Below are 137,698 nucleotides of genomic sequence, written 5' to 3'. Positions count from 1 at the left end.
CCGACACAAATTCCCTCATTAACAAACCCCCCATTAATTAACCCTTTCCCACCGATGAATTAATTCCCAATCCCGGATTTTTTGGGAATTCCCACCTTTTCCAGGAGCTGCCGGAGCTGGAATCCCACCGGGATGTTCACCCCAATCCCAATCCCCATTAACCCTTTCACCACCGACACAAATTCCCTCATTAACAAACCCCCCATCAATTAACCCGTTCCCACCGATGCACCAATTCCCAATCCCGGATTTTTTGGGAATTCCCACCTTTTCCAGGAGCTGCCGGAGCTGCAGGCCGCGCAGGTCCCTGGAGCAGGATCCCCGGGCCGGGATCACGGCCGTGCAGAGACATTTCCCGTCCGGCGCCTGCGCCGAGGTGAAAACCTGCCAGCCCTCCTCGGGGCTCTGGAAAAGGCTCTGGAAAAGAAATCTGGGAGCTCAGAATTCCCAAAAAAACCCGGGATCAGCCGGAAATCCCCCCATCCCGGACAATCCCCCGCCCAAAATTCAATTTATTCCCGTTTTGCTCTCCTTTCCCCTTCTTTCCTTCCGTTTCCCCCAGAATTTTCCTCATTTTCCCACATAATTTTCCCCATTTTCTCCTCTTTTTTTCCCCATTTTTCCCTCTTTTTTACCCATTTTCCCAATTTTCCCTGTTTTTCTCCCATTCCCCCATTTTTCCCTTTTCCCCCCATTTTTTCCTTTTCTCCATTTTCCCCTCTTTTCCCCCATTTTTCTCCCATTTTTCCCTCTTTTCCCTCAATTTTCCACTTTTTTCCCCCATTTTCCCTCTTTTTCTCCCATTTCTTCCTTTTCCCCCATTTTCCCTCTTTTTCTCCCATTCCCCCATTTTTCCTCTTTTTTCCCCATTTTTCTCTTATTTTCTCCCATTTCCTTCCATTTTTCCTATTTTCCCCAATTTTCTTCTCTTTTTTCACACATTTTCCTTCCTTTTCCCCTTTTCCCCCCCATTTTTTCTCTTTTCCCCAATTTTTCTCCCATTTTTTCTCTTTTCCCTCCGTTTTCCCTCTTCTTCACCAGCCCTCCTCCGGGCTCTGGAAAAGGGTCTGGAAAACAAATTTGGGATTTGGGAGCTCAGAATTCCCAAAAAAACCCGGGATCATCCGGAAATCCCCCCATCCCGGACAATCCCCCGCCCAAAATTCAATTTATTCCCGTTTTTCTCTCCTTTCCCCTTTTTTCCTTGTTTATTCCCCTTTTTCCCCACATATTTTCCCCCATTTTCTCCACGTTTTTTCCCCCATTTTCTCCTCTTTTTCTCCCATTTTTTCCAATTTTCCCCATTTTTCCCTCCTTTCCCCCCATTTTCCCTCTTTTTCCCCCATTTTTTCCTTTTCCCCCATTTTCCCTCTTTTTCTCCCATTCCCGCATTTTTCCGCTTTTCTCCCCACTTCTCCCGCTTTTTCTCCCATTTCCCTCCATTTTTCCAATTTCCCCCAAATTTCTCCTCTTTTTTCTCCCATTTTCTCCTTTTTTCCCCATTTTTTCCTTTTTCCCCCCATTTTTTCCTTTTCTCCATTTTCCCCTCTTTTCCCCTCATTTTCCCCCATTTTTCTTTTTCCCCCAATTTTCCCTCTTTTCCTCCCATTTTTCCCTCTTTTTCCCCATTTTTCCCTATTTTCCCTCTTTTCCTCCCATTTTTCCCTCTTTTTTCCCTATTTTTCCCAATTTTTCCCTCTTTTTCCCCAATTTTCCCAATTTTTCCCTCTTTTTCCCCCATTTTCCCTCTTTTCCCCAATTTTCCCTCTTTTTCCCCATTTTCCCCCATTCGCTGGCAGATGACGTCACAACGCGCTGACGTCACAGGAAAAAACAATTAAAAAAATTTCAAATCCCTCCAGGATTCCCCCGGAAATTCGGGATAAACTCCCCAAAAAATTCGGAATAAGCCTCGGGAATTTTCCCGCATCGCCGCAGCCCCAAAATCGCCGATTTTTCACCCAAAAAAAGAAAAAAATCCGAGAATTTTAATTTAAAAAAACCAAAATCCGGGAGCGGCCGCAGCCCCTCCCCCACCCCGCGGCGCCGCGCGAATCCTTAATTAGGGAGCCTAATGAATAATTAATGAGAGCGCTGATGAATAATTAATGAGGAGAGGTGATGAATAATTCATGAGGCGGCCTGGCCGGGGGGGCGCCGGGAGGGGCTTGGGGGGAAAATGGGGAAAAAAAGGGGAAAAATGGGAAAAAGTGGGAAAATAATGGGGGAAAAAAGGGAAAAAATGGGAAAATAATGGGGGAAAAAAGGGAAAAAATGGGAAAAAAAAGTGGGAAAATAATGGGGGGAAAAAGGGAAAAAATGGGAAAAAGTGGGAAAATAATGGGGGGAAAAGGGGAAAAATGGGAAAAAGTGGGAAAATAATGGGGGAAAAAAGGGGAAAAATGGGAAAAAGTGGGAAAATAATGGGGGAAAAAAGGGAAAAAATGGGAAAAAAATGTGGGAAAATAATGGGGAGAAAAAGGGGAAAAATGGGAAAAAGTGGGAAAATAATGGGGAGAAAAAGGGGGAAAATGGGAAAAAGTGGGAAAATAATGGGGAGAAAAAGGGGAAAAATGGGAAAAAAAGTGGGAAAATAATGGGGGAAAAAAGGGGGAAAAAAGTGGGAAAATAATGGGGGAAAAAAGGGAAAAAATGGGAAAAAAATGTGGGAAAATAATGGGGGGAAAAAGGGGAAAACATGGGAAAATAATGGGGGAAAAAAGGGGAAAAAAAGTGGGAAAATAATGGGGGAAAAAAGGTGTAAAAAGTGGGGGAAAAGGGGGAAAATAATGGGGGAAAAGGGGGAAAAGGGGAAAAAGGAAAAAAAGTGGGAAAATAATGGGAAAAAAAAGGGGGGAAATGGGAAAATAATGGGGGAAAAAAGGGGAAAATAATGGGGGAAAAAAGGGGAAAATAATGGGGGAAAAAAGGGGAAAATAATGGGGGAAAAAAGGGGAAAAAATGGGGAAAAAGGGGAAAAAAGGGCGGGAGGAAAGAGGGAAAAAAGGGGGAAAATGTGGAAAAAATGAGGAAAAAATGGGGGAAAAAAGGAGGGGAAAGGAGGAAAAAAGGGGAGGAAAATGGGATTTTTGGGGGAAAAAAGGGAAAAAATGAGAATTTCTCAGGGATGAAGGAGGAATTTGGGAGGAAAAAAAAGGGAATTTTTTTCCTCCCCAAATCCCAATTTTTTTTTTCCCCAAATCCCGATTTCTTCTAATCCCAATTTTTTTCCTCCCCAAATTCCAATTTTTCCTCCCCAAATCCCAAATTTTATCCCCAGATCTCTTTGGGAAAGTCAGGGAAAAAAATCAGGAAAAAAAATTGTTAAAAATCCAATTTTTTTTTGTTTCCTGCCCGTTCCCGATGATTAATGAGGGACAAGGGTGGTTAATGAGGCGCTAATTAACGCTAATTAACGTCCGGCAGGCGCTAATTACCCCGCGGCGTTGATTGACAGGTGGGGAAGTGGGAATATGAGCCCAAAATTCCAAAAAAAATTTTAAAAACCCAAAAAAAACCTCCAAAAAACCCCCCAAAAATCCCCAAAAATTCCAAAAATAATTAAAATAAATTCACAAACCCCCCCAAATTCCAGTCGGGATTTTTGGGGGATTTATCCAAAATTATCCCAAATTTTTCTCCCATTCCCAAAATTCCGGCTCTCAAATTTTTGCCCCACCCACATTAAAAAAAAAAACCCCAAAAAAACCTCTAAAAATCGGAATTTTCACCCCAAAAATCAATTTGGGGAAGGGAAATTTGGGGAATTTTTTCCTCCCCTTCCGGAGCTGCCGCAGCCCCAAAATTCCCAAAATTCCCCCCAAAAATTTGGGGAGCGCCCCCCCAAAAAATGGGGTGGGAGATCCTGGGGGGGGATCCCAGAATTTTTGGGGGGGAATCGCAAAATTCCCGAAATTTTGGGGGGGGGGGGGGGGGGGGAAGAATTGGAGGGAGAATTTGGGGGGAGTTCCTTAAAATTTGGGGGTTCCCGAGAGGAATTTGGGGGGGGTCCCCAAAATTTGGGGGTTCTGGTGGGGTCCCCGGGGTTGGATTTTGGGGGGGTCCCGGGGGTGAATTTTGGGGGGGGTCCCCAAAATTTGGGGATTCTGGTGGGGTCCCTGGGGTTGGATTTTGGGGGGGGTCCCCCAAATTTTGGGGGATTCCCCGGGGCGGGGTGGGGGGGTCCTCAAGACCGGGGGGGGTCAGGGAGGTCCCGGGGGGGATTTTGGGGAGGGGGGTCCCCAAAATTCTGGAGATGCCGGGGGGGGGTTCAGGGAGGATTTTGGGGGGGTCCCGGTGCACCGGGGGAGGCAAATTGGGGGGGGGTGTCCCCAAATTTTGGGGGATGCCCGGGATGATGCCGGGGGGGGGAAGGGCCAAAACCGGGGGGGTCCCGGGGGGATTCAGGGGGGATTTTGGGGGGTCCCGGTGCACCGGGGATGTCCCGGGGGGGGTTCTGGGGGTAAAGGGGGGGTCCCCAAAATTTGGGGGATGCCCGGGACGATGCCGGGGGGGGGAAGGGTCAAAACCGGGGGGGTTCAGGGAGGATTTTGGGGGGTCCCGGTGCACCGGGAACCACCGGAGGGGGGTCCCCAAAATTTGGGAGACGCCCGGGACGATGCCGGGGGGGGGTCCTCAAAACCGGGGGGGGATTTTGGGGGGTCCCGGTGCACCGGGGGGGGGTCTCGGAGGGATTCAAGGGGTGGCAAATTTGGGGGGGGTTCCCCAAAATTTGGGGGACGCCCGGAACGATGCCGGGGGGAACGGGGGGGCCAAAACCGGGGGGATTTTGGGGGGATTTTGGGGGGTCCCGGTGCACCGGGAACCACCGGAGGGGGGGTCCCTAAAATGTGGGGGATGCCCGGGACGATGCTGAGGGGGGGAGGGACAAAACCTGGGGGGATTTTGGGGGGTCTCGGGGGTTTTGGGGGGTCCCCAAAATTTGGGGGGACGCCCGGGACGATGCCGGGGGGGGGGTCCTCAAAACCGGGGGGGGGTTCAGGGAGGATTTTGGGGGGTCCCGGTGCACCGGGGGGGGTCTCGGAGGGATTCAAGGGGCGGCAAAGTGTGTGGGGGGGGTCCCCAAAATTTGGGGCACGCCCGGAACGATGCCGGGGGGAACGGGGGGGCCAAAACCGGGGGGATTTTGGGGGGATTTTGGGGGGTCCCGGTGCACCGGGAACCACCGGAGGGGGGGGGTGTTCCCCCACCCGCCCCTCCCCCACTTCTGCCGCATCTCCCGAGCGCATCCCTAAAATAAAAAACCCCAAAAAATCTCCAAAAAAACCCCCCAAAAAAGCCCCCGGTCGGTTGCCGCCGGTCCGGCCATGGCTGCCGCCGGTGCCGGGGCTGACTCACGATTTTCTCCGCGGTGCCGGCCCGGGACACGGCGGTGCCGTTAAGCCCCACGAGCGACGGGAGCGTCTGGGACATCCAGTTGGTGACCATGGCCATGGTGCTGAGCACGGCCCCGATCTTCAGCAGCGGCACCGGCATCGTCCCCGCCACCGGCACCGGCACCGGCAGCGCCCATCACCCACCGCACCCCCCCGCTGCCACCGGGAACCGGCGGCGGAACCGGCGGAGCCCCCCCCCCCGCCTCCCGGTTCGCTCTTGCTGCCGCCCTTGCCTGGCTTTGCCTGCCCCCTCACCGCGCTGGGAACCGGCACCGGCACCGGGAACCGGAACCGGGAATCGGAACCGGCACCGGGAACCGGCACCGGGAACCGGCACCGGGACCGGGACAGAGAACCGGCACCGGGAATCGGAACCGGGACAGGGAACCGGCACCGGGAACTGGGACCGGGAATCGGAACCGGGACAGAGAACCGGCACCGGGAATCGGAACCGGGACAGGGAACCGGCACCGGGAACTGGGACCGGGAATCGGAACCGGGACAGAGAACCGGCACCGGGAATCGGAACCGGGACCGGGAACCGGCACCGGGAATCGGAACCGGGAACCGGAACCGGGACCGGGACAGAGAACCGGCACCGGGAACCGGCACCGGGACCGGAAACCGGGACCGGGAATCGGAACCGGCACCGGGAACCGGCACCGGGAATCGGAACCGGGACCGGGAATCGGCACCGGGAATCGGCACCGGGAACTGGGACCGGGACCGGAACCGGGACCGGGAATCGGCACCGGGAACCGGGACCGGGAATCGGGACCGGGAATCGGGGATGGCACCGGGAATCGGTACCGGGAGTGGGAGGTGGCACCGGGAATTGGGACCGGGAGTCGCGGGTGGCACCGGGAATCCGTACCGGGAGCGGTTCTGTCAGAGCTCCACACTGTAAACCCGCGGCACCGGGAATCGGGGGCGGCACCGGGAATCGGGACCGGGAGCGGTTCTAATGGAGCTCCACGAAGTAAAACCGCGGCACCGGGACCCGGGAATCGGTACCGGGAGCGGTTCTATCGGCACCGGGAGTCGGGACCGGGAGCGGTTCTGTCAGAGCTCCACGCTGTAAACCCGCGGCACCGGGAGTCGGGACCGGGAACGGCGGGGGTTCCTCACCTCCCCCCGGCCGGGGCTGATCCCGGGAACCGGGACCGGTTCGAGCAGAACCCCACCGGCCCAAACCCGCGGCACCGGGGAACGGGCGGGGGGGGGGAGCACCGGGAGCCGGTACCGACCCGATCGGAGCCGCCCCCGCGGTTCTGAAGCGGCACCGGGAGCCCCAAAACCCCTCCGGGGGTGGCACCGGGGCCGGGGGTGCCGGTGTCGGTCTCGGTGCCGGTACCGGGCTCGTTCCGAGCGGGGCCCGGGGGTGACACCGGGGCCCGGGAGTGTCGGTGTCAGTGTCGGTGTCGGTGCCGGTACCGGGATCGCTCCGAGCCGGACCCGGGGGTGTCGGTACCGGTACCGGGCTCGTTGCGAGCGGGTCCCGGGGGCGGCACCGGGGCACGGGAGTGTCGCTGTCAGTGCCGGTGCCGGTACCGTGCCCGCTCCGGGTGGGTCCCGGGGGTGTCGGTACCGCTCTCGGTGCCGGTGCCGGTGCCGGTACCGGGCCCGCTCCGAGCGGGTCTCGGGGATGTTGGTGCCGGTCTCGGTACCGCTCTCGGTGCCGGTGCCGGTACCGGGCCCGCTCCGGGCGGGTCCCGGGGGTGTCGGTACCGCTCTCGGTGCCGGTGTCGGTACCGGTACCGGGCCCGCTCCGGGCGGGTCCCGGGGGTGTCGGTACCGCTCTCGGTGCCGGTGCCGGTACCGGGCGGGTCCCGGGGATGTCGGTGCCGGTGCCGGTACCGGGATCGCTCCGGGCGGGTCCCGCGGGTGTCGGTACCGGTGTCGGTGTCGGTGCCGGTACCGGGCGGGTCCCGGGGGTGTCGGTGCCGGTGCCGGTGCCGGTACCGGGCCCGCTCCGGGCGGGTCCCGGGGGTGACGTCGCTGCCGCTGGCCCGGGGCCAGCCCCGAACGGCCCCGAAACGGGGCGGGACCGGCACCGGCACCGGGGGCGGCACCGGGGGCGGCACCGGGGGCGGCACCGGGCGGGAACCCCCGAATATCCCAAATTTTAGGGAGCAAATCCCCCGCAGAATCCCAAATTTTGGGGACCGGAACCCCAAAATCCCAAATTTTGGGGATCGGAATTTTGGGGATCGGAATTTGGGAGTTTTTGGGGGGAATTTTGGAGTTTTTGGCCATTTTTGGAGGAAATTCGGGTGGTTTGGGGGGGAATTTGGGAGTTTTTTGGGGGGAATTTTGGGGGTTTGGGAGATTTTTTTGGGGGGGAAATTTGGGGATTTTGGAGGTTTTTTTGGGGGGTAATTTTAGGGGTTTTGGAGGTTTTTTTTGGGGAATTTCGGGGTTTTTTGGAGTTTTTAATGGGAATTTTGGGGTTTCTGGGGGAATTTGGGGGTTTTTGGACATTTTTTTGGGGAAATTTGGGTGGTTTTGGGGGGGAATTTTGGAGTTTTTGGGAGAGCTCCTTTCCCCCTGTGTCCCACTCCCCTCCCCCACGGCCACACCCAGCGCCGCAATTCCCAAAATTCCCAAAATTCCCCTCGCCCCCCTCCCCCTCCCCATCCCAAAAAAAACCACCCAGAAATCCCAAAAAATTCCCCTTAAAAAAAATTCCCAAAATTCCCACCGCTCCCCCTCCCCCCAAAAAAACCCCCCAAAAATTCCCTAAAAAAATCCCCGAAATTCCCAAAATTCCCGCCGCTCCCATTCCCCCAACCCCCCCCAAAAAAACCCCAAAAAATCCCCAAAAATTCCCCCCAAAAATTCCCGAAATTCCCCCCTTACCTGCCTGGCGCGGAGGAGGAAGAGGAGGAAGAGGCTGAGGGGGGGGAAGCTCATCCTGACCGCCCCAAAAACCCCCAAAATCCCCCCAAAAAATCCTCCAGGACCCCCCAAAATTTAAAAAAAATTAAAATTCCCAAATCCCCCCCAAAATCCTCGCCCCCCTCCCCCCCCCCGGAGCTTCCGCGCAGCCGCGGAAACGCCCAAAAATTAAAAAAAAAATTCCTAAAAACCCCCAAATTCCCCCAAAGAATCCTAAAAAAATCCCCAAAAATTCGGGGAGGAGTCGCCGAGGGGAGGTGGGGGGAGGGGCAGAGGATTTTGGGGGGATTTTGGGGTTTTTTGGGGGGATTTTGGGGGTGGGGCGTGGTCTCGTGGTTCCCATCCCCGCCCCGGTTTTCCCGGCTCTCCAAAAACCCCAAATTTCCCCCAAAATCTTCCCAAAACTCCCCCAAATTCTGCCCCACCCCCCTGAAATCCCCTCCCCAAAAAACCCTCATAAAAAAATCTCAATTTCCATAAAAACCCAAATCCCCCCAAATTCTGTCCCCCAAAATCTCAAATCTCCTGCCCCAAAAATCCCAAATTCCCCCAAAATTCCCCCAAAATCTTCCCAAAACTCCCGCAAATTCTGCCCCACCCCCCTGAAATCCCCTCCCCAAAAACCCCCTCACAAAAAAAAAATCTCAATTTCCATAAAAAACCCAAATCCCCCCAAATTCTGTCCCCCCAAAACCCCAAATCTCCTGCCCCAAAAACCCCAAATTCTGCTAAATTGCCCCCAAAACTCCCCCAAATTCTGCCCCACCCCCCTGAAATCCCCTCCCCAAAAACCCCTCACAAAAAAAATCTCAATTTCCATAAAAACCCCAAATCCCCCCAAATTCTGTCCCCCCAAAAATCTCAAATCTCCTGCCCCAAAACCCCAAATTCCCCCAAAATCCCCTCAAAATCCCCCAAATTCTGTCCCCCAAAAACCCCAAAATTCCCCCAAAATCCCTTTGACCTGGAGGATTTTAGGTTTTGGGAGGATTTGGGGGGATTTTGGGGTGGATTTGGGGGATTTTAGGGAATTTTGGGGGGTCCTGTTGTCCCCAGTACCCCCTGGAACTGCCCCCTAAATCCCTCATTAAATTAATTAAATCCCATTAATTAAATTCCATATTTCCCACTTAATTAATATATTCCCTATTAATTAAATCCCAAATTCCCTATTAATAAATCTTGTATTTCCCATTAATTAAATCCCACATCTCCCATTAATTAAATCCCATATTTCCTATTAATTAAATCCCATATTCCCCATTAATTAAACCCATTCCATATTAATTAAATCCAAAATTCCCATTAATTAAATCCCATATTCCCTATTAATAAATCTCATATTTCCTATTAATCCCATATTCCCATTAATTAAATCCCATATTTCCCATTAAATAAATACATTCCCTATTAAATCCCAAATTCCCTATTAATAAATCTCATATTTCCCATTAATCCCATATTTCCTATTAATAAATCCCTTATTTCCTATTAAATAAATCCAATCATTCCCTATTAAATAAATCCAATTATTCCTTATTAAACAAATCCAATTATTCCTTATTAAATTAATCCAATTATTCCTTATTAAATAAATCCAATAATTCCCTATTAAATCAAATTATTCCTTATTATATTAATCCAATTGTTCCTTATTAAATTAATCAAATTATTCCTTATTAAATAAATCAAATCATTCCCTATTAATTCCATTTATTCCTTATTAAATAAATCCAATTATTCCTTATTAAATTAATCCAATTATTCCTTATTAAATAAATCCAATCATTCCCTATTAAATCCAATTATTCCTTATTAAATTAATCCAATTATTCCTTATTAAATAAATCCAATCATTCCCTATTAAATCCAATTATTCCTTATTAAATTAATCCAATGATTCCTTATTAAATTAATCCAGTTATTCCTTATTAAATAAATCCAATCATTCCCTATTAAATCCAATTATTCCTTATTAAATTAATCTAATCATTCCCTATTAAATCCAATTATTCCTTATTAAATAAATCCAATTATTCCCTCCTAATAAATCCCATTTTCCCTTTAAATAAATCCCAAAATTCCCAATTTCAGCCTTTTTTTCCCCTTCATTTTAAGCTCCAAATCCCCTCCCAAAAATAAACCAAATAAAACCTCAAGCTGGAACTTTCCCTTTTTCCAATTTAATTAAAAAAATAAAAAATGAGAGGAATAAAGACGCAGAATTCCCAGAAATTCCACTGGAGGGGGGTTTATTTCTGCAGGAAAAGAGCTTTTTTTGGGAATTTTTGCACGGATCCAAGCTGGGATTTTTGGGATTTTTCCTTTTTTTTCCCACCAAACGGAAGCAAAACCAACAACGGAACCACAAAATCTTGGAAAAAATCCACCCCAAATCCAACTTTTTATCCACCCCAAACTGAAAACCCGGCGAAGAAACGGAATTCCGGCCATTTTCCCCGATTTCCTGTGAATTCACCCCAAAAATCCGGCGGTTTTTTACGGGAAGTCTGAGCGGTGGTGCCGGGGAATTCCCGACGGGTGAAAGGACACCTCGTGTTTGCTATTAATTAATGATTAATTAATTAATTGAGGAATAATTAATTAACCCGTGGATCGAACGAGGCGGAACTTTCCGGTCGGGAGCGGTTTTTGGGGAGAAAAGAGCAGGAAAGAGTTAAATAAACATGCGGGGGGGGAGGGGCTGGGCCAGGCGGGGCCGCGGCGGTGGCGGCGTCATCTTCATCATCGTCATTGGCGTCATCTTCATCGTCATCGGTGTCATCTTCATCATCGTCATCGGTGTCATCTTCATCATCATCGGCGTCATCTTCATCATCGTCATTGGTGTCATCTTCATCATCATCGGCGTCATCTTCATCATCATCGGTGTCATCGTCATCATCGTCATTGGTGTCATCTTCATTGTCATCGTCGTCATCTTCATCGTCATTGGCGTCATCTTCATCGTCATCGGTGTCATCGTCATCATCGTCATTGGTGTCATCTTCATCGTCATTGGTGTCATCGTCATCATCGTCATTGGTGTCATCTTCATCATCGTCATTGGAGTCATCTTCATCGTCATTGGTGTCATCTTCATCATCATCATCGGTGTCATCTTCATCATCGTCATCGGTGTCATCTTCATCATTGTCATCGGTGTCATCTTCATCATCGTCATTGGTGTCATCTTCATCATCGTCATTGGAGTCATCTTCATCGTCATTGGTGTCATCTTCATCATCATCATTGGTGTCATCTTCATCATCGTCATTGGTGTCATCTTCATCGTCATTGGTGTCATCTTCATCATCATCGGCGTCATCTTCATCATCGTCATTGGTGTCATCTTCATCGTCATTGGTGTCATCTTCATCATCATCGGTGTCATCTTCATCATCGTCATTGGTGTCATCTTCATCATCATTGGTGTCATCTTCATCATCATTGGTGTCATCTTCATCATCGTCATTGGTGTCATCTTCATCATCATTGGTGTCATCTTCATCATCGTCATTGGTGTCATCTTCATCATCATTGGTGTCATCTTCATCGTCGTCATCATCATCGTCATTGTCATCATCATTGGTGTCATCTTCATTGTCATCATCATCATCGGTGTCATCGTGTCTTCACCGTCATTGTCATCATCGTCGTCATTGGTGTCAGCATCGTCTTCATCGTCACCATCATTGGTGTCATTTTCATCATCGTCGGTGTCATCTTCATCATCATCGTCATGGTCTTCACTGGTATTGTCATCATCGTCGTCATTGGTGTCATCTTCATCATCATCATCATCATCAGTGTCATTGTTGTCTTCATTGTCATTGTCATCATCACCATCACCATTGGTGTCATCCTGGTCTCCATCGTCATTGTCATCATCATCAGTGTCATTGTCATCATTGTCATCATCGGTGTCATCGTCATCATCATCATCGGTGTCATTGTCTTCATCGTCATTGTCATCATCATCAGTGTCATTGTCATCATTGGTGTCATTGTCAACATCATCGGTGTCATCATCGTCATCGGTGTCATTGTCATCATCAGTGTCATTGTCATCATTGTCGTCATCGGTGTCATCGTCATTGTCATCATCGGTGTCGTCTTCTTCATCGTCATTGTCATCATCATCAGTGTCATTGTCATCATTGGTGTCATTGTCAACATCATTGTCATCATCATCGTCATCGGTGTCATTGTCACCATCATTGGTGTCATCATCGTCATTGGTGTCATTGTCAACGTCATTGGTGTCATCGTCATCAGTGTCATCATCATTGGTATCGTCTTCACCGTCATTGTCATCATCATTGGTGTCATCATCTTCATCATCTGGCACTGTCATCATCATCATCACTGTTGTCATTGTTGGCCGTTGCCACGGCTCATCATCGTCACCGTCGTTGGTCATCGTCATTGTCACCATTGTTGGTCATCGTCACTATTGTTGGCCATGGCCATTGTCACCATAGTTGGTCATTGTCATCGTCACCATCGTTGCCCATGGCCATTGTCACCATAGTTGGCCATTGTCACCACAGTTGGTCATTGTCACCATCATTGGTCATTGTCACCATCATTGGTCATTGTCATCGTCACCATCGTTGCCCATGGCCATTGTCACCATAGTTGGCCATTGTCACCATCATTGGTCATTGTCACCATTGTTGGTCAATGTCAACTTTGTTGGCCACGGTCATTGTCACCATCATTGGCCATGGCCATTGTCACCATCACCACTGTTGGTCATCGTCATCGTCATCGTTGCCACCGTCACCGCTGCGCTCCCGGAGCCGCGACCACCGGGAGCCGCCTCCGGCCGACCCGACGTTCCCAAAAACTGCAGGAATTCCCCGAAAACTGCGGGAATTCCCCGAAAACCGCAGGAATTCCCCGAAAACTGCGGGAATTCCCCGAAAACCGCGGGAATTCCCCCAAAACCGCAGGAATTCCCCCAAAACCACAGGAATTCCCCGAAAACCGCGGGAATTCCCCGAAAACCGCAGGAATTCCCCCAAAACCACAGGAATTCCCCGAAAACCGCGGGAATTCCCCGAAAACCGCAGGAATTCCCCCAAAACCGCAGGAATTCCCCGAAAACCGCGGGAATTCCCCGAAAACCGCAGGAATTCCCCGTTTCCGCTCCCGCCCGGGAGGACGCGGAACGATGGAGGAATTGTGGGATCTGGAGTTTGTGGTGGGCGGGATTCCCGCGGATTCCATGGATTTCCTGCGGATTCCGTGGATTTTCCAGATTCCATGGATTCCTGAGGATTTCCCGTGGATTCCATGGATTTCCTGTGGATTTCCCGTGGATTCCATGGATTTCCCATAGATTCCATGGATTTCCTGTGGATTCCATGGATTCTTGAGGATTTCCTGTGGATTCCATGGATTTCCTGTGGATTCCTGTGGATTCCCAAGGATTTCCATGGATTCCTGTGGATTCCCATGGATTCCCGTGGATTCCTGAGAATTCCCATGGATTTCCTGAGGATTTCCATGGATTCCCGTGGATTCCTGAGAATTCCCATGGATTTCCTGAGGATTTCCATGGATTCCTGTGGATTCCCGTGGATTCCTGAGAATTCCCATGGATTTCCTGAGGATTTCCATGGATTCCTGTGGATTCCTGAGAATTCCCATGGATTTCCTGAGGATTTCCATGGATTCCTGTGGATTCCCATGGTTTTCCTGCGGATTCCTGAGAATTCCCAGAGATCGCCATGGCTTCCCTTGGAGTTAACAGATTCCCATCGATTCCGACGGATTCCCATGAATTCCGTAGATTCCTGGAGATCTCCACAGATGTCCCACGGATTCCCGCGGAATTCCTGAGAATTTCCACGGATTCCCACAGATTCCTATGGACTTCCATGGATTCCTGTGGATCCACATGGATTTCGGTGGATTCCTGAGGATTTCCATGGATTCCCATGGATTTCCTGTGGATTCCCACGGATTCCTGAGAATTCCCATGGATTTCCTGAGGATTTCCACAGATTCCTGTGGATTCCCATGGATTTCTTGAGGATTTCCACGGATTCCTGTGGATTTCCTCAGGATTTCCACGGATTCCCATGGATTTCCTGTGGATTTCCACGGATTTCTGTGGATTTCCTCAGGATTTCCATGGATTCCCATGGATTTCCTGTGGATTCCCATGGATTCCCATAGATTCCTGAGGATTTCCGTGGATTCCCGTGGATTTCCTGAGGATTTCCATGGATTTCTGTGGATTTCCTCAGGATTTCCATGGATTCCCATGGATTTTCTGTGGATTCCCGCGGATTCCTGAGGATTTCCATGGATTCCCGTGGAGTCAACAGATTCCCATCGATTCCGACGGATTCCCGTGAATTCCCGCGGATTCCCGGAGACCTCCGCGGGTTCCCGAGGATTCCCGGGAATTCCGGCCCTGCCAAGGCACTTCACTCCGTGCGGAGGATGATGTGGATCCCGGATTCCGTGAACACGGGGCCGCTCATCTCGCCGGCCCGCAGCGCGAACGAGGCGTCCTCGAACGGCTTCTGCATCTGCCCTGCGACCAAAACCCCCAAAAATCAAAACAAAACCCAAAAAAACGGGATTTGGGGCTCTTCCCGGAGAAAAATCCGGGATTTCAACACCGGGGGAGGCGATTCCGGGAGTTTGGATGGAGCACGGTTGGAATTACGGGGGATTCGGGGTTGATTTGGGGCATAAATCCCTGGGAATTGGAGGATTTGGGGAAACAACCCCTGAAATGGCTGATTTTAGGGATAAATCCCCTGGAATTGGTGGATTTGGGGAAACAACCCCTGAAATGGCTGATTTTAGGGATAAATCCCCTGGAATTGGTGGATTTGGGGAAACAACCCCTGAAATGGCTGATTTTAGGGATAAATCCCCTGGAATTGGATGGATTCTGTGAATTTTTGGGGAAACAACCCCTGAAATGGCTGATTTTAGGGATAAATCCCCTGGAATTGCATGATTTGGAGATTTTTTTGGGGGGGAGAAAAAGTCCTGAAATTGGTGGATTTGGGGTTTTTTGGGGGTGAATTCCCTGGATTTGAGGGTTTTTTTTGAGGGGGGATAAATGTCTTGGAATTCCTTGGATTTGGGTCTTTTTTTGGAGAGTAAATCCTCTGGATTTGGGGGGGTTTGGGGATGATTCCCCTGGAATTGATGGATTTGGGGATTTTTTGGGATGAATCCCTCACCTCTCCCGAACGCTCCCAGGTCTCCTCCAGCCTTGGCCGAGCTGCAGTCGCTGAACTGCGAAGCCAAAGACTCAAAATCCTCCTCTCCCGATTTGATTTTCTGGATGTAACCTGGAAGAAAAACGGGAAAACCCCAAATTTAGGGATCAAAACCACTCCCAAAATTCCCTGGGTGCCGCAGATTCCATGGGAAATGAGACAATCCCAAAATATCCTCAAATCTACCCCAAAACCAACATTCCTGGTTTTTTTTTCCCGAAAAGTCATCACTCACTCCCACTTTTTTTTCCCCCCCAAATTCACTATTCCCAGTTTTTTTTTCCCCAAAAATCGGTCATTTCAGGGAGCTTTTTTTTTCCCCCAAAAAAAAGGGAAAATTGGAGAAAAGAACCATCCAGGGAAGGAATTCTAGGATGAGTTTTGGGAAATGGTGGAATTTTAGGGCTGACTTCTGGGAAAAGGTGGAATTTGGGGTGGAATCCGGGGAGATCCCAAATCCTTTGGAATTCCTGGGATTCATTCCCAGAGTTTCTATTTGCCATTGGCGAGCTTTTATAAAGAATGTCCAGCTCCTGAGCTCATTAATGAAGCCCAGTATCCCCAGTATGCCCAGTATCCCATCACTCCCAGTATTCCCAGTACCCTGAGTATCCCATCATTCCCAGTATCCCCAGTATCCCATCACTCCCAGTATTCCCAGTACCCTGAGTATCCCATCATTCCCAGTATCCCCAGTATCCCATCACTCCCAGTACCCCAAGTATCCCAGTATCACCAGTATCCCATCAGCCCATCACCCCCAGTATCCCCCCAGTATATCCCAGTATCCCCCCAGTATCACTCCCAGTTTATCCCAGTATCACTCCCAGTTTATCCCAGTATCATTCCCAGTTTATCCCAGTACCATTCCCAGTTTATCCCTGACCATTGACGAGCTCCAGCGCCTCCTCCTTGGAGCGGGTGATGCGCTCCTGCCTCCAGCTGAGTCTCCCCAGTAACCCCCCAGTATTACTCCCAGTTTATCCCAGTATCCCCCCAGTATCACTCCCAGTTTATCCCAGTATCACTCCCAGTTTATCCCAGTATCATTCCCAGTTTATCCCAGTATCCCCCCCAGTTTATCCCAGTTTATCCCTGACCATTGACGAGCTCCAGCGCCTCCTCCTTGGAGCGGGTGATGCGCTCCTGCCTCCAGCTGAGTCTCCCCAGTAACCCCCCAGTATCACTCCCAGTTTATCCCAGTATCCCCCCAGTATCACTCCCAGTTTATCCCAGTACCACTCCCAGTTTATCCCAGTTTATCCCTGACCATTGACGAGCTCCAGCGCCTCCTCCTTGGAGCGGGTGATGCGCTCCTGCCTCCAGCTGGACGGGCGCCGGGACTGGTTGTGCTTCACCAGGAGGTGCGAGCAGCGCACCCGGCCCGGCTCCGCCCGGCCCGCGCCGCTCGGCCGCTCCCATTGGCTGGCGTTCGTCAGGTGGTTGAAGTAGTACACCCTGCCTGGGGGGTATTGATCCGCTATTGGTTATTGATTACTGATTGGTTACCGATCGGTATCAAAAAATTGGTTATTGGTACCAAAACCTCCTCACAGGCCCCAGTATTGACCCCACTGGCTGGCGTTCACCAGGTGGTTGAAGTAGTACACGTGTCCTGCAGGGTTACTAATCGGTTATCAATCAATATTGGTCGGCTATTGGTTATTGATCACTGATCATTTATTGATTTGCACTGATAAATCAGCTTATTGACATCAATTCCCACCTCAATGACCCCACTGGCTGATCTTTGCCTGGTGGTTGAAGCAGTACCCCCTCCCTGGGGAGCTATTGATCAAATATCAGTTATTGATTAATTATAGGTTATTGATCAGTGATTGCTTACTGATTGCTGCTGAAAATTGAGGTGATTAAACCCAAAATGCAGGTTAAGGACCCTAAAAATCCATTGAGCCCCCCCAAATTCCCTTCATGAGGGGGATCTCCCTAAAATTCCCCTCACCAGGGGGATCCCACCCAAATTCCCCTCATGAGGGAGATTCCCCCCCAAATTCCCCTCAGGAGGGAGATTCCCCCCCCCAAATTCCCCTCACGAGGGGAATCCTCCCCAAATTCCCCTCAGGAAGAGGATCCCCCCCAAATTCCCCTCAGGAAGGGGAACCCCCCTAATTCCCTTTGACGCCCCCCCAAATTCCCCTCACCAGGGGGATCCCCCCCCAAATTCCCCTCAGGAGGGAGATCCTCCCCCCCAAATTCCCCTCATGAGCGGGACCCCCCAAATTCCCCTCACGGAATTGCCCCCCCTCTTCCCTGAGACGAACCCCCCCCCCTCAGAACCCCCCTAAATTGGCGACCCCCCCAAATTCCCCTCACGACATTGACCCCCCCTCCCTGAAGCGATGCCCCCTCACGACCCTCCCTCAATTCGCCGCCCCCTCCTCAAATCCCCCTCACGCACCCCCCCCACCACGCCCCCTCACCCCCTCCAAAACCCAACCCCGCCGCCCCCACCGCCCTTTCCCACCTCCCCCATGGCCGCAGCTCCTTCCCCGCGCTTCCCCCCAGCCCTCAGGCCCTCACCGGAGCTGCGGCTCATTCGCTTCTCCCACCCCGCGGGCAGCTTCTCCTCCTCCGCCATCTTCCCTTCCCTCTGCCCGCCCTGCGCGGCCCGCCCACACCGCCACGCGGAGGGGCGGGCAAACCAGCGCTTCTCGCGTTCCTATTGGTCGGCAGAGACGATGCGCCCCTCAGGGCATCATCTTATTGGCGGAGCCGCCTGTCAATCAAGCGCGCGGTGAAGCCGAGACGCGCGCGGGAAAGGCGGGATGGTGGCCGTGCGTGGCTAAATTTAACCGGAACGCAAAGACGCAGCGCTGCCTCTACTGTGCCCGGTTAGAGCGTCCCGGTCCCACCGGAGCAAAGAAATCAACCGGAGCCTCCAAAAGCAGCTTTATTATCGACAAACCCAACGCTACAGAACGCGCGCGGCCGGTTTAAAGCCTCTACGTGGCGCCGGTTTGGTCACACGGGGGATGGGAGGGGGAGAACGGAGGATGGCGGAGGAGAACGGGGAACACCGGGAGAACCGGGGGGACACCGAGAGGCAGCCTCTCGTGGTCGTTCATCCCCATCGCGGAGCTCATCCGCAGCGGGGATTAACGGCAACGGGGCCGCCGCTGTGGCGGGCCCGGAAGTGACGTCACGGGCACGCCGGCGCGTTGCCTGGCAACGGCGTTTGTTGTTAGCAACGGCCAAGATGGCGGCAGCGGCCCGGGCCCCCTCGCGGGTGGGTACTGGGGGTTACTGGGAGGGACTGGGGGGGATCTTTGCCTTCCGTGGGGGGGCTCTGAGGGGTGGCTGGGGACAACGAGGATTGGGAGGGGACAAATGGCGCCCGAAGGCGCCGCAGCCTCGCCTCTTTCCCGCTTTTTCCTCGCCTTCCCCCCCCCCCCATTTCTTTCCCTTTCTTCCCCCCTTGCCCTTTTTTCCCGCCTTTTCCACACCTTTCTTTCCCTCATCCCCGCTTGCCCCTTTTTCCGCCCTTTTTTCCCCGCCTTTCTCCCCCTTGCCTTTTTTCCCGCCTTTTTTTTCCCGCCTTTTCTACCCCTTTCTTCCCCTCATCTCCCCCTTGAGCTTTTTTCCCCGCCCTTTTTTTTCCCGCCCTTTAAGTCTCCCCTCAGGGACCCGGCGCCGAGGGAAACTGGGAATGGGTCCACAGCACCGACTACAAATCCTCCTTCACGTGAGCTCCCAAAATCCCCAAATTCCGGCCAAAATCCCGGAATTCCGGCCAAAATCCCCAAATTCCGGCCAAAATCCCGGAATTCCGGCCAAAATCCCAAAACTCCACCCCAAAATCTCCAAATTCCAGCCAAAATCCCAAAAATCCACCCCGAAATCCTGAAATTCCACCCCAAAATCCCAGAATTCCGGCCAAAATCCCGAAAATCCACCCCGAAATCCTGAAATTCCACCCCAAAATCCCCAAATTCCACCCCAAAATCTCCAAATTCCACCCCAAAATCCCAAAATTCCACCCCAAAATCCCGAAAATCCACCCCAAAATCCCAAAATTCCACCCCAAAATCCCCAAATTCCGGCCAAAATCCCAAAATTCCACCCCAAAATCCCTGAATTCCGGCCAAAATCCCAAAATTCCACCCCAAAATCCCCAAATTCCAGCCAAAATCCCGAAAATCCACCTCAAAATCCCGAAAATCCACCCCAAAATTCCACCCCAAAATCCCCAAATTCCACCCCAAAATCCCCGAATTCCGGCCAAAATCCCGAAAATCCACCCCAAAATCCCAAAATTCCACCCCAAAATCCCCAAATTCCGGCCAAAATCCTGAAAATCCACCCCAAAATCCCAAAATTCCGGCCAAAATCCCAAAATTCCACCACAAAATCCCCAAATTCCGGCCAAAATCCTGAAAATCCACCCCAAAACCCCAAAATTCCACCCCAAAATCCCAGAATTCCGGCCAAAATCCCGAAAATCCACCCCAAAATCCTGAAATTCCACCCCAAAATCCCCAAATTCCACCCCAAAATCTCCAAATTCCAGCCAAAATCCCGAAAATCCACCTCAAAATCCCCAAATTCCACCCCAAAATCCCAGAATTCCACTCCAAAATCTGGGATTCCACCCCAAAATCCCAAGATTCTGTCCCAAAATCAGAATTTTGGGAAAAAGAAATTGTAATTTTGGGAAATTTTTGTAACATTCCCCCCTAAAAATCAGAATTTTGGGCGATTTCCCTCCCCAAATCTCGGGATTTTTGCAAAATTCCCCCTAAGAATCGGAATTTTGGGGGAAAAAATCGGAATTTTGGGGGAAAAAATCAGAATTTTGTGGGGAAAAAAATTGGAATTTTAGGGGGAAAAAATCAGAATTTTGTGGGAAAAAGTCGGAATTTTGGGGGGTAAAAGTCGGATTTTTGGGGTAAAAAAAAATCGGAATTTTGGGCAATTTCACCCCCCAAAGCTCGGGGTTTTTCCTGCATCCCTCCCTAAAAGTGTGAATTTTCCGTGGGAGTTTTTTCCCGTCCCGAATGCCAATTTTTTCCCCCCAAAATTCCAATTCCCCGAGCCCACAGAAACACAAATCCCCCCGAAAATCCCCAAAATCCCACATCCCCCACCTCCCTGCGGCCCCGCGCCAAATTCCCAAAAAAACCGGGAATTTCCCAGCGGAATAAACGGAATTTCCTGCTTCGGTTTGGCCAAATTTCAGATTTCTTTTTCTTTTTTTTCCCCAGATTTTTCCCAGGTTTTCAGGTAAAAATTCCCAATTTTTTTCTGGTTCTAAGAGGAAATTGGAGATTAAGAAATTTGGGGATTTTGTGATCCTGTTCCCCAATTTTCCCCCACCCTGCGTGAAATTCCCAAAAAAATGGGAATTTTTTTAGCAGAATAAACGGAATTTCCTGCTTCGGTTTGGCAGAATTTGCATTTTTTTTCCTGGATTTTTCCCAGATTTTCAGATAAAAATTCCCAATTTTCAATTTTTTTAAAAATTAATTTTAATTTTTAAAATTAATTTAAATTTTTTTCCCCCGGATTTTTCCCAGATTTTTGTGTGGTTTTAGGGTAAAAATCCTCAATTTTTTTGTGGTTTTAAGGGAAAATATTCAGAAAGTTGGGAATTTTTTAGCCTCGTTCCCAATTTTCCCCCACCCCACTGTGAAATTCCCAAAAAAACCAGGAATCTTTTAGTGGAATAAACAGAATTTCCTGCTTCAGTTTGGTCAAATTTGGGATTTTCTGCATTTTTTTCCAGGATTTTTCCCAGATTTTCAGGTAAAAATTCCCAATTTCCTGTGCTGATTATTGGGAATTTTTTGGGGAAATATCTCTTTTTCTTGGCTTCTTTTTTTTTAAATAAAATTAGGGAATAAAAAGTGGGGGGGAGGGGGCGAAGAGGAAAAAGTTGGGAATGAAAAGTGGGAAAAAAGGAGGAAAAATGGGAAAGAAAAGAGGAAAAAAAAAGGAAAAATGGGAATGAAAAGAGGAAAAAAATGGGAAAGAAAAGAGGAAAAAAAGGGGAAAAAATGGGAATGAAAAGAAGTAAAATCAGAATTTTTGGTCCCATCCTGAAAATTCCTGGGATTTTTATTTCTTCGATTTTTGGGATAAAAGCTCAGGCATCCGCAGGGAATTGGGGCTCCTTTTCCAGAGGGGAAATTCCCAAAATTTGGGAGGAGATTCCGGAAGCTTCTGAGGCTTTCCCGGCGTTCCCAGAGGGGTTTTCAATTCCTGGGATTTTCTGGGGAGAGAAAAAAAAGGGAAAAAAACCCAAAATTCATATTTTGGTCCCAAAATTCCATCCCAAATTTCCTCTTTTTCACTGAGGGAATAAAAAAAGCGGCACCGGGGGGGATTTGAGGGAATTCAGATAATGAAATCCCAAATTTCCAGCGTTTCCTGAGGGATAAAATCCCATTTTTATCCTAAAATTTTGGCTTCAAATTCCCTTTTTGGGGTTCCATCCTCACCGGTGGCCGTGTCCCTGGCTAAAATCCCGGTTTTTTCCCGGGATTCTCACCGGTGTCCCTGACTAAAATCCCGGTTTTTTCCCGGGATTCTCACCGGTGTCCCCGGCTGATATCCCGGTTTTTCCCGGGATTCTCACCGGTGTCCCCGGCTGAAATCCCGGTTTTATCCCGGGATTCTCACCGGTGTCCCTGGCTGAAATCCCATTTTTATCCCGGAATTCCTCACCGGTGTCCCCGGCTGATATCCCGGTTTTTTCCCGGGATTCTCACCGGTGTCCCCGGCTGATATCCCGGTTTTTTCCCGGGATTCTCACCGGTGTCCCCGGCTAATATCCCGGGATTCTCACCGGTATCCCCGGCTGATATCCCGGTTTTTTCCCGGGATTCTCACCGGTGTCCCCGGCTGATATCCCGGGATTCTCACCGGTGTCCCCGGCTGATATCCCGGTTTTTCCCGGGATTCTCACCGGTGTCCCCGGCTAATATCCCGGGATTCTCACCGGTGTCCCCGGCTGATATCCCGGTTTTTCCCGGGATTCTCACCGGTGTCCCCGGCTGAAATCCCGGTTTTATCCCGGGATTCTCACCGGTGTCCCCGGCTGATATCCCGGTTTTATCCCGGGATTCTCACCGGTGTCCCCGGCTGATATCCCGGTTTTTCCCGGGATTCTCACCGGTGTCCCCGGCTGAAATCCCGGTTTTATCCCGGGATTCTCACCGGTGTCCCCGGCTGATATCCCGGTTTTATCCCGGGATTCTCACCGGTGTCCCCAGCTAATATCCCGGTTTTTTCCCGGGATTCTCACCGGTGTCCCCGGCTAATATCCCGGGATTCTCACCGGTGTCCCCGGCTGATATCCCGGTTTTATCCCGGGATTCCTCACCGGTGTCCCCGGCTAATATCCCGGTTTTATCCCGGGATTCTCACCGGTGTCCCTCACTAATATCCCGGTTTTTTCCCGGGATTCTCACCGGTATCCCCGGCTGATATCCCGGTTTTTCCCGGGATTCTCACCGGTGTCCCCGGCTGATATCCCGTTTTTCCCGGGATTCTCACCGGTGTCCCGGCGACGCTCTGGGCGCAGCGCAGGAATTCCCGGGCCGGCGCTCCGCACTCGGCCGCGCTCCGGGGCCGCTCCCGCAGGCAGCGCTCGAAGGCCCCGAAGGACTCGGAGCAATCCCGGCGGATCCGGCGCACCAGGGGGCTGGGAAACGGGATCGGGAAAACGGGGAAAACAGGAAAAACGGGGGAAAATTTGGGAAAAATGGGGGGAAATGGGGAAAATTTGAGAAAAAACAGGGGGAAACGGGGAAAAACAGGGGGAATGGTGGGGGGAAAAACGGGGGGAAACGGGAAAACGGGGGGAAATGGGGAAAACCGGGGGAAAACGGGGGAAAAACGGGGGGAAATTTGGGAAAAATGGGGGGAAATGGGGAAAATTTGGGAAAAAACGGGGGTAAACAGGGAAAAACAGGGGGAAACGGAGGGAAATGGGGGAAAACGGGGGGAAAACCGGGGGGAAATGGGGAAAACCGGGGAAATTAGGGAAAAATGGGGGGAAATGGGGAAAATTTGGGAAAAAACGGGGGGAAACAGGGAAAAATAGGGGGAATGGTGGGGGGAAATGGGGAAAAACGGGGGGAAACAGGGGAAAACGGGGGGAAATGGGGAAAAACGGGGGAAAAGGCAGGGGGAAATGGGGAAAATTTGGGAAAACCAGGGGGAAAGGCGGGGGAAAATGGGGAAAAACGGGGAAAATTGGGGAAAAATGGGGCAAAATAGGGAAAAACAGGGGAAATGGGGAAAAACGGGGGAAAATGGGGGGAAAGGCAGGGGAAAATGGGGAAAATTTGGGAAAAATGGGGGGAAAGGTGGGGGAAATGGGGAAAATTGGGAAAAACGGGGGGAAAGGTGGGGGAAAATGGGGAAAAATGGGAATGGTGGGGGAAATGGGGAAAATTAGGAAAAACGGGGGGGAAAGGCGGGGGAAAATGGGGTAAAAATCGGGAATGTTGGGGTAAACGACAGGAAAAATTGGGGGAAAACAGGGAAAAAATCAGGAGAAAACAGGGAAAAAGATCAGGAAAACAATGGATCAGCCCCAGGGATCAGGATCAGAGTCCCCAAATGTCCCCCCAGTGTCCCCCCAGTTCCCAGTGTCCCCAAATGTCTGCAAATGTCCCCAATGTCCCCTCAGTGTCCCCAGTGTCTCCCCAGTGTCCCCCCAGTGTCCCCAGGGTGTCACTCACTGGCCGGAGGCGCACTCGGTGACACTCGGGGACAGTTGGTGACAATCCCAGTGTCCCCAGGGTGTCACTCACTGGCCGGAGGCGCACTCGGTGACACTCAGGGACAGTTGGTGACAATCCCAGTGTCCCCCCAGTGTCCCCAGGGTGTCACTCACTGGCCGGAGGCGCACTCGGTGACGCTCAGGGACAGTTGGTGACAATCCCAGTGTCCCCCCAGTGTCCCCAGGGTGTCACTCACTGGCCGGAGGCGCACTCGGTGACATTTGGGGACAGTTGGTGACAATCCCAGTGTCCCCCCAGTGTCCCCAGGGTGTCACTCACTGGCCGGAGGCGCACTCGGTGACATTTGGGGACAGTTGGTGACAATCCCAGTGTCCCCAGGGTGTCACTCACTGGCCGGAGGCGCACTCGGTGACGCTCAGGGACAGTTGGTGACAATCCCAGTGTCCCCCCAGTGTCCCCAGGGTGTCACTCACTGGCCGGAGGCGCACTCGGTGACGCTCAGGGACAGTTGGTGACAATCCCAGTGTCCCCCCAGTGTCCCCAGGGTGTCACTCACTGGCCGGAGGCGCACTCGGTGACATTTGGGGACAGTTGGTGACAATCCCAGTGTCCCCAGGGTGTCACTCACTGGCCGGAGGCGCACTCGGTGACGCTCAGGGACAGTTGGTGACAATCCCAGTGTCCCCCCAGTGTCCCCAGGGTGTCACTCACTGGCCGGAGGCGCACTCGGTGACGCTCAGGGACAGTTGGTGACAATCCTGGTGCCAGCTGCCGGGGCTGGCGGCCACGCAGCGCCCGTAGCGCTCCAGCTGCGGCCCGCAGAGCCGGGCGGTGACGGCCAGCGCCTCCCTGGGACACGGGGACAGGGACGGGGACAGTGTCACCTCCCCGGGGATAGTGTCACCTCCCCGGGATGGGGACAGGGACGGGGACGGTGTCACCTCCCCGGGATGGGGACAGGGACGGGGACAGACACAGACAGGGACAGTGTCTCCTCCCCGGGATGGGGACAGGGACGGGGACAGACACAGACAGGGACAGTGTCACCTCCCCGGGATGGGGACAGGGACAAGGACGGACAGGGACAGGGACAGTGTCACCTCCCCGGGATGGGGACAGGGACAAGGACGGACAGGGACAGGGACAGTGTCTCCTCCCCGGGATGGGGACAGGGACGGGGACGGTGTCACCTCCCTGGGATGGGGACGGGGACAGGGACCGTGTCACCTCCCCGGGACGGGGACAGGGACAGACAGGGACAGGGACAGGGACAGTGTCACCTCCCCGGGATGGGGACAGGGACGGGGACGGTGTCACCTCCCTGGGATGGGGACGGGGACAGGGACCGTGTCACCTCCCCGGGACGGGGACAGGGACAAGGACGGACAGGGACAGGGACAGTGTCACCTCCCCGGGACAAGGACAGGGACAGTGTCACCTCCCCGGGATGGGGACGGGGTGACCTCCCCGGGATGGGCATGGGGACAGGGACAGACTTGGACAGGGACAGGGACGGTGTCACCTCCCCAGGATGGGGACAGTGACAGGGATGGTGCCACCTCCCCGGGATGGGGATGGGGACAGGGACGGTGTCACCTCCCCGGGACAGAGACGGTGCCATCCCCGGCGACACCAGCGGGGACAGCGGGGCTGGAACAGGGGGACGCGGAGGGGAGGGACACAGAGCGGACACAGCGCGACACGAGGGGACACAGAGCGGACACGAGGGGACACGGGGAGAACACAGCGCGGACACGAGGGGACACAGCGCGACACGAGGGGGATACAGAACAGACACGAGGGGACACAGCGCGACACGGGGGGACACAGAGCGGACACGAGGGGACACGGAGCGGACATGAAGGGACATGGAGGGGACACAGCGCGGACACGAGGGAACACGGAGCGGACATGAAGGGACACGGGGGGGGACACAGCGCGGACACGAGGGGACACGGAGCGGACATGAAGGGACACGGGGGGGGACACAGCGCGGGCGCGGCGCGGCCCCGCCGCCCCTCACTCACATGGCGCCTCCTCCTTCACCGCTTCACTTCCGCCACTCCTCCGCTCCGCGCATGCGCCCGGCCCCGGGGCGGGAACCGCGCGCGCGGCGCAGGCGCAGAGCCGGAAGCGGAAGCGGCGCGGCGAGGGCGGAGGGAAAATGGCGGCGGCCGCGGCAGCCCCCGAGGACGAGCTGGTCTCGTCGGTGACGCTTTACCGGCGGCGGCCGCGCCTGCTCCGCGGCACCGTGCTGCCCTTCGCCGCCGGGCTCTACCCGGCGTGGCTGTGGATGTGGGGGCCGCGGCTGTGGGCGGCGGGGGAGGCGGGACCGCCCGAGGCGGCGCTGTTGGCGCTCGGCGCCATCGCGGCGCTGCAGCTGCTGACGGCGCTGGCCGGGCTCTGGTCGGTGCACGCCGAGTGCGCGCTCAGCTGCGTGAGGGTGAGTGCGGGAAAGGGATGGGGCTGGGGCTGAGGGGATTTGGGGTCTGAGGGGATTTGGGGCTGAGGGGATTTGGGGGCTGAGGGGGGATTTGGGGACTGAGGGGATTTGGGGCTGAGGAGATTTGGAGTTGAGGGGGGATTTGGGGGCTGAGGGGATTTGGGGACTGAGGAGACTTTGGGGAGATTTGGGGTCTGAGGGGATTTTGGGGAGATTTGGGGTCTAAAGGGATTTTAGGGAGATTTGGGGCTGAGGGGATTTGGGGGAGATTTGAGGCTCAGGGGAGATTTGGGGCGGATTTGGGGTCTGAGGGAGGATTTGGGGCTGAGGGGGGATTTTGGGAGGATTTAGGGTTTGGGGGAGATTTGGGGTGTGAGGAAGGATTTGGGGTCTGAGGGGATTTGAGGTCTAAGGGGAGATTTGGAGTCTGAGGGGGGATTTTGGGTTTGGGAGGGGATTTAGGGGCTGAGGAGATTTGGGATCTGAGGGAGGATTTGGGGTCTGAGGGGATTTTGGGAGGATTTGGGGGAGATTTGGGGTCTGAGGGGGTTCAGGGTTTAAAGGGAATTTTGGGCATGAATTAAACAGGTTAATGTGGATTATCAAAGGAATAAAATGTAGGATATTCAAAATATAAATAGAAGATTGCGAAGTCTTAAGGAATGGAATTTTAAAAGAATAAAAAACGGGATTTTGACGGGATGAAATATGGAATATATGGGGTTTGAAGTCGGGATTTGAAATGAACAAGATTTTAAAGGAATAAAATATGGAATGTTTGGGGTATAAAGCTAGGATTTTAAAGGGATAAAGCTGGAGTTTTAAAGGGATAAAATTGGGATTTTGAAGGGATAAACATGGGATTTTAAAGGGATAAAAAATGCGATTTTAAAGGGATAAAAAAAGGGATTTTAAGGGATAAAAATGGGATTTTAAAGCGATAAAAAATGGGATTTTAAACAGATAAAACTGGGATTTTGAGGGGTTCTGAAGGGATTTTCCTGCTGTTTTTCCAGGAGCCCTGTCCCCAAAAAGCCACCCTGGCCAAGGTGGTGCCGACCCCCAACAACGGCTCCGTGGAACTGGTGCCAATCCACAGGGAGCAGGTGAGGGAAATTCGGGAATTCCGGGAATTCTGCTGGGATTTATCCTCAAAAATCCAATTTGTGGAGAAAATCTGGGAATTCCAGGCAAAATCCCCCAGGAAAAAATGGGAATTTTGGGATTTTTCCTTTGGAAACCCTTGGAATTCCAGGATTTTTGCCCTGTCCAGGCTGGAATTTTTTCCAGGAATGGCAAATTTGGAATTTTTTTCCCTTTTTTTTTTTTTTTTTATCCCAGGGTGAAGATGGGCTGGAAGCTTTGAGTTTTGAATTCCAAAAAATCAAATATTGCTACGAAATCCATGGAAAAAAACAATTCCTGCCCGTGGCATTCCCTGTGGAGCATCCCATGGGATTTTACCAGAATTCCAGAGGATTCCAGGAGGAGCAGGAAATTCGGGAAGCTGAGAGGAAATATGGGAATAACAAGTGAGTTTTTCCTGGGGGGAAATTTTGGGAAAATATCCCAAAATATTCTGGGAAAAATCTTTAAATAGTCCAGAACAAAAATCCGAAATCTGCTGGAAAATCTCCCAAAAATTTGGGATTTTCCTCCTGGATTTGGGATTGTTTTGAGGCATTTTCTGGGAATGAATCCTGATTTTTTTGGGATATTTTGGGTGGGAAAATTGGGATTTTTTTAAGGATTTTCCTCCTTCCAGGGCGGAAATGGTGGTGCCAGAATTCCTGGAGCTTTTCAAGGAAAGAGCCACGGCTCCGTTCTTCGTTTTCCAGGTAAAAATGGGAATAAAAAACGGGAATTAAAAATTGGGAAAAACCAGGGAAAAACATGGGGAAAATCCCCAAATCTGCTAAAAATGGGAATAATTCCAGGGAAAATTCCCATTCCTGGAAAAACCTGGGGAATTCTGGGATGGGTTGGGTCAATTTTGGTTCTTTTTTCCTGGAATTTCAGGAATTCTGGGCTGGAATCCCAGGAATTCTGGGCTGGAATTTCAGGAATTCTGGGCTGCATTCCCAGGTTTCTGGGAACTTTTCCAGGATACATTCCCAAGTTTCTGGGATGGAATCTGGAGGATCTGGGATGGATTCTGGGTTGGATTCCTGGGTGCATTCCCAAGTTTCTGGGCTCCATTCCCAAATTTCCAGGATCCTTTTCCAGGATACTTTCCCAAATTTCCAGGCCACATTCCCAAATTTCTTAGCTGCATTCCCAAATTTCTGGGATGGAATCTGGAAGATCTGGGATGGATTCTGGGGTGGATTCCCGAGGATCTGGGATGGATTCCAGGACACATTCCCAAGGATTTGGGGTGAATTCCTGGGGATACTTTTCCAAGACGCATTCCCAAATTCCCGGGCTGCATTCCGAAGGATCCGGGGCGGATTTCAGGATGGATTCCCAGATTTCTGGGATGGTTTTCCAGGACTCAGTCCCAAAGATCTGGGCCACTTTTCCAGGACGCATTCCCAAATTCCTCGGCTACTTTTCCAGGATGGATTCCCAACTTCCCAGGATGCATTCCCAAATTTCTGGGATCCTTTTCCAGGACACATTCTCAAATTTCTGGGATCCTTTTCCAGGGTGCATTCCCAAATTTCCAGGCTGCACTCCCGAGTTTCTGGCATGGATTCTGGCACGGAATCTGGGGTGGATTCTAGGGTGAATTCCTGAGCTGCTTTTCCAGGATGCATTCCCAAGTTTCTGGGTGAATTCCCAAGTTTCTGGGATTCTTTTCCAGGGTGCATTCCCAAATTTCCAGGCTGCACTCCCAAGATTCTGGCATGGGATCTGGGATGGATGCTGGGATGAATTCCTGAGCCGCTTTTCCAGGACGCGTTCCCAAGTTTCTGAGCTCCTTTTCCAGGATGGATTCCCAACTTTTCACGATGCATTCCCAAATTTCTGGGATCCTTTTCCAGGACACATTCCCAAATTTCCAGGCTGCACTCCCAAGATTCTGGCATGGATCCTGGCACGGAATCTGGGATGGGTTCTGGGATGAATTCCTGAGCCGCTTTTCCAGGACGCGTTCCCAAGTTTCTGAGCTCCTTTTCCAGGACGCTTTCCCGTATTTCCAGGCCGCTTTTCCAGGCCGGATTCCCAAGTTTCCGGTGTTTTCCCAGGTGCTGTGCGTGGGGCTGTGGTGCCTGGACGAGTTCTGGTACTACAGCCTCTTCACCCTCTCCATGCTCGTGGCCTTCGAGGCCTCCCTGGTGCAGCAGCAGCTCCGGAACCTCTCGGAAATCCGGAAAATGGGCAACAAACCCTTCCCCATCCAGGTAAAAACCCACAATTCCGGGAATTCCGCCCCGCTCCCGCCAAAAATTCCCTGTTTTCCCCCGGCCCGGCCGCTTTTCCCGCTCATTTCCGCCCAAAAATTGGGATTTTTTTTTATTTTTTTGTTGGGAATTCCAGGTCTACAGGAACCGGAAGTGGCGCCCGATTTCCAGCGATGAGATCATCGCCGGGGACATCGTTTCCATCGGTAAAAAATGGGAATTTTCATGGGAAAATGGGAATTTCCATGGAAAACGCATTTAAAATGGGAATTCCCGTAGAAAACCCTCTGGGAAAACGGGATTTTTAGTGGGAAACACCCTTAAAACCCTTAAAATGGGGATTTTCATGGAAAAATCTCCTGAAAATTGCAATTTTTCCCCCTTGGAATGAAGTGGAATTTTGAGGATTTCGATTCCCATTTTCAGGGAAATCCCCTTGGAATTTTCTTGGGATTTTCAGGGGTGGGCTGGGATCACTTTGAGGTTTTATTGCTGGGATTTTCCAATTTTTTTTCCTGGAATTTCCTGCTTTTCCACCGTCCTCCCATCAAATCCTTCAACTCCCTGAATTCCCTAAATTCCAGGGATTCCAGGATTTTGGAGTGGGAGAAATGGGAAAATCGTGGATTTTGGAGTGGGAAAAATGGGAAAATGGTGGATTTTGGAGTGGGGAAATCAGGAAAATGGTGGGGTTTGGAGTGGGAAAAGCGGGACAATGGATGGGTTCGGCTTGGGAATGTTGGGAATTCTGGGAATTTTTGGGAATTTCCGCCCTCAGGCCGCTCCCCCCAGGAGAATTTGGTGCCCTGTGACCTCCTCCTGCTGCGGGGCCGCTGCGTGGTGGACGAGGCCATGCTGACGGGAGAGTCCGTGCCGCAGATGAAGGTGGGAAAACCGGGAAAAACTCGGGAAAAACAGGGGAGAAAAACCGGGAAAAACGTGGGAAGGAAATGGGGAAAGACCGGGGAGCAAATGGGACAAAAACTTGGGAAAAAATCGGATGAAAACGGGAAAAACTTGGGAAAGAAATGGGACAAAAATGGGGAAAACTTGGGAAAGAAATGGGGCAAAAGTTTGGGAAAGAAACGGGACAAAAATGGGGAAATTTGGGAAAGAAATGGGACAAAAATTTGGGAAAGAAACGGGACAAAGATGGGAAAAACTTGTTAAAGAAATGGGACAAAAATTTGGGAAAGAAATGGGACAAAAATGGGGAAACTTGGGAAAGAAATGGGACAAAAATTTGGAAAAGAAACGGAACAAAGATGGGAAAAACTTATTAAAGAAATGGGACAAAAATTTGGGAAAGAAACGGGACAAAAATGGGGAAACTTGGGAAAGACATGGGAAAAATTGTGGGGGGAAAGTGGGAATTGGGGTGTGTTCCTGGCTGGAGTTCCCTGGATCCCTGCCCTGTTCCTGGTGGAATTTCCTGATCCGTGTCCCCGTTCCCAGCAGAATTCCCTGGATCTGTGACCCCGTTCCCATTGGAAATTCCCTGCTCCGTGTCCCTGTTCCCATGGGAATTCCTGGAATCCTGCCCCCATTCCCAGCAGAATTCCCTGCTCTGTGCCCCCATTCCCATGGGAATTCCCTGCCCCATTCCCAGGGAATTCCCATGTTCCTGTGCCCCATTCCCACGTGCCCAGCCCCGTTCCCAGTCCCCATTCCCAGGGAATTCTGTGCCCCCATTCCCACGCCCCCAGCCCCTTTCCCAGGGAATTCCCACGCCCCCAGCCCCGTTCCCAAGGAATTCCCACACCCCCAGCCCCATTCCCAGGGAATTCCCACACCCCCTGCACCATTCCCAGGGAATTCCCACGCCCCCAGCCCCGTTCCCAAGGAATTCCCACACCCCCAGCCCCTTTCCCAGGGAATTCCCACGTGCCCAGCCCTGTTCCCAGGGAATTCCCACGTGCCCAGCCCCATTCCCAGGGAATCGCGTGCCCCGTTCCCAGGGAATCGCGTGCCCCGTTCCCAGGGAATCCCGTGCCCCGTTCCCAGGGAATCGCGTGCCCCGTTCCCAGGGAATCCCGTTCCCAGGGAATCCCGTGCCCCGTTCCCAGGGAATCCCGTGCCCCGTTCCCAGGGAATCCCGTTCCCAGGGAATCCCGTTCCCCGGGAATCCCGTGCCCCGTTCCCAGGGAATCCCGTTCCCAGGGAATCCTGTGCCCCGTTCCCAGGGAATCCCGTTCCCAGGGAATCCCGTTCCCAGGGAATCCCGTTCCCAGGGAATCCCGTGCCCCGTTCCCAGGGAATCCCGTGCCCCGTTCCCAGGGAATCCCGTTCCCAGGGAATCCCGTTCCCAGGGAATCCCGTTCCCAGGGAATCCCGTGCCCCGTTCCCAGGGAATCCCGTTCCCAGGGAATCCCGTTCCCAGGGAATCCCGTGCCCCGTTCCCAGGGAATCCCGTTCCCAGGGAATCCCGTTCCCAGGGAATCCCGTTCCCAGGGAATCCCGCGCCCCGTTCCCAGGGAATCCCGTTCCCAGGGAATCCCGTGCCCCGTTCCCAGGGAATCCCATTCCCAGGGAATCCCGTGCCCCGGGAATCCCGTGCCCCGTTCCCAGGGAATCCCGTGCCCCGGGAATCCCGTGCCCCATTCCCAGGGCATTCCGCGTTTCCGTCCGCAGGAGCCGGTGGAGGGGCTGAGCCCGGAGCGGGAGCTGGAGCTGGGCCGGGACGGGCGGCTGCACGTCCTGTTCGGGGGCACGCGGCTCATCCAGCACCTGCCCCCGCCGCGCGCCGCCGCCGGCCTCCGGCGTGAGCATTCCCGGGAATCGGGGAGTCCTGGGAATCAGGGAGTCCTGGGAATCGGGGAGTCCTGGGAGTCGGGGAGCCCCAGGAATCGGGGGAGTCCCGGGAATCGGGGGAGTCCTGGGAATCGGGGAGTCCTGGGAATCGGGGGAGTCCCGGGAGTCGGGGGCATTCCGGGAAATGGGGAGAATCCTGGGGAACGGGAGAGTCCCGGGAATCGGGGAATCCCGGGAATCGGGGGAGTCCTGGGAATCGGGGAGTCATGGGAATCGGGGGAGTCCTGGGAATTGGGGGAGTCCTGGGAATCAGGGGAGTCCCGGGAGTCGGGGGAGTCCCGGGAATCGGGGGAGTCCTGGGAATTGGGGGAGTCCTGGGGAATGGGGGAGTCCTGGGAATCGGGGGAGTCCCGGGAATCGGGGGAGTCCTGGGAATCGGGGGAGTCCCGGGAATCGGGGGAGTCCTGGGAATCGGGGAGTCCTGGGAAACGGGGGAGTCCCGGGAATCGGGGGAGTCCCGGGAATCGGGGAGTCCTGGGAATCGGGGGAGTCCCGGGAATCAGGGGAGTCCCGGGAATCGGGGAGTCCTGGGAGTCGGGGGAGCCCCGGGGAACGGGGGAGTCCCGGGAATCAGGAGAGTCCCGGGAATCGGGGAGTCCTGGGAAACGGAGAGATTCCTGCTCCCGGTGTTCCTGGGAAACAGGGAGAATCCCGGGATACTGAACCATCCCACCCCGCGTTCCCGGGAAACGGAGAGGTTCCCTGGAAATGGAGAGATTCCTGGGATACTGAGATATTCCCGGGAAATGGAGAGATTCCCAGGAAAGTGACACATTCCTGGGAAACTGAGCCATTCCCACCCCAGCATTCCCGGGAAACTGAGCCATTCCCACCCCAGCATTCCCGGGAAACTGAGCCATTCCCACCCCAGCATTCCCGGGAAACTGAGCCATTCCCACCCCGGCATTCCCGGGAAACTGAGCCATTCCCACCCCGGCATTCCCGGGAAACTGAGCCATTCCCAGCTCCCACATTCCCGGGAAACTGAGCCATTCCCACCCCGGCATTCCCAGGAAACGAATCCTCACTGATCAGTCCCCAGATTCCTGCCCAAAACTCCTTGGGAATTGCCATCCTGAAATTCCCAGGAATTCCCTTGGGGGGAATTTCCTGATTGGACTTCCTGGGGAATTCCTTGGGATTTCCCGGGAATTCCCTGGATTTTTTTCCCTCCGCAGCCGTGGATAACGGGTGCCTGGCCTACGCCCTCCGCACCGGCTTCAACACCGCCCAGGTGAGCCGGGAATTCCAGGAATTCTGGGAATTCCGGGAAATGGGGCTCGGGAACAGGGAGGAATTAAGGAGAAGGTCGGGAATGGGAAGAATTCCCAAGCTCCAAAGGAATTCCAGGCTTTTCCCAGGGTCGGAATTCCCAAGCTCCAAAGGAATTCCAGGCTTTTCCCAGGGTCGGAATTCCCAAGCTCCAAAGGAATTCCAGGCTTTTCCCAGGGTCGGAATTCCCAAGCTCCAAAGGAATTCCAGGCTTTTCCCAGAGCCGGAATTCCCAAGCTCCAAAGGAATTCCAGGCTTTTCCCAGAGCCAGAATTCCCATTCTGTGCTCCTTTGGGAGGAATCCCACGGAATTTGGAAAGAATCCAAAGAATTCGAAGGGATTTGGGGGATTTTAAAGGAATTCCGTAGGATTTGAAAGGAATTCCGTGGTTGTTTAAGGAATTCTGTGGGATTTTGAAGAAATTTTTGAAGGGATTTTGGGGGATTTTGAAGGAATTTTTGAAGGGATTTGGGGGGATTTGAAGGAATCCTGTAGGATTTGAAAGGAATTCCGTGGTTGTTTAAGGGAATTCTGTGGGATTTTGAAGGAATTTTGTAGGATTCTGAAGGGATTTGGGGTTTTTAACAGCACCGCCTGGAATTTTTAAGGAATGTTGAAAGAATTCCCAAGGAATTTCCATGGAATTCCTGAGCAGGGCTGCTTTTCCAGGGAAAGCTGCTCCGGACGATCCTGTTTGGGGTGAAGAGGGTCACAGCCAACAACCTGGAGACCTTCATCTTCATCCTCTTCCTCCTCGTCTTCGCCATCGCCGCCGCCGCCTACGTCTGGATCCAGGGTGGGGATCCCGGAATTCCCGGAATTCCGGCAGCAGGAGGGATCCCCGGGGGATGTTCCCTCATCCTGACCCCTTTGTGATCCCATTTTTCCCCTAATCCCACTTTGATCCCGATTTTTCCCCACTCTGATCCTCTTTTTTCCCCATTTTGATTCCATTTTTTCCCATTTTGTTCCCTTTTTTTCCCATTTCGTTCCTGTTTTTCCCATTGTGTCCCAATTTTTCCCACTCTGATCCCATTTTTTTTCCCATTTTGTTCCTGTTTTTTCCCACTCTGATCCTTTTTTTCCCTTTTTGTTCCCATTTTTCCCCACTCTGATCTCATTTTTCCTGTTTTGTTGCTGTTTTGATCCCCTTTTTCCCATTTCAATCCCATTTTCTTTCCCTTTTTCCCTGCTCTGATGCTGTTTTTCCCTGATCCTGTTTTTCCCATTTTCTTCCCCTTTTTCCCCACTCTGATCACATTTTTCCCAATTTTATTCCCTTTTTCCCCATTTCAATCTCATTTTTCCCTCTTTTTCCCCATTCTGATCACATTTTTACCATTTTGTTCCCCTTTTTCCCCATTTTACTCCCATTTTTCCCCGTGTTTTCCCCTTTTTCCCCACTCTGATCTCGTTTTTCCCATTTTGCTTCCCTTTTTCCCCACTCTGATCCCATTTTTCTCATGTTTTTCCCCGTTTTTCCCATTTTCTTCCCCTTTTTCCCCACTTTGATCCAGTTTTTCCCATTTTATTCCCCTTTTTCCCCATTGTAATCCCGTTTTTCCCATTTTCTTCCCCTTTTTTCCCATGTTTTTCCCCCTTTTCCCCACTCTGATCCCATTTTTCCCATCTTTTTCCCCTTTTTCCCCACTCTGATCCCATTTTTTCCCCCTTTTCCCCACTCTGATCCCGTTTTTCCCCATTTTATTCCCCTTTTTCCCCATTTTAATTCCATTTTTCCCCACTTTCCCCCCTTTTTCCCCGCTCTGATCCTGTTTTTCCCCATTTTATTCCCCTTTTTCCCCATTTTAATCCCGTTTTTCCCCATTTTAATCCCGTTTTTCCCATTTTCCCCCCTTTTTCCCCACTCTGATCCCATTTTTTCCCCCTTTTCCCCACTCTGATCCCGTTTTTCCCCATTTTATTCCCCTTTTTCCCCATTTTAATCCAGTTTTTCCCCATTTTCCCCCCTTTTCCCCGCTCTGATCCCGTTTTTCCCCATTTTATTCCCCTTTTCCCCCATTTTAATCCCGTTTTTCCCATTTTCCCCCCTTTTTCCCTGCTCTGATCCCGTTTTTCCCATTTTGTTCCCCTTTTTCCCCACTATAATCCCATTTTCCCCCATTTTGTTCCTCTTTTTCCCCGCTCTGATCCCATTTTTTTCCCCTTTTCCCCGCTCTGATCCCGTTTTTCCCCATTTTATTCCCCTTTTCCCCCATTTTAATCCCGTTTTTCCCCATTTTAATCCCGTTTTTCCCTGCTCTGATCCCGTTTTTCCCCCTTTTTCCCCAGGCACCAAGGACCCGCGGCGGAACCAGTACCGGCTGTTCCTGGAGTGTGCCCTGATCCTGACCTCCGTGGTGCCCCCCGAGCTGCCCATCGAGCTCTCCCTGGCCGTCAACACCTCCCTCATCGCCCTGGCCAAGCTCTGTGAGCCTTCCCGGGAATCCCGGGAATTTTGGGAACAGCCCTTGGGAATCCCCGAGGCAGCAGGGACAGAGTCGGGGTGGATTGGTGTGGGGAAAAGGGAGGATTTTGGAGGATTTTTATTTAAAAACCTTCCCCCAGAATCCCCATTTTGCCCTCAAAATCTTGGATTTTCCTTCAGAATTCCCGTTTTTTTCCCGTTTTCCAGACGTTTACTGCACGGAGCCGTTCCGGATCCCCTTCGCGGGGAAGGTTCAGGTTTGCTGCTTCGACAAAACCGGGACCTTGACCAGCGACCACCTCGTGGTCAGAGGGGTGGCCGGGCTCAGGTGGGTCCTGATCCCAAAATTCCCTGTGGGAATTCCCTGGGAGGAGGTTGGGAATCTTGGGAGGGCATAAAAGGGGTGGGCGATGGGCTGGAAATACAAAAATCCCCCCAAAAAATCCCCTCAAAAACCCCACGGGGTCTTCACAGAATCCTAGCGAGAAATAAAAAAAGGAAAATAAAAGGGAAGGAAATAAAAAAATAATAAAAAGAAATGAAAAAAGGTCCAAAATCAGTCTGAAAGATCTTCCCAAAAAAATCCCTCAGGAAATTCTCAAAAAATCCCCACAAAAATCCCACCAAATCCCTACAAAATATCCCCCCAAAAAATCCCACAAAGTCCTCTCAAAAATCCCACAAAATCCCTACAAAATATCCCCCCAAAAAACTCCACAAAAGCCTCACAAAAAAATCCCACAAAATCCACTCAAAAATCCCACAAAATCCCAATAAAATATTCCCACAAAAGTCCCACCAAAAATCCCAGAAAATGCTTCCAAAAGTCCCACAAATTCCAAACAAAATATCCCCCCAAAAAACCCCACAAAATTCCCACAAAAAATCCCACAAATTCCTCCCAAAAATCCCACAAAATCCTCTCAAAAATCCCACAAAATCCCTGCAAAATATCCCCCCAAAAAAACCCATACAAAATCCCACAAAATTAAAAAAAAAAATCCCACCGAATTCAACAAAATCCTGGGATTTTCTCGTGGGATTTTTTGTAAAGATTTTTTGGGATCTCTCAGGAATTTTTCATGACATTTTTTTGGTGGGATTTTGTGAGGATTATTTGTGGGATTTTTGAGGGTTTTTTGGTGGGAATTTTGTGAGGGTTTTATGTGGGAATTTTGAGGGGTTTTTTGTGTGACTTCTGTGAGGGTTTTTTGTGGGATTTTTTGACAGTTTTATGGGACTTTGTGAGGGTTTTTTATAGGATTTTTTGAGGATGTTTTGTGGGATTTTTTGAGGGAATTTTGTGGCGGGGACTTGTGGAATTCTATATGTATTTTTAGGGGCTTTTTTTTTTTTTTTTTTTTTTTTCTTTCTGCGTGACATTTTATTCTGCTTATCATGGGATTTTTATAGGATTTATACATATTTATTGCATTTTTAATGGAATTTTCAACCCCTACACCCCAATTTTCCCCTTTTTTCCCATCCTACCTCAATTTCCCACCAATCCTTTTGACGAAACCCTTTGGGGGATGATCCCAAAATTCCGAATTTTCCTTCAGGGAAGGCAAGGAAGTTTTGCCAGTGTCGGAAATCCCTCTGGAAACTCACCGAGCCATCGCCTGCTGCCATTCCCTGGTGCAGCTGGAGGATGGATCCATCGTGGGAGACCCTCTGGAAAAAGCCATGCTGACAGCCGTGGACTGGACCCTGACCCGAGGTAAATCCCAAATTCCCGATTTTCCTTGGAATTCTGAGGCGTTTCGGGCGGAAAAACCTCAAAAAAAAACCGGGATTGCTGCAAAGAATTCTCCCCAAATAATCTCACAAAAATTCCGTAAAATCCACACTAAAAACACCACAGAATCTCCACGGAAAATGCCAGAAAAAATACCCCACAAAAATCCCCCTGAATTCCACCTAAATCACCCAAAATTCCATCAGATTCCCTCTGTGGAATTGTCCACACAAAATCCCGTGGAATTGTCCACACAAAATCCCCTGGAATTGTCCACAAAATCCCGTGGAATTGTCCACAAAATCCTGTGGAATTGTCCACACAAAATCCTGTGGAATTGTCCACAAAATCCCGTGGAATTGTCCATAAGATCCCGTGGAATTGTCCACAAAATCCTGTGGAATTGTCCACAAAATCCCATGGAATTGTCCATAAGATCCCGTGGAATTGTCCACAAAATCCTGTGGAATTGTCCACAAAATCCTGTGGAATTGTCCATAAAATCCTGTGGAATTGTCCACACAAAATCCTATGGAATTATCCACAATTCCCCCCGAATCCCTCAAAATTTCACCCGGATCCCACCCCAAATTCCAAATTCTTTTCCCCCCCGCCCTTCCCAATCTCCCCTTTTCCCTCCCAGCACCCCCTTTCAGGATTTCCTGATTTCCTTTGTTTCCAGATGAGAAAGTTTTCCCGAGGAGTCTAAAAACTCCGGGAATGAGAATTCACCAGCGCTTTCATTTCTCCAGTGCCCTGAAGAGGATGGCGGTGCTGGCTTCCCTGGAAAACGCCTCCGGAGAAATCCGATACCTGGCGGCCGTCAAGGGCGCTCCCGAGACCCTGCACGCCATGGTGAGGGGAAAGACGGGGGAATTCCAGGGAAATCAGGGATTTGGGAATGCCAGGAGCACAAAATGGCTGCCCTGTGCTGAGGGGAGAGGCTGTAGTGAGGGGAAATTCCAGGGAAAAGGGGAAATTCCAGGGAAATCAGGGATTTGGGAATACCGGGAGCTCAAAATGGCCGCCCTGTGCTGAGGGGAGAATGGGCTCAGAGCTTGTAGTGAGGGGAAATTCCAGGGAAATCAGGGATTTGGGAATGCCAGGAGCTCAAAATGGCTGCCCTGTGCTGAGGGGAGAGGCTGTAGTGAGGGGAAATTCCAGGGAAAAGGGGAAATTCCAGGGAAAAGCAGGGATTTGGGAATATCAAAATGGCTGCCCTGTGCTGAGGGGTGAATGGGCTCAGAGCTTGTAGTGAGGGGAAATTCCAGGGAAATCAGGGATTTGGGAATGCCGGGAGCACAAAATGGCTGCCCTGTGTTGAGGGGAGAATGGGCCCAGAGGCTGTGAAATTCCAGGGAAAAGGGGAAATTCCAGGAAAAAGCAGGGATTTGGGAATGCCGGGAGCACAAAATGGCAGCCCAGGCTCTGGTGAAGGGAAAATTCCAGGGAAAAAGGAGAATTTGGGAATGTTGGGAAATCAGGGAGATGGAAGAGGCCAGGGGCTTTCAATTCTGATGGAATTATCCTGAATTCCTTCAAATTCCACATGGATTCTCCCAAATCCCTGCCTCCCTTTCTCCTCAAATCTCCTTATTTTTCCCAATTTTCCATCAAAAGCCTCCGGAATTCCCTCCGATTCCTCACTCATGGAATATTTTCCGGGTTTTTTTTTCCCAGTTATCCCAGTGTCCCAGCAACTACCACGAGATCCATCGGGAATTCTCCTACGAGGGCGCGCGAGTCCTGGCCCTGGGCTACAAAGAGTTGGGAGCCCTGAGCCACCAGCAGGTGAAAAAACGGGAAAAATCCCAAAATTCCAGGTTTGGAAGGTGCTGGGAGAGGGGTTGGGAAAAGGAGAGGTGATTTTGGGGTAGAATCTGGGGGTTTTGGGGGAGTTTTTCCAGGGAAATTCCCATTTCCAGCTGTCCCAGAGACCCTCCTCAGACCCTTCAGGGCACCCCAAAGGGATTTTTCCAAGGAAAAACCATTTTCTTTTGGGAATTTGGGATCTTGGGAAGGTTTTTTGGAGCACTGAACTCATTCCAGGGATGCTCCAAATCCCAGGAATCAGCGGTGGGAGGAGGGATTTGGCTTTCAAAGGGATTTGGGAATGCTGAATCCGGGATTTTTCTATGGAAAAGGTGCGGGAGATGAAGAGGGAATCCTTGGAATGTGACCTGAGATTTGTGGGATTCATCCTGGTCTCCTCCCCGCTCAAAGCCGACTCCAAGGCCGTGATCCGAGAGATCCAGAGCGCTTCCCACCACGTGAGGAATCCCGGGAATTCCCGGGTTTTGGGATCAGCAGGGAGGGGAAAACCGAGAATTTCCGGGGTGAAAAATGGGAAAATTCCAAGTGAAAAATGGGGAAAATCCCAGGCTGAAAAATGGGAAAATTCCAGATTGAAAATGGGAAAATTCCAAGTGAAAAATGGGGAAAATCCCAGGCTGAAAAATGGGAAAATTCCAGATTGAAAATGGGAAAATTCCAAGTGGAAAACAGGGAACATTCCAGGCTGGAAACTGGAAAATTCCAGATTGAAAATGGGGAACATTCCAAGAGGAGAAGGGGGAAAATTCCAGATTGGAAAATTCCAAGAGGAGAAGGGGGATCATCCCAAGTGGAAAACAGGGAAAATTCCAGATTGAAAATGGGAAGATTCCAAAAGGAAAATGGGAAAATCCCAAGTGGAAAACAGGGAAAATTCCAGATTGAAAATGGGAAAATTCCAAGTGGAAAACAGGGAACATTCCAGGCTGGAAACTGGAAAATTCCAGATTGAAAATGGGAAAATTCCAAGAGAAAAATGGGAAAAATCCCAAGTGGAAAACAGGGAAAATTCCAGATTGAAAATGGGAAAATTCCAGGTTGAAAACGGGAAAATTCCAAGAGAAGGGGGAAAATCCCAAATGGAAAACAGAAAATTCCAGATTGAAAATGGGAAAATTCCAAGAGAAGGGGGAAAATCCCAAGTGGAAAAGGGGAAAACCGCAGGATTTGGGAACATCCCAGCGTTTCCGGAGTGCGTTTCCCAGCCCGAGATCCAGGCGGGATTTTTTGGGAATTGCCGGAATCCCGGGAATTGCAGGTGGTGATGATCACGGGGGACAGCCCGCTGACCGCCTGCCATGTGGCGCGGGAGCTGCACTTCCTGCAGAAGGAAAAAATCCTCATCCTGCAGCCCCCGGAGCGCCCCGGTACCGGGAACGGCGCCGGGAACGCCGGGAATGCCGGGGGGTTCTGGATTTGGGGATTTGAGGGGTCTGGGGAGCTGGGACGGGATCAGGAGTGGGAATGGGAATGCCAGGGGATTTCTGGGATTTGGGGATTTGAGGGGTCTGGGGAGCTGGGACGGGATTGGGAATAATGGGAATGGGAATGCCACGGGGTTCTGGGATTTGGGGATTTGAGGGCTGTGGGGAGCTGGGATGGGATTGAGAATGGGATCAGGAATGGTGGGAATGGGAAGAATGGGAAAGGGAATGTTGGGGACTTCTGGGAATTCAGGATTTGAGGGGTCTGGGGAGCTGGGATGGGATTGGGAATGTGGTCAGGAATGGTGGGAATGGGAATGGTGGAAATGGGAATGTTGGGAATGCCGGGGGGTTCTGGGATTTGGGGATTTGAGGGCTGTGGGGAGCTGGGATGGGATTGGGAATGGGGTCAGGAATGGGATCTGGAACGGGAATGCCGGGGATTTCTGGGATTTGGGGATTTGAGGGCTGTGGGGAGCTGGGATGGGATTGGGAATGGGGTCAGGGATGGTGGGAATGGGAATGGTGGAAATGGGAATGTTGGGAATGCCAAGGGGTTCTGGCATTTGGGGATTTGAGGGCTGTGGGGAGCTGTGATAGGATTGGGAATGTGATCAGGAATGGGATCTGGGACGGGAATGCCAGGGATTTCTGGCATTTGGGGATTTGAGGGCTGTGGGGAGCTGTGATAGGATTGGGAATGGGATCAGGAATGGGATCTGGGACGGGAATGCCAGGGATTTCTGGCATTTGGGGATTTGAGGGCTGTGGGGAGCTGGGATGGAGCTGAGGATCCGGAATCCCTCCGGAATCCCGCCTGGACCCGCTGCCGTTCCCGCAGGGCTGCCCTGGCAGTGGCGCTGCCGGGACGGATCCGTGGCGCTGCCGGCGTTCCCGGATTCCCTGCGGGATCTGACGGATCCCTTCGAGCTCTGCCTGACCGGGGAGGGGCTGGAGCAGCTCCGGCTGCGGGACCGGCAGCGGCTGCTCCGCCTCATCCCCCACGTCCGCGTTTTCGCCAGGGTGGCGCCCAAGCAGAAGGTGAGGGGGCTGGGAATGGGGATTCCCGAGATTTGGGGGAATGGGAATGGGAATTCCCGGCATTTGGGGATTTGGGAATGGGAATTCCCAGCATTTGGGGATTTGGGAATGGGAATTCCCGGGATCTGGGGATTTAGGAATGGGAATTCCTGGGATTTGGGGGTTTGGGAATGGGAATTCCTGAGATTTGGGAATGGGAATGGGAATTCCTGGGATTTGGGCGTTTGGGAATGGGAATTCCCGGCATTTGGGGGTCTGGGAATTGGAATTTCTGGGATTTGGGCATTTGGGAATGGGAATTTCTGGGATTTGGGCATTTGGGAAAGGGAATTCCTGGGATTTGGGCATTTGGGAATGGGAATTCCCAGCATTTGGGGATTTGGGAATGGGAATTCCCGGGATCTGGGGATTTAGGAATGGGAATTCCTGGGATTTGAGGATTTGGGAATGGGAATTCCCGGCATTTGGGAATGGGAATTCCTGGGATCTGGGGATCTGGGAATGGGAATTTCCGGGATTTGGGGATTTGGGAATGGGAATTTCTGGGATTTGGGGATTTGGGAATGGGAATTCCCAGGATTTGGGGATTTGGGAATGGGAATTTCTGGGATTTGGGGATTTGGGAATGGGAATTTCCGGGATTTGGGGATTTGGGAATGGGAATTTCTGGGATTTGGGGATTTGGGAATGGGAATTCCCAGGATTTGGGATCCTCAGGAATGCGGGGATGGCCCTAGAGCGATCCTAAAGAGTTCGGAGCTCATCCCTGCTCGGAATTCCGGGGGTTTTGTGGGTTTGGGAATGGGGGGGATGGTCCTGGTCTGATCCTAAAGAATCCCGAGCCCCTTCCAGCCCTGAATTCCCAGAATTTCAAAGCTTGGCGAAACTGGGAATGAAAAAATCCTGAGCTTGTTCCAGCCCTGAATTCCCAGAATTTCAAAGCTTGGTGAAACTGGGAATGAAAAAATCCTGAGCTTGTTCCAGCCCTGAATTCCCAAAATTCGGAACCTTGCCGCCAACCCCGCTCCATCCCCATCTTCCCACCCACTGGGAGCTGGGAATTCCGGGATTCTGGGAGCTTTTCCCGATGTTTTTCCGGGCAGGAATTCGTGATCACGGCGCTGAAGAGCCTCGGCTACTGCACCCTCATGTGCGGGGACGGCACCAACGACGTGGGAGCGCTCAAACACGCCGACGTGGGTCAGGATATTCCCAAAATTCCCCGGATTTCCCCCAAATCCCAACCCCAGCCGTGCCTCTCCCAGCATTTCCCAGCTTTTGGAGCCTTTTTTTGGGAAGGGAAACCAAGAGGGAATTCCAGGTTTTCCTTTCCTGGGTTTTTCCCTTGTTTTTCTCTGTGGTTTTCCCCCTGATTTTCCCCTGTTTCCCCCCAGTTTCCCCCTGATTTTCCCATTTCCCGCTGATTTTCCAATTTCCTCCTGATTTTTCCATTTCCTGCCAGTTTCCCCCCAATTTTCCCATTTTCCCACAATTTCCCCCTCATTTCCCCATTTCCCCCTGTATTTTCTCTATTTCCCCCTGTTTGTTCCCTGTTTTCCCCCTGACTTTCCCCATTTCCCCCCAATTTTCCCTTTTTCTCCCTGATTTTCCCCTGTTTCCCCCCGATTTTCCCAAATCCCCCTGATTTTTTCCATTTCCCTCTGATTTTCCCAATTTCCCCGATTTTTCCCTGTTCTCCCCTGATTTTTCCCCATTTCCCCCTGATTTTCCCTGTTTCCCCCCAATTTTTCCCAATTTCCCCGATTTTCCCTGTTTCCCCCAATTTTTCCCAATTTCCCCCTGATTTTCCCTGTTTCCCCCAATTTTTCCCAATTTCCCCCTGATTTTCCCTGTTTCCCCCAATTTTTCCCAATTTCCCCCGGATTTTCCCCCTGATTTTTCCCTTTTCCCCCCGATTTTCCCGATTTTCCCGGATTTTTCCCCATTTCCCCCCATTTGCCAGGCGTGGCCCTGCTGGCCAACGCTCCGGAGCGCGTTCCCGAGCGGAAGCGGCGGCCCCGGGACGGCCTCGGGGACGGCAGGGCCGGAATTCCGGCCGGGAATGTCAAACCCTCATCCCGAGGAGCCAAGCAGCGACTCCTGGCCCAGCGGGAGGAGCAGCTGGCCATCCACAGGGTGGGAATTCCCCATTTTTCCCGGGATTTTTTGGCTTTAAATCAGGAATTGGGATTTTAGCCGGGAATTTTCAGCCCTGGGAGCGGAGGGATTTAGGGAATGGGAATATTGGGATGGTTTGGGTGGGGATGGAGCTGATCCCAATCCTGTCCTAATCTGTGGGAGGGAACTTCCGAAAATTCCAGGTGGATCCAGTGGGAAATGGGGGGAAAAGAGGGGGAATTTCAATGGGAAAAGGGATAACGTGGAATAAACCCTGGAATTCTGGAGGTGGGAAATGGCATAAAACCAGGGAATAAACCCTGGAATTCTGGAGGTGGGAAAGGAGATAAAACCACGGAATAAATCCTGGAATTCTGGAGGTGGGAAGGGACCTGAGGTTTGGGATAAACAGGGAATAAACCTTGGTATTTTGGGGGCTGTGAGGGGCCTGAAATTTGGGATCAACGGGGAATAAAAACTGGAATTCTGGAGGTGGGAAGGGACATAAAACCAGGGAATTGGGATTTTTGGGAATTTCCAATCCCGCAGGAGCGGCTGAGCCAGGTGCTGAGGGACCTGGAAGAGGAGAGGGCCCCCGTGGTGAAGCTGGGGGACGCCAGCATCGCCGCCCCCTTCACCTCCAAACTCTCCTCCATCCAGTGCAGTGAGTGCAAAAAGCGGGAAAAACCCCGGGAGTGGGATGGGAATGGGATGGAAAATCCCACATCAGAATTCCCAGAATTGGAGCTCTTGGAAATCCGGATTTGAAGCTGAGACTCATTCTTGATTTCGTCCTAACCAATCCTGATCCCACCCCATCCCTAAAACCCCAAACCCATGCAAACCCCAATTCTCCTTGATTCCCAGAATTCCCAAAATTCCCGGAATTCCAAACCCTAAATTCCCAAAATTGGATCTCTTGGGAATCCAGATTTGAAACTGAGAATCAGCTTCACCAATCCTGATCCCACCCCATCCCTAAACCCCCAAACCCATCCCTACACCCCAATTTCCCCCCGGGTTTTCTTTCCCCCCACCTCCTGAAATTCCCGGAATTCCCAGAATTCCAAACCCTGAATTCCCAAAACACGGATCTCTTGAAATCCAGATTTGAGACCAAAAATCACCCTCACCAATCCTGATCCCACCCCATCCCTACACCCCCAAACCCATCCCTACACCCCAATTTCCCCCCGGGTTTTCTTTCCCCCCGGCTCCCAGACCTCCCGGAATTCCCGGAATTCCCGTTTTTCCCGTTTTTCCCCGCAGTTTGCCACGTGATCAAGCAGGGCCGCTGCACGCTGGTGACCACGCTGCAGATGTTCAAGATCCTGGCGCTGAACGCGCTGGTGCTGGCCTACAGCCAGAGCGTGCTCTTCCTGCAGGGGGTCAAGTTCAGCGACCTCCAGGCCACGCTGCAGGGGCTGCTCCTGGCCGGCTGCTTCCTCTTCATCTCCCGCTCCAAGGTGGGAATTCCGTGGGAATTCCGTGGGAAAAGGCTCGGAAAAATCCCGGGGAAATTCCACTTTGGGGTCACAAAATGGCGGTTTGCAAAATGGGGTGGGCGGCGTTGTGCCAGAGCTGATCCCGGAGCGGATCCCAGTTTTAGCTCTGGGATGATCCCAAAGCTTTCTCTTCCTCTCCCGTTCCAAGGTGGGAATTCCGTGGGAATTCCGTGGGGAAAGGCTCGGAAAAATCCCGGGGAAATTCCCTTTTGGGGTCACAAAATGGCGGCTTCCAAAATGGGGTGGGCGGCGTTGTGCTGGAGCTGATCCCGGAGCTGATCCTGATTTTTGCTCTGGGATGATCCCAAAGCTTCCTCTTCCTCTCCCGCTCCAAGGTGGGAATTCCATGGGAATTCTGTGGGGAAAGGGTCGGAAAAATCCCGGGGAAATTCCACTTTGGGGTCACAAAATGGCGGCTTCCAAAATGGGGTGGGCGGCGTTGTGCCAGAGCTGATCCCGGTTTTAGCTCTGGGATGATCCCAAAGCTTCCTCTTCATCTCCCGCTCCAAGGTGGGAATTCCGTGGGAAAAGGCTCGGAAAAATCCCAGGAAAATTCTGCTTTGAGGTCACAAAATGGCGGTTTGCAAAATGGGGTGGGCAGTGTTGTGTGCTCTTCTGGAGTTGATCCTGGAGATGATCCCAGAACTAATCCCGGAGCTGATCCTGATTTTTGTTCTGGGATGATCCCAAAGCTTCCTCTTCCTCTCCTGCTCCAAGGTGGGAATTCCATGGGAAAAGGCTCGGGGAAATCCCAGGAAAATTCCCTTTTGGGGTCACAAAATGGCGGCTTCCAAAATGGGGTGGGCAGCATTGTGCCCTCTCCTGGAGCTGGGATGATCCCAATTTTTGTTCTGGGATCATCCCAGACCTTCCTCTGCATCTTTAATCCAAGGTGGGAGCCAAGAATTCCATGGGATCCGGCAAAATTAAGGAAAAAGTGGCTTTTTTTCTCCCCAAATTACCATTTATTATAAAAAATTACCATTTTTTCCCCCCAAAAATACCACTTATTATACAAAATCCCCATTTTCCCCCCCAGAATACCACTTATTATACAAAATTCCCATTTTTTTCCCCACAATACCATTTTTTATTAAAAATTCCCGTTTTTTCCAGCCCCTGAAGACCCTTTCCAAGGAGAGGCCCCTTCCCAACATTTTTAACCTGTACACGGTGCTGACGGTGCTGCTGCAGTTCCTGGTGCATTTCCTCACTCTGGTGTTCCTGTACCAGGAGGCGCAGGCCCGGAGCGAGCCCAGGTGAGGCCCCTGATTCCCAAAAAAATCCCCAAAAAAGCCCCAAAAAAATCCCCCCAAAAATCCCAAAGAATTACCAAAAAATTCCAATAAAAAGCCAAAACATTTCCCCAAAAAGCCTCAAAAATTCCCCAAAAATCCCCCAAAAACCCCAAAAAAAACCTAAAAAAAATCCCATAAATAATTCTCAAAAAAAAATCCAAAAAATTCCCCAAAAAATTCCCAAAAAAACCCAAAAAAGCCCCAAAAATTACCAAAAAATCCAACCAAATCATCCCCCAAAATTATGAAAAAATCCCCCCAAAAATCCCCCAAAAAATAAAATTAAAAAAAAAATCCTTAAAAAATCCCCCCAAAAAAATCCAAAAAATTCCCCAAAAAATCCCAAAAAAATTCCAAAAAATTCCCCAAAAAATCCCCCAAAAATTTTTTTAAAAATTCCCAAAACGTCTCAAAAAATCTCCAAAAAAATCCCCAAAAAAATCCCAAAAAACCCTCAAAAAATTCCGGGTGCTTATCCCATTTTCCCAGCATTGATCCCGGCGCCCATCCCAGTTTCCCCGTGCCCATCCCGGCACCGATCTCGGTTTCCCGTTGCCCATCCCGGTTTCCCGTTGCCCATCCCGTTCTCCCAGTGCCGGTCCCGGTTTCCCTGGGTGGATCCCAGTGCCCATCCCGGTTTCCCATTGCCGATCCCTTTTTCCCGGTGCTCATCCCGGTTTCCCGGTGCCCATCCCGGTTTCCCATTGCCCATCCTGTTTTTCCGGTGCCCATCCTGGTTTCCCTGGGTGGATCCCGGCGCCCATCCCGGTTTCCCGTTGCCCATCCCGGTTTCCCGGTGCCGGTCCCGGTTTCCCTGGGTGGATCCCGTTGCCCATCCCGGTTTCCCGATGCCCGTCCCAGTTTCCCGGTGCTGGTCCCGGTTTCCCGTTGCCGGTCCCGTTCTCCCGTTGCCGGTCCCGGTTTCCCGGCACCGCTCCCGGTTTCCGGCAGGGATGAGGAGGAGTTCGTGGACGTGAGCCGGGAGTTCGCGCCGTCGCTGGTGAACAGCACCGTGTACCTGCTGGCCGTGGCGCTGCAGACCGCCACCTTCGCCATCAACTACAAGGTGCGCCTTCCGGAACCTTCCGGGACCTTCCGGGACCTTCCGGAACCTTCCGGGACCTTCCGGAACCTTCCGGAACCTTCCAGGGCCTTCTGGCACCCTCTGGGCCTTCTGGAGCCTTCTGGGACCTTCCGAGGTCTTTCAGAGCCTTCCAGGATCTTCCAGGACCTTCTAGGCCCTTCTGGAACCTCCCAGTTCCATCCCAGTTCCCTCCCAGCACCCTCCCAGTCCATCCCATTCCAAACCAGTATAAACCAGTCCAATTCTCTCTCCCAGGGCCGGCCGTTCATGGCGGGGCTGGCGCAGAACCGGCCATCCCTCCCAGTCCAAACCAGTACAAACCAGTATAAACCGGTTTGTTTCTCCAGGGCCGGCCGTTCATGGCGGGGCTGGCGCAGAACCGGCCGTCCCATCCCTCCCAGTATAAACCAGTACAAACCAGTCCGATTCTCTCACAGGGCCGGCCGTTCATGGCGGGGCTGGCGCAGAACCGGCTGTCCCATCCCTCCCAGTCCGTCCCAGTACAAACCAGTTTGTGTTTCTCCAGGGCCGGCCGTTCATGGCGGGGCTGGCGCAGAACCGGCCGTCCCATCCCTCCCAGTATAAACCAGTACAAACCAGTCCAATTCTCTCACAGGGCCGGCCATTCATGGCGGGGCTGGCGCAGAACCGGCTGTCCCATCCCTCCCAGTCCATCCCAGTACAAACCAGTTTGTTTCTCTCCCCAGGGCCGGCCGTTCATGGCGGGGCTGGCGCAGAACCGGCTGTCCCATCCCTCCCAGTATAAACCAGTACAAACCAGTTTGTTTCTCTCTCCAGGGCCGGCCGTTCATGGCGGGGCTGGCGCAGAACCGGCCATCCCATCCCTCCCAGTACAAACCAGTACAAACCAGTATAAACCAGTTTCTCTCCAGGGCCGGCCGTTCATGGCGGGGCTGGCGCAGAACCGGCCGCTGCTCTGGGCGCTGCTGCTCTCGGCCGGGGCCGTGCTGGGGCTGCTCAGCGGCGCCTGCCCCGAGCTCAACCTGGCCTTCGGCCTCGTGCCCATCCCGCCCGAGGTGAGCCGGGGGTTCCCCAATTCCCGGGAAAATCCCCATTCCGTGGGGGGAAATCACCAATTCCCGGGAAAATCCCCATTCCATGGGGGGGAAGTCATGAATTCCCGGGAAAATCACAAATTCCATGGGGGGGAAATCACAAATTCCATGGGGGGGAAATCACAAATTCCATGGGGGGAAATCACCAATTCCCGGGAAAATCCCCATTCCATGGGGGGAAGTCACCAGTTCCCGGGAAAATCCCGAATTCCATGGGGGGGAAATTCCTGAATTCCATGGGGGGAAATCACCAATTCCCGGGAAAATCCCCATTCCATGGGGGGGAAGTCACCAATTCCATGGGGGGGAAATCACAAATTCCATGGGGGGGAAGTCACCAATTCCCGGGAAATTCCCCATTCCATGGGGGGGAAATCATGAATTCCTGGGAAAATCACAAATTCCATGGGGGGGAAGTCATGAATTCCACGGGGGAAAATTCCCAAATTCCATGGGGGGGAAATCACAAATTCCCGGGAAAATCCCGAATTCCATGGGGGGGAAATCACAAATTCCTGGGAAAATCCCCCTTCCATGGAGGGGAAATCCCGAATTCCATGGGGGGGAAATCACCAATTCCTGGGAAAATCCTGAATTCCATGGGGGGGAAATCACAAATTCCATGGGGGGGAAATCCCGAATTCCATGGGGGGGAAATTCCTGAATTCCATGGGGGGGAAGTCACCAATTCCCGGGAAAATCCCGAATTCCATGGGGGGGAAATCCCGAATTCCATGGGGGGGAAATCACAAATTCCATGGGGGGGAAATAACAAATTCCATGGGGGGGAAATTCCCAAAATCCATGGGGGGGAAATCACAAATTCCATGGGGGGGAAATTCCCGAATTCCCGAGGAAATTCTGGGGGGGGAAAATGGGGATTGGGATGGGGCAGTGACGGTCCCAATTCCAGGGGAAATTCCCAGATTCCTGTGAGATTCCGGGGAAATTGGAGAGTGGGAGGGGTGGGGGGTGATGAGGGTCCCAATTCTGGGGAAATTCCCAAATTCCATGGGGTGGAAATCACAAATTCCAGGTGAAATTCCCAAATTCCCACGGCATTCCTGGGGAAAACAAGGATTGGGACAGGGATGGGGCAGTGAGGGTCCCAATTCTGGGGGAAATTCCCTGGGGAAATTCCCAAATTCCCGGGGAAATTCCCAAATTCCATGGGGGGGAAACCACAAATTCCAGGTGAAATACCCAAATTCCTGGGGAAATTCCCAAATTCCATGGGGGGGAAACCACAAATTCCAGGTGAAATACCCAAATTCCTGGGGAAATTCCCAAATTCCCGGGGAAATTCCAGGGGGAAAGCAGGGATTGGGATGGGGAGGGGGCAGTGAGGATCCCAATTCCAGGGGAAATTCCCAGGGAAATTCCCAAATTCCTGTGGGATTCCGGGGAAATCGGGGAGGGGGAGGGGTGGGGAGCAATGAGGGTCCCGATTCCAGGGAAAATTCCCAAATTCCCGGGGAAATTCCCAAATTCCCGTGGCATTCTTGGGGGGAATCGGGGATTGGGACGGGGAGGGGGCAGTGAGGGTCCTGATTCCGGGGGAAATTCCCGAATTCCCAGGGGATTTTGGGATCAGGGGAATTTGGGGTGGGATCCACGGAACATTCCAGAATTCTTTGGGGATCCATGGAACATTCCGGAATTCCCGGGGAATTTTGTGATCAGGGGATTTTGGGGTGGAATCCATGGAACATTCCAGAATTCCCGGGGGATCTGGGATCCGTGGAACATTCTGGAATTCCCAGGGGATTTGGGGATCCGTGGAACATCCTGGGATTCCCGGGGGATCTGGGGATCGGGGATTCAGGAATCCGTGGAACATTCGGGAATTCCCAGGGGATTTGGGGATCTGGGATTTTGGGATCAGGGATTCATGGAACATCCCAGGATTCCCGGGGGATCTGGGGCGGGATCCGTGGAACATTCCGGAATTCCTGGGGAATTTGGGGTTCAGGGATCTGGGGTGGGATCCACTGAACGTTTTGGGATTCCCGAGGGATTTTGGGGTGGGATTCATGGAACATTCGGGAATTCCTTGGGGATTTGGGGATCTGTGGAACATCCCAGGATTCCCGGGGGATTTGGGGATCGGGGATTTTGGGATCAGGGATCCCTGGAACATCTCGGGATTCCCGGGGGATTTGGGGATCTGGGATTCAGGAATCCGTGGAACATTCAGGAATTCCTGGGGGATTTGGGGATCTGGGATTTTGGGATGAGGGATGCCTGGAATATCCCGGGATTCCCGGGGGATTTGGGGATCTGCGATTTTGGGATCAGGGATCCCTGGAACATGCCGGCATTCCCGGGGGATTTGGGGATCTGGGATTTTGGGATCGGGGATCCCTGGAACATCTCGGGATTCCCGGGGGATTTGGGATTTTGGGATCAGGGATCCCTGGAACATCTCGGGATTCCCGGGGGATCTGGGGATCGGGGATTCAGGAATCCATGGAACATTTGGGAATTCCTGGGGGATTTGGGGATCCCTGGAACATCCCGGCGTTCCCGGGGGATTTGGGGATCTGGGATTTTGGGATCAGGGATCCCTGGAACATGCCGGCATTCCCGGGGGATTCAGGAATCCCTGGAATATCCTGGCATTCCCGGGGGATCTGGGGATCGGGGATTTTGGGATCGGGGATCCCTGGAACATCCCGGGATTCCCGGGGGATCGGGGATTTTGGGATCAGGGATCCCTGGAACATTTGGGAATTCCCGGGGGATCTGGGGATCTGGGATTTTGGGATCAGGGATCCCTGGAACATCCCGGCATTCCCGGGGGATTTGGGGATCTGTGGAACATCCCGGGATTCCCGGGGGATTTGGGGATCTGGGATTTTGGGATCGGGGATCCCTGGAACATTCGGGAATTCCCGGGGGATCTGGGGATCTGGGATTTTGGGATCAGGGATCCCTGGAACATGCCGGGATTCCCGGGGGATTTGGGGATCTGGGATTTTGGGATCAGGGATCCCTGGAACATTTGGGAATTCCCGGGGGATTTGGGGATCTGGGATTTTGGGATCAGGGATCCCTGGAACATTCGGGAATTCCTGGGGGATTTGGGGATCCCTGGAACATCCCGGCGTTCCCGGGGGATCTGGGATTTTGGGATCAGGGATCCCTGGAACATCCCGGGATTCCCGGGGGATTTGGGGATCTGGGATTTTGGGATCAGGGATCCCTGGAACATCCCGGCGTTCCCGGGGGATTTGGGGATCTGGGATTTTGGGATCAGGGATCCGTGGAACATCCCGGCGTTCCCGGGGGATTTGGGGATCTGGGATTTTGGGATCGGGGATCCCTGGAACATCCCGGGATTCCCGGGGGATTTGGGGATCCGTGGAACATGCCGGGATTCCCGGGGGATTTGGGGATCTGGGATTTTGGGATCGGGGATCCGTGGAACATCCCGGCGTTCCCGGGGGATTTGGGGATCTGGGATTTTGGGATCGGGGATCCCTGGAACATTCCGGCGCTCCCGCTGCAGTTCCGGCTGCGGATCCTGCTGGCGCTGGCGGCCGATTTCCTGCTGGCGCTGGGCCTCGACCGCCTCCTGCAGCGGCTCCTGGGCGGCGCGCGGCTCCGCCTGCCTTCCTGAGCCCCATTCCCAAAATTCCCAACCCGCGGCATTCCCAGCCCAGCCCCTCGTGTGTCCCAGAAACCCCCGGAGCTCCTTGGGATCTTCCGGAATTTTCCAGCATCTCCCAATGGTTTGTTGGTTTGTTTTTTTTTAAATTTGGCAATGGGAAAAAAAAAAAAAATCTGGGAAAAAATCCCGATCGAGGCGTTTTTTTGTTGTTGTTGTTTTTGGGAAAGAGGTTGGAATTGTTTGTGCTGGAAAAAAAAAATGGGAATGGGGGGAAGTGAAAATATCCCGGATTTCGGGGCTGGGGGAGGGGCTGTGGGTGCGAAATTGCCAAAAAACGGGAATTGAACCCAAAAAATGGGAATGAAACACGAAAATTGGGAATGAAGTGTAAAAATCCGGGAATTAAACCCAAAAACTGAGGAATAAACAGGAAAAAAAAATTAATGCAAAATGTGTGCAGTAAAATGCAAAAAAACCAGGAATTGAACCCAAAAAACGGGAATTGAACCCAAAAAATGGGAATGACAAGGGCCGCTCCTGGCCCCGCCCCCGGCCAGCCCTGATTGGCTGTGAGGTTTGAGTGGCAGCCGCGCCGACCAATGAACGACAGCGCCGCGAAGGCGGGTACGGGAGACTCGGGGAGGGCTGTGATTGGTTGATAGCCCTGAGTGACAGGCGGCGGAGCCAATAGGAAGCGAGGACGTCTCCCACACCTATTCCCATTCCCCCCCCCCCGACCAATTTAATTTAATTTAATTTGAAATTCCCGAAACGCACTTAATCAATGAAGACTCCGTTAAGCAACAATTAATTAATAATTAACTGTTAATTAATCGATAATTAACCGATAACCAACCAATTCCCATCCAGCCGGCCTGGATTTCCCCAAGAACCGTTAAAAAACAAAACAAAAAAAAACAAAACAAAAAAAACCCCAAAAAACAAAGAAAATTAAAAATTTACAGCAGCGCCCCCCCCCCGTGGCCGGCCGGGGGGGTGGGAGAGTGCAACAGTGCCGGGGGGGACACCGGGGGGACACCGGGGGGACATTGGGGGGACATTGGGGGGATATTGGGGGGATATTGGGGACCCCCCAGTGTCACCCCAGGGACCCTGAGCAGGGGGGGGACATCGGGGGGACATTGGGGGGACATTGGGGGGACATTGGGGGGATATTGGGGACCCCCCAGTGTCACCCCAGGGACCCTGAGCAGGGGGGGGACATCGGGGGGACATTGGGGGGACATTGGGGGGACATCGGGGGGATATTGGGGGGACATTGGGGGGACACCAGGGGGACATTGGGGGGACATCGGGGACCCCCCAGTGTCACCCCAGGGACCCTGAGCAGGGGGGGGACATTGGGGGGACATCGGGGACCCCCCAGTGTCACCCCAGGGACCCTGAGCAGGAGGGGGGACATTGGGGGGACATTGGAGACCCCCCAGTGTCACCCCAGGGACCCTGAGCAGGAGGGGGGACATCGGGGGGACATTGGGGGGACATTGGGGGGACATTGGGGACCCCCCAGTGTCACCCCAGGGCCACCTGAGTGGGTGGGGGGGACATTGAGGGGACATTGGGGACCCCCCAGTGTCACCTGAGTGGGGGGGGACACTGAGGGGACACCAAGGGGACATCGGGGACCCTCCCAGTGTCACCCCATTGTCACCCGGGCAAGGGGGGGGGGGACACCGGGGGGACATCAAGGGGACATTGGGAGTCCCAGGACCCCCCCCAGTGTCACCCCAGTGTCACCCGGGTGGGGGGGACACCGGGGGGACACCGGGGGGACACCGGGGCCCCCGCGGGTCCCTCAGAAGCCGTCGGGAGGGGCCGGGGGGGTCCCGGCCGTGCTCGGGCGGTGCCGAAGGGACTTGTCCTCCTCCTGGGGGGACAAATTGGGGACACGGTGGGGACACCCTGGGGACACGCTGGGGACACCCTGGGGACACGCTGGGGACACCCTGGGGACATTCTCTGGACACCGGGCTGGGGACAGCACACAGCACCTGTGGGGTCCAGGTTGTCCCCAAGGCCACCAAACCCCCTTGGGACCCCAGAAACCCCAAAAACAAAATCAGCAAACCCAAAAATCCCAAACTCAAAAATCCCAAACCCAAAAAGAATCGCCAAACCCAAAATCACCAAACCCGAAATCACCAAACCCAAAAGCCCCAAACCCAAAATCCCCAAACCCCATTTTTGGGGTCCCCCCAGGTTTTGGGTTTACCCTCCCGTTTTTTGAGGTCCCCCCAGGTTTTGGGTTCCCCCCCGTTTTTTGGGGTTCCTCCCCAGGTTTTGGGTTCCCCCCCGTTTTTTGGGGTTCCTCCCCAGGTTTTGGGTTTCCCCCCTGTTTTTTGGGGTCCCCCCGGGTTTTGGGGTCACTCACGGCCTCGGCGCTGCCCCACTCGGCCGCGTCCTCCTCGCCCCGCAGCGACTCCGGGCCCTCGTCCTCGTACTCGGTCAGGTAATCGGACTCCTCTGGGGGCGAGGGGTGAGCCCCCAGCCCCAAATCCCAACCCCAAACCCAAACCCCAAACCCCAAATCCCAACCCCAAACCCAAACCCCAAACCCCAAATCCCAACCCCAAACCCCAAATCCCAACCCCAAACCCAAACCCCAAACCCCAAATCCAAACCCAAACCCAAATCCCAAACCCCAAACCCAAATCCCAAACCCCAAATCCAAACCCAAATCCCAAACCCCAAACCCCAAATCCCAACTCCAAACCCCAAATCCCAACCCCAACCCCAAACCCAAACCCCAAACCCCAAATCCCAACCCCAAACCCAAACCCCAAATCCCAGACCCCAAACCCCAGCCTGAAACCAGTCCCCGTATTGTCCCCTCTCTGTCCCCTCTGTCCCTCCCTGTCCCCCCTGTCCCCTCCTGTCCCCCTATGTCCCCTGTGTCCCCGCTGTCCCCTCCTGTCCCCTGTCCCCTGTCCCTGTCCCCTCTCCCCTGTCCCTTGTCCCTGTCCCTGTCCCCTGTCCCCGCTGTCCCCTGTCCCTGTCCCTGTCCCTGTCCCTGTCCCCTGTCCCTGTCCCTGTCCCTGTCCCTGTCCCCTGTCCCTGTCCCCTGTCCCTGTCCCCTGTCCCCCTGTCCCTGTCCCTGTCCCCTGTCCCTGTCCCTGTCCCCTGTCCCTGTCCCTGTCCCCTGTCCCCTGTCCCCGCTGTCCCCTGTCCCTGTCCCTGTCCCATCCCTGTCCCTGTCCCTGTCCCTGTCCCCACTGTCCCCCTGTCCCTGTCCCCGCTGTCACCGTCTCCGTAGCCGTCCGACAGGTGGGGCTGGGCGGGTTCGATGCGCGAGACGATCTCAGCCAGGTCCGTGAAACCGGCGCTGGGACAGGAGAGAGCCTGGACAGGGACAGGGGACAGGGAGGGGACAGTGAGGGGACAGAGGGACAGTGAGGGGACAGAGGGGACAGTGAGGGGACAGAGGGGACAGGAGAGAGCCTGGACAGGGACAGGGGACAGGGAGGGGACAGTGAGGGGACAGAGGGGACAGTGAGGGGACAGTGAGGGGACAGGGGACAGTGAGGGGACAGAGGGACAGTGAGGGGATAGAGGGACAGTGAGGGGACAGAGGGGACAGTGAGGGGACAGGGGACAGTGAGGGGACAGAGGGACAGTGAGGGGACAGAGGGGACAGAGGGACAGTGAGGGGACAGTGAGGGGACAGAGGGGACAGTGAGGGGACAGAGGGACAGTGAGGGGACAGAGGGGACAGAGGGGACAGTGAGGGGACAGTGAGGGGACAGAGGGACAGTGAGGGGACAGAGGGACAGTGAGGGGACAGTGAGGGGACAGAGGGGACAGAGGGACAGTGAGGGGACAGGGGACAGTGAGGGGACAGAGGGACAGTGAGGGGACAGAGGGGACAGAGGGGACAGTGAGGGGACAGTGAGGGGACAGAGGGACAGTGAGGGGACAGAGGGACAGTGAGGGGACAGTGAGGGGACAGAGGGGACAGAGGGACAGTGAGGGGACAGAGGGACAGTGAGGGGACAGTGAGGGGACAGAGGGGACAGTGAGGGGACAGGGGACAGTGAGGGGACAGAGGGACAGTGAGGGGACAGTGAGGGGACAGAGGGACAGTGAGGGGACAGGAGAGCACCTGGGGGACAGGAGGAGACAGGAGGGACCGATGTGGCGGGGGACAACGGGAGGGACAGGACAGGGACCAGGGGGACAAAAGGTGACAGGAACGGGGTGGCAGCAACAGCCCGGTCATCAAGAGGTGACACCCCTCAAAGGACGGTGACAACGCTGGGGTGGCCCCGGGCAGGTCCCCAAGGAGCCACCATGCTCCACGTCCCCAGGTGTCCCCAGGTGTCCCCTCTGTCCCCTCTGTCCCCGCTGTCCCCTCTGTCCCCGGGCTCACGTCCGTCCGTTTGCTGTCGTTGAAGTCGGCCGAGCGCCGATCCTTCACCATCTTCTCGATGACGTCCCCGCGGCTCCAGCCCTCGAACACGACCTTGCCGTGCTGGTAACCAACGTCCTGCAGCCCAGGACAGCCCCAGGTGGGCCAGGAGAACCTCCGGTGGGCCAGGAGAACCCCAGGTGGGCCAGGAGAACCCCAGGTGGGCCAGGAGAACCCCAGGTGGGCCAGGACACCCCCAAGGTAGCCCAGGAGAATCCCGAGGTGGCCCAGGAGAACCCCAGGTGGGCCAGGACACCCCCAGGTGGGCCAGGAGAACCCCCAGGTGGGCCAGGAGAACCCCAGGTGGGCCAGGAGAACCCCCAGGTGACCCAGGAGAACCCCAGGTGGGCCAGGAGAACCCCAGGTGGGCCAGAAGAACCCCAGGTGGCCCAGGACACCCCTGAGGTGGCCCAGAACACCCCAGTGATGACCAGAACACCCCAGTGATGGTCAAGGACACCCCCGAGATGGCCCAGGCCACCCCAGTGATGGTCAAGGACACCCCTGAGGTGGTGAAGGACACCCCAGTGATGGTCAAGGACGCCCAACAATGGCCGGAGAAGCCCACCACCGACCGAAGAACCTCAAGGCACCCCCGGAGCCACCAGCGCGACGCCCCCGGCCCCGACTCACGTAGATCTCGTCGAACTTGCCGAAGTCCATGGTCTTGAAGCGGTCGATGGGTGGGCGGATGTACTCGCAGTAGGAGCTGGACTTGACCACCTCGAGCTGCCGCACGCAGGACACGTAGGCCAGGCGCGACTGGATCTCCGCCATGTCCGGCACCTGCCGGCACCGGGCGCTCGGGACGCGGCCAGCACCTCGTCACCGTCATCGTCATCGTCATCGTCGTCGTCATTGTCATTATTGTAACCGTCATTGTCATCATTGTCATCATCACTGTCATCATGATCGTCATCGTCATTGTCATCATTGTTGTCATCATCGTCATTGTCATTGTCATCCTCATCATCACTGTCATCATCATTGTCATCATTATCGTTATCACCGTCATCATCGTTATCATTATTGTCATCCTCATCATCTTCATCATCGTCATTGTCATTGTCATCATTGTCATCATCATTGTTATCATCGTTATCATTGTCATCCTCATCATCTTCATCATGATTGTCATCATCACCATCATTGTCATTGTCATCCTCATCATCACTGTCATCGTCATTGTCATCGTTGTTGTCATCATCGTCATCGTCATTGTCATCCTCATCTTCATTGTGATTGTCATCATCATCATTGTCATCGTCGTCATCGTCATCGTCATTGCCATCGTCATCACTGTCATCATCATTGTCATCATTATCATTATCACCGTCATCGTTGTTATCATTATTGTCATCCTCATCATCTTCATCATCATCATCACCGTCATTGTCATCCTCATCATCACTGTCATCATCATCATCTTCATCATCGTCATTGTCATCATCGTTATCATCGTTATCATTGTCATCCTCATCATCATCATCATGATTGTCATCATCACCATCATTGTCATTGTCATCCTCATCATCACTGTCATCGTCATTGTCATCGTTATTGTTATCACCGTCATCGTCGTTATCATTATTGTCATCCTCATCATCTTCTTCATCATCATCACCGTCATTGTCATCCTCATCATCACTGTCATCATCATCGTTATCATTGTCATCTTCATCATGATTGTCATCCTCATCATCTTCATCGTGATTGTCATCATCGTTATTGTCATTGTCATCATCGTCATCCTCATCATCACTGTCATCATTGTCATCCTCATCTTCATCATCATTGTCATCATCGCTGTCATTGTCACCATTGTTATCATTGTCATCCTCATCGTCTTCATCATCGTCATCATCATCATCACTGTCATTGTCATCATTGCCATCCTCATCATCATGATTGTCGTCATCATCACCATCATCATCATCATCATCCTCATCATCACCATCCTCATCATCGCCATCATCGTTATCATGATTGCCATCCTCATCATCTTCACCCTCATCATCCTCATCACCACCACCACCACCACCATCCCCTGATGTCCCCCATGACCTCCTCCGTCCCTCCGCCCCCGCGCCACCTCCCCCAGCTCCTCCTGCCGTGGTGTCCCCTGGTGCCACCTGCCCCAGGAGCACCCCGGCCTCACCTTGACCTTCTCGGCCCAGGGGTTGAGGCGCTTCCAGAGGAGCCACCAGCCGGACAAGGAGTCGCCGTAGTTGCAGAGGTCGGTCTCGTCCTGGCTGCCCACGTCGATGGCGATCACCGTCTTGGCGCCCATGTTGCGCGCGATGTCGGCTGCGGGACGGACAGAGCCACGGCGGCGGTCACCGGGGCCACCGAGGCCACCGGGGTGGGTCACCGGGGTGGGTCACCGGGGCGGGGCTGGAGGGTGGAGGTGGCCTCCAGGAGGGGACACGGGAAGGACGGTGCGGCACCAGGGGACACCAGAGCTGGTGGAGATGGCTCGGGGGTGGAGGAGGATGGAGAAAGTCCTGGGGGACATCAAGGGATGATGGTGATGGTGATGATGGTGATGGTGATGAAGGTCATTTCCACAGGGAAGAGGGTGGAGGTGATCCTGGAGGGCACCAAGAGATGATGATGAAGATGATGATGACAATGGAGGTCATTTCTGCAGGGAAGGGGGTGGAGGAGGATGGAGAAAGTCCTGGGGGACATCAAGGGATGATGGTGGTGATGATGATGGTGAAGATGATGATGAAGATAATGGTGGTGATGATGATGGTGAAGATGATGATGAAGATGAAGATGATGACAGTGATGATGGTAATGAAGATGATGATGACAATGAAGGTCATTTCCACAGGGAAGAGGGTGGAGGTGATCCTGGAGGGCACCAAGGGTTGATGATGATGATGATGATGATGATGATGATGATGATGGTGATGATGATGATGGTGATGACAATGGAGGAAGGTGGCTTCAGAGCCAAGGAGCCCAAAGATGCCACCAGAGTCACCCAAGGTGGTGGTGATGAGGCTGCGGGATGGAGGAAGGCTCCCAGCACAGGAAGGGGACAAGGGTGACCTCCCAAGGCCACCAGAGGTGACACAGAACGGCCGGAGGAGGCCTGGAGGAGCCCGGAGAGGACATCAGGAGATGGAGGGAGGTGAAGGAGGATGGAGAGGACGCCTGGAGATGGGAACGTCCAGAGATGGACGATGACAGGCAAAGGTGGCCCAGGAGTCACCGAGGACACCCAGGGACGGCGCAGGATGGAGACCGAGGCAGGTGAAGGATGGAGATCACCCGGGAAAGGACCAGCACCGAGGTGGCACCGGGAGGTGACACCAAATAACACCAGGAGGTGACAGCAGGAGGTGACACCAGGAAGTGACAGAGAATGGAGATGCCCCAAGAGGCTGATGAGCATTGAAGACATCAAGAGATGAGAGAAGAGGGATGGGAGATGGATCCTGCACGTGAAGAAACGTGGAATGTTCTGGAAAACTGCCTGGTGTGGGAAAGCCACCAGGACAAGATGGAAGATGGACGGATCCTGACCATGAAAATCCATGGAATGTTCTAGAAAAACCACCCAGCATGGAAAAACCACCAGGAGAAGATGGAAGATGGATGGATCCTGACCATGAAAATCCATGGAACATTCTGGAAAACTACCTGGAGTAAAAAAGCCACCAGGACAAGATGGAAGATGGACGGATCCTGACCATGAAAACCCATGGAACGTTCTGGAAAACTGCCTGGTGTGGGAAAGCCACCAGGACAAGATGGAAGATGGACGGATCCTGACCATGAAAACCCATGGAACGTTCTGGAAAACTGCCTGGCGTGGGAAAGCCACCAGGAGAAGATGGAAGATGGATGGATCCTGACCATGAAAATCCATGGAACATTCTGGAAAACTGCCTGGCATGGGAAAACCACCAGGAGAAGATGGAAGATGGATGGATCCTGACCATGAAAATCCATGGAATGTTCTGGAAAGCTGCCTGGAGTAAAAAAGCCACCAGGAGAAGATGGAAGATGGATGGAAATCCACTGAATGTTCTGGAAAACTGCCTGGCATGGAAAAACCACCAGGAGATGATGGAAGATGGATGGATCCTGACCATGAAAATCCATGGAATGTTCCAGAAAAACCACCCAGCATGAGAAAACCACCAGGAGAAGATGGAAGATGGACGGATCTTGACCATGAAAATCCATGGAATGTTCCAGAAAAACCACCCAGCATGGAAAAACCACCAGGAGAAGATGGAAGATGGATGGAAATCCACTGAATGTTCTGGAAAACTGCCTGGCATGGAAAAACCAACAAGAGATGATGGAAGATGGATGGATCCTGACCATGAAAATCCATGGAACGTTCTGGAAACACCACCCAACACAATAAGAAACCACTGGCAGCCAACAGCCGGCCATGCCTCGCCCATCAACACCACCGGGCGCCCTGGCCGTGTCCGTCCGTGCGTCCGTGCGTCCGTGCGTGCGCCGGCCGAGCCCCCGCCCCGCGCCCGCGGTGCCGCCGGAGCCGCGGCGGCCGCACTTGCCTGGCAGGTTGTTGATGTACCCCCCGTCCATCAGGAGGTTGCCGTCCTTGGGGTCGCAGAGCGGGGGCAGGTACCCCGAGAGGGTCATGCTGGCGCGCACGTAGCGCCAGAGCGAGCCTGGGAGCGGCGCCGGGAACGGGACCGGGAAACCGGGAAACCGGGAAACCGGGAACGGAACCGGGAAAGGCCGTCAGCGCCGGCGCCGCCCCCGGCACTCGCCCTCGCCGCTCGCCCTGACCGCGCCGGGATGCGTCTGCGCCCCACGGGTCGCCCCCGTGGCGGGCAGAGGAACCCCGGGGCACCCTGACCGGTGGTGTGGAGGCTCTGGACGTGGTTTTGGGGTGGTTTTGGGTGGTTTTGGGGTGTTTTTTGGGGCGGCCCCGGCGAGCGAGGTGCTGACCTGGGACATTGTTAACATAGCAGCCGTCCACCAGCCAGTGGCTGTCCTTGGGGTCGCAGAGCGGAGGCAGGTAGGGGGTATAGGAGGCACTGGCTCGGACGTAGCGCCAGAGGCTGCCTGGGGACGGAGAGGACACGGTCACGGCCACCGGGGACCGCAGGAGGTGACCGGGGAGGGACGGAGGGACACGGGGACGTTGGCAGCCAGCGGGGCGGGCACGGGGCCGGGTTAGAGGGGTCAGCGGGGATTAGTTGGGTGTTAGAGGCCAGCAGGTTGGGGGACACGGGCAAGGGCCACCCGCGGCGAGGTGGACGGCTCAATGTCCCAGGTGAGCTCCGGCAGCGGGCGAGAGGACCAGGGGCAGCCACCGCAACGGTCCCGCCACCACCGGCGCCGTGTCCCCGACGCCACCGCCACCGGGGTGTCCCCACCACCACCACCACCATGTCACCAGTGCCACCACCACCGTGACGTCCCCGCCGCCACCACGTCACCGACGCCACCGTGATGACCCCAGCGCCGCCTCCATGTCCCCGCCCGGCACTGCCACCGTGTTACTGGGGTTAGTGGTCAGCAGCGGTGTTAGTGCAGCCCCGGCTGTCCCCTCCCCGCCCTGCTGATGTCCCCAAGGTGGCCTCAGCAGCTCCTGGTGGCTCAGAGGACACCCCGAGCGTCACCCCACCACCGCGTCCCCAAGGAGCTCTCACCGTCCGTGTGCACCCGCATGGCCGAGGCCGTGATGTCCGTGGTGACGTTGAAGTAGGGCAGCCACAGGTCCTGCAGGGACAGCAGGGGCTGGGTGACACCGTGGGGACATCGGGGACGGGGCTGAGGAGGGGACACCTGAGGAGGCGAGGGAGGGACACACCTCGATTTGTTTGTCCTGGAAGACTCGGTTGATGCTGGCGTTGAAGGCCGAGCCCGAGAACATGGAGGTGATGGGGTAGGTGAGGTCCAGGACGGTCTCAAAAACCGAATTCATGCACTGGGGAGGAGGAGGAAAAACAAAAAGAGAAAAGGAGCAGGAAGGAAATGAAGGAAGGGAAGGAAAAGGCAGAAAAAGGAGGAAGATGAAGGAGAAGGAGAAGGAGAAAGGAGGAGGAGGAAGAAAAACAAAAAGAGAAAAGGAGCAGGAAGGAAATTAAGGAAAGGAAGGAAAAGGGAAAAGGAGGAGGAAGATGAAGGAGAAAAAGAAAGGAGGAGGAGGAGGAAGAGCAAGAAGAGAAGGAGATGAGTAAGGGCAGAAAGCAGAGTTGAAAAAAGGGAAGGAGGAAGGAAAAGTAGGAGAAGGAATAAGAGAAAAAGGAAAAGGAGATGAAGGAGAAAGAAGTGGAGGAGGAAGGAAAGACGGACAAGATGAAGAATGAAAAAGGAGAAGGAAGAGGAAGAAAAAGGAGGAAAAGACAAAAAAATAGGATCAAAAAAAGGAAAAAGAGAAGGGAAAAAACCCAGAGCAGAAGAAAAAAGCAGAAGAATGAAAATGGAGCAGGAAAAAAGGAGAAGAGAGGAAGGAAAAGGAAAGGAGAGGGAAGAAGAGCAAGAGGAAGGAGAAGAACAGGAAGAGGTGGGTTAGAACCAGCTGGGCACAGGCCTGAGGGGGTCTCTGGAGTGGGGATGTCCCCGTCACCCACCCGGGCCCCGTGTCACCCACCCTGACCCACTCCCGTGTCCCTGTCACCCACCCTGGCCCCCTGTCACCCACCCTGACCCACTCCCGTGTCCCTGTCACCCACCCTGGCCCCCTGTCACCCACACTGGCCCTCTGTCACCCACCCTGACCCACTCCCGTGTCCCTGTCACCCACCCTGGCCCCCTGTCACCCACCCTGGCCCTCTCCTGTCCCCGTGGCACCCAGCCTGGCCCTGTGGCACCCAGCCTGGCCCCGTGGCACCCAGCCTGGCCCCGTGGCACCCACCCGGGCCCTGTGTCACCCACCCTGTCCCCATGTCACCCACCCGGGCCCTGTGTCACCCAGCCTGGCCCCGTGGCACCCACCCGGGCCCCGTGGCACCCACCCGGGCCCCGTGTCACCCAGCCTGTCCCCGTGGCACCCAGCCTGGCCCTGTGGCACCCACCCTGGCCCTCTCCTGTCCCCGTGGCACCCAGCCTGGCCCCGTGGCACCCAGCCTGGCCCCGTGGCACCCACCCTGGTCCTCTCCTGGTCCCATGTCACCCACCCGGGCCCCGTGTCACCCAGCCTGTCCCCGTGTCACCCAGCCTGTCCCTGTGGCACCCAGCCTGGCCCCATGGCACCCACCCTGTCCCTGTGGCACCCACCCGGGCCCCGTGGCACCCACCCGGGCCCTGTGTCACCCACCCTGTCCCCATGTCACCCACCCGGGCCCTGTGTCACCCAGCCTGGCCCCGTGGCACCCACCCGGGCCCCGTGGCACCCACCCGGGCCCCATGGCACCCACCCTGTCCCTGTGGCACCCAGCCTGGCCCCATGGCACCCAGCCTGGCCCCATGGCACCCAGCCTGGCCCCATGGCACCCACCCGGGCCCCATGGCACCCACCCTGTCCCTGTGGCACCCAGCCTGGCCCCATGGCACCCAGCCTGGCCCCATGGCACCCACCCGGGCCCTGTGTCACCCACCCGGGCCCACTCCCGCGCCCGCTGCTTGGTGCGCACGGCGCTGCGCTCCTCGGCGTAGAGCGCGCCGATGAAGGCGCCGATGGAGGTGCCGCCCACCAGGTCGATGGGGATCCCCGACTCCTCCATGGCCTTGATGACCCCGATGTGCGAGCAGCCCCTGCGGGGAGAAAAGGGGGATGGACCGGGAGAAAAGGGGGATGGACCCGGGAGAAAAACGGGATGGACCCGGGAGAAAAGGGGGATGGACCGGGAGAAAAGGGGGATGGACCCGGGAGAAAAACGGGATGGACCCGGGAGAAAAGTGGAGAGAAAAACGGGATGGACCGGGGAGAAAAGTGGGATGGACCCGGGAGAAAAGGGGGATGGACCCGGGAGAAAAACGGGATGGACCCGGGAGAAAAGTGGGATGGACCCGGGAGAAAAGGGGGATGGACCCGGGAGAAAAACGGGATGGACCCGGGAGAAAAGTGGGATGGACCCGGGAGAAAAGTGGGGAGAAAAACGGGATGGACCCGGGAGAAAAGGGGGATGGACCCGGGAGAAAAACGGGATGGACCCGGGAGAAAAGGGGGATGGACCGGGAGAAAAGGGGGATGGACCCGGGAGAAAAACGGGATGGACCCGGGAGAAAAACGGGATGGACCGGGAGAAAAGGGGGATGGACCCGGGAGAAAAGGGGGATGGACCCGGGAGAAAAACGGGATGGACCGGGAGAAAAGGGGGATGGACCCGGGAGAAAAGGGGGATGGACCCGGGAGAAAAGGGGGATGGACCCGGGAGAAAAGGGGGATGGATGGGGAGAAAAGGGGGATGGACCCGGGAGAAAAGGGGGATGGATGGGGAGAAAAGTGGGGAGAAAAGGGGGATGGACTGGGAGAAAAACGGGATGGACCGGGAGAAAAGGGGGATGGACCCGGGAGAAAAGGGGGATGGACCCGGGAGAAAAGGGGGATGGACCCGGGAGAAAAGTGGGGAGAAAAGGGGGATGGACCCGGGAGAAAAGGGGGATGGACCCGGGAGAAAAGTGGGATGGACCGGGGACATGGAGGCAGGGACATGGGGATACGGGGACAGGGACATGGAGACACAGAGACACGGGGACAGGAACACAGGCCACAGGGACAGGGGGACACGGGATACAGGGACATGGGGACTTGGGACACAGTGACACGGGACATGGAGACACAGGGACACGGGACATGGGGACAGGGGGACATGGGGACTTGGGACACAGTGACACGGGACATGGGATACAGGGACACGGGACAAGGGGACAGGGGGACATGGAGACACGGGAAAAGGGGACACGGGGACAGGGGGACAAGGGGACATGGGATACAGGGACAGGGGGACAGGGGGACACGGAGACACGGGGACAGGGGGACACGGGGACAAGGGGACAAGGGGACAGGGGGACATGGAGACACGGGGACAGGGGGACACGGGACAGGGGGACAGGGGGACAAGGGGACAAGGGGACATGGGGACAAGGGGACACGGGACAGGGGGACACGGGGACAGTGTTGTCCCACCTGGCGCCGCCGCCGCCCAGCACCAGGGCGATGGTGTTGCCGGTGAGGACACGCGCCAGGCGCGAGAAGTCGCTGTGCCGGTCGGCGCTCTTCTCGAACACCTTCTCGTACATCTCCCGCTGCGGGGCGGCGGGGACAGAGCCGGTGACAACGGCGGCCGTGGAGAAGGGCCGCGCCCCGGGGGCAGGGGTGGCGGGGGGACGCTCACCAGCTTGGCGGGGCCGCGGCGCGAGAAGACGCGCCGGGGGCAGCGGATGTGCAGGTGGCCCGAGCACCAGCTGCGCATGTTGAGCCACTCGACGGTGCGCGCCGGGCCGGCGCCGTCCTCGCGGTGCAGCAGCACCAGCTGCTTCAGCGCCCGCACCGCCGCGTTCTCCAGCATCTGCTCCAGCTGCGGCGGCACCGCCGCGAGGCCGCGTCAGCGCCGGGGCGCCGGGGCGCGTCCCGAGCGGGCTGTCGCGTGTCCCACCTCGCCCAGGGCGGGCTCCTGGTCGCCCAGCCCCACGATGAGGACGCAGTCGGCCTGGCGGATGCAGCGCAGCGTCCACGGCGTCAGCGTGCAGTCGGTCTGGTAGAGCACGATGCGGTGCAGGTCCTCCTGCTGCGCCAGCCAGCCCGACAGCCGGTACTCCTGCAGGCTGCCGCGGGCGCCCGGCCGTCAGCGGCGGCCGACGAGCGCTGACCGCGCCGATGACCGCGGCGATGACCACGGCACTGACCACAGCACTGACCGCTGACCGCGCCGCTGACCGCGCCGATGACCACGGCACTGACCGCTGACCACGCCACCAACCACACCACTGACCACGGCACTGACCGCTGACCACGCCACCAACCACACCACTGACCACAGCACTGACCACTGACCACGGCACTGACCGCTGACCACGCCACCAACCACACCACTGACCACGGCACTGACCACTGACCACGGCACTGACCACTGACCACGCCGCTGACCGCTGAGCGCAGCGCTGACCGCTTACCGCGGCACTGACCGCGCCGATGACCACGGCACTGACCGCTGACCACGCCACCAACCACACCACTGACCACGGCACTGACCACTGACCACGGCACTGACCACTGACCACGGCACTGACCGCTGACCACGGCACTGACCGCTGACCACGCCACCAACCACACCACTGACCACGGCACTGACCACTGACCACGGCACTGACCATGGCACTGACCGCAGCACTGACCACAGCACTGACCACAGCACTGACCGCTGACCGCGCCGCTGACCACGGCACTGACCACTGACCACGGCACTGACCACTGACCACAGCACTGACCGCTGACCGCGCTACTGACCGCGCCACTGACCACGTCACTGACCACAGTGCTGACCACATCACTGACCACGGAACCGACCACGCCACTGATCATGCCACTGACCACGCTGCTAACCACACCACCAACCGCACCACTGACCACGGCACTGACCCCGCCACCGACCACGCCGCTGACCACGCCACCAACCGCGCCACCAACCGCGCCACCGACCGTACCGCCAACCGCGCCACCGTTACCTCTCCAGAGCCGAGGAGCCCAGGCGGGCGCGGATGATGTCACTGGTGAGGAGCAGCGTGGGGCCTGTGGAGGTGGGGATGTGGTCATCACCATGACGTGGTCACCACTGTGCCATGGAGGCTGTGGTCACCTCCACGCCCAGGTCACCATGCCATGGTTGCCACCATGCCCACCATGCCCACCACAGCCATGACCAGGACCGCCCTGTGGGGCTGCAACCATCCCCGCCCCAGGCCACCAGGTCACCAGGCCATGGTCACCACCATGCCATGGAGGCTGTGGTCACCTCCAGGCCCAGGTCACCACCACACCATGGTCACCATCATGCTGTGGTCACCGTGCCATGGTTGCCACCATCCCACCGTGGTGCCCACAATGGCCAAGACGACCCTGTGGGGCTGCAACCATCCCCACCCCAGGTCACCAGGTCACCAGGTCTCCAGGCCATGGAGGCTGTGGTCACCTCCACACCATGGTCACAATCATGCTGTGGTCACCGTGCCGTGGTTGCCACCATGCCACCGTGGTGCCCACCACGGCCAAGACCACCCTGTGGGGTGCAACCATCCCCGCCCCAGGCCACCGGGGCGCCGTGACCCACGGTGGGTGGGTGACCGTCCGATGGTCGCCGCCGCGGCCGCTCACCGATGGCGTTGAGCGCGTGCTGCAGCTCCAGCGTGAAGGCCGCCATGGGCACCTCGTCGCACACGGGCAGCACCGCCACCGTCGACAGGTTGCTGGTGGGGTTGATGGGCTCCGAGCTGGAGGCCATGCCCAGGCCGGACCCTGGGTGGACGCCGAGGAGTGGACACGCCGCCCCGGTGACGGCCGCCAGCCCCGTGGAGGCCACCCCGTTGTGCCCAGGTTCTACCTGCAAAGGGCCCGCGGAGCTGCTGGAGGTTCCCCAGGATCTTCTGGCTCAGGAGGTGGATGAGGCGGGTGACCACCTGTGGGGACGGGGACAAGGACGGCCATCAGACGTGGCAGACACTCGTCAACACCCAAGTGTCCTACAGCGGTTTTTGGGTGCCACCACCACTGCCTGTCCTTGGAGAGACCTCTGGTGCCACCACTCCCCATTCTTCAAGACCTCAGGTGCCACCAACCCTCACTCTTGGGGACCTCAGGTGCCACCGCTCCCCATCCGTGAGAACCTCAGGTGCCACCACCACCACCCATCCTTCAAGACCTCAAGCGCCACCACCCCTTCCTCCAACAGCTTCAGGAACTCCTTAATTGAAGCTGGTTTTAATTAGAGCCACAGCCACCAGCCAGGGTGGTGGACATCTTGGGGGGACACCCGGGGGTACCTGCGGGTATCGGCGCTTGATGTTGTTGAGGGTCCCCTCGGGCAGCTTGGCCAGCTCCGTGTCCCTCACCGCGTGCACCGTGGTGGCCCGGGGCTGCCGCGTCAGCGCCTCCACCTGCGGCGGGGTGGTGGGGACGAAGCCATGGAGCCACCACCCGAGGAGGAGGAGGTCGGAGCACCGCCGTGTCCCCGGCGGGGTGGTGGGGACGAAGCCATGGAGCCACCACCCGAGGAGGAGGAGGTCGGAGCACCGCCGTGTCCCCGGCGGGGTGGTGGGGACGAAGCCATGGAGCCACCACCCGAGGAGGAGGAGGTCGGAGCACCGCCGTGTCCCCACCGAGGTGTCCCCACCACCGTGTCCCCAGCCAGGTGTCCCCACCCAGGTGTCCCCGGGGTGGCACTCACCACGCCCACCAGGTCGCCGCGGCCGTACTCGCCCACCAGCTCCTTCTTGCCGCTGCCCTTCTGGATGACGGAGCGCAGCCGCCCGTTGAGCACGATGTAGGTGCAGTCCGACTTGTCCCCCTGCCTGGGGACAGCGCCCGTGGCACCCCTCTGGTGGACCTCACCCAGTTGAGGTGGACACCTGGGTGTGGTGGCTCACCTGTAGAGCGCCCGCCCGGCCTCCACGGCCATCCAGTCGATGGCGAAGTCCATCTGGCGCACGAAGGGCGACATGCGCGCGGCCACGGTGTGGGCGACGCTCAGCACCACGCTGGGCTGCTCACGCATGATCCTGCGTGGGGACAGGGCAAGGTGGTGACCACAAAATGTCCCCCCGCCTCCACCGTGAGGTGGGGAGCTCCACAGAGCGGCCCAGGGAGGAGGGGAACCACCAGGATCATGGTGGCCTCGGTCGGGACACGCCGGAATTCCACCCTGGAGGTGGGAACGGTCCCTGGGGAGATGTTCTGGTGGTGGGACCATCCCATAGAGATGTGGGACCACCCCGAAGTGATGGGGAACCACCCAAAAGTGATGTGGGACCACCCCAAGGAGATGTGGGACCACCCCAAGGAGATGTGGGACCACCCCAAAGAGATGTGGGACCACCCCAAAGTGATGTGGGACCACCCCAAAGTGATGGGGAACCACCCTGAAGTGATGAGGAACCATCCCAATGTGATGAAGAGCCATCCCAAAGAGATGAGGGACCACCCCAAAGTGATGGGGAACCACCCCAAAGTGATGGGGAACCACCCAAAAGTGATGAAGAACCACCACAAAGTGATGTGGGACCACCCAAAAGTGATGAAGAACCATCCCAAAGAGATGAGGAACCACCCCAAAGAGACGTGGGATCCCCAAGGACACGGCGAGCACCGCGAAGCGACGGAGATCCACCAGGAGACGATGGGGTCACAGCCACACCAGGTCCTGGTGGCCCTCCAAGGACACCAAAGGACACAAACTCACTCGTAGAAGTCGGACTTGGAGATCTTGAGGAAGGTGCAGTCGCGGTTGGCCTTGATGGTGAAGATGAGGGGTTCCCCGGTGAGCACGGCCAGCTGTCCCACCATCTCGCCGGGCTGCGTCAGGAACAGGCACACGTCCTCCTCCTTGTCGATCATGCGCTGGTACACGTGCAGGCACCCCCAGAGCACGAAGTGCAGGCTCACGTCCTGCCAGAAATGTCCCGTCACCGGGAGGTCCCACCACCACCACCACCCCACCTCCACGGCGCGTTCTTCTGGTTCTAGGGTGGTTTCTGCCCCACCACGAGGTGATGGTCCCCAAAACCCACCCGGTCACCCTGGTGTGGTGGTGGACCAAACAATTGCCACGTCCTGTCACCCTCCCAAAGTCACCCTGGAGTCATCTGAGTGGGATGACCCACCACACCACCACCCTTGTGGGTTCTTCTGGTTCTCGGGTGGTTTCTGCCCCACCACGAGGTGATGGTCCCCAAAATCCACCTGGTCACCCTGGTGTGGTGGTGGACCAAACAATTGCCACGTCCTGTCACCCTCCCAAAGTCACCCTGGCATCACCTGAGTGGGAGGTCCCACCACACCACCACCATGGTGGGTTCTTCTGGTTCTTCTTCTCACCACGCCGGTGGTCCTGGGGTTGTGGGGCAGGAAGAAGAGGTGACAGCTCCCAGAACCCACCTGGTCACCCTGGCGGGCGATGACCGTGCCGCCCTTAGCGTGGTGGAGCAGGACGCGGTTGTTGAGGAGAGAAGGGTCCTGGAAAGGAGAACGAGATCATTGTGGGGTCACCACGAGGGGATGGGATGACCAGGAGGCCGTGGAGGTCACCATGGGGATCATGGGGACAGAGAATGACCAGGAGGCCGTGGAGGTCACCATGGAGGTCACGGGGACAGAGAACGACCAGGAGGCCGTGGAGGTCACCATGGGGATCATGGGGACAGAGAACGACCAGGAGGCCGTGGAGGTCACCATGGAGGTCACGGGGACAGAGAACGACCAGGAGGCCGTGGAGGTCACCATGAGAGAATGGGATGACCAGGAGGTCACAGGGACAATGACCAGGAGACCATGGAGATTGGAGAGCACCATGAGAAGATGGGAACCCACCACAAAGTGATGACTGGAGACCACCCTGAGGACATCGGGACCATCTCAAAGCGATGTGGAACCACCATAAACGTGACTAAGACCACCACAAAGCCACCGGGGACCATCAGGAACCCACCAGGAACCCATCCTGAGCCCACAAAACCTCGCTGACCTCGTGGCCGCCCTCACCTCGATTTTCATGAGCTTGATGAGCTCCCGCTTGGCCTCCTCGAAGATGTCGCTGGTCTGGCGGCCCTGGTAGGGCCCGAAGGGACATGTCCCCGTGGCTGTCCCCGTGGTTGTCCCCGTGGCCGTGTCCTCCTCGCAGGAGCTGTAGTGGTAGATCCCCGAGGGCTGCTCCTCCAGCGTCACCGACTTGCGCTCCTTGGGCTCCTGGGACACCTGGGGGGGATTCGGGTGGGATTTGGGGTGGGAATTTGTGGGGATTTGGGGTGGGATTTAGGATGGCATTTAGGGGGGATCCGGGTGGGATTTGGGGTGGGATTTGGGGTGGGAATTTGTGGGGATTTGGGGTGGGATTCAGGGTGGATTTGGGATGGGATTCAGGGTGGGGATTAGGGGGAATTTGGGTGGGATTTGGGGTGGGGTTTGGGGGAATTTGGGGAGGGATTTGGGGTGGGAATTTGTGGGAATTTGGGGTGGGGTTTGGGGGAATTTGTGGTGGGATTTCAGGTGGGAATTAGGGGGAATTAGGGAGAATTTTGGTGGGATTCAGGGTGGGATTCAGGGTGGTAATTGGTGGGAATTTGGGGTGGGATTCAGGGTGGGAATTAGGGGGAATTTTGGTGGGATTTGGGGTGGGATTCGGGGTGGGATTTGGGGTAGGATTTGAGGTGGGATTTGGGGTGGGATTCAGGGTGGGATTTGGTGGGAATTAGTGGGAATTTGAGGTGGGATTCAGGGTGGGAATTAGGAAGAATTTTGGTGGGATTCAGGGTGGGAATTAGTGGGATTTGGGGTAGGATTTGAGGTGGGATTTGGGGTGGGATTCAGGGTGGGAATTTGGGGTGGGATTCAGGGTGGGAATTAGGGAGAATTTTGGTGGGATTCGGGGTGGGATTCGGGGTGGGAATTTGGGTGGGATTCAGGGTGGGAATTAGGGAGAATTTTGGTGGGATTCAGGGTGGGAATTAGTGGGATTTGGGGTAGGGTTTGAGGTGGGATTTGGGGTGGGATTCAGGGTGGGAATTTGGGGTGGGATTCAGGGTGGGAATTAGGGAGAATTTTGGTGGGATTCGGGGTGGGATTCGGGGTGGGAATTTGGGTGGGATTCGGGGTGGGATTCAGCACGGAGCCCCCCCGTACCTGCCCGAAGGCGCCGCTGCTGTCCTCCTGCAGCGACACCGAGATGCGCCCGCGCTCGTAGGCCATGTCGAAATCGGAGCGCGGACCCTTCTGGATGCCTGGGCGGGGTCACGGGGTGTCACCAAACGGGGACAAAGCCACCCTTGGGTGACAGCCACACAGCGGCAGGGCTGGCACCCACCAGAGATGTCCACGGGCATGGAGATGCAGCGGCTCAGCAGCGGCGGCGGCGCCGGCGCCTCCAGGCCGGCGGCTTTCATCAGCTCGGCTGCGGGACGAGACCCCCCCCAGAACCCCAAAAACTGAGCACGGAGACCCCAGAAATGCTCAGGGCGAGGGTCTCGGGACCTTCCCGGTGCCTCACCGGCGTCCCGGCCCTCGTCGGCGCTGCCCAGGCCGCGCTTGCCGTGCCGGACGGGGCTGGTGCGGGCGGCGTGGCCGGGCTGCGGGAAGAGCCGCAGGGGCTGCATGTCCTGGAGGGTTGGGGACATCAGAGGGACATCAGAGGGGCTGGGGGGACATCAAATCCAGCCCCCAGGAACCCCCCCAAACTTCATGCCGAACTCACGTGGCTGAAGAGCTCGTTGGTCAAGCCCAGGTAGTTGTGCAAGGCCAGGAAGGTGACGCGCTGCAGCCGCACCATGATGATCTGGGGTGGGGGACACGAGGCCACCGTGGGACCGCTGCCACCTCTGGGGACATCCCGGGGGTCCCCCAGAGCTCGGCTGACCTGCACGACCCTGACCAGGCTCTCGGGGTACTTCTCGAAGACGGCCGAGAAGGCCTCGACCGGCAGGCGCAGCACGGTGGAGTCGACGGCGGCGCGGGCGCACACCGTCCGGTACGGCCGCTGGTGGCCCTGGGGACACCGCGGGGTCAGGGGAGCCCACGGGGCTTGGGGACAGCTGGGGGAAGGTCATGGGTGGCACTGGGGTTTTGGGAGGTTGGGTTTGGGGTGGTCACGGTTGGGTTTGGGGTGGTCACGGTTGGGTTTGGGGTGGTCACGCTTGGGTTTGGGGTGGTCACGGTTGAGTTTGAGGAGGTCACGGTTGGGTTTGGGGTGGTCACGGCTGGGTTTGGGGTGGTCACAGTTGGGTTTGGGGTGGTCACGGTTGGGTTTGAGGTGGTCACGGTTGGGTTTGGGGTGGTCACGGTTGGGTTTGGGGTGGTCACGGCTGGGTTTGGGGTGGTCACGGTTGGGTTTGGGGTGGTCACGGTTGGGTTTGAGGTGGTCACGGTTGGGTTTGGGGTGGTCACGGTTGGGTTTGAGGTGGTCACGGTTGGGTTTGGGATGGTCACGGTTGGGTTTGGGGTGGTCACGGTTGGGTTTGGGGTGGTCACGGTTGGGTTTGGGGTGGTCACGGTTGGGTTTGGGGTGGTCACGGTTGGGTTTGGGGTGGTCACGGCTGGGTTTGGGGTGGTCACGCTTGGGTTTGGGGTGGTCACAGTTGGGTTTGAGGAGGTCACGGCTGGGTTTGAGGTGGTCACGCTTGGGTTTGGGGTGGTCACGCTTGGGTTTGGGGTGGTCACGCTTGGGTTTGGGGTGGTCACGGCTGGGTTTGAGGTGGTCACGCTTGGGTTTGAGGTGGTCACGGTTGGGTTTGGGGTGGTCACAGCTGGGTTTGGGGTGGTCACAGCTGGGTTTGGGGTGGTCACAGCTGGGTTTGGGGTGGTCACGGCTGGGTTTGGGGTGGTCACGGCTGGGTTTGGGGTGGCCACAGTTGGGCTGGAGGGGTCTGGGGACAGTTGGTGACACTTGGGGACAGTCTTGGTTGGGTCTGGGATGGCCACGGCTTTGGGGACGTGGCCGGTACCGTGATGACGTCGAGGATGCTGAGCAGGCTGTGGACGCTGTCCCCAGGGAACACCTCCTTCATCACCGTCTCCTTCCCGTCCTGCTGGGACACACCCCGTGTCCCCTGAGTGTCCCCGAGTGTCCCCCGGTGTCCCTTGGGTGTCCAAGAGTGTCCCCTGAGTGTCCCCTGGTGTCCCCTGAGTGTCCTCAAACATCCTTGGGGTGTCTCTGAATGTCCTTGGGGTGTCTCCAAGGTGTCCCCAACTGTCTGAGTGTCTCCTGGTGTCCCCAGTTGTCTCTGAGTGTCTGCTGGTGTCCCCCAGCTGTCCTTGGGTGTCTCCTGGATGTCCCCAGGCTGTCCCAAGACGTCCTTGGCTATCTCCTGTCTGGCTGTGGGCTGTCCCCGATGTCCCCAGGTTCCCCTGGCCGTCCCCATGTCCCCGGGTGTCCCCCGGCCATCCCCATGTCCCCAGCTCTCCCCCGGCCGTCCCCATGTCCCCGGGTGTCCCCCAGGTGTCCCTGATGTCCCCAGGTGTCCCCCGGCCATCCCCATGTCCCCGGCTGTCCCCCGGGTGTCCCCATGTCCCCAGCTGTCCCCTGGCCATCCCCAATGTCCCCAGGTGTCCTCCGGCCATCCCCAATGTCCCCAGCTGTCCCCCAGCCATCCCCAATGTCCCCAGGTGTCCCCCAGCCATCCCCAATGTCCCCAGGTTCCCCCGGCCATCCCCAATGTCCCCAGGTGTCCCCTGGCCATCTCTGATGTCCCCAGCTGTCCCTTGGCCATCCCCAATGTCCCCAGGTTCCCCTGGCCGTCCCTGATGTCCCCAGGTGTCCCCCAGCCATCCCCATGTCCCCAGCTGTCCCCCCGGCTGTCCCTGATGTCCCCAGGTGTCCCCCGGCCATCCCCAATGTCCCCAGGTGTCCCCCGGCCATCCCCAATGTCCCCAGGTGTCCCCCCAGCTGTCCCCCAGCTGTCCCTGATGTCCCCAGGTGTCCCCCGGCCATCCCCATGTCCTCGGCTGTCCCCCAGCCATCCCCATGTCCCTGGGTGTCCCCTGGCCATCCCCATGTCCCCGGCTGTCCCCCGGGTGTCCCCATGTCCCCGGGTGTCCCCCGGTTGTCCCTGATGTCCCCGGCTGTCCCCCGGCCATCCCCAATGTCCCCAGGTGTCCCCTGGCCATCCCCATGTCCCCGGGTGTCCCCCGGGTGTCCCCATGTCCCCGGCTGTCCCCCGGGTGTCCCCATGTCCCTGGGTGTCCCCCGGCCATCCCCATGTCCCCAGGTGTCCCCTGGCTGTCCCTGATGTCTCTGGCTGTCCCCCGGCCATCCCCATGTCCCCAGCTGTCCCCCAGGTGTCCCCATGTCCCTGGGTGTCCCCCGGCCATCCCCATGTCCCCCGGCTGTCCCCTGGCCATCCCCATGTCCCCAGGTGTCCCCCGGGTGTCCCCATGTCCCCAGCTGTCCCCGGCTGTCCCCCAGCCATCCCCAATGTCCCCGGGTGTCCCCGCACCGCCTCGGTGAGCAGCAGCTCCAGCTTGCCCTCCTGCAGGACGTAGATGCTGGTGTCGGGCTGGCCGGGCCGGAAGACGTCCTCGCCCTGCTGGCACTGCTGGAACACCATGTGCTTGCACAGCTCCAGGAACAGCGGCTTCTCAAAGTGGCCCAGCACCCTGCGGGGACAGCGCCGTCACCCCGGGGACACGGGGGGGACACGGCGGGGACATGGGGACATGGGGACACCATGGGGACACGGGGACACCGCGGGGACAGCGCCGTCACCGCAGGGACATGGCGGGGACACCACGGGGACACGGGGACATGGGGACACAGGGACACCGCAGGGACACGGGGACACCATGGGGACATGGGGACACCGCGGGGACACGGGGACATGGGGACACGGGGACATGGGGACATGGGGACACCGCGGGGACACGGGGACATGGGGACACGGGGACGCCACGGGGACACGGGGACACCGCAGGGACACGGGGACAGCACGGGGACACGGGGACATGGGGACACCATGGGGACACCGCAGGGACACGGGGACACCGCGGGGACAGCGTGGGGACACGGGGACAGCGTGGGGACACCACGGGGACATGGGGACACCACGGGGACACGGGGACAGCGCCGTCACCACGGGGACACGGGGACAGCATGGGGACACCCTGGGGACATGGGGACACGGGGACACCGCGGGAACACGGGGACAGCACGGGGACACGGGGACACCGCAGGGACACCGTGGGGACACGGGGACAGTGCCGTCACTGTGGGGACACGGGGACAGCACGGGGACACGGGGACAGCGCGGGGACACCACGAGGACATGGGGACAGCTGGGTCACCGCAGGGACAGCACGGTCACCACAGGGACATGGGGACACCGCGGGGACGGTGGGGACATGGGGACACCGCGGGGACGGCAGGGACATGGGGACAGCTGGGTCACTGAGGGGATGGTGGGGACATGGGAACACCAATCCCACATTCAGACCCCGGCCCCACAGACAGACCCCAGCCCCACATTCAGCCCCCAGCCCCACATTCAGCCCCCAGCCCCACAATCAGACCCCGGCCCCACAATCAGCCCCCAGCCCCACAATCAGCCCCCAGCCCCACATTCAGCCCACAGCCCCACAGACAGACCCCAGCCCCACATGCAGACCCCTATCCCATGGATAGATCCCACAGCCAGCCCCCAGCCCCACAATCATCCCCCAGCCCCACATTCATCCCCCAGCCCCACATTCATCCCCCAGCCCCACAATCAGCCCCCAGCCCCACATTCATCCCCCAGCCCCACATTCAGCCCCCAGCCCCACATTCATCCCCCAGCCCCACAGTCATCCCCCAGCCCCACAAGCAGACCCCAGCCCCACAATCATCCCCCAGCCCCACATTCATCCCCCAGCCCCACATTCAGCCCCCAGCCCCACATTCAGCCCCCAGCCCCACAATCAGCCCCCAGCCCCACATTCAGCCCCCAGCCCCACAATCATCCCCCAGCCCCACAACCATCCCCCAGCCCCACATTCAGCCCCCAGCCCCACATTCAGCCCCGCTCACCGCACGTTCTTGAGCATGTAGAGCACCTCGGAGGGCAGGTGCGACGAGGCCACGTCGAACTCGGTCAGGTCGGCCTCCAGCACCGAGGGCGGCGGCTCCTTCAGCTGCAGCGTGGGCGGCTCCTTCTGGATGCGCAGGAAGCTGGCCGAGACCCTGGGCAGCGCCGGGACAGATCCCAATCCCCATGAATCCCGAATCCCAGTGAATCCCGAATCCCAGTGAATCCCGAATCCCGAATCCCAGTGAATCCCAAATCCCGATGAATCCCGAATCCCAGTGAATCCCGAATCCCAAATCCCAGTGAATCCCAAATCCCGAATCCCAGTGAATCCCGAATCCCAAATCCCAGTGAATCCCAAATCCCAAATCCCAGTGAATCCCAAATCCCGATGAATCCCGAATCCCAAATCCTGAACCCCAATGAATCCTGAATCCCAAATCCCGAATCCCAATGAATCCCGAATCCCAAAGAATCCCGAATCCCAAATCCCAGTGAATCCCGAATCCCAGTGAATCCCAAATCCTGAATAACCCCGAATCCCGACGAATCCTGAATTCCAAATCCCGAATCCCAAATCCTGCTGCCCGAGTCCTGAATCCCAAATCCCGCTGCCCTAATCTAAAATCCCAAATCCCGATGAATCCTGAATCCCAAATCCCACATCCCAAATACCGAATATTCCCGAATACTGAATTCCAAATCCCAAATCCCAAATCCTGAATCCCAAATCCCAGTGCCCGAATCCTGAATCCTGAATAATCCCAAATTCAAAATCCTGCTGCCCGAATACCACTGCCCAAATCTCAAATAATCCCAAATCCCGATGAATCCCGAATCCTGAATCCCAAATCCCGATGAATTTCGAATCCCAAATCCCAAATCCCGATGACTTTTGAATCCCAAATCCCAAATCCTGAATCCCGATGAATCCCAAATCCCGATGAATCCCGAATCCCAAATCCCGATGAATCCCAAATCCCAAATCCTGATAAATCCTGAATCCCAAATCCCAAATCCCGATGACTTTTGAATCCCAAATCCCAAATCCTGAATCCCGATGAATTCCAAATCCTGATGAATCCCGAATCCCAAATCCGGATGAATTTTGAATCCCAAGTCCCGAATCCCAAATCCCAAATCCCGATGAATCCAGAATCCCAAATCCCGATAAATCCCGAATCCCGATGAATCCCAAATCCGGATGAATTTTGAATCCCAAGTCCCGAATCCCAAATCCCAGTGAATCCCGAATCCCAAATCCCGATAAATCCCAAATCCCTATGAATCCCAAATCCCAAATCCCGATAAATCCCGATAAATCCCGATGAATCTCAAATCCCAATGAATTTCGAATCCCAAATCCCGAATCCCAAATCCCGATGAATCCAGAATCCCAAATCCCGATAAATCCCGAATCCCGATGAATCCCAAATCCCGATGACTTTTGAATCCCAAATCCCAAATCCTGAATCCCGATGAATCCCAAATCCCGATGAATCCCGAATCCCAAATCCCAAATCCCAATGAATCCCAAATCCCAAATCCCGATAAATCCCGATAAATCCCGATGAATCTCAAATCCCAATGAATTTCGAATCCCAAATCCCGAATCCCAAATCCCAAATCCCGATGAATCCAGAATCCCAAATCCCGATAAATCCTGAATCCCGACGAATCCCAAATCCCGATGACTTTTGAATCCCAAATCCCGATGAATCCCGCTGAATCCCGAATCCCGCTCACTTCTTGGCGATGCTCAGCACCTTCAGCTTCTTGCGGCTGCGGGGCCGCGCGGCGCCGCCGGCCGTGCCGGCGTCCACCAGCGAGGACGTGGACTGGGACACCTGGCGCGGCGGGAGGGGACCGGGGCGTCACCGGGGCTGGCACCGCGCGGTGCCACCGGCGCCGTGCCAGCCCCGAGGGTCACCTTCCGCATGATCTTGCGGCTGTAGAACAGGACCTTGTCCCGCTTGCGGAAGCGGTAGCGCGGCGGCTCCTGCGCCGGCACCTCTGGGGACGCGGAGGGGACACGGTGAGGGGACGCTGCCGTCACCTCCCCGTGTCCCCCGAGGGTGGCACTCACTCTTGAGGCGCAGCCACCAGCCCAGCGCGGCGATGGCCATGACGGTGACGGCCAGGCCCAGGATGGTCCCCAGCACCTGCGGAGGGACAAGGGGTGTCCCCATCGTGTCCCCATCGTGTCCTGGTGTCCCCATCAAGTCCCAGTGTCCCATGTGTCCCCATCGTGTCCTCGGTGTCCCCATTGTGTCCCCATTGTGTCCCCATCCTGTCCCCAGTGTCCCCATCGTATCCCCGGTGTCCCCATCGTGTTCCCGGTGTCCCCATCGTGTCCCCGGTGTCCCCATCATGTCCCAGTGTCCCTGGTGTCCCCATCATGTCCCCATTGTGTCCCCGGTGTCCCCATCGTGTCCCCGGTGTCCCCATTGTGTCCCCATTTTGTCCCCATCGTGTCCCCAGTGTCCCCATCGTGTTCCCGGTGTCCCCATCGTGTCCTGGTGTCCCCATCAAGTCCCAGTGTCCCCAGTGTCCCCATCGTGTCCTCGGTGTCCCCATTGTGTCCCCGGTGTCCCCATCCTGTCCCCAGTGTCCCCATCCTGTCCCCATCGTCTCCCCATCGTGTCTCCATTATGTCCCCAGTGTTCCCATCGTGTCCCCGGTGTCCCCATCATGTTCCTGGTGTCCCCATCCTGTCCCCAGTGTCCCCATCATGTCCCCATCGTGTTCCTGGTGTCCCCATCCTGTCCCCAGGGTCCCCATCGTGTCCCCAGTGTCCCCATCGTGTCCCCATCGTGTCCCCATCGTGTCTCCATTATGTTCCCGGTGTCCCCATCATGTCCCAGTGTCCCTGGTGTCCCCATCGTGTCCGCGGTGTCCCCATTATGTTCCCAGTGTCCCCATCCTGTCCCCAGTGTCCCCATCCTGTCCCCATCCTGTCCCCAGTGTCCCTATCGTGTTCCCAGTGTCCCCATTATGTTCCCAGTGTCCCCATCCTGTCCCCAGTGTCCCCATTGTGTCCCCATCCTGTCCCCAGTGTCCCTATCGTGTTCCCGGTGTCCCCATTATGTTCCCAGTGTCCCCATCCTGTCCCCAGTGTCCCAATTGTGTCCCCGGTGTCCCCATCGTGTCCCCGGTGTCCCCATCGTGTCCCCATTGTGTCCCCAGTGTCCCCATCGTGTTCCTGGTGTCCCCATCGTGTCCCCAGTGTCCCCATTGTGTCCCCAGCGTTCCCATCATGTCCCGGTGTCCCCATCGTGTCCCCAAGGGATGGGGACAGGCGCAGGGGGTGACCGATGGTGCTGGCAGGGTGGTGGAAGGGGCATGGCCATGTTGGGGAAATTGGGGACACTGGGACACTGTCCCTGGGGACATGGGGACACTGGGGACATTGGGGACACTGGGGACATGGGGACACTGTGCTTGGGGATACTGGGGACATGTGGACACTGGGGACACTGTGGACATTGGGGACATTGGGGATACTGGGGACATGGGGACACTGGGGACATTGGGGACACTGGGGACATTGAGGACATGGGGACACTGGGGACATTGGGGACACTGGGGACACTGTGGACATTGGGGACACTGGGACATGGGGACACTGGGGACACTGGGGACATGGGGGACATTGGGGACATGGGGACATTGGGGACACTGGGGACAGTGGGGACATGGGGACATTGGGGACACCAGGGACATGGGGACCCTGTCCCCGGTGTCCCCATTTATTCCCCATTCTTTCCCCATTTTTTCCCCATTTTTTCCCCATTCTTTCCCCATTTTTTCCCCATTTTTCCTCCATTTTCCCCTGCTCAGTGCACCGGTGGGGTTGGGGACACAGAGGGGACAGGGAGGGGACATGGGGGGACACAGGGACATGGAGGGGACACAGGAGGACACCGAGGGGACACGGGGGGACACCGAGGAGACACCGAAGGGACGTGGGGGGACACGGGGGGACACTGAGGTGACACCGAGGGGACACAGGGGGACACTGAGGGGACGCGGGGGGACACGGGGGAAAACTGAGGGGACACCGAGGGGACACCGAGGGGACACCGAAGGGACATGGGGGGACACGGGGGGACACTGAGGTGACACCGAAGGGACGCAGGGGGACACTGAGGGGACACGGGGGGACACGGGGGAAAACTGAGGGGACACCGAGGGGACACCGAGGGGACACGGGGGGACAATGAGGGGACACGGGGGGACACGGGGACATGGGGGAAAACTGAGGGGACACCGAGGGGACACCGAGGGGACACCGAGGGGACACGGGGGACGGCGCCGCCGCCGCTCACCACGCGCGCCGGGAGCTGCTCCCTGCTGAAGACGGCCAGCAGCCCCCTCAGCCCCGGGCCCTGCGGGGACAGGGGACACGCTGAGCCCCGGTGGCACCTGGGGACACCGGGGGTGGCAGCGGTGACGGGGACGGGTCCCACCTTGGCCTCCTGCTGCGACTCGCTCTGCCCCATGGCAGCCCGGGGCGGCTGCGCCCGTCCGGAATCCTGCCGGAAACGGGGAAATGGGGGGGAAAATTGGGGAAAATGGGAGGGGAAATGGGGGAAAAATGGGGGGGAAATGGGGGGAAAATGGGGGGGGAAATGGGGGGGGAAATGGGGGGGAAATGGGGGGAATGGGGGGGAAATGGGGAAAATGGGGGGAAAATGAGGGGAATGGGGGAAATGGGGGAATGGGGGAAATGGGGGGGAAATGGGGAAAATGGGGGGAAAATGGGGGGAAAATGGGGGGAAATGGGAAAAAAAATAGGGGAAAATGGGGGGGAAATAGAGAGATAAATGGGGGAAAAATAAAGATAAAATGGGGGGAAATGGGTGGGAAATATGGGAAAAAATGGGGGGAAATGGGGGAAAATGGGGAGGAAAATGGGGGAAATGGGGGGAAATGGGGGGGAAATGGGGAAAATGGGGAAATGGGGGGGGAAATGGGGAAAATGGGGGGAAATGGGGGGAAATGGGGAAAAACGGGGGGAAATTAGGAAAAAATGGGGGGGAAATGGGGGAAAAATGGGGAATAAATGGGGAAAAAATGGGGGGGGAAATGGGGGAAATGGGGGGGAAATGGGGAAAATGGGGGGAAATGGGGGGGAAAATGAGGGGGAAATGGGGGGGAAAATGGGGGAAAAATGGGGAAAAAATGGGGGGGGGGGAATTGGGGAAGAAATGGGGGGGAAATGGGGAAAACCGGTGGGAACCAGGGGGAAAATCGGGAAAAAATTGGGGAAAATATGGGGGAAAATGGGGGGGAAATGGGAGGGAAAACCGGGGAAAAATGGGGGGAAATGGGGAAAAAGAGGGAAACATGGGGGAAAATGGGGGAAGAAACAGGAAAAACGGGGAAAAGCCGGGGGAAAAAATTACAAATTACCCCCCCAGGCCCTTATTACCCTCTCATTAATTATTCCCCCCCTCACATCTTAATTGCCCCCTCACAAATTACCCTCCCAGACCATTATTACTCTCTCATTAATTACTCACCCCCTCATATCTTAATTACCCCCTCACAAATTACCCTCCCAGGCCATTATTACCCTCTCATTAATTATTTGCCCCCTCATATCTTAATTACCCCCTCACAAATTACCCCCCAGGCTTTTATTGCCCCCTCATTAATTATTTCCCCCTCACAACTTAATTGCCCCCTCATTAATTATTTACCCCCTCATATCTTAATTACCCCCTCACAAATTACCCCCCCCCAGGCCTTTAATCCCCCCCCGGGCCATTATTACCCTCTCATTAATTATTTCCCCCCTCACATCTTAATTACCGGCTCATTAATTGCACCCCCGTGCCGCTATTTGCCCCGTGCCATTAATTGCCCCTCCCGAGCCATTAATTACCCCTCTGTGCCGTTAATTGCCCCTCCAGGCCCTTATCACCCTCTCATTAACTATTTCCCCCCTCACATCTTAATTACCCGCTCATTAATTGCCCCCCCCCGATTCCGTTATTGCCCCCCCGCGCCCCGTCGCCCTCAGACCCGCCCCGCCCCCATAACCTCCGCTCCCCCCGCCCCCCCCCGGCCCGGTAAATCCCCCAAATCCGGTAAAGCCCCCCCGGTTCCCGCCCCTCCCCCCCTCACCGGCCGCCGGTTTCGCCCCGTTCCGGCCCTGGCGGCGGCCGCGGGCCCCGCGCGGTCATGGCCCCTTTCGGGCCCTCCCGCCTGCCGTATGACGTCACTCGGAGGCGCCAAAAGCGTCCCGCCCGCGCCGCCATCTTGAGAAGGTCACGGCGCCGTGTTAACAGCGCGGCCCGGCGCCATCTTGGGCGTGGATGTGGGTGTGACGTCACTCGGAGCGACAGCGCGTGGGGCTGGCAGCCCCGGCGCCATCTTGGGGGTGGCGGGAACGAGCCAAAAATTGCGGGAGGGGGGGGGACACAGGAGAGTGTGGGGACACCCCCAAAATGGGGGGGACACAGCCCAAATTTGGGGTGGGGGGGACACACTGGGGTGTGTCCCCATGGGAATAATGGGGGGGTTGAGGGGGGGCAGCCCCGTCCCGCTGGGGTCACCCCGGGCACAGGAACCGAACTCCCCCCCCCCCTCCGCCCCCCGATTTCCTCCTCCTCCAGCGAGGAAATGGGGGAAAATCGGGGTTTTTACCCAAATTCCCAGCGGGAAAATCCCTCCCCAGCCAAAATATGGGGAAAGATTCCCAGCGAGAATATCCCGCCCAAAATTTGGGGAAAGATTCTCAGCCGGAAAATCCCACCCAAAATTTGGGGGAAAATTCCCAGCGGGAAAATCCCAAAATCTGGGGAAAGATTCCCAGCAGGAAAATCCCAAAATTTGGAGAAAGATTCCCACCAGGAAAATCCCACCCCAAAATTTGGGGAAAGATTCCCAGCAGGAAAATCCCACCTCAAAATTTGGGGAAAGATTCTCACCAGGAAAATCCCTCCCCACCACAAATTTGGGGGAAAGACGCAGAAACAGCTGGAAAAAAAAACAAAAAAAAAATTCATTTAATACGAGAAGGAGGACTTTGGGGCAAATCCCGGGGATTTTGGGGGGATCCCGGCGGATCCGGCCGCGCTGGGATGATCCCCTGGCCCCACGTGCCAGCGCGGGGAAAAACCCGGAATTTTGGGGGTCCCCAGAGCCTTCCTGGGGTTTGTCCCGGGGTTTATCCCGGTTTATCCCAGTTTATCCTGGTTTATCCCAGGGTTTATCCCAGGGTTTATCCCAGTTTATCCCAGGGTTTATCCCAGGTTTTATCCTGGGGTTTATCCCGGTTTGTCCCAGGGTTTATCCCAGTTTATTCCGGGGTTTATCCTAGTTTATCCCGGGGTTTATCCTGGAGTTTATCCTGGTTTATCCCAGTTTATCCTGGTTCATCCCAGTGTTTATCCCTGTTTATCTCAGTTTATCCCAGGGTTTATCCCGGGGTTTATCCTGGGGTTCATCCCGGTCTATCCCAGTTTATCCCAGTTTATCCCAGTCTGTCCCGGTGGGAGCCACCCACAGGTCCAGCAGTGGCCCCGGGGCTTGGGCAGGGCGTGAGGACACCGGGACAACACTGGGACAACACCGGGACACCGGGACAACACCGGGACAGCCCCGTCGGGGCCGGGTGTGCGTCCGTACCTGGGGAACCGCGAGGGAACCGCGCCGCTCGTACCGTGGGGTGGCCGTGGGTGGCCTTGGGGTGGCAATGGGGTGGACGTGGGGTGTCCATGGTAGCCATGGGTGGCCTTGGAGTGGTCATGAGTGGCCTCGGGGTGTCCACGAGGCCGTGGGGTGTCCATGGGTGTCCTATGGGGTGGCCATGGGTGCCCTTGGGGTAGTCATGGGTGGCCTTGGAGTGGTCATGGGTGGTTGTGGGTGGCCACGGGGTGGCCCTGAGGCTGTGGGGTGTCCATGGGTGACCTTGGGGTGGCCTTGGGGTGTCCACAGGGTGGCCACGAGGCCGTGGGGTGTCCTATGGGGTGACCTTGGGGTGGCAATAGGGTGTCCACAGAGTGGCCTTGGGCTGTCCAAGAGGCCGTGGGGTGTCCGTGACGTGTCCGTGGGGTGTCCACGAGGCCGTGGGGTGTCCATGGGACGCCCACAACCCCACGGCGTGTCCATGCCGTGTCCATGCCGTGTCCGTGCCGTGTCCGTACCGCGTCCCCTGACCCCCCACCGGCCACCCTTGCCCACCACCACCACCACCATCGCCGCCGCCGCGCTCACACGGACGTGGTGCCCTCGCGGGCGGGTGGCGCCGCGCCCGGCTCGGCGGCGGGGCCGGCCGCGGCCTTGTCCAGCGAGCTGGACGTGCGCAGCGGGACCCCCGGCCGGCCGGGGGGCCGCGGGCGGCGGCCGCGGCAGCAGAGCACGCGCAGGAACTCGCCGCGCATGTCCTTGCTGCGCAGCACGTAGATGACCGGGTTGGCCGCCGAGTTGAGCGCGGCGAAGGCGAAGAAATAGTTGGCGCTGTACAGCACCCGGCAGGCGCGCACCGGGCACGAGGCGTCCATCAGGAGGATGATGAAGGCGGGCAGCCAGCAGACGATGAAGGCGCCCAGCACGATGGTGACGGTCTTGAGCAGCGCCAGGGTCTGCGCCGAGGCGATCTCGGCGTGGCTGGAGCGGACGATGCAGTAGATGCGCGTGTAGAGCCCCACGATGGCGGCCAGGATGAGGGTGAAGATGGTGGTGACGAAGAGCACGTAACGCTTGGAGTAGAGCGGCAGCACGGTGGAGCAGTCGCCCAGGTCGCTGATGCAGTTCCAGCCCATGATGGGCAAGCTGCCGACGGCGCCGGCGATGGCCCAGCAGGCGCCGATCAGCAGCACCATGCGGCAGTTCTTGTCGCTGCCGTACACCTTCACCTTGGTGATGGCCACGTGCCGCTCGATGGCGATGGCCAGCAGGCTGAACACCGAGGCGGCCAGCGTGGCGAAGGCCGTGCCCTCGCGCACGAACCACTGCACCGGCGTCAGGCTGAAGGTGGTGCTGCCCGACAGCAGCGTGTTGGCCATGAACGCCGCGCCGGCCAGCAGGTCCGAGGCGGCCAGGTTGCCGATGAAGATGTACATGGCGAGGTGCAGGCGCTTGTTGCGGCAGATGGACACCAGCACCAGGAGGTTCTCCAGCACGATGACGCAGCACAGGAGGACGATGAGGACGGAGCCCACCCAGCGCGAGGGCGCCGCGCCCTCGCCGCCGTCGCCCTTGGTGAAGTTGTAGTGCTCGCGGATCTTGTCGCGGTTGAAGTAGTCCTTGTAGATGCTCCCCATGGCGGCGGCGACGGCGACGGCTCAGCGCCGCCGGGACATGGCTCCTGGGGACGGCAACGTCACCTCCTGGTCACCTCCGTGCCGCCAGGGACGCCCCGGGGTGACAGCCGGGGCCACGCCCGGTCTGTCACGCCGTGGGCACCCCGGGGTGTCACCCAGGGCCGCTCGTGTCCCCCCAGTCACACCCAGCCCTGTCCCCATGGGTGGTGACAACCATTGTCACCTCTGCACCCCGGGGTGTCACCCAGGGCCGCTCGTGTCCCCCCAGTCACCCTCAGCCCTGTCCCCATGGTTGGTGACACCTTTGGCACCCCGGGGTGTCACCCAGGGCCGCTCGTGTCCCCCCAGTCACCCTCAGCCCTGTCCCCATTGGTGGTGACAACCATTGTCACCTCTGCACCCCGGGGTGTCACCCAGGGCCGCTCGTGTCCCCCCAGTCACACCCAGCCCTGTCCCCATGGGTGGTGACACCTTTGGCACCCCGGGGTGTCACCCAGGGCCGCTCGTGTCCCCCCAGTCACCCTCAGCCCTGTCCCCATGGGTGGTGACACCCACTGTCACCTTTGGCACCCCGGGGTGTCACCCAGGGCCGCTTGTGTCCCCCCAGTCACACCCAGCCCTGTCCCCATGGGTGGTGACACCTTTGGCACCCCGGGGTGTCACCCAGGGCCGCTCATGTCACCCCCCAGCCACCCCCAGCCCTGTCCCCATGGGTGGTGACACCCACTGTCACCTTTGGCACCCCAGGGTGTCACCCAGGGCCGCTCATGTCACCCCCCAGCCACCCCCAGCCCTGTCCCCATGGGTGGTGACACCCACTGTCACCTTGGGACACCCCGGGGTGTCGCTTGTGTCCCCCCAGTCACACCCAGCCCTGTCCCCATAGGTGGTGACACCCACTGTCACTTTGGCACCCCGGGGTGTCACCCAGGGCCACTCATGTCCCCCCAGTCACCCTCAGCCCTGTCCCCATGGGTGGTGTCACCCACTGTCACCTTTGCCCACCCTGGGGTGTCACCCAGGGCCGCTCGTGTCCCCCCAGTCACCCTCAGCCCTGTCCCCATAGGTGGTGACACTCATTGTCACCTTTGGAACCCCAGGGTGTCACCCAGGGCCACTCATGTCACCCCCAGTCCTGTCCCCATAGGTGGTGACACCCACTGTCACCTTTGGCACCCCGGGGTGTCACCCAGGGCCGCTCATGTCACCCCTAGCCCTGTCCCCATGGGTGGTGACACCCACTGTCACCTTTGGCACCCCAGGGTGTCACCCAGGTGCCACCCGCTGTCCCCGGTGTCCTTCCCCGGGGCTGCCACCCCCATCCCAGCGGCAGGGTGGGGGGGGCACATCTGGGCGCACATCTGGGCGCACATCTGGGGGAAATCGAGGCAGGGGCGGCGCCTGAGGTGACACCGGGGTGGCGGGAGGTGACAGACACCCGCGGGGAACGGGGCGGGGACACCGCAGGATGTCACCGCCCGGGCCCGGTGTCGTCACCCCCAAATTTCGGGACGGGACCCCCCCGGTAAGGGCCCCCCCCCCCCCCTCCCCGTTCCTCTCGGTGCGGCGGGACCCCCGGGGGCTCGGGACGGGAACGGGGAACGGACACCGGGGCGGCGCGGCGGGGAAAGAGCCCCGGCGGCGGCCGCGGCACCGTCCCGGAGAGCCCCCGGGTCCCGGTGTCGGTCCCGGAGCGCCCCCGGGTCCCGGTGGCGTCACGGAGCGCCCCCGGGTCCCGGTGTCGGTCCCGTCCCGGAGCCTCCCCGGTCCCGTCCCGGAGCAATCCCGGTCCCGTCCCGGAGCAATCCCGGTCCCAGAGCTCTCCGGGAACAGTCCCGGTACCAGAGTTCCCCCGGTGCGGTCCCGGTCCCGTCCCGGAGCCTCCCCGGTCCTGTCCCGGAGCAATCCCGGTACCAGAGCTCTCCCGGAATAGTCCCGGTACCAGAGTTCTCCCGGTGCTGTCCCGGAGCCTCCCCGGTCCCGTCCCGGGGCCATTCCCGGTACCAGAGTTCCCCCGGAGCCTCCCCGGTGCCGTCCCGGAGCAATCCCGGTCCCAGAGCTCTCCGGGAACAGTCCCGGTACCAGAGTTCCCCCGGAGCGGTCCCGGTCCCGTCCCGGAGCAATCCCGGTACCAGAGATCTCCCGGGGCCATTCCCGGTACCAGAGTTCCCCCGGAGCGGTCCCGGTCCCGTCCCGGAGCAATCCCGGTACCAGAGATCTCCCGGGGCCATTCCCGGTACCAGAGTTCCCCCGGAGCCTCCCCGGTGCCGTCCCGGAGCAATCCCGGTCCCAGAGCTCTCCCGGAATAGTCCCGGTACCAGAGTTCCCCCGGTGCCGTCCCGGAGCCCCCGGTCCCGTCCCGGAGCAATCCCGGTACCAGAGATCTCCCGGGGCCATTCCCGGTACCAGAGTTCCCCCGGAGCCTCCCCGGTCCCGTCCCGGGGCCATTCCCGGTACCAGAGTTCCCCTGGAGCGGTCCCGGTGCCGTCCCGGAGCAATCCCGGTACCAGAGATCTCCCGGGGCCATTCCCGGTACCAGAGTTCCCCCGGAGCCTCCCCGGTGCCGTCCCGGAGCAATCCCGGTCCCAGAGCTCTCCCGGGACCATTCCCGGTACCAGAGTTCCCCCGGTGCCGTCCCGGAGCCCCCGGTGCCCTCCGCCGGTGCCTCGCGCAGCCGCGCCCGGTGCCGGGACACCGCCCGGGGCTCCCGCTGCCCCGGGACCCCCAGGACCCCTCCAGGCCCCCCCAGACCCTCGTACCGGTGCCGGGAGGAGCCGCCGGTCCCGGTCGGAACCGGCACGGAGCATCCGCCGCTTCCCTTTCCACTTCCCCGCCCGCCCCCGGTCGGAGCTGCCCCGGGCGGAGCCAGCGGGGGGGAACGGGCGGGGCCGGGGGCGGCGGGACCCCCGGGAGCGGCCCCGGGAGCGGCCCCGGTGGTCCTAAACCGGGAATGGCCCCGGGAGTGGCCCCGGGATCCCAAACTGGGAACGGCCCCGGGATCCCAAACCGGGAACGGCCCCGGGAGCGGCCCCGCTGGTCCTAAACCGGGAACGGCCCCGGGTACGGCCCCGGGATCCCAAACTGGGAACGGCCTCGGGATCCCAAACCAGGAACAGCCCCGGGATCCTAAACCGGGAACGGCCCCCGGTACGGCCCCGGGATCGGCCCCAGGATCCCAAACCGGGAATAGCCCCGGGATCCTAAACCAGGAACAGCCCCGGGATCCTAAACCGGGAACGGCCCCGGGAGCGGCCCCGGGATCCCAAACCGGGAATAGCCCCGGGATCCTAAACCAGGAACAGCCCCGGGATCCTAAACCGGGAACGGCCCCGGGAGCGGCCCCAGGATCCCAAACCGGGAACGGCCCCGGGAATCCTAAAACGAGATCTCAAACTGGGATCCCAAAGCAGGCACAGCCCCGGTCTCCCAAACTGGGCACGGCCCCGGGAATGGCCCCGGGATCCCAAACTGGGAATGGCCCCGGGATCCTAAACCGGGAACGGCCCCGGGAGCGGCCCCGGGATCCCAAACCGGGAATAGCCCCGGGATCCTAAACCGGGAGCAGCCCCGGGATCCTAAACCGGGAACGGCCCCCGGTACGGCCCCGGGAGCGGCCCCAGGATCCCAAACCGGGAACGGCCCCGGGAATCCTAAAACGAGATCTCAAACTGGGATCCCAAAGCAGGCACAGCCCCGGTCTCCCAAACTGGGCACGGCCCCGGGAATGGCCCCGGGATCCCAAACTGGGAATGGCCCCGGGATCCTAAACCGGGAACGGCCCCGGGATCGTGAACTGGGAATTGTCCCGGGATCCTGCACCGGGAATGGCCCCAGGATCCTGAACTGGGAATTGTCCCGGGATCCTGCACCGGGAATGGCCCCAGGATCCTGAACTGGGATCCTGAACTGGGAATTGTCCCGGGATCCTGAACTGGGATCCTGAACCGGGAATTTTCTGGGATCCTGAACTGGGATCCTGAACTGGGAATGGCCCCGGGATCCTGAACTGGGATCCTGAACTGGGATCCTGAACTGGGATCCTGAACTGGGAATGGCCCCGGGATCCTGCACCGGGAATGGCCCCAGGATCCTGAACTGGGATCCTGAACCGGGAATTTTCTGGGATCCTGCACTGGGATCCTGAACTGGGAATTGTCCCGGGATCCTGAACTGGGATCCTGAACTGGGAATTGTCCCGGGATCCTGAACTGGGATCCTGAACTGGGAATTGCCCCGGGATCCTGAACTGGGATCCTGAACTGGGAATTGTCCCGGGATCCTGAACTGGGATCCTGAACTGGGAATTGTCCCGGGATCCTGAACCTGGAATTGCCCCAGGATCCTGCACTGGGATCCTGCACTGGGAATTGCCCCAGGATCCTGCGCTGGGAATTTTCCGGGATCCTGAACTGGGATCCTGAACTGGGAATTGCCCCGGGATCCTGAACTGGGATCCTGAACTGGGAATTGTCCCGGGATCCTGAACTGGGATCCTGAACTGGGAATTGTCCCGGGATCCTGAACCTGGAATTGCCCCAGGATCCTGCACTGGGATCCTGCACTGGGAATTGCCCCAGGATCCTGCGCTGGGAATTTTCCGGGATCCCGCACCAAGAATTTTCCAGGATCCTGCACCGGGAATTGCCCGGGATCCTGCACCGGGAATTTTCCAGGATCCTGCACCAGGACCTGGACCGGGAATTGCCCCGGGAATCCCACCGGGATCCTGAACTGGGAATGGCCCCAGGATCCTGCACCGGGAATTGCCCGGGGAGTCCCACCGGGATCCTGCACCGGGAATGGCCCGGGGAGTCCCACCGGGAATTTTCCAGGATCCTGCATCGGGAATTGCCCGGGAGTCCCACCGGGATCCTGAACCGGGAATGGCCCCGGGATCCTGCACCGGGATCCTGCACCGGGATCCTGCACCGGGATCCTGCACCGGGGCTGCCGCCCCAGGATCCAACCCTGGGATCCATCCCTGGGATCATCCCTTGGGATCCCCCCGGGACCCCCCCGGGATCCCCCCCGGGACCCCCACCCTGGGGCGGGGTGGGGGAGGGCAAGGGGCCGCGGGGGGGTCACGGGGGGCGCTCGGATCCCGAAATATCCCGGAGCAAATTGGATCAGGGCGGACAAAGCCCGGCTTAGAGCCGGCTTTAGCCGCGGGGGCGGCGCCCGCCACGGCCGGGAGGGGTCCCCGAGACCCCCGAGACCCCCAAAACCCCCCGAGACCCCCAAAACCCCCCGAGACCCCCCAAAACCCCCCGAGCCCCCCGCCACCGGACACGCACGTGGGGGGGGGGGACACGGCGGGACTCGCCCCCCACCCCCCCGCCCGGTCACCGTCACGATTTTGGGGCCCCTCAAAGGTTTGGGGACCCCCCCGAGGTGCCCCCCAAAGGACACGACCCCCGCCCCGCCAGCTGCGAGCCAGATGTTGGCGTGGGGGACAACGAGGGGGGACCGCCACCCACGGGGGTGGCACTTGAACCCCCAAAGTGTCCCCCCCACCCACCTTGGGGACCCCCTCGAGCCGCCCCCCAAAACCCGAGACCCCTCCCCTTGTCCTCACCCCCCCCCACCCCCCAAGCTTGGGGGTCCCGTTCTGCGCCCCCCAACCCCGCCCCAAATTTTGGGGAGGGGGGGACACGGGGGGGGACACGGGAGTGTCCCAAGGGTGGGGGGACCCGGGGGTGGCAGGGGGGGGTCCGGGGGGTTTTTTGGGGGGCTCTTACCGGTCCCGGCAGCGCTGAGCGCCCGTCCCGGTTCCAGCGTGAGCGGGGGCGGGGGGGCGGGGCTGGACCGGGGCCGCCCCCCCCACGAGGGGCGAGGCCACCGCGTGTCCCCCCCCCAAAAGGGCTGGGAGCCCCCAAAATGGGGAGGGGGACCCCCAAAAACCACCAAAAGCCAACAAAACCTCCCAAATTTGCGGTGGGTGACGCCCCCAAAATGCGGGGGGGGGGGGGGGGGGGCACAAACCCCTCCGCTCCTCTCCCCCCCCTCCTCCCCGCGAGGATTTTGGGAGTTTTTTCCTAATTTTGGGGATTTTTTTTTTTTTTTGGGGGGGTGGGGGGAGTTTTGTCACGGCTGGAAAAACTTCCCGGACTTTCCACGGCTCGTCCCGGGAGGAATTCGGGGGTGGGCGGGGGAGGATGCGGTGAATTTTTTGGGGGGGAAAAAAAAATCTCAAAATTTTGAGCGCTGGGAGAAGGCGGGGGGGGATCCGAGGGGCCGGAGAAGGGATTTAATTAATTGGGATTTAATTGGAAGCAGGCGCGGGATCGGGGTGGGATGGGCGGGATGAAGTTCCCCCCTCCCCCCCAAAATCCACGCGGAATTCCCGCCCCCGGACCCCCGGGATGAGGCGGGGCTTTGGAAAAAGGATGGAAAATAAATAAATAAAATAAAATAAAAAAGGGGGAAAAGAATTCCCAGATTCTCCCACCAATCCCGGCCCCGGAATTCCAGCCCCGAATTCCCGGGGAGACCCCCAGGGTGGATCCCCCACACATCGAGTGGGAAATGGGAATTGGGAATGGGAACGGGACTGGGAGTGGGAACTAGGAATGGGAATTGGGAATGGGAACTGGGAATGGGACTGGGAACGGGAACTGGGAAATGGGAATGGGAATGGGAAATGGGAAATGGGAAATGGGAACTGGGATTGGGAAATGGGAACTGGGAATGGGAATGGGAAATGGGATTGGGAAATGGGAAATGGGAACTGGGATTGGGAATGGGAAATGGGAACAGGAAAAGGGAACTGGGAATGGGAAATGGGAATGGGAAATGGGAACGGGAAATGGGAATGGGAAATGGGAATGGAACTGGGAATGGGAAATGGGAACTGAGAACGGGAAATGGGAACTGGGAATGGGAAATGGGACTGGGAATGGGAAATGGCAACAGGAACTGGGAATGGGAACTGGAAAATGGGAATGAGAAATGGGACTGGGAATCGGAAATGGGATTGGGAATGGGAATGGGAAATGGGACTGGGAATGGGAAATGGGAATGGGAAATGGGAGCAGAAAATGGGAATGGGACTGGGAAATGGGAATGGGAAATGGGAGAGGGAATGGGGAACTGGGAAGGGACAGGGACACTGGGAGGGACAATTGGACGGGGGCGCTGTTGGGGGGGGGGTCACTGGGGGGGGTCCCAGGGGGTGACACTGGGGTGGGGTCAGCAGGGGGACACCAGGGAGGGGATTTGGGGAGGGGGACACAAATGGGGGGAGGGGGCACAAATGGGGGGTGGGGGACACAAATGGGGGGTGGGGGCACAAATGGGGGGAGGGGGCACAAATGGGGGGAGGGGGACACAAATGGGGGTTGGGGGACACAAATGGGGGTTGGGGACACAAATGGGGGGTGGGGACACAAATGGGGGGTGGGGGCACAAATGGGGGTTGGGGGGCACAAATGGGGGTTGGGGGGCACAAATGGGGGGTGGGGACACAAATGGGGGGTGGGGGCACAAATGGGGGGAGGGGACACAAATGGGGGGTGGGGGCACAAATGGGGGGGACACAAATGGGGGGTGGGGACACAAATGGGGGGTGGGGACACAAATGGGGGGTGGGGGCACAAATGGGGGGGACACAAATGGGGGATGGGGACACAAATGGGGGGTGGGGGCACAAATGGGGGAGGGGGCACAAATGGGGGGTGGGGGCACAAATGGGGGGGCACAAATGGGGGGAGGTCCCTCCCCCTCCTCCCCCTCCCTCCCCATTTTCCCGCCGTTCCGCCCCCCCGCCGGAAGTGGCGCCGCGCGCGCCCGTGACGTCACCGCGCCGGTTCCCGCCATGATGCGCGCGGGGGCGGCCGCCCTGAGGGCCGGGAGCAGGGCCCGGGGCTGGGCCGCGGTGAGAACCGGGCGGGCAGCGGCACCGGGAGAGCGGGGCCGGCCCGGGGGAGAACCGGCCGCGGAAACCGGCGGGGAGCGGCGCCGGCGCCGCCATGGCAACCGGGGACACCGGGCGGGGGCGGGGCCACGGCCGGGAGGGGCGGGGCCAGCGCGGAGGGGGCGGGGTTAGAGCGGGGGGAACCGGCCGGGAACGGGGCGGGAACCGGGGGGGAACCGGGGGGGAACGGGGCGGGAACCGGGGGGGAACCGGCCGGGAACGGGGCTGGACCGGGGGGGAACGGGGCTGCAACCGGGGGGGAACCGGCCGGGAACGGGGCTGGACCGGGGGGGAACGGGGCTAGAACCGGGAGGGAACCGGCCGGGAACGGGGCTGGACCGGGGGGGAACGGGGCTGCAACCGGGGGGGAACCGGCCGGGAACGGGGCGGGAACCGGGCGGGAATGGGGCCGGAACCGGGGGGGAGCCGGCCGGGAACCGGGGGGAAACCGGCCGGGAATGGGGCCGGAACCGGAGGGGAACCGGCGGGGAGCGGCACCGGGAGCGGGGCCGTTCCCCAATGTCCCCAGTGATGTCCCCAATGATGTCCCCAATAATGTCCCCGATGTCCCCAATGATGTCCCCAATGATGTCCCCGATGTCCCCAATGATGTTCCCGATGTCCCCAATGATGTCCCCAATGAGGTCTCCAATGTCCCCAATGTCCCCAATGATGTCCCCAATGTCCCCAATGATGTCCCCGATGTCCCCAATGATGTCCCCGATGTCCCCATCCCGCAGCTCTCGACGGTGCCCCCGTCCCCGCCCGCGGCCCCCGAGCCCCACAGGGGTGAGTGAGGGGCTGGGGACACCTTGGGGACACCTTGGGGGCTGGGGACACACTGGGGACAATGTTGGGGACAATATTCGGGGCTGGGGACACGCTGGAGACAGCGGGCAGGGGCTGGGGACACCTTGGGGACAATGCTGGGGGTTGGGGGCAGCAGGGAAGGGGCTGGGGACACGCTGGGGACAGCGGGAGGTGGCTGGGGACACCTTGGGGACAATGCTGGGGGCTGGAGATGTGCTGGGGACAGCGGGAGGTGGCTGGAGACACCTTGGGGACAATGCTGGGGGCTGGGGACACACTGGGGACATCGAGGAGGGGCTGGGGACACCTTGGGGACAAAGTTGGGGATGATGCTGGGGCTGGGGACACACTGGGGACATCAAGGAGGGGCTGGGGACAGCAGAAGGTGGCCAGGGACAGCGGGAGGGGGTGGCCGTGGTGGTGGGGACATCACGGGCAGAGCCACCACGGGGGTTTGGGGACATCAGACCTGGCTGTCGGTGCTCTGTGAGTGTCCCCCGTCCCCACTGGTGTCCCCTTGTCCCCAGAGGAACCCCCGGTGTCACCCCCGGTGCCGTCCCCGGTTCTGTCCCCGGTGCCGTCCCCGGTGCTGCGGAGCTGCTGCGTCCCCGTGGTGCCGCCGCTGTCCCCGCTGCAGGCCTGGGTGGGGTCCCTGCGTCACCCCGAGGACGCCCTGAGGGGTCTGGCTGACCTGCACCCCGACGTCTTCGGCGTCAGCCCCCGGTGGGGACCCTGGGGACACCCCTGGGGGCCCTGGGGACCTTGGTGGCTCTGGGGGTGTTGGGGACACCCCTGGGGGCTCTGGGGACACCCCTGGGGCACCTCTGGGGGCATTGGGGGAGGTTCTGGGGACCTTGGGGACACCCCTGGGGCACCTCTGGGGGTGTTGGGGGAGGTTCTGGGGACCTTGGGGACACCCCTGGGGACACCTCTGGGAATGCTGGGGACACCCCCACAGATGTTGGGGACACCCCTGGGGGCTCTGGGGACACCCCTGGGGGCACCTCTGGGGACTTTGGGGGCACCCCTGGAGATGTTGAGGACACTCCTGGGGGCTCTGGGGACATTGGGGACACCCCTGGAGGCATTGGGGACACCCCTGGGGGCTCTGGGGACACCTCTGGGGACGTTGGGGACACCCCTGATGACGTTGGGGACACTCCTGTGGGCTCTGGGGGACATCAGGGACATCCATGGGGGCCTTGGGGCCACCCCTGGGGACTCTGGGGGGGCTCTAGGGACACTGGGGACACCCCTGGGGGCTCTGGGGACGTTGGGGACACCGCTGGGGACACCCCCGGTGGCTCTGGGGACGTTGGGGACACCCCCGGTGGCTCTGGGCGAGTGTCCCCCGTGTCCCCCTGTCCCCAGGCTGGACATCCTGCACACGGTGGCCACGTGGCAGAGGAACTACAAGAGAATCGTGAGCGTGGGGAGGGGGCTTGGGGGGGATTTGGGGGGGAAAAAGGGGGGTTTGGGTGTGGAAAATGGGGTGGGGGTCTCAGGGTGACAGTGTCCCCCCGACTGTCCCCAAAATGTGCTGGGGGGGAGTCCCAGGAAGGGTCTTGAGCCCCAAAAAGCCTCTGGGGGCTCCAGGGAGCTTTTTGGGGTTCCTGGGGTGCCCCGAGGAGCTTTCTGGGGTTCCTGGGGTGCCCCAAGGAGCTTTTTGGGGTTCCTGGGGTGCCCCGAGGAGCTTTCTGGGGTTCCTGGGGTGCCCCGAGGAGCTTTTGGGGGTCCTGGGGTGCCCCAAAGAGCTTTTGGGGGTCCTGGGGTGCCCCGAGGAGCTTTTGGGGTTCCTGGGGTGCCCCGAGGAGCTTTTGGGGGTCCTGGGGTGCCCCAAAGAGCTTTTGGGGGTCCTGGGTTGCCCCGAGGAGCTTTTGGGGTTCCTGGGGTGCCCCGAGGAGCTTTTGGGGGTCCTGGGGTGCCCCAAAGAGCTTTTGGGGGTCCTGGGGTGCCCCGAGGAGCTTTTGGGGGTCCTGGGGTGCCCCGAGGAGCTTTCTGGGGTTCCTGGGGTGCCCCAAGGAGCTTTCTGGGGGTCCTGGGGTGCCCTGAGGAACTTTTGGGGTTCCTGGGGTGCCCCAAGGACCTTTCTGGGGGTCCTGGGGTGCCCCGAGGAGCTTTCTGGGGTTCCTGGGGTGCCCCAAGGAGCTTTCTGGGGTTCCTGGGTTGCCCTGAGGAGCTTTTTGGGGTTCCTGGGGTGCCCTGAGGAGCTTTCTGGGGGTCCTGGGGTGCCCCGAGGAACTTTTGGGGTTCCTGGGGTGCCCTGAGGAGCTTCTTGAGGTTCCTGGGGTGCCCCGAGGAGCTTTCTGGGGGTCCTGGGGTGCCCCGAGGAACTTTTGGGGTTCCTGGGGTGCCCCAAGGAGCTTTCTGGGGCTCCTGGGGTGCCCCGAGGAGCTCTCGGGGGCTCCGCAGTGGGCGGGGGTCTCGGGGTGACGCCGTCCCCGCTGTCCCCGCTGTCCCCAGAGCCACGCGCGGGTGCGCAGCCGGGCCGAGGTGCGGGGCGGGGGCCGCAAGCCCTGGCGGCAGAAGGGCTCCGGGCGTGCCCGGCACGGCTCGGCACGGTCCCCGCTCTGGAGGGGCGGTGAGTGACACCCGGGACACCGGGATGGGGACACCGGGATGGGGACACCGGGATGGGGACACCAGGATGGGGACACCGGGGGGGACAGGGACACCAGGACGGGGACGCCGGGATGGGGACACCGGGATGGGAACACCAGGATGGGGACAGGGATACCGGGCGGGGACGCTGGGGGACGGGACACCGGGATGGGGACAGCGGGGGGACAGCGACACCGGGATGGGGACACTGGGGGGGACAGGGACACCAGGGGGGACACCAGGATGGGGACACCGGGGGGGACAGGGACACCGGGACAGGGACACCGGGACGGGGACACCAGGGGGGACACCAGGATGGGGACACCGGGATGGAGACACCAGGATGGGGACACTGGGGGGACGGGGACACTGGGGGGGACACCGGGATGGGGACACTGGGACGGGGACACCAGGGGGGGGACACCGGGGGGGACACCAGGATGGGGACACCGGGGGGATGGGGACACCGGGCTGGGGACATCGTGGAGATATCGTGGCGATATCATGGGGATTGTCCTGGGGATGGGGACACCGGGATGGGGACATCATGGGGATTGTCCTGGGGACATCGTGGGGATGTCTTGGGGATGGGGACACTGGGATGAGGACGGGGACACCAGGATGGGGATGTCGTGGGGACGGGGACATGAGGATGGGGACATCCCAGGGACATCGTGGGGACATCGTGGAGATGGGGACACAGGGCTGGGGACATCATGGGGATGTCCTGGGGACGGGGACACCGGGATGGGAATGGGGACACAGGGATGGGGACATCTTGGGGACAGGGACATGGGGCTGGGGATGGAAACACCAGATTGGGGATGGGGATACGGGGCTGGGGACATCCCAGGGACATCATGGGGACAGGGACATGGGGCTGGGGACATCGTGAGGACATCATGGAGGTGGGGCTGGGGATGGGGACACCAGGCTGAGGATGGGGACACGGGGATGGGGACATCCTGGGGACAGGGACACGGGGCTGGGGATGGAAACACCAGGTTGGGGATGGGGACACGGGGCTGGGGACATCCCAGGGATGTCAGGAACCACCCCATGGCACCCTGGGGACGTTGGGGACTGCCCTGGGGACATCAGGGTTTGGTGCCCTGGTTTGGGCTCTCAGCGACACCCTGGGGACACCCAGGACGATCCTGGGGACACCACCCTGGGGACAGCAGGCCCGGTGCCTGTGCCAGGGGGGTTTTGTCCCCTGGCCGGGGATGTCACCACGTCCCCTCCTGGCAGGTGGCATCGCCCACGGCCCGCGGGGCCCCACCAGCTACTTCTACATGGTGCCCATGCGGGTGCGGGTGCTGGGGCTGAAGGTGGCCCTGAGCGTGAAGCTGATGCAGGTACGGGGGTGGCCCGGGGGGCTCGGGGACACGGGGGCTGGGGGACAGGGTGACAATGTCCCCGGTGTCCCCGGCAGGACGAGCTGCACCTGGTGGACACCCTGGAGATGCCCAGCAGCGACCCCCGGTACCTGCTGGAGCTGGCCCGGGCCCGGCGCTGGGGACGCTCCGTGCTGGTGGTGGACAGGTGAGGGGACAGGGCTGGGGACATTGGGGACATTGGGACAGGGCTGGGGACACTGGGACAGGGCTGGGGACACTAGGAACATTGGGACAGGGCTGGGGACATTGGGGACATTGGGACAGGGCTGGGGACACTGGAGACACTGGGGACATTGGACATTGGGACAGGGCTGGGGACATGGGGACATTGGGACAGGGCTGGGGACACTGGAGACACTGGGGACATTGGACATTGGGACAGGGCTGGGGACATTGGGGACATTGGGACAGGGCTGGGGACACTGGGACAGGGCTGGGGACAATTGGGGACACTGGGACAGGGCTGGGGACATTGGGACAGGGCTGGGGACACGGGACAGGGCTGGGGACATTGGGGACATTGGGACAGGGCTGGGGACACGGGGGACATTGGGGACACTGGGACAGGGCTGGGGACAGGGCTGGGGACATGGGAACAGGGCTGGGGACATTGGGGACACTGGGACAGGGCTGGGGACATGGGACAGGGCTGGGGACAGGGCTGGGGACACTGGGGACAGGGCTGGGGACATTGGGGACACTGGGACAGGGCTGGGGACATGGGACAGGGCTGGGGACAGGGCTGGGGACACTGGGGACAGGGCTGGGGACACGGGGGACACTGGGAGAGGACTGGGGACAGGGCTGGGGACACTGGCGACATTGGGGACAGGGCTGGGGACACTGGGAGAGGACTGGGGACATGGGGACATTGGGGACAGGGCTGGGGACACTGGAGGTAAGGTTGGGGACACGGGTCAGGGCTGGGGACATTGGGGACATGGGGACAGGGCTGGGGACATTGGGACAGAGCTGGGGACATTGGGGACATTGGGCACAGGGTTGGGGACACTGGGAGAGGATTGGGGACACTGGGGACATTGGGGACATTGAGGACACTGGGGACAGGGCTGGGGACATTGGGGACATTGGGGACACGGGACAGGGCTGGGGACGTTGAGGACACTGGGGACACTGGGAGAGGACTGGGGACACTGGGGACAGCAGGGTGGGCGGGGTTGGGCACAGTGGGGACAGGGAGGAACGGGATGTCCGTGGCACTGGGGACAGCATGCCTGGGTGTCCCTGCCTCGGGGACACTTTGGGGACACGGCCACCCCCTCTTTGTCCCCTCGCCAGCGATGAATTCCCGGAGAACATCAGCGCCGCCGCCGAGGGGCTCAAATCCATCACCCTCATCCCCGCCCTGGGTGAGCCCCCTCCCTTCCACCGCCCTGCAGACGCTCCGGGGACCCCTCTGATGTCCCCAGCGTGTCCCCAGCGTGTCCCCAGCGTGTCCCCAACGTGTCCCCAACGTGTCCCCAACGTGTCCCCAACGCGTCCCCGCAGGGCTGAACGTGCACAGCCTGCTGAAGCACCAGACGCTGGTGCTGACCCTGGGCGCCGTCGCCTTCCTGGAGCAGCGGCTGCTGTGGCACGACTCCCGTTACTCGGCGCTGGTGCCCTTCTCCCTGCCCCACCGGGACCTCCCGTGGGCCTGAGCCCCCCGGGTGGGATCTGTCACCCTTGGGTGGGAATTGTCACCCTTGGGTGGGATCTGTCACCCCCAGGTGGGATCTGTCACCCTCGGGTGGGATTTGTCCCCTCCATGGGTGGGATCTGTCACCCCTGGGTGGGAATTGTCACCCTCGGGTGGGAATTGTCACCCTCGGGTCAAATTTGTCACCCCCGGGTGGGATTTGTCCCCTCCATGGGTGGGATTTGTCACTCCTGGGTGGAAATTGTCACCCTCGGGTGGGATCTGTCACCCCCGGGTGGAAATTGTCACCCCCAGGTGGGATCTGTCACCCCCGGGTGGGATCTGTCACCCCCGGGTGCGAATTGTCACCCCCGGGTGGGATCTGTCACCCTCGAGTGGGATTTGTCACCCTCGAGTGGGATTTGTCCCCTCCATGGGTGGGATTTGTCACTCCTGGGTGGAAATTGTCACCCTCGGGTGGGATCTGCCACCCCAGGGTGGGATTTGCCCCCACCCGGGTGGGATTTGTCCCCCCAAACTGGATCCAGCCCCGGTCCCATCGGGAATTCAGGAATTTCGTCAGGAATTCAGGAATTTCGTCAGGAATTCAGGAATTTCAGCGCTGCTGTGGCCATTAAAGGGATTTTTTCACCGATGTTGTTTTTATTTTGGGGGGGGGTTTGGGGGTTCCCACCTCCTTTTTTGGGGCTCTCCCCATACCCCAATCCCTCTGGGACCCCCCCAAATTCCATCTCCTTCGGGGTCCTCGCTTATCCCAGCCCCCTCCCCAAATTCCCAACCCCCAAAATCCCAAACCCTTCCCCAGCCCCGCGGGTTTTTCCACAGATTCCGTCCCTGTGGGTGGAATTTCGGGAATTTCGGGAATTTTGGGGTCCTGGTGGCAGAGGGATTTTTATCTCTGTGTGTCCCCCCCACCCCAAAAACGTCCCCAAATGTCCCCATCCCGGGCCCCCTCCCGTCCCACGCCGGCCTCCGCTCGGGAAGGTGGGAGCCGGAAAAGGAGGAAATTCGGGAAAAACAATCCTGACCTCATCGGATTCCTTGGAAATTCGGGGCGTGGGGGGGGGCTGGCCTTGCTCGGGGGAAATTTGGGGAGCCCCCCCTCATTCCCAGGCATCCCACGGGGAAATCTGGGAAAGGCGGGGGGGGGTCGAGGTTTGGGGGAATTTTGGGGATCCCGAGGGGAATTTTAGGAATCTCCCGGGTCCCTCTGGGGGTGCCGAGGGTGCTGGTGTGGGTTTTGGGGGAATATCCCGGGAAAAAAAATCGGGAAATTGGGAATTTTGAGGCTGGGGACCCAACTTTGGGGGGGGACTGGGATGCAACTGGGAGGAACTGGGACCTTCCCGGGTGGAAGGAGCCGCTGGAATTCGGCACCTCCTCCTCCTCCTCCTCCTCCTCCTCCTCCTCCTCCTCCTCCTCCTCCTCCTCCTCCTGGGGTTTTTTGGGGGTCTCCCGGCCGTGCCCATCCCGATCCCGGTGATTTCTGGGGTGTTTTTCCCGTTTTTTTCCCGTTTTTTCCCGGTTTTCCAGGTAAGGGGCCAATTCTGGGAATCGCTCCTGGCTCCGGAGGGAAAATCCTGGGGCAGGTCCGGAGCCGCTTCCTGGCGCACCCGGGAGGCGACGGGAGGGGACAGGAGGGGACAGGAGGGGACAGGCCACAAATGGGGCTGGGGGGAACAGGGGGACACCCAGGGGACACAGGGGGACACCCAGGGGACACAGGGGGACACCCAGGGGACACAGGGGGGACACCCAGGGGACACCCAGGGGACACAGGGGGACAGTGGGACACAGAGGGGACACCCCAGGGGGACATAGGCAGGACACCCAGGGGACACCCAGGGGACAAAGGGGGGACACCCAGGGGACATCCAGGGGGACACCCAGGGGACATCCAGGGGACAAAGGGGGGACACCCAGGGGACAAAGGGGGGACACAGGGGGGACACCCAGGGAACACAGTGGGGACACCCAGGGGACACAGGGGGACAGTGGGACACAGGGGGGACACCCAGGGGACACAGGGGGGACACCCAGGGGACACCCAGGGGACACAGGGGGACAGTGGGACACAGGGGGGACACCCCAGGGGGACAGGGGGACATAGGCAGGACACCCAGGGGACACAGGGGGGACACCCAGGGGACACAGGGGGGACACCCAGGGGACACCCAGGGGACACAGGGGGACAGTGGGACACAGAGGGGACACCCCAGGGGGACATAGGCAGGACACCCAGGGGACACCCAGGGGACAAAGGGGGGACACCCAGGGGACATCCAGGGGACACAGGGGGACACTGGGGGGACACCCCAGGGAACACAGGGGGGACACCCAGGGGACAAAGGGGGGACACCCAGGGGGAATCAAGAAAGGCCCCAGGGGACAGGGGCCGCTGGCAGGAGGTGACAATGACACGAGGGGACAATGACACGAGGGGACGCTGGCACCGGGCCACGTCCTGCTTGGGGGGGGGGGGGAGGTGGCACATCCTGTTGACTCGGAGGTGGCAGCGGCTTCGTGTCCCCTTTGTCCCCCATGTCCCCTTTGTCCCCGTGTCCCCCATGTCCCTCATGTCCCTCATGTCCCCCATGTCCCCCTGTCCCCCATGTCCCCCTGTCCCCCCTGTCCCCCATGTCCCTCATGTCCCCGTGTCCCTGTGTCCCCCGTGTGTCCCCCAGCCATCCCCATGTCCCCTTTGTCCCCCATGTCCCCGTGTTCCCCGTGTCCCCTTTGTCCTCCATGTCCCCAATGTCCCCATGTCCCCTGTGTCCCCGTGTCCCCAATGTCCCCATGTCCCCTGTGTCCCTCTTGTCCCCGTTGTCCCCCATGTCCCCGTGTCCCCCATGTCCCCCATGTCCCCGTGTCCCCCATGTCCCCAATGTCCCCATATCCCTGTGTCCCCCAGGTGTTCCCAATGTCCCCATGTCCCCCATGTCCCTCATGTCCCCGTGTCCCCCAGCTGTCCCCATGTCCCCCATGTTCCTGTGTCCCCCAGGTGTCCCCATGTCCCCCATGTCCCTGTGAGTCCATCCCAGCGTCCCTGCCCTCTCCCCCAGCTCCGTCCCCAATGTCCCTGTCCCCCATGTCCCTGTCCCCAGTGTCCCTGTCCCCAGTGTCCCTGTCCCCCATGTCCCTGTCCCCAGTGTCCCTGTCCCCAGTGTCCCTGTCCCCCATGTCCCTGTCCCCAGTGTCCCTGTCCCCCATGTCCCTGTCCCCCATGTCCCTGTCCCCCATGTCCCTGTCCCCAGTGTCCCTGTCCCCAGTGTCCCTGTCCCCCATGTCCCTGTCCCCCATGTCCCTGTCCCCAGTGTCCCTGTCCCCCATGTCCCTGTCCCCCATGTCCCTGTCCCCAATGTCCCTGTCCCCAGTGTCCCTGTCCCCAGTGTCCCTGTCCCCCATGTCCCTGTCCCCAGTGTCCCTGTCCCCAGTGTCCCTGTCCCCAGTGTCCCTGTCCCCCATGTCCCTGTTCCCCATGTCCCTGTCCCCCATGTCCCTGTCCCTCATGTCCCTGTCCCCAGTGTCCCTGTCCCCAGTGTCCCTGTCCCCAGTGTCCTTGTCCCCCATGTCCCTGTCCCCCATGTCCCTGTCCCCCATGTCCCTGTCCCCCATGTCCCTGTCCCTCATGTCCCTGTCCCCAGTGTCCCTGTCCCCAGTGTCCCTGTCCCCAGTGTCCTTGTCCCCCATGTCCCTGTCCCCAGTGTCCCTGTCCCCCATGTCCCTGTCCCCCATGTCCCTGTCCCCAGTGTCCCTGTCCCCCATGTCCCTGTCCCTCATGTCCCTGTCCCCCATGTCCCTGTCCCCCATGTCCCTGTCCCCCATGTCCCTGTCCCCAGTGTCCCTGTCCCCCATGTCCCTGTCCCCCATGTCCCTGTCCCTCATGTCCCTGTCCCCCATGTCCCTGTCCCCCGTGTCCCTGTCCCCCATGTCCCTGTCCCCCATGTCCCTGTCCCCAGTGTCCCTGTCCCCCATGTCCCTGTCCCTCATGTCCCTGTCCCCCATGTCCCTGTCCCCCATGTCCCTGTCCCCCATGTCCCTGCGCCTCCCGTGGTGGCCTCCAAAGCGCCGCCAAGGCCGCGGGAGGCTCCGGCATTCCCGAAATTCCAGGGACAAGGACAATCCGCGGGGATGGCGGTGGTGGCCCGGGACGGGAGGGACCGTCACCCCCGCGCCGGGGCTGCAGAAGCGAAACCCCGCGGCCGTGACAATTGTCACCGGCCTTTGGTGGCCCGGAGGTGACACCAGGGAGGGTGGCAGGGCTGGGTGGCACCGCCAGAACCCCGGGAAAGGAAAACACCGGGATGGGACAGTTGGGGACATCACAGGGGACACCGCGGGGACATCGGGGATGTTCCCACGGGTTCAGGGCTGACAAAAATCCCCCGGTGTCAAAAAGCGACAAAATAGAGGAAGTCGCAGCCCGGGTGACACCGGCGCCCGGTGGTGGCGTCTGTAGGGTGACAGGCGGGTGACAAACGGGTGACAGCCCCGTCACGAGCTGGCGGTTTGGGGGTGACAAGGAGGGGACAAGGGGGACGTGGCAGGAGGGAAAGAGGGGCAGGAACATTGTCCCATCCCGGACAGGGGACAGGAAAATTGTCCCATCCTGGGACAGGGGACAGGAAAATTGTCCCATCCCTGAGAGGGGACAAGAAAATTGTCCCATCCCGGGACAGGGGACAGGAAAATTGTCCCATCCCTGAGAGGGGACAAGAAAATTGTCCCATCCCGGGACAGGGGACAGGAAAATTGTCCCATCCCTAAGAGGGGACAGGAAAATTGTCCCATCCTGGGACAGGGGACAGGAAAATTGTCCCATCCCTAAGAGGGGACAGGAAAATTGTCCCATCCCTGAGAGGGGACAGGAAAATTGTCCCATCCTGGGACAGGGGACAGGAAAATTGTCCCATCCCTGAGAGGGGACAGGAAAATTGTCCCATCCCGGGACAGGGGACAGGAAAATTGTCCCATCCCTGAGAGGGGACAGGAACATTGTCCCATCCCGGGACAGGGGACAGGAAAATTGTCCCATCCCTGAGAGGGGATATGAAAATTGTCCCATCCCGGGACAGGGGACAGGAAAATTGTCCCATCCCTGAGAGGGGACAGGAAAATTGTCGCATCCCGGGACAGGGGACAGGAAAATTGTCGCATCCCGGGACAGGGGACAGGAATCGGCCCGGGGTGGAGCAGAAGCGGCCGGAGCTCCCCGGGCAGCCCCTGGAGCCCCGGCGGGTCCCGGCGCGAATCCCCGCGGCCCCGGAAATCCCCGGGGGCGGGACGGGCACCGGGGATAAAAGCAGCGAGCGCCCCGCGCGGGCCGGGAGGCGGCGGAGGGACAGACCGAGCGACCGAGGGACGGACAGACCGAGCGACCGAGGGACGGACAGACCGAGCCACCGAGGGACGGACAGACCGAGCCACCGAGGGACGGACAGACCGAGCGACCGAGGGACGGACGGACAGACCGAGCCACCGAGGGACGGACAGACCGAGCCACCGAGGGACGGACGGACAGACCGAGCCACCGAGGGACGGACAGAGGGACGGGCGCGCATCCAGAGCCAACTCCGAGACCCCGACCCGGACCGAACCCGGAACAGCCCCAAGGGACGCATCCCGGAGAACCGGAACCGAGCCAAACCGGAGAGCCCGAACCGAGCCACACCGGAGAGCAGGAACCGAGCCACACCGGAGAGCAGGAACCGAGCTACACCGGAGAGCAGGAACCGAGCCACACCGGAGAGCAGGAACCGAGCTACACCGGAGAGCAGGAACCGAGCCACACCGGAGAGCAGGAACCGAGCTACACCGGAGAGCAGGAACCGAGCCACACCGGAGAGCAGGAACCGAGCTACACCGGAGAGCAGGAACCGAGCCACACCGGAGAGCAGGAACCGAGCCACACCGGAGAGCAGGAACCGAGCCACACCGGAGAGCAGGAACCGAGCCACACCGGAGAGCAGGAACCGAGCCACACCGGAGAGCAGGAACCGAGCCAAACCGGAGAGCCCGAACCGAGCCACACCGGAGAGCAGGAACCGAGCCACACCGGAGAGCAGGAACCGAGCTACACCGGAGAGCAGGAACCGAGCTACACCGGAGAGCAGGAACCGAGCCACACCGGAGCGCCCGAACCGAGCCAAACCGGAGAGCAGGAACCGAGCTACACCGGAGCGCCGAAACCGAGCCACACCGGAGAGCAGGAACCGAGCCAAACCGGAGAGCAGGAACCGAGCCACACCGGAGAGCAGGAACCGAGCCACACCGGAGAGCCCGAACCGAGCCAAACCGGAGAGCCCGAACCGAGCCACACCGGAGAGCAGGAACCGAGCCAAACCGGAGAGCAGGAACCGAGCCACACCGGAGAGCAGGAACCGAGCCACACCGGGGTCCGGACCCGCTGCGGATCCAACCCAGAGACCCTGAACCCACTGACCCCAAAAACTCTGAACCCACCGACCCCAAAAACTCTGAACCCACCGACCCCAAAAACTCTGAACCCACCGACCCCGGAGATCCTGAACCCACCGACCCCAAAAAGTTTGAACCCACCGAGCCCGGAGACCTGAACCCACCGACCCCAAAAACTCTGCACCCACCGACCCCGGAGATCCTGAACCCACCGACCCCAAAAACTCTGAACCCACCGACCCCAAAAACTCTGCACCCACCGACCCCGGAGACCTGAACCCACCGACCCCGGAGACCTGAACCCACCGACCCCAAAAACTCTGAACCCACCGAGCCCGGAGACCTGAACCCACCGAGCCCCACCGCACCCTCCCCGGTGTTCCCGGCGCATCCCGGCGCCCCCGCGGGACCGGGAGCCGGTGTCCCCTCCGGGATGGCGGCCCCCGCGCTGCTGGCGCTGGCCCTGGGCACCCTGGGTGTCATCGCAGGTGAGGGGACACTGGGACACCGCGGGTGGCACCGGGGGGCCCGGGGCGCGTTGTCCCCGCTTGTCGCCGTCCGCGGCGGCGGCACCGCTCGTTGTCCCCGCGGCGGGGAATTCTGGAAATTCTTGCGAAATCCGTAAAAAAAAAAAGAGCCGGGATTTTTCTCCCTGCCTCCCTTCCTGGCGCGGCCGTTCCGGGAAAGGGAGGGACGGTTCCGCTCGGGGGGATCGGAAACCGCGGCCGCGCCGGGGAATCCCCCGGCCCCGGGCGGGGATCGGCCCGAGGGGGCTCCCGAGGGCCCGCGGGGCTCCCACGCCACTGCGCTTTTCATTTTTCCCCTCCGCTCCCCATCATTTTGGAGGCATCTCCATCACCTCTGCGTCCTGCGGGAGCTTCGCCCCGAAAATTCACGAATTTTGGGGGATTCCTCCGCACCCTGATGCCCCCGGCTTGGGGGTGTTTTGCTGGGAAAACACCGAAATTCAGTGATGAGGATGAGCCCGGGTGGTTTTCCCCCTCAAAAACTTCGCCAGAAGCTCCCTGAAGTGCACAAAGGAGCCCCAAAGCGCCCCCAGGACACCCAAAATTTCTGGATTCCTTCTCCGGGAGGAGCTCGGGGGTGGCTGGATCCGATTTTTGGGGTTTTTGGCCCCAGTGGTTGAAGTGGTGTGTGGAATTCGGGAGGCAGGGCTGGGGCTCTGCCCTGATGGATAAAGGGTGGGAAATGGATGTAGTGATGGGAAAATGAAGGGTTTAGTCAGAATTATTTGCTCTGTGGGATAGAAGGTAAAATTATTAATATGGGGTGGGATGGGATTTCATAGCGATTTAACATTAATTCAGAAGTGATTTTATAGGGATTTTACAGGGATTTTATAGGGATTTTACAGGGATTTTACAGGGATTTTTTAGGGATTTTGTAGTTCAGGCCATGGCACCACAACCCCCCGAGTTACCCCACCCCATCACAGAGTTGTTCTCCTGCTGTTTTCACCCATTCTCCTGCTGATTTCCGCTGTTTCCTCCCATTATTTTCCTGCTGTTTTCCCACTTTTTCCCATTTCCCCCATTTTTCCCCATTCCCCCATTTCCCCAATTTTCCCCATTTCCCCCTTTTTTCCCCATTTTCCGCATTTCCCCATTTCCCTCCATTTCTTCCCATTTCCCCCTTTTTCCCCCATTTTCCCATTTTTCAAATTTCCCCATTTCTCCCCCATTTCCCCATTTTCCCCCATTTCCCCCTTTTTTTCCCATTTCCCCCATTCCCCCGATTTCCCCCCATTTCCCCATTTTCCCATTTCCCCATTTTTCCCCATTTCCCCCTCACCTCACCCCGTTTCCCCCCATTTTTCCCATTTCTCCCCCATTTTTCCCATTTCCCCATTTCCCCCATTCCCCCCATTTCCCCCATTTTTCCCATTTCTCCCCCATTTTTCCCATTTCCCCATTTCCCCCATTTTTCCCATTTCTCCCCCATTTTTCCCATTTCCCCATTTCCCCCATTCCCCCCATTTTCCCCATTTCCCATTTCCCCCCATTTTTCCCATTCCCCATTTCCCCCCATTTTCCCCCATTTTTCCCCATTCCCCCTCACCTCACCCCGTTTCCCCCCATTTTTCCCATTTCCCCATTTTCCCCATTTCCCCATTTTCCCCCATTTTTCCCCATTTCCCCCATTTTCCCCCGTTTCTCCCCATTTTTCCCATTTTCCCCATTTTTCCCATTTTTCCCATTTCCCCATTTTCCCCATTTCCGCCCTTTTTTCCCCATTTTCCCATTCCCCCTCACCTCACCCCGTTTCCCCCCCAGCTCCAGCTGTCCCCGAGGGTCCCCGCGTGTCCGTGTCCGCCCCCGACCCGAGGTCGAAGCTGCCCTTCAACGTCACCTGCGCCGTGCACGGCGCCGCCGCCGTCCCCGTCACCGGTTTCACCGTCACCGCCGACGGCCGCGAGTGGCCGGCGACCCCCGGCGCCGACGGTCGCCGCGCCACGGCCGCGGTCACCGTGAACCGCGAGGGCGACGTCCGCCTCGGCTGCTCCGTGCGCGTGGCCGGCGCGGAGATGAGCGCCCACGCCACCGTGCAGGCCTACTGTGAGCGGGGACACCGGGGACAGCGGGGACACCGGGGACACCGGGGACACCGGGGACACCGGGGACAAAGGGGACAGTGGGGACTGCGGGGACACCGGGGACAGCGGGGACACCGGGGACACCGGGGACAGCAGGGACAGCGGGGACACCGGGGACAGCGGGGACACCGGGGACACCGGGGACAGCGGGGACAGCGGGGACACCGGGGACAGCGGGGACACCGGGGACACCGGGGACAGCAGGGACAGCGGGGACACCGGGGACAGCGGGGACACCGGGGACACCGGGGACAGCGGGGACAGCGGGGACAGCGGGGACAGCGGGGACAGTGGGGACAGCGGGGACACCGGGGACACCGGGGACAGCGGGGACAGCGGGGACACCGGGGACAGCGGGGACACCGGGGACACCGGGGACAGCAGGGACAGCGGGGACACCGGGGACAGCGGGGACACCGGGGACACCGGGGACAGCGGGGACAGCGGGGACAGCGGGGACAGCGGGGACAGTGGGGACAGCGGGGACACCGGGGACACCGGGGACAGTGGGGACAGCGGGGACACCGGGGACAGCGGGGACACCGGGGACAGCGGGGACAGCGGGGACAGTGGGGACACCGGGGACACCGGGGACAGCGGGGACAGCGGGGACACCAGGAACAGCGGGGACACCGGGGACAGCGGGGACAGCGGGGACACCGGGGACAGTGGGGACACCGGGGACACCGGGGACACCGGGGACACCGGGGACAGCGGGGACAGCGGGGACACTGGGGACAGCGGGGACACCGGGGACAGCGGGGACACCGGGAACAGCGGGGACACTGGGGACAGTGGGGACACCAGGGACACCGGGGACACTGGAGACACCGGGGACAGCGGGGACAGCGGGGACAGTGGGGACAGTGTGGGTGACACTGCAGGTGACACTGTGGGGGACAGTGCGGGGACAGCAGGGGGACACACGGGGGTGACACCGTGGGGGACAGTGTGGGGATGGCACGGGGACAGCACAGGGACAGTGGGGGTGACACTGCAGGTGACAGCATGGGTGACACTGCGGGTGACATCGCGGGTGACATCGAGGGTGACACCAGGGGTGACGCTGCGGGTGACACTGCGGGTGACATCGCAGGTGACACTGTGAATGACACTGCGGGTGACACCATGGGTGACACTATGGGTGACACTGTGGGTGACACCGTGGGTGACACTGCAGGTGACACTGTGGGTGACACCGTGGGTGACACTGCGGGTGATGCTGAGGGTGACACCACGGGTGACGCCGAGGGTGACACGGCGGGTGACACCATGGGTGATGCTGAGTGTGACACTGCAGGTGACACCAAAGGTGACACCATGGGTGACACCATGGGTGACACTATGGGTGACACCTCCAGTGACACTACGGGTGACATCATTGGTGACACCACGGGTGACGCTGAGGGTGACACCACGGGTGACACTGCGGGTGATGCTGAGGGTGACACGGTGGGTGACACCATGGGTGATGCTGAGTGTGACACTGCAGGTGACACCATGGGTGACACTATGGGTGACACAGCGGGTGACGCTGAGGGTGACACTGCGGGTGACACCACAGGTGACACCATTGGTGACACTATGGGTGACACGGCGGGTGACGCTGAGGGTGACACCGCGGGTGACACCACGGGTGACACGGCGGGTGACGCTGAGGGTGACACAGTGGGTGATGCTGAGTGTGACACTGCAGGTGACACCACAGGTGACACCATTGGTGACACCACAGGTGACACGGCGGGTGACACCGCGGGTGACACCACAGGTGACACCGCGGGTGACCCGCGGCGTCACCGATCGCCGCCGCTGTCCCCGCAGACCTGCCGGTGCCGCTGCTGAACGTCTCCGGCACGGCGGTGGCCGGCGCGGCGCTGAGCGGCCGCTGCTCCGTGCCCGCCGGCACCGGCAGCGACGCCCAGGTGCGCGTGAGGGCGCGGGGGCAGGACCTGGGGAAACTGAGGCAGCCGCCGCTGGAGTTCAACGTGGCCGTGCGGGAGGAGGACGCCGAGCTGGGCCTGGAGCTGCTCTGCGTGGCCGAGATGGCGCCGTTCGCGCCGAGGAACCGCTCGCTGCGCGTCCGCGTGCTGGGTGAGGTCCCCGGCTCCTCCTGCTCCTTATCCCGATTTTCCTGGGCCTTATCTGGCTTTTCCGGGTCCTTATCCAGCTCTTCCTGCTCCTTATCCCGATTTTCCTGGTCCTTAGCCGGCTTTTCCGGGTCCTTATCCCGATTTTCCTGGTCCTTATCCGGCTCTTCCTGCTCCTTATCCGGCTTTTCCGGGTCCTTATCCAGCTCTTCCTGGTCATTATCCAGATTTTCCTTGTCATTATCCGGCTTTTCCGGGTCCTTATCTGGCTTTTCCTGGTCCTTATCCGGCTCTTCCTGCTCCTTATCCCGATTTTCCCGGTCCTTATCCGGCTTTTCCGGGTCCTTATCTGGCTTTTCCTGGTCCTTATCCGGCTCTTCCTGGTCATTATCCAGATTTTCCTCGTCATTATCCGGCTTTTCCTGGTCCTTATCCGGCTCTTCCTGGTCATTATCCCGATCTTCCTGGTCCTTTTCCCACCTTTTCCTCATCATTATTCAACTTTTCCTGGTAATTATCCCACTTTTCCCGGTCCTTATCCCAGCTTTTCCTGGTCCTTATCCCACTTTTTCCTTGCCCCTATCCCAGCTTTTCCTCATCGTTATCCCACCTTTCCCTGCTCCTTTTCCTGCTTTTCCCGGTTCCTTTTCCCACTTTTCCCTGCTCCTTATCCCGCCTTTCCTGCTCCTTATCCCGCCTTTCCTGCTCCTTTTCCCGCCTTTCCCTGCTCCTTTTCCCACTTTTCCCGGCTCCTTTTCCCGCCTTTCCCGGCTCCTTTTCCCGCCTCTCCCTGCTCCTTTTCCCACTTTTCCCGGCTCCTTTTCCCGCCTCTCCCGGCTCCTTTTCCCACCTTTCCCTGCTCCTTATCCTGCCTTTCCTGCTCCTTTTCCCGCCTCTCCCTGCTCCTTTTCCCACTTTTCCCAGGTCCTTTTCCCGCCTTTCCTGCTCCTTTTCCCGCCTTTCCCGGCTCCTTATCCCGCTTTTCCCGCAGCCAAGCCGCGGCTGGACGTGCAGAGCTGCCCGCCGCAGCAGAACTGGACGGAGGGGCAGGAGGGGACCCTGCTCTGCCGGGCCCGGGGCGCGCCCGAGCCGCGGGTGACGTGCCACAAGGCCGGGGACTCGCTCGAGGCCGGGGCCGCGCGCCGCGCCCACCGCGCCCACGCGGGCACCTACGTGTGCCGGGCCACCAACGAGCTGGGCACGGCCGAGAGCCGCGTCACCCTCTGGGTCCACTGTGAGTCGGGGCTCCCGGGGCTCGGGGGGTTCGGGGAGTTCGGGCTTCTGGGGGTCTTGGGGGTTTTGGGGTCTTTGGGCTTCTGGGGGTCTTGGGGGTTTTGGGGTCTTTGGGCTTCTGGGGGTCTTGGGGGTCTTGGGGGTCTTTGGGCTTCTGGGGGTCTTGGGGGTCTTGGGGGTCTTTGGGCTTCTGGGGGTCTTGGGGGTTTTGGGGTCTTGGGGGTCCTTGGGGTCTTTGGGCTTCTGAGGGTCTTGGGGGTCTTTGGGCTTCTGGGGGTCTTGGGGGTCTTTGGGCCTCTGGGGGTCTTGGGGGTTTTGGGGTCTTGGGGGTCTTTGGGGTCTTTGGGCTTCTGGGGGTCTTGGGGTTTTTGGGGTCTTGGGGTCTTTGGGCTTCTGGGGGTCTTGGGGGTTTTGGGGTCTTGGGGGTCTTTGGGCTTCTGGGGGTCTTGGGGATCTTTGGGATCCTGGGGGTCTTGGGGGTTTTGGGGTCTTTGGGCTTCTGGGGGTCTTGGGGGTCTTTGGGATCCTGGGGGTCTTTGGGGTCTTTGGGATATTTGGGCTCCTGGTGGTCTCTAGGGTTTTTGGGCTTCTGGGGTCTTTGGTGTTTTTGGGCTTCTGGGGGTCTTGGGGGTCTCTGGAGTTTTGGGGTCTTTGGGCTTCTGGGGGTCTTGGGGGTCTTTGGGGTCTTTGGGCTTCTGGGGGTCTTGGGGGTCTTTGGGCTTCTGGGGGTCTTGGGGGTTTTTGGGCTTTTGGGGGTCTTTGGGGTTTTTGGGCTTCTGGGAGTCTCTGGGGTTCTGGGGGTCTTTGGGATTTTGGGGGCCCTGGGAGTTCTTTGGGGTCCTTGGGGTTCTGGGGGTCTTGGGGCTTCTGGGGGTCTTTGGGGTTTTTGGGCTCCTGGTGGTCCTTGGGGTCTTTGGGGTTCTGGGGATCTTGGGGGTCTTTGTGCTCCTGGGGGTCTTTGGGCTCCTGGTGGTCCTGGTGGTTCTTTGGGATATTGGGGGTCTTGGGTGGTCTTGGGGGTCTTTTGGGTCTTTGGGCTTCTGGTGGTCTTGGGGGTTTTGGAAGTCTTGGATGTCTCAGGTCCTGGAGATCTTGGAGTCCTTTGGGGTTTTCGGGCTCGTGGTGGTCCTGGGGGTTCTTTGGGGTCTTTGGGGATTTTGGGCTCGTGGTGGTCCCGGGGCACAGCAGCCCCCTCCCCACTGACCCCAGACCCATTTCCCCCCAGACGACGACTCGGTGCCGCTGCTCCCGGTGCTCCTGGGGGTCCTGGTGCCGGCGCTCGTCCTCCTGGGCCTGGCCGGTGCCGTCCTCTTCTACCGGCACCGCACCAAAATCGGCGACTACTGGCTCTGGAAGCGGCAGCCGCCGCCGGACTCCCGGCCCCTGCGGCCGCCGCCCGGCTCCGGGGCCGCCGCGGCCGCTCCCAACGGATCCGCGACCCCGTAACCGGGGAGAGGCCGCGGAGGGAGCGGGACCCCCGGCCCGACCCTCCGCCGCGGCCACCGAGCGGGCACCGAGAGCGGGGCCGGGCCGGAGCCACCGCGGTGGGTGCAGCTCCCAGCCTGGGACGGACCGGGACGGACCGGGACACCCAGCCGGGCCCTGGCGTGGATCTCCGGGGCTTCGCTGCAGATTTTTATCCCTCGAGTGGTTTTTTTGGGATGGATTTGGCGACTTTGGAGGTCTTGGAGCTCCGGGCGGAGCATCCGGGGTGGAATCCCCGGGGAGGTTTTGGCGCTGGCGGGAGGACGAGGGGCAGGAGGGAGGGGACAGGGAGGTGACAGCGACACGTCCCACCAATAAACGCTGCAGGTGACATCCACGGGGACGCGACGCTGCAATTCCGGGCTGGGGGTGGCACTGGGGGGAGGTGACCGGGCTGTGCCCGCATTGTCCCACCCGCCTGGGGACATCGCCGGTGTCCCCGCATTGTCCCACCCGGTTGGGACATCGCCGGTGTCCCCGCATTGTCCCACTCGGTTGGGGACATCGCCGGTGTCCCCGCATTGTCCCACCCGGTTGGGACATCGCCGGTGTCCCCGCATTGTCCCACCCGGTTGGGACATCGCCGGTGTCCCCGCATTGTCCCACCCGCCTGGGGACATCGCCGGTGTCCCCAGCCCGTCCCCCCCGCACCCCGACCCGGCTGGGGACATCGCCGGTGTCCCCGCATTGTCCCACCCGGTTGGGGACATCGCCGGTGTCCCCGCATTGTCCCCCCCGCACCCCGACCCGGTTGGGGACATCGCCGGTGTCCCCGCATTGTCCCACTCGGTTGGGGACATCGCCGGTGTCCCCGCATTGTCCCGACATCACCGGTGTCCCCGCATTGTCCCGACATCGCCGGTGTCCCCAGCCCGCCCCCCCCGCACCCCGACCCGGTTGGGGACATCGCCGGTGTCCCCGCATTGTCCCACCCGGCTGGGGACATCGCTTGTCCCCGCATTGTCCCGACATCGCCGGTGTCCCCGCATTGTCCCACCCGGCTGGGGACATCGCCGGTGTCCCCGTATTGTCCCGACATCGCCGGTGTCCCCGCATTGTCCCACCCGGTTGGGACATCGCCGGTGTCCCCGCCCGTCCCCCCACGCGGTCCCGTCTGTCGCTGTCGCTTCGCCCACGCGCGGCCCGGAGCCGCCCACGCGGGGAGGGCTCAGGGGGCGTTCGGGGAGGGGCTGGGGGAGGGATTTTTTTTGGGGGGGGGGGTTTCGTGAAGCGCCGAGCACCGGGCGGGGGTGGGGGGGGGATTTTGGGGGGGGGCTGGGTGGGTTTCGCGTGGGCGGGGGGAGGAGCAGCCCCGCGGGACCGGCGGCGCGCGCGGCAGCGGAGGAGCTGCCTTCGGCCTCAGCCGCTTCTTCCTCCTCTTCCCCATCCTCCTCCGCTTCGTCCCCATCCTCCTCCTCCTCTTCTCCCTTCCCCATCCTCCTCCGCTTCATCCCCATCCTCCTCTTCCTCTTCTCCCTTCCCCACCCTCCTCCGCTTCATCCCCATCCTCCTCTTCCTCTTCTCCCTTCCCCATCCTCCTCCGCTTCATCCCCATCCTCCTCCTCCTCCCCGTCGCCTCCGTCCTCCTCCGCTTCATCCCCACCCTCATCCCCCTCGCCCTCCCCCTCCATCGCCGCCTCCATCCTCCTCTTCCTCCCCACCCTCCTCCTCCTCCTCTCCCGATGGGCGCCCCCGGCCCGGCCACGCGGCTCCTGCCCCCCCTCGTTCTGGCGCTCGCAGGTAAAGGGGGCAGGGGGGGCTCCTGGGTTTATTTGGGGGGGGGACCCTCCAAAATGGGGAGGGGGCGTCTCTGAGGATCCCCAAAACCAGCGATCATTAATTGGGGGGGGGGGGGGGGGAGAGAGCCCGAAATCAGCAGCGATTTTATTTTTTGGGGAGACACGACCCTGGGGACCCCCGGGAGTGGAAGGGGGGGACCCCCAGAGACCCCCCCAAAACACCAGAGGCCCTTTAGTGATGGGGTGGGGGGGGCACACAGGGACCCCCCACCCAACCCAGTAGTGAGGGACCCTAAAAATTCGGGGGGGTTCACACGCAGGGACCCCCAGGACCCCAAAATCCCAGCGGCCTTTTGGACTGGGGGGGTTGGGGACACACGGGGACACCCCCAGGACCTCGGCAGTTTTTTGGGGGGGGGTCTCAGGTTCGGCGGGGTCCCCCCCAGCCGGAATTGGGGGGGACTGCCCGTGGTGGGGGTCTCGCAGGGGTCGCCCGGGGCACCTTCACGGTGGTGGCCTGGCCGCGGGTGGCCGTGGTGGCCTTCGGGGGCTCGGTGACCGTCAACTGCAGCCGCAGCGCCTGCCCGGGGGGCGACAACGCCACGCTGGGGCTGGAGACCCCCCTGCCCGCGACCCCCGGCGCCGGGGGGCTCCGCTGGCAAAGCTTCCGGCTCCACAACGTGTCCCGGTGGAGCCCCGGGCCCGTCACCTGCACCGGCCGCTGCGGCGACACCGAGGCCAACGCCAGCACCGGCGTCCTCGTCTACCGTGAGTGCCGGGGGGGACGCGGCGGGGACACCGAGGGTGGCACCGAGGGTGGCACCGGGTGGGTCTCCAGAGCTGCCGGTGCCGGGACACGGTGGGGACACCGAGGGTGACACCGGCTCGGTCCCCAGAGCTACCGGAGCCGGTACCGGGGGGTGACACCGGGGGTGACACCGAGGGTGGCACTGTGGTGGTGTCACCGGCTCGGTCCCCAGAGCTACCGGGGCGGGGGGACACGGTGGGGATACCGGGGGTGACACCGCGGTGGTGACACCGGCTCGGTCCCCAGAGCTACCGGAGCCGGTACCGGGGGGGTGACACGGTAGGGACACCGAGGGTGACACCGGCTCGGTCCCCAGAGCTGCCGGAGCCGGTACCGGGGGGGGATACCGGGGATGACACCGCGGTGGTGACACCGGCTCGGTCCCCAGAGCTGCCGGAGCGGGTGGAGCTGGAGCCGGTACCGGGGGGGGTGACACGGTGGGGACACCGAGGGTGACACCGAGGGTGGCACCGGCTCGGTCCCCAGAGCTACCGGAGCCGGTACCGGGGGGGTGACACGGTGGGGACACCGAGGGTGACACCGAGGGTGGCACCGGCTCGGTCCCCAGAGCTACCGGAGCCGGTACCGGGGGGGATACTGGGGATGACACCGCGGTGGTGACACCGGCTCGGTCCCCAGAGCTGCCGGAGCCGGTACCGGGGGGGATACCGGGGATGACACCGGGGGTGACACCGGCTCGGTCCCCAGAGCTACCGGAGCCGGTACCGGGGGGGTGACACGGTGGGGACACCGAGGGTGACACCGGCTCGGTCCCCAGAGCTACCGGAGCCGGTACCGGGGGGGATACCGGGGGTGACACCGCGGTGGTGACACCGGCTCGGTCCCCAGAGCTGCCGGAGCGGGTGGAGCTGGAGCCGGTACCGGGGGGGTGACACGGTGGGGACACCGGGGGTGACACCGGCTCGGTCTCCAGAGCTGCCGGAGCCGGTACCGGGGGGTGACACAGTGGGGACACCGCGGTGGGGGCACCGGCTCGGTCCCCAGAGCTGCCGGAGCCGGTACCGGGGGGGATACCGGGGATGACACCGGGGGTGACACCGGCTCGGTCCCCAGAGCTGCCGGAGCGGGTGGAGCTGGAGCCGGTACCGGGGGGTTGACACGGTGGGGACACCGGGGGTGACACCGGCTCGGTCCCCAGAGCTGCCGGAGCGGGTGGAGCTGGAGCCGGTACCGGGGGGGTGACACGGTGGGGACACCGAGGGTGACACCGAGGGTGACACCGGCTCGGTCTCCAGAGCTACCGGAGCCGGTACCGGGGGGTGACACGGTGGGGACACCGAGGGTGACACCGGCTCGGTCTCCAGAGCTGCCGGAGCCGGTACCGGGGGGTGACACAGTGGGGACACCGCGGTGGGGGCACCGGCTCGGTCCCCAGAGCTGCCGGAGCCGGTACCGGGGGGGATACCGGGGATGACACCGGGGGTGACACCGGCTCGGTCCCCAGAGCTGCCGGAGCGGGTGGAGCTGGAGCCGGTGCCCCCGGTGGCGGTGGGGGACAGCCGGAACGTGACGTGCCGCGTGCGGGAGGTGGCTCCGCTGCGGAACCTGACGGTGACGCTCCGCCGCGGCACCGAGACGCTGCGCACCGAGAGCTTCGGCGACGCCGAGGGCAGCGCCAGCGTGGCCGTGAGCCACCCGCTGACCGTCACCCGCGGGGACCACGGCCAGCACGTCACCTGCCACGCCGAGCTCTCCCTGCGGCCGCACGGGCCCCTCTTCGCCCGCGCCGCCGTCCCGGTCACGCTCTCGGTGTTCGGTGAGTGGCGGCGCCGTCCCCACCCGCCGTCACCTCGTTGTCGCCCTCCCGGCCACGCCGCGCTCACCGGGATCCCGTCCCCGCCTCCGGGGATGCGCCACGGCCCCGGTGACCCCGCGTCCCCTCCCGGTGTCCCCGCAGCTCTCCCGGAGCCGCCGCAGCTCCGGGTCCCCGCCGTCCTCGAGGCCGGCACCGTGACCGCCGCCAGCTGCCGCATCACCGGCGCCTTCCCGGCCGGCGACGTCCGTGTCACGGCCGCGCTGGACCGGGAGCCGCTGAACGTCACGGCGGCGGTGGCCGGCGACACGGTGACGGCCAGCACCGAGCTGTCCCCGCGCAGCCCGGGCCCGCGGGAGCTCAGCTGCACGGCCGCGGTGGCCACGGCGGCACGGACGGCGCGGAGGCAGCTCCACGTTTACCGTGAGGCACCGGGAGGGGTGGCGGGAGGACCGCGGGAGCTCCAAACCCCCTCGGACCCACCCGTGGCACCCTCCCGCAGGATTCCCGGTGCCCACCCTGCAGCTGAGCCCGGCCCCGGTGGCGGCGGGCGGCGAGGTGACGGTGACGTGCCGCTCCGGTGCCACCGAGCCGCCGGCGGCGCGGCTGCAGCTCCGCGATGCGAACGGCGGCGTCCTGGCCGAGGGGCCGCCGCCGCGGCTGCAGCTCCGGTTACCGGCTCGGCGCGACGACGACGGACGGGAATTCCGGTGCCGGGCCAGCCTGGCGGTCGGTGACACCGTGCTGACAAAGGACGCGGACGCGCGGCTGGCGGTGCTCTGTGCGTGCCGCGGCCCCGCCCGCCGCTCCCGGCATTCCCCAAAATCCTTGTTTTATTCCCCAAAATCCTTGTTTTATTCCCCAAAATCCCTTCTTTTATTCCCCAGATATTCCCGAAATCCCGGCATTCCCCAAATCCCTTTTTTTATTCTCCGAAATCCCGGCATTCCCCAAAATCCTTGTTTTATTCCCCGAATTCCCGGCATTCCCCAAATCCCCTTTTTTTATTCCCCGAAATCCCGGCATTCCCCAAATCCCTCTTTTTATTCCCCGAATTCCCGGCATTCCCCAAATCCCCTTTTTTTATTCCCCGAAATCCCGGCATTCCCCAAATCCCTCTTTTTATTCTCCGAAATCCCGGCATTCCCCAAAATCCTTTTCTTATTCCCCGAAATCCCGGCATTCCCCAAAATCCCTTTTTTTATTCCCTGAAATCCCGGCATTCCCCAAATCCCTTTTTTTAATTCCCTGAAATCCCGGCATTCCCCAAAATCCTTTTTTTTTATTCCCCAGATATTCCCGAATTCCCGGCATTCCCCAAATCCCCTTTTTTATTCCCCGAATTCCCGGCATTCCCCAAATCCCTTTTTTTAATTCCCGGAATTCCCGGCATTCCCCAAATCCCTTTTTTTATTCCCCAGATATTCCCGAAATCCCTTTTTTGTTGTTTTCCTCCCCAGATCTCCCCGAAATCCCTTTTTTGGTCATTTTTCCCCCCAGATCTCCCCGAAATCCGTTTTTTTTTTTGTTTTTTTTTCCCCAGATCTCCCCGAAATCCCTTTTTTTGTCATTTTTCCACCCCCAGATCTCCCCGAAATCCCTTTTTTTTTGTTTTTCCCCCCAGATCTCCCCGAAACACCTTTTTTTTTGTTTTTCCCCCAGATCTCCCCGAAATCCCTTTTTTTTTGTTTTTCCCCCAGATCTCCCCGAAACCCCTTTTTTTGTTTTCCCCCCAGATCTCCCCGAAACCCCTTTTTTTTTGTCGTTTTCCTCCCCAGATCTCCCCCAACCCCCTTTTTTTTTGTTTTTCCCCCCAGATCTCCCCGAAACCCCTTTTTTTTTTGTTTTTCCCCCCAGATCTCCCCGAAACCCCTTTTTTTTTTGTTTTTCCCCCCAGATCTCCCCCAACCCCCTTTTTTGTTGTTTTCCCCCCAGATCTCCCCGAAACCCCTTTTTTTTTGTCGTTTTCCTCCCCAGATCTCCCCCAACCCCCTTTTTTTTTGTTTTTCCCCCCAGATCTCCCCGAAACCCCTTTTTTTTTTGTTTTTCCCCCCAGATCTCCCCGAAACCCCTTTTTTTTTGTTTTTCCCCCCAGATCTCCCCGAAACCCCTTTTTTTTTGTTTTTCCCCCCAGATCTCCCCGAAACCCCTTTTTTTTTTGTTTTTCCCCCCAGATCTCCCCGAAACCCCTTTTTTTTGTTGTTTTCCCCCCAGATCTCCCCAAAATCCCTTTTTTTTTGTTTTTCCCCCCAGATCTCCCCGAAACCCCTTTTTTTTTTGTTTTTCCCCCCAGATCTCCCCGAAACCCCTTTTTTTTTTGTTTTTCCCCCCAGATCTCCCCAAAATCCCTTTTTTTGTTGTTTTCCCCCCAGATCTCCCCAAAATCCCTTTTTTTTTGTTTTTCCCCCCAGATCTCCCCGAAATCCCGGCCAGCGGCTGCCCCGCCCGCCGCACGTGGCTGCGGGGCACGCTGGCGGCGCTGTCCTGCCGCGCCACCGGCAACCCCGCGCCCACCGTGACCTGCGGCCGCCGCGGGGTCCCGGTGGCCACCACCGAGCCCGAGCCGGTGACCCGGTCCCGAGCGGGCACCTACGTGTGCAACGCCACCAACGCGCTGGGCACGCGCAGCCGCCGCGTCACCGTGCGCGTGGAGTGTGAGTGGCACCGGGGCGGCACCGGGGCGGCACCGGGGCGGCACCGGGGCGGCACCGGGGCGGCACCGGGGCCGGTAGCGGGTCCCCGAGGTGGCCAGCGAGGTGACCGCGTGGCCTCCGTGTCCCCCCAAAGACGAGCCCACGCTGTCCGAGGCGGGGTGCCCGGCGCGCCGCGTCTGGGTGGAGGGGCAGCGGCGGGAGCTGGAGTGCCGCGCCGACGGGGACCCCGCGCCCAGCACGAGCTGCGCCCGCCGCGGCGGCACCCGTGGGAGTGGCACCCGTGGGAGTGGCACCCGTGGGAGTGGCACCCAGCACGATGGCACCCAGCACGGGGACACCCGTGGGAGTGGCACCCAGCATGGTGACACCCAGCACGGTGACACCCGTGGGAGTGGCACCCGTGGGAGTGGCACCCGTGGGAGTGGCACCCAGCACGGGGACACCCAGCACGGTGACACCCGTGACGGTGGCACCCGTGGGAGTGGCACCCGTGGGAGTGGCACCCAGCACGGTGACACCCAGCACGGTGACACCCGTGGGAGTGGCACCCAGCACGGTGACACCCAGCACGGTGACACCCGTGGGAGTGGCACCCGTGGGAGTGGCACCCAGCACGGGGACACCCGTGGGAGTGGCACCCAGCACGGTGACACCCAGCACGGTGGCACCCGTGGGAGTGGCACCCAGCATGGTGGCACCCAGCACGGTGACACCCGTGATGGTGGAGCCCGCAATAATGGCACCCAGCACGGTGCCACCCAGCATGGTGGCACCCACAACGGTGGCATCCGTGAGAGTGGCACCCGTGGGAGTGGCACCCACAATGGTGGCACCCACCACGGTGACACCCACGATGGTGACACCCAGCACGGTGACACCCATGATGGTGGCACCCAAAAGGGTGGCACCCGCGATGGTGGCACCCACAACGGCGAGGTCACCCTCCACGGTGACACCCTTGATGGTGGCACCCACGATGGTGACACCCTCCATGGTGGCACCCACGATGGTGACAACCACTATGGTGGCACCCATGAAGTTGGCACCAGTGACAGTGACACCCACCATGGTGAGGTCACCCACGACGGTGGCACCCACGACGGTGGCACCCACGACGGTGGCACCCACGACGGTGGCACCCGCGGCCGCGTGGTCACCCGGGCCGACGGTGGCCGCTACGTGTGCAGGGCCACCAACCGGCACGGGGTGGCCGTGAGGAGCGTCCTGGTCACCGTGGAGTGTGAGTGCGACACCGGGCGTGACACCGGGCGGGGACGGGACACCGGGGACGGGACGGGACACCGGGACGGGGAGGGGACACCGGGACGGGAGGGGACACCGGGGACGGGAGGGGACGGGGAGGGGACAGGGATCTGGTGGCACCAGGGATGGCACAGGGGTCTCCCGGTGGATCCCGATGGGTCAGGGCGGTCTCCCGGTGGATCCTGGTGGGTCAGGGTGGTCTCCCGGTGGATCCCGGCGGGGTCAGGGTGCTTTCCCGGGGGTCTCCCGGTGGATCCCGGTGGGTCAGGGTGGTCTCCCGGGACTCTCCCGGGGCACTCCCGGGGTGTCAGGGCGGTCTCCCGGTGGATCCCGGTGGGTCAGGGTGGTCTCCCGGGGGTCTCCCGGGGATCCCGGTGGGTCAGGGTGGTCTCCCGGTGGATCCCGGGGGGTCAGGGTGGTCTCCCGGGGCTCTCCCGGGGGTCAGGGTGGTCTCCCGGTGGATCCCGGGGGGTCAGGGTGGTCTCCCGGGGCTCTCCCGGGGCTCTCCCGGGGGGTCAGGGTGGTCTCCCGGTGGATCCCGGGGGGTCAGGGTGGTCTCCCGGGGCTCTCCCGGAGCTCTCCCGGGGGGTCAGGGTGGTCTCACGGGGGATCCCGGTGGGTCAGGGTGGTCTCCCGGTGGATCCCGGTGGGTCAGGGCGGTCTCCCGGGGCTCTCCCGGGGCTCTCCCGGTGGGTCAGGGTGGTCTCCCGGTGGATCCCGGTGGGTCAGGGCGGTCTCCCGGGGCTCTCCCGGGGCTCTCCCGGTGGGTCCCGGTGGTCTCCCGGTGGGTCCCGGTGGGTCAGGGCGGTCTCCCGGTGGATCCCGGTGGGTCAGGGCGGTCTCCCGGGGCTCTCCCGGGGCTCTCCCGGTGGGTCAGGGTGGTCTCCCGGGGGATCCCGGTGGGTCAGGGTGGTCTCCCGGTGGATCCCGGTGGGTCAGGGCAGTCTCCCGGGGCTCTCCCGGGGCTCTCCCGGTGGGTCAGGGTGGTCTCCCGGGGCTCTCCCGGGGGGTCAGGGTGGTCTCACGGGGTTCTCCCGGTGGGTCAGGGTGGTCTCCCGGGGGATCCCGGTGGGTCAGGGCGGTCTCACGGGGGATCCCGGTGGGTCAGGGTGGTCTCCCGGTGGATCCCGGTGGGTCAGGGCGGTCTCCCGGTGGATCCCGGTGGGTCAGGGTGGTCTCCCAGGGCTCTCCCGGGGCTCTCCCGGTGGGTCAGGGTGGTCTCCCGGTGGATCCCGGGAGGGTCAGGGTGGTCTCCCGGGGGATCCCGGTGGGTCAGGGTGGTCTCCCGGGGCTCTCCCGGGGCTCTCCCGGGGGGTCAGGGTGGTCTCCCGGTGGATCCCGGTGGGTCAGGGCGGTCTCCCGGTGGATCCCGGTGGGTCAGGGTGGTCTCCCAGGGCTCTCCCGGGGCTCTCCCGGGGGGTCAGGGTGGTCTCACGGGGGATCCCGGTGGGTCAGGGTGGTCTCCCGGTGGATCCCGGGGGGTCAGGGCGGTCTCCCGGGGCTCTCCCGGTGGATCCCGGTGGGTCAGGGTGGTCTCCCGGGGCTCTCCCGGGGCTCTCCCGGTGGATCCCGGTGGGTCAGGGTGCTCTCCCGGGGCTCTCCCGGGGCTCTCCCGCCACCATCCCGCCTCCCGCCGCCTCCAGACCGGCCGAGCCTCGGCGAGCGCGGCTGCCCCGAGCGGCGCCGGTGGCTGGAGGGGACCCCGGCCGAGCTGGGCTGCGCCGCCACCGGGAACCCCCCGCCCCGCGTCACCTGCGCCAAGCTGGGCGAGCCCGGCAACGCCACCGGGCCCGGCGACCCCCGGGACCCCCCCCGGGCCACCGCCAATGTCACCCGCGCCCACGCGGGCACCTACCGGTGCCGGGCCACCAACGCGCACGGCTCCGCCGTCCGCAACGTCACCGTGGCCGTGGAGTGTGAGCGCGGGCGGCGATTTTGGGGGAAACCGGGGGTTTGGGGGGAAACCGGGGGTTTGGGGGAAAACCGAGGGGTTTGGGGGGAAATCCGGGGGTTTGGGGGAGCAAACCGGGGGTTTGGGGAAACCGGGGGTTTGGGGGGAAACCGGGGGTTTTTGGGGGGTAAACCGGGGGGTTTGGGGACAAACCGGGGGTTTGGGGGGGCAAACCGGGGGTTTGGGGGGGAAAACCGGGGGTTTGGGGGGGCAAACCGGGGGTTTTGGGGGGTAAACCGGGGAGTTTTGAGGTCAAACTGGGGGTTTGGGGGGAAACCAGGGGTTTGGGGGGCAAACCGGGGGTTTGGGGGGCAAACCGGGGGTTTGGGGGGGCAAACCGGGGGTTTGGGGGGCAAACCGGGGGTTTTGGGGGTTAATCCGGGGGTTTGGGGGCAATCCGGGGATTTGGGGGGAAATCCGGAGGGTTTGGGGGGCAAACCGGGGTTTTCAGGGGGCAAACCGGGGATTTTGGGGGGAAAAAGGGGTTTTTGGGGTCAACCCGGGGTTTTCGGGGGGCAAACCGGGGGTTTTGGGTTGCAAACCGGGGATTTTGGGGGGAAATCCGGGGGTTTGGGGGGCAAACCGGGCGTTTTGGGGACAAACCGGCGATTTTGGGGGGAAACCCGGGGCTTTGGGGGCGGCTCTCAGCGGCGGCCGCTCGCCCCGGCGCAGACGGCCCCGCCGGTGTCACGGTGCGCGTGCTGCCCTCGGCCAACGTCAGCCGCGGCGGCGGCTTCACCGTGGAGTGCGGCGCCGAGGGGCTCCCGGTGCCCACGTACAGCTGGGCGCTGCCCCCCGCGCCCAACCTGCGCCTGGCCGCCGACAACCGCTCGGTCACCGTCACCGGAGCCACGGCGGCCAACCGGGGCGTCTACACCTGCACGGCGAGCAACCGGCACGGCCGGCGGGCCGGGAGCGTCGTGGTGCGGGTGGACGGTGAGCTGGCGAAGCGGGCTGGGGAGGGAGGCGGGCACCGGTTCCGGTCCGGTGGTACCGGCCCCGTCCCGGTGTTACCGGTCCTGTCCTGGTGGTACCAGTTCCGGTCCGGTGGTACCGGCCCCGTCCCGGTGTCACCGGTGTGTCCCATTGTCACCGCCACATCCCGGTGTTACCGCCCCGTCCCTGTGTCACCGCCCCATCCCGGTGTCCCCGTGTCCCGGTGTCCCGACCCGTCCCGGTGTCACTGTGTCCCGGTGTCCCGGCCGGTCCCGGTGTCACTGTGTCCCGGTGTGTCCCGGTGTCACTGTGTCCCAGTGTCACTGGTCCCGTCCCGGTGTCCCCGTGTCCCGGTGTCCCGGTGTCACTGTGTCCCGGTGTCCCGGCCCGTCCCGGTGTCCCGGTGTCCCGGTGTGTCCCGGTGTCACTGTGTCCCAGTGTCACTGGTCCCGTCCCGGTGTCCCGGTGTGTCCCGGTGTCACTGTGTCCCGGTGTCCCGGCGTGTCCCGGTGTCACTGTGTCCCGGTGTGCTGGCCCGTCCCGGTGTGTCCCGGTCAGTCCTGGTGTCACTGTGTCCCGGTGTCACTGGTCCCGTCCCGGTGTCACTGTGTCCTGGTGTCCCGGCTGGTCCCGGTGTCACTGTGTCCCGGTGTCACCGGTCCCGTCCTGGTGTCCCGGTGTGTCCCGGTGTCACTGTGTCCCGGTGTCACTGGTCCCGTCCCGGTGTCCCGGTGTGTCCCGGTGTCCCGGCCGGTCCCGGTGTCACCGGTGCCGCCCGCAGGGAGCCGTCTGGCGGCGCTGGCGGCGTTGGGGTCCCTGGGCGCGGTGGCGGCGCTGGCGCTGGCGGCGGCCGGCGGCGTCTACGTGAAGAGCGCGGCCGGTAGGACGGGCGAGTACAACGTGCGCGACGCCGAGGGCTTCGGGACCAGCACCGGCACCGCCACTGCCACCGGCACCGGCACCGAGGGCTTCGGGATCTGCCTGGCGCAGCCGTGACCGGCACCGGCACTGGCACCGGGACCGGCACCGGCACCGGTACCGAGGGCTTCGGGATCCGCCTGGCGCAGCCGTGACCGGCACCGGGACCGGCACCGAGGGCTTCGGGATCCACCTGGCGCAGCCGTGACCGGCACCGGGACCGGGACCAGCACCGGCACCGGCACCGGCACCGGCACCGAGGGCTTCGGGATCTGCCTGGCGCAGCCGTGACCGGCACCGGGACCGGCACCGGCACCGGCACCGGCACCGAGGGCTTCGGGATCCGCCTGGTGCAGCCGTGACCGGCACCGGGACCGGGACCAGCACCGGGACCGGCACCGGCACCGAGGGCTTCGGGATCCACCTGGCGCAGCCGTGACCGGCACCGGGACCGGGACCAGCACCGGCACCGGCACCGGCACTGGCTCCGAGGGCTTCAGGATCTGCCTGGCGCAGCCGTGACCGGCACCAGGACCGGGACCGGCACCGGCACCGGCACCGAGGGCTTCGGGATCCACCTGGCGCAGCCGTGACCGGCACCGGGACCGGGACCAGCATCGGGACCGGGACCGCCACCGGCGCCGAGGGCTTCGGGATCCGCCTGGCGCAGCCGTGACCGGCACGGCCACCGGCACCGGGACCGGCACCGATCCTCCCGTGCTCCCCGAACCCCAAACCCCCGGGCCCGGGGGATTTTGGGGGGATTTTGGGCACTCGGCAGTGCCAGGACGTTCCTCTGGAGGTGCCCGGTGGTACCGGCACAACCGCGGGGAGGATTTTGGCATCCGGATCGAGCAGTCGGGACCGGGACCGGGACCAGGACCGGGACCATCCCCGTGGGGTTTTGGGGTCCCCAAAGTTCCCCCCCCACCCCCCAGGGGTTTTTTGGGGGGTTTTGGGGCGATCTGAGGGATTTGGGAGCCGCCGCTCGGGGCCGGGCGCTCCGGGGGTCGCGGGGCCGGTTCCTCCCGGGGCGGGGAGCGACCCCCCCCCAAAATAAACGGCCCCGGTGCCGGGGGGCGTCACCACCGAGCTGGCCCCGAATCTGCTCCCCTGGAGCCCCCCGGTGTTACCGACACCCCCCGGTGTCACCGAGACCCCCCAAAACCCCCCCGGTGCCACCAACCCCTCCCGGTGTCACCGACCCCTCCCGGTGTCACCAACCCCCCCCAGAATCCCCCCCGGTGTCACCGAGACCCCCCCGGTGTCACCGACCCCCCCCCCAGAATCCCCCCGGTGTCACCGAGCCCCCCCCCGGTGTCACCGACCCCCCCCAGTGTCACCGAGACCCCCCCGGTGCCACCGGACACCCGCAGGACCCCGAGCAGCACCCAAGGGTGCCCAATTAGCGATGGGTCCCTCATTAATGACCCGGGGCTCGTTACCCAATCCGAACCCCGGGATTTTTTTGGGGGGCTGGCGGGGGTCGCCCTGTCCCTCCCCCCTCCCGGGGGGAATTTGGGGGGACCCGAATCGATTTTTGAGGGGGGGTCCCCCAAGGGGTTCCGTGTGGTTTGGGGGTGTCGGGATAGGATTTCGGGGTGTCAGTATAATTTGGGGTGTCAGGATTTGGGGTGTCAGTGTGGTTTTGGGGTATCTCAGTACAATTTGGGGTGTCAGTATATTTTGGGGTGTCAGTATATTTTGGGGTTCAGTGTAATTTCGGGGTGTCAGGATTTAGGGTGTCAGTGGGGTTTGGGGGTGTCAGGATTTTGGGGTGTCTGGGGTTTCTGGGTGTCGGGATAGGATTTTGGGGTGTCAGTGCGGTTTCGGGGTATCTCAGTGTATTTTGGGGTATCTCAGTGTATTTTGGGGTTCAGCGGGGTTTTGGGGTGTCAGGATTTGGGGTGTCAGTGTATTTAGGGGTATCTCAGTGTATTTCGGGGTATCTCAGTATATTTTGGGGTGTCAGCGTGGTTTGGAGGTGTCAGGATTTGGGGTGTCAGTGTATTTCGGGGTATCTCAGTATATTTTGGGGTATCCCAGTATCATTTTGGGGTGTCAGTGTGGTTTAGGGGTGTCAGGATTTGGGGTGTCAGTGTGGTTTGGGGGTATCTCAGTATATTTTGGGGTATCCCAGTATAATTTTGGGGTGTCAGTGGGGTTTCGGGGTGTCAGGATTTGGGGTGTCAGTGTATTTTGGGGTATCCCAGTATAATTTTGGGGTATCCCGGTATAATTTTGGGGTGTCAGTGTGGTTTGGAGGTGTCAGGATTTGGGGTGTCAGTGTGGTTTTGGGGTATCTCCGTGTATTTCGGGGTATCTCAGTATATTTTGGGGTATCCCAGTATAATTTTGGGGTATCCCGGTATAATTTTGGGGTATCCCGGTATAATTTTGGGGTGTCAGTGTGGTTTGGGGGTATCTCAGTATATTTTGGGGTATCCCAGTATATTTTGGGGTGTCAGTGGGGTTTGGGGGTATCTCAGTGTATTTTGGGGTATCCCGGTATAATTTTGGGGTATCCCAGTATCATTTTGGGGTGTCAGTGTGGTTTGGGGGTATCTCAGTGTATTTTGGGGTATCCCAGTATATTTTGGGGTGTCAGTGGGGTTTGGGGGTATCTCAGTGTATTTCGGGGTATCCCAGTATAATTTTGGGGTATCCCAGTATATTTTGGGGTATCCCAGTATATTTTGGGGTATCCCAGTATAATTTCAGGGTATCCCAGTATATTTTGGGGTATCCCAGTATATTTTGGGGTGTCAGTGTGGTTTGGGGGTATCTCAGTATATTTGGGGTATCCCAGTATAATTTTGGGGTATCTCAGTGTATTTTGGGGTATCTCAGTATATTTTGGGGTATCCCAGTATATTTTGGGGTATCCCAGTACAATTTTGGGGTGTCAGTGGGGTTTGGGGGTGTGCCCGTCCACGTAGAAGTTGCGCGTCAGGCGGGGCAGGGCGATGCGCGCCCCCTCCATGGCCGGGCTCAGGCACAGCTGGCAGCCCAGGCGCGAGTTCTCCCGCAGCAGCGGCGCCTGGTCCAGCAGATCCTCCTCCCTACGGGATTACCGGGGATTACCGGGGGTTCCCGGGGGTTACCGGGGGGTTTGGGGGTGTCCCGGGGGGTTTGGGGGTGTCCCGGGGGGGTTTTGGGGGGCTCAGGGGGTTTGGGGGCTCAGGCACAGCTGGCAGCCCAGGCGCGAGTTCTCCCGCAGCAGCGGCGCCTGGTCCAGCAGATCCTCCTCCCTACGGGATTACCGGGGTTACCGGGGGTTACCGGGGTTACCGGGGGTTACCGGGGGTTTGGGGGTGTCCCGGGGGGTTTGGGGGTCACAGGGGGTTTGGGGGCTCAGGCACAGCTGGCAGCCCAGGCGCGAGTTCTCCCGCAGCAGCGGCGCCTGGTCCAGCAGATCCTCCTCCCTACGGGATTACCGGGGTTACCGGGGGTTCCCGGGGGTTACCGGGGGGTTTGGGGGTGTCCCGGGGGGGTTTTGGGGGGCTCAGGGGGTTTGGGGGCTCGGGCACAGCTGGCAGCCCAGGCGCGAGTTCTCCCGCAGCAGCGGCGCCTGGTCCAGCAGATCCTCCTCCCTACGGGATTACCGGGGTTTACCGGGCTTACCGGGGGTTACCGGGGGGTTCCCGGGGGGTTCCCGGGGGGTTTGGGGGTGTCCCGGGGGGTTTTGGGGGGCTCAGGTGGTTTTGAGGGCTCGGGCACAGCTGGCAGCCCAGGCGCGAGTTCTCCCGCAGCAGCGGCGCCTGGTCCAGCAGATCCTCCTCCCTACGGGATTACCGGGGTTACCGGGGGTTACCGGGGATTACCGGGGGTTACCGGGGGTTTGGGGGTGTCCCGGGGGGTTTTGGGGGGCTCAGGTGGTTTTGAGGGCTCGGGCACAGCTGGCAGCCCAGGCGCGAGTTCTCCCGCAGCAGCGGCGCCTGGTCCAGCAGATCCTCCTCCCTGCGGGGTTACCGGGGCTTACCGGGGGTTCCCGGGGGGTTCCCGGGGGGTTTGGGGGTGTCCCGGGGGGTTTGGGGGTGTCCCGGGGGGTTCCCGGGGGTCCCTCACCGCTCGTCGGGCGCCGGGAGCCGCTCCAGGTGGGGCTCGCTGATGTAAACGTGGCACGTGGAGCAGGCCAGGGACGCCTCGCAGGCGCCTGCGGGACCGGAGAGAACAACGGGAATACCGGGAATACCGGGAGAGCACCGGGAACACCGGGAGAGAGCCACGGTAATGCCGGGAGTACCGGGAGGGCACCGGGAACACCGGGAGAGAGCCGGTAAAGCCCCGGGAACACCGGGACAGCCCCACGGGAGCGCCGATAGCACCGGGAGAGAGCCGGGAATAGCGGGAACAGCGGGAGAGCACCGGCAGAGGGAGCCGGTAATACCAGGAGAGAGCCGGGAATAGCGGGAGTACCGGGAGAGTACGGGGAGAGTACCGGGAATACCGGGAAACTACCAGGAGAGGGCGCCGGTAATACCGGGAATAGCGGGAGAGAGCCGGGAGAGAGCGCCGGTAACACCGGGAGTACCGGGAGAGTATTGGGAATACCGCGAGAGCACCGGGAGAGAGCGCCGGTAATACCGGGAATAGCGGGAGAGAGCCGGGAGAGAGCGACGGTAACACTGGGAGTACCGGGAGAGTATTGGGAATACCGCGAGAGCACCGGGAGAGAGCGCCGGTAATACCGGGAATAGCGGGAGAGAGCCGGGAGTACCGGGAGAGAGCCGGTAAAGCCCTGGAAATACCGGGACAGCCTCACGGGAGCGCCGATAGCACGGGGAGAGAGCCGGGAGAGTACCGGGAACACCGGGAGAGCACCGGTAAAGCCCCGGGAATACCGGGAATAACGGGAGAGTACCGGGAACACCGGGAGAGAGACGGGAACACCGGGACAGCCCCACGGGAGCCGCCGTTAGTACCGGGACAGGCCTCGGGAACGCCCCGAGAACAGCGGGACAGCCCCGGGAACGCCCCTGGACACCCCCGGGAGCGCCGTTAGCACCGGGAACGCCCCGGTAACACCGGGACACCCCCAGGAACGCCTCGGTAACACCGGGACACCCCCCAAGCGCTGTCAGCACCGAGACCCCCGCGGAGCACCGGCCCCGTCCCGGGAGCGCTCTGTCGGTACCGGGAGCCTCCCGGAGCCCCGAGCGCGCTTCCCCACTCCCGTTCCCGGTGCCGGTACCGACCCTCCAGCTCCAGCCCGTGCCGCTGCGCCAGGTGCAGCACGTTGTCACCGACTCTGCCGCGCACCGGCACCTCCCGCCCCTCCCGGTCCACGAACACGACGTTAACCCTGCGGAAAGCGGGAGGGAAAGGCCGCGGCGGGCTCAGCGCCGGGACTCGCTCCGGTTCCGCCGCGCCGCGAGGGAGTTGCCGGGACTCACACGGCGGCCTCGGGCTGCTCGGCCGCGGCGCCGCCGCCGCTGAGGCCGCGGGAGAAGCCGCGGAGGAGCCGCCGCGTCACGGAGCCGCCGCTCGCCGCCATGGGCGCCGCCATGTTGGGCGCCACGTGACCGCGCCACGTGACCGCCCGCGGGGAGAGGGGCGGGCCAGGGAGGGAGTGGGCGTGGCCATAGAGGGAGTGGGCGGGGCCAGGGAGGGAGTGAGCGGGGCCGGGGAGAGTGGGCGGGGCCAGGGAGGGAGTGGGCGGGGCCTCCGCTGGGCGCGAAAAGCCCGGCCGCGAATTTGGCGGGAAATTGGGGATTTTTGGGGGGAAATTGGGGATTTTTGGGGAGAAATTAAGGATTTTTTTAAATTTTGAGCGAAAATTGTGGGATTTTGGAAGGAAATTGGGGGATTCTGTGGGGAAATTTGGGAATTTGGGAGGAAATTGGGGAATTCTGAGGGGAAATTGGGGAATTTTGGGGGGAAATTTGGAATTTTGGGGGGAAAATTGGGGATTTTTGGGGGGAAATTGGGGATTTTTGGGGGGAAATTGGGGATTTTTTGGGAATTTTGAGGGAAAATTGTGGGATTTTGGGAGGAAATTGGTGAGTTTTGGGAAAAAATTAAGGGATTTTGGGAGGAAATTGGGGAATTCTGTGGGGAAATTTGTGAGGAAATTGGGAATTTTTGGGGGGAAATGGGGGGATTTTGGGAGGAAATTGGGGGATTTTGTGGGGAAATCTGGGAATTTTGGGAGGAAATTGGGGATTTTTTTGAATTTTGGGGGAAATAGGGGGATTTTGGAAGGAAATTGGGAAGAAATTCGGGAATTCTGTGGGGAAATTTGTGAGGAAATTGGGAATTTTGTGGGGGAAATTGGAGATTTTTGGGAAAAAATTTAGAGGATTTTGGGAGGAAATTGGGGAATTTGGGGAAGAAATTGAGGAATTTTGGGAATTTGGGAGGAAACTGGAATTTTTGGGAGGAAATTGGGGAAATTTGGGGGGAAATTAGGGAAATTTGGGGGGAAATTGGGGAATTTTGGGAAGAAATAATGAAACCAGGCTGAAATAACCCAAAAAAAGGAGAAATATAAATAAAATTTTATTTTTGGGGGGGTTGAGGGGAGGGAAGGGGGTGGGGGGGACACGGACCCCCCCAAAATTCCCCTGACAGCAAAAAGAGGAAAACACCTGAAATTCGGGAAAATTGTCCTAAAAAAACTAAAAAAGAAAAAACCAGGAGAAAGAAGGAAAATTTGGTGAATTAAAAAAAAAAAAAGAAAAAAGTTAAAAGTCAATTTTACCCCAAAATAAAAAATTAAAATATTAAAAAATTAAAAGAAAACAGCAAAAAAAGCCAAGCAGTGAAATGTTTAAAAAGAGGGATTGGACCCCAAAAAATAAAAGGGGAAAATCCCCAAAAAATTGAGAATTTCACCCAAAAATTAACCCCAAAATTGGGAAAAAATGGGGGAAAAAAAGGGAATTTCTCCCCAAAAGCAGCAGTTAAGGCAGGGAGCGAATCTGGGGAGCTCCAGGGGCTGCTCTGGGGAGGGGGAGGCAGAAAATTGAAAATAAAATGGCAAAAAATCCCCCAAAATTGAAATTTTTTCATCAGATTTTTAAGGGGTGTCGGAAATCTTAAAACGGCCTCAGAAAAACTTAAAAAACCCCCAAAAAATCCCAAGAAAAGTAAAAAAAAATCCCCCAAAAAAGACAAAAAAAAAAAATTCCAAAAAAATTCCTAAAAAAAATGTACAAAAAAACCCAAAAAACCAAAAAAAAACCCAAAAAAACCAAAAAAGGAACTTAAACAAAAAAAACATATTTTTTTTTGGGATTTTTTTCTGGGATATTTTGGGATTTTCTGGTATTTTTGGGGGCATTTTTTGGGGAAGATTTTTTTTTTCCGTGGGATTTTTTGGGGTTTCTTTTGAGATTTTTTTTTGCATTTTTTTTGTATTTTTGGGTTGATTTTTGGATTTTTTTGGGTGTTTTTCGGTTTTTTTGGGTTTTTTTTGGGGGGGCTTTTTGGCTATTTTTTGTGGGTTTTCTTTGGGAGTTTTTTGGGTGTTTTGGGGGGGATTTTTTGTTGGATTTTTTTTGACGTTTATGGGTTTTTTTGGGGATTTTTTTCAGGTTTTTGAGTGGGGAATTTTTGGGGTATTTTTTAAATTTTTGGGGTGGCTTTGGGTTTTTTGTGGGGATTTTTTGGTTGTGTTTTTTGGAATTTTCTGGGGTTTTTTTGTGGGATTTTTTTGTGATTTTTTTTTAATTTTTTGATGGGATTTTTTGGGTTTTTTTTGTGGGATTTTTTTGGAATTGTTGGGGGGCATTTTTTTGATTTTTTGTGGAATTTTTGTGGGATTTTTTGGGACTTTTTGGTTGGATCTTTTTTTATTTTTCTGGGTATTTTTGGAATTTTTTGGGGTTTTTTTGGTTTTTAAAAAAAATTGGGGTTTTTTTTTTGGAGGCTTTTGAGTGGGGTTTTTTGGGGATTTTTGGGTGTTTTTTGGTGGGTTTTTAAAAATTTTTTGGGGTTTTTTGGTGGGATTTTTTGGGTTTTTTGTGGGATTTTTAGGGACCTTTCGGTTGGATTTTTTTTTTTTTAGTTTTCTGGGTGTTTTGGGATTTTTTGGGGTTTTTTTGGGAATTTTTTTTGAATTGGTTGGGATTTTTTGGTGGGATTTTTTTGGAATTTTGTGGAATTTTGGGGGATTTTTTGGTTGGATTTTTTTTAATTTTCTGGATGTTTTTGGGACTTTTTGGGGATTTTGAAAAAAATTTTCTGGGATTTTTTGGGTTCTTTTGCAAGATATTTTTTAATTTTGGGGATTTTTTTGGGGGATTTTTTGGGGGGATTTTTTGGGGGGATTTTTTGGGATTTTTTTTTAATTTTTGGGTATTTTTTTGTACAATTTTTTTTGGGGTTTTCGTTCTTGTTGTTTTTCCTTTTCCCCCACTAAAATCTCCTTTTTCTCTTCAGGTAGGAGTCGGCGTAGTGGCCGCCCAGGGGTTTTTGGGGCATTTTTTGGGATTTTTTTGGGATTTTTGGGTGGGATTTTTTTGGGGTTGTTTTGTACTTTTTTTCCCCTTTTCCCCCACTAAAATCTCCTTTTTCTCTTCAGGTAGGAGTCGGCGTAGTGGCCGCCCAGGGGTTTTGGGGGGATTTTTTGGGATTTTTTTTGAATTTTTGGGGATTTTTTGGGGATTTTTGGGTGGGATTTTTTTGGGGTTGTTTTGTACTTTTTTTCCCCTTTTCCCCCACTAAAATCTCCTTTTTCTCTTCAGGTAGAAGTCGGCGTAGTGGCCGCCCAGGGATTTTGGGGGGATTTTTTGATGGGATTTTTTGGAATTTTTTTCAATTTTTGGGGATTTTTTGGGGGATTTTTGGGTGGGATTTTTTTGGGGTTGTTTTGTACTTTTTTTCCCTTTTCCCCCACTAAAATCTCCTTTTTCTCTTCAGGTAGGAGTCGGCGTAGTGGCCGCCCAGGGGTTTTGGGGGGATTTTTTGGGATTTTTTTTGAATTTTTGGGGATTTTTTGGGGAATTTTTAGTAGGATTTTTTTGGGGTTGTTTTGTACTTTTTTTCCCCTTTTCCCCCACTAAAATCTCCTTTTTCTCTTCAGGTAGGAGTCGGCGTAGTGGCCGCCCAGGGGTTTTTGGGGATTTTTTGATGGGATTTTTTGGGGATTTTTTTTGAATTTTTGGGGATTTTTGGGTGGGATTTTTTTGGGGTTGTTTTGTACTTTTTTTCCCCTTTTCCCCCACTAAAATCTCCTTTTTCTCTTCAGGTAGGAGTCGGCGTAGTGGCACCCCAGGGATTTTTGGGGCATTTTTTGATGGGATTTTTTGGAATTTTTTTGAATTTTTGGGGATTTTTTGGGGAATTTTTAGTAGGATTTTTTTGGGGTTGTTTTGTACTTTTTTTCCCCTTTTCCCCCACTAAAATCTCCTTTTTCTCTTCAGGTAGGAGTCGGCGTAGTGGCCGCCCAGGGGTTTTTGGGGATTTTTTGATGGGATTTTTTGGGGATTTTTTTTGAATTTTTGGGGATTTTTGGGTGGGATTTTTTTGGGGTTGTTTTGTACTTTTTTTCCCCTTTTCCCCCACTAAAATCTCCTTTTTCTCTTCAGGTAGGAGTCGGCGTAGTGGCCGCCCAGGGGTTTTTGGGGATTTTTTTTGAATTTTTGGGGATTTTTTGGGGATTTTTGGGTGGGATTTTTTTGGGGTTGTTTTGTACTTTTTTTCCCCTTTTCCCCCACTAAAATCTCCTTTTTCTCTTCAGGTAGGAGTCGGCGTAGTGGCCGCCCAGGGGTTTTTGGGGGGATTTTTTTTGAATTTTTGGGGATTTTTTGGGGATTTTTGGGTGGGATTTTTTTGGGGTTGTTTTGTACTTTTT

The 137,698-nt window shown here is 58.9% G+C and overlaps 9 protein-coding genes across 10 annotated transcripts in view; 3 read left to right on the top strand and 6 right to left on the bottom strand.

The window, feature by feature from the left end:
- Positions 1-5,496, bottom strand: part of OLFM2 (olfactomedin 2) — a 19,861-nt gene extending 14,365 nt beyond the window's left edge. The window contains exons 1-3 of the mRNA XM_077787750.1: positions 5,359-5,496; positions 4,953-4,979; positions 268-405 (exon numbers count right to left, since the gene is read on the bottom strand). Of these exons, the coding sequence (XP_077643876.1) occupies positions 268-405; positions 4,953-4,979; positions 5,359-5,496 (303 nt within the window). The remainder of the gene's footprint in view (positions 1-267; positions 406-4,952; positions 4,980-5,358) is intronic.
- A 7,405-nt stretch (positions 5,497-12,901) lies between these two features.
- On the bottom strand, positions 12,902-18,177 carry PIN1 (peptidylprolyl cis/trans isomerase, NIMA-interacting 1). Its single transcript, XM_077787744.1, has 4 exons — positions 18,092-18,177; positions 16,821-17,012; positions 15,512-15,622; positions 12,902-14,847 (listed from the first exon to the last, which is right to left on the bottom strand). Exons 1-4 carry the CDS (start codon positions 18,147-18,149, stop codon positions 14,738-14,740), a joined length of 471 nt encoding a protein of 156 aa, XP_077643870.1. The 5' UTR covers positions 18,150-18,177; the 3' UTR covers positions 12,902-14,737.
- Positions 18,178-20,726: 2,549 nt separating this feature from the next.
- On the bottom strand, positions 20,727-26,338 carry CHCHD5 (coiled-coil-helix-coiled-coil-helix domain containing 5). Of its 2 annotated transcripts, none has more exons than XM_077787745.1 (4): positions 26,289-26,338; positions 24,973-25,110; positions 23,024-23,213; positions 20,727-21,779 (listed from the first exon to the last, which is right to left on the bottom strand). In XM_077787745.1, coding segments are annotated over exons 1-4 (456 nt in total). In that variant the 5' UTR covers positions 26,291-26,338; the 3' UTR covers positions 20,727-21,653. The 2 variants fall into 2 exon arrangements, with proteins under 2 accessions (XP_077643871.1, XP_077643872.1); XM_077787746.1 differs by having other exon boundaries at positions 23,066-23,213.
- An 87-nt stretch (positions 26,339-26,425) lies between these two features.
- Positions 26,426-53,744, top strand: ATP13A1 (ATPase 13A1). Its single transcript, XM_077787711.1, has 26 exons — positions 26,426-26,704; positions 27,721-27,810; positions 28,046-28,236; positions 28,470-28,542; positions 29,896-30,051; positions 30,188-30,257; positions 30,830-30,936; positions 32,683-32,812; positions 34,041-34,096; positions 34,805-34,931; positions 36,428-36,565; positions 36,771-36,891; positions 38,126-38,283; positions 38,984-39,156; positions 39,982-40,092; positions 40,446-40,571; positions 41,393-41,501; positions 42,400-42,599; positions 43,703-43,799; positions 44,563-44,735; positions 45,267-45,381; positions 45,987-46,183; positions 47,339-47,481; positions 48,472-48,586; positions 49,498-49,641; positions 53,192-53,744. Exons 1-26 carry the CDS (start codon positions 26,426-26,428, stop codon positions 53,300-53,302), a joined length of 3,510 nt encoding a protein of 1,169 aa, XP_077643837.1. The 3' UTR covers positions 53,303-53,744.
- A 1,365-nt stretch (positions 53,745-55,109) lies between these two features.
- On the bottom strand, positions 55,110-82,891 carry PNPLA6 (patatin like domain 6, lysophospholipase). The gene is made up of 36 exons (XM_077787670.1): positions 82,832-82,891; positions 82,691-82,750; positions 80,449-80,524; positions 80,293-80,375; positions 80,109-80,209; positions 78,365-78,517; positions 76,800-76,959; positions 75,309-75,389; positions 74,225-74,353; positions 74,063-74,143; positions 73,859-73,967; positions 73,676-73,762; positions 73,495-73,592; positions 72,358-72,570; positions 71,755-71,832; positions 71,060-71,265; positions 70,248-70,379; positions 70,049-70,172; positions 69,645-69,758; positions 69,206-69,281; positions 68,980-69,120; positions 68,334-68,397; positions 67,265-67,433; positions 67,004-67,186; positions 66,796-66,914; positions 65,264-65,420; positions 63,535-63,651; positions 63,374-63,443; positions 62,667-62,783; positions 62,267-62,383; positions 59,878-60,026; positions 58,353-58,505; positions 57,681-57,797; positions 56,557-56,653; positions 55,686-55,777; positions 55,110-55,181 (listed from the first exon to the last, which is right to left on the bottom strand). Exons 1-36 carry the CDS (start codon positions 82,862-82,864, stop codon positions 55,110-55,112), a joined length of 4,128 nt encoding a protein of 1,375 aa, XP_077643796.1. The 5' UTR covers positions 82,865-82,891.
- Positions 82,892-86,584: 3,693 nt separating this feature from the next.
- S1PR2 (sphingosine-1-phosphate receptor 2) lies at positions 86,585-87,690 on the bottom strand. Its single transcript, XM_021549413.2, has one exon. It carries the CDS (start codon positions 87,635-87,637, stop codon positions 86,585-86,587), a length of 1,053 nt encoding a protein of 350 aa, XP_021405088.1. The 5' UTR covers positions 87,638-87,690.
- A 7,744-nt stretch (positions 87,691-95,434) lies between these two features.
- Positions 95,435-102,654, top strand: MRPL4 (mitochondrial ribosomal protein L4). Its single transcript, XM_077787743.1, has 9 exons — positions 95,435-95,510; positions 96,290-96,338; positions 96,887-97,082; positions 97,731-97,782; positions 98,823-98,940; positions 100,212-100,318; positions 100,396-100,505; positions 101,660-101,730; positions 101,870-102,654. The coding sequence occupies exons 1-9, from the start codon at positions 95,451-95,453 to the stop codon at positions 102,019-102,021; spliced, it is 915 nt and encodes a 304-aa protein (XP_077643869.1). The 5' UTR covers positions 95,435-95,450; the 3' UTR covers positions 102,022-102,654.
- Positions 102,655-117,538: 14,884 nt separating this feature from the next.
- On the top strand, positions 117,539-128,054 carry ICAM5 (intercellular adhesion molecule 5). Its single transcript, XM_077787669.1, has 10 exons — positions 117,539-117,596; positions 118,082-118,363; positions 119,800-120,180; positions 120,322-120,600; positions 120,680-121,381; positions 122,589-122,831; positions 122,965-124,071; positions 125,738-126,010; positions 126,694-126,981; positions 127,763-128,054. Exons 1-10 carry the CDS (start codon positions 117,539-117,541, stop codon positions 127,975-127,977), a joined length of 3,828 nt encoding a protein of 1,275 aa, XP_077643795.1. The 3' UTR covers positions 127,978-128,054.
- A 3,465-nt stretch (positions 128,055-131,519) lies between these two features.
- On the bottom strand, positions 131,520-133,408 carry FDX2 (ferredoxin 2). Its single transcript, XM_077787668.1, has 5 exons — positions 133,296-133,408; positions 133,098-133,204; positions 131,968-132,055; positions 131,734-131,859; positions 131,520-131,682 (listed from the first exon to the last, which is right to left on the bottom strand). The coding sequence occupies exons 1-5, from the start codon at positions 133,406-133,408 to the stop codon at positions 131,520-131,522; spliced, it is 597 nt and encodes a 198-aa protein (XP_077643794.1).
- Positions 133,409-137,698: the final 4,290 nt, after the last annotated feature.

The sequence above is a fragment of the Lonchura striata genome, chromosome 21 (assembly GCF_046129695.1).
Source record: "Lonchura striata isolate bLonStr1 chromosome 21, bLonStr1.mat, whole genome shotgun sequence".
Lineage (NCBI taxonomy): Eukaryota > Metazoa > Chordata > Aves > Passeriformes > Estrildidae > Lonchura > Lonchura striata.
Note: the sequence above shows the minus strand (reverse complement) of the source record. Positions and strands in the feature narration are given on the sequence as shown.

Bases quoted from the DNA above. Each gene is read 5' to 3' on its own strand.
- PIN1 (XM_077787744.1), bottom strand. From the start codon at position 18,149: ATGGCGGAGGAGGAGAAGCTGCCCGCGGGGTGGGAGAAGCGAATGAGC. The intron at 15,623-16,820 runs GTCAGGGATAAA...TTTTTCTTCCAG, and splicing joins GGCGCTGGAGCTCGTCAATG to GTTACATCCAGAAAATCAAA. The intron at 14,848-15,511 runs GTGAGGGATTCA...TTTTGGTCGCAG, and splicing joins CCTGGGAGCGTTCGGGAGAG to GGCAGATGCAGAAGCCGTTC.
- CHCHD5 (XM_077787745.1), bottom strand. The intron at 23,214-24,972 runs GTGAGTGACACC...CCCGTTTCCCAG, and splicing joins ACCGAGTGCGCCTCCGGCCA to CCCCCTGGTGCGCCGGATCC. The intron at 21,780-23,023 runs GTGAGAATCCCG...TTCTCTCCCCAG, and splicing joins GATATCAGCCGGGGACACCG to AAAATCCCAGGAATTGAAAA.
- ATP13A1 (XM_077787711.1), top strand. From the start codon at position 26,426: ATGGCGGCGGCCGCGGCAGCCCCCGAGGACGAGCTGGTCTCGTCGGTG. The intron at 47,482-48,471 runs GTGAGGCCCCTG...GGTTTCCGGCAG, and splicing joins CAGGCCCGGAGCGAGCCCAG to GGATGAGGAGGAGTTCGTGG. The intron at 48,587-49,497 runs GTGCGCCTTCCG...GTTTCTCTCCAG, and splicing joins CCTTCGCCATCAACTACAAG to GGCCGGCCGTTCATGGCGGG.
- PNPLA6 (XM_077787670.1), bottom strand. From the start codon at position 82,864: ATGGGGCAGAGCGAGTCGCAGCAGGAGGCCAAG. The intron at 74,354-75,308 runs GTACCGGCCACG...CGGTGTCCCCAG, and splicing joins GCATCCTCGACGTCATCACG to GGCCACCAGCGGCCGTACCG. The intron at 73,763-73,858 runs GTGAGGCACCGG...CTCGTCCCGCAG, and splicing joins CGACGAGGGCCGGGACGCCG to CCGAGCTGATGAAAGCCGCC.
- S1PR2 (XM_021549413.2), bottom strand. From the start codon at position 87,637: ATGGGGAGCATCTACAAGGACTACTTCAACCGCGACAAGATCCGCGAG.
- MRPL4 (XM_077787743.1), top strand. From the start codon at position 95,451: ATGATGCGCGCGGGGGCGGCCGCCCTGAGGGCCGGGAGCAGGGCCCGG. The intron at 98,941-100,211 runs GTGAGTGACACC...CCCTCCTGGCAG, and splicing joins GTCCCCGCTCTGGAGGGGCG to GTGGCATCGCCCACGGCCCG. The intron at 100,506-101,659 runs GTGAGGGGACAG...TCCCCTCGCCAG, and splicing joins TCCGTGCTGGTGGTGGACAG to CGATGAATTCCCGGAGAACA.
- ICAM5 (XM_077787669.1), top strand. From the start codon at position 117,539: ATGGGCGCCCCCGGCCCGGCCACGCGGCTCCTGCCCCCCCTCGTTCTG. The intron at 118,364-119,799 runs GTGAGTGCCGGG...CTCGGTCCCCAG, and splicing joins CACCGGCGTCCTCGTCTACC to AGCTGCCGGAGCCGGTACCG. The intron at 126,011-126,693 runs GTGAGCGCGGGC...GGCGGCTCTCAG, and splicing joins CGTCACCGTGGCCGTGGAGT to CGGCGGCCGCTCGCCCCGGC.
- FDX2 (XM_077787668.1), bottom strand. From the start codon at position 133,408: ATGGCGGCGCCCATGGCGGCGAGCGGCGGCTCCGTGACGCGGCGGCTC. The intron at 132,056-133,097 runs GTCGGTACCGGC...CCGGTCCCGCAG, and splicing joins GCACGGGCTGGAGCTGGAGG to GCGCCTGCGAGGCGTCCCTG. The intron at 131,860-131,967 runs GTGAGGGACCCC...GTAACCCCGCAG, and splicing joins CTCCCGGCGCCCGACGAGCG to GGAGGAGGATCTGCTGGACC.